This window comes from Aquila chrysaetos, chromosome Z, assembly GCF_900496995.4.
Source record: "Aquila chrysaetos chrysaetos chromosome Z, bAquChr1.4, whole genome shotgun sequence".
NCBI classification, from domain to species: Eukaryota; Metazoa; Chordata; class Aves; order Accipitriformes; family Accipitridae; genus Aquila; species Aquila chrysaetos.
The window spans coordinates 35,657,017-35,778,912 of NC_044030.1; the positions used below are offsets into that span (position 1 = coordinate 35,657,017).

Sequence of the window (121,896 nt, forward strand, 5' to 3'; positions counted from 1 at the left end):
GACTTTTGATTCTTATACAATCTATTGTTTAGTGGCACAGTATAAAACACACTAAAATATGAAATCATATTCATACTCTGCAATTTGTAAAGATAGTTTGTACCTTCACAGACAGCAATCCTTTTTCACAATAGTTTAAATGTAGTCTTTCTGCTATAAAGATTCCAGGTGATGTAGCCTCTCCTACAGAGACTCCAGACTCTCTCCTACAGTCTCTCCTAGAGACTGATGTACAGTCTCTCCTAACTGCCATTCATGATCATATTTAAGTCTTTTTTCCAGGTCTATATATTCTTTAAGAACTGTAACTAATTTCATTTAACGAACCATTTAATCACAGTATGATGAAGAATGTTTAGGTAGATTTTGTATCATTTTAGGGCATAGAAAGTGAGATACATGAAGAAGGACATTAAGAAATATCAAACCACTGAGCAGATCCCATTCATGTGACAGCTGAATTTTGTCACTTGCCATGAGATGACATATCCATAATGCCCACTGGCCCCTCTGGACTTTGAGGATGCTGACATTGTATAGAACCAAACTCAGGATTGGTAGAAAAAATATGTAATCAATTTTCCACTAGAGAAATCTGCTGTGACAGAAACTTCTTTGTTAAACAAATAGTAGCAGTTTTGATCTAAGATGTTTTGTAAAAATAAAAATAAAAATTGGAAATTGTTAAGAATATATCCAAAGTCCCATTTTCATATATTAAATGCAAGTTTTATTGATAATTTCAAAATAATTATTTGCTTTTGAAACTTCTTAGAGTGTTTCAAAGGGATTTGAAGTCCAAATGAAATATTTCACATTTGTTAAAGTAGAATACTTATGTTGATCCAGTTTGGTCTTTCCAGATATGTGAAATTATTCATGAGCTTGAAAACCAACTTTCTGACAAGCCATAATTAAGCTTGTGATAGAAAATATGAATGCATAAACTATAATAATTAGCAAGGTTTATAATCTTGCATAAAACAGTGAGTAACTTCAGTTAGTCACAGAACAAACACCCTGTAGTCATGTAAGAATTTAGTAAATTCACAGGAAAGTAAAAGCTATTACAGAGTCAGCAAGTCTCCTTCTGGAGTGATAAAGCGTTATTTTCAAAGCCACTGTCATCAAGTTACATGCACATACTCATACTAATGAAAAGCTATAACCTGCAAGTTCATTTGATGGATCTTGTATTGATTTCACTGGGAGTGTTGAATAACTATGACCCAAAGTAAGTGAAATGTACAGAGCAAACAGATCTTTACATTTCTGCATACTTGACAAAGACAAGCAAGCATTAAGATTCTTACTTGGCAGATATAAAAGATTATTATTTGAGTAAGGTTACATAGGCAGAGAGGCAGTTATGAAGCTGGGGAAAGAGCCCCGTTCTGAGATGCTCTGAAAGCCCTGTCTTCCATGTGTCCCATCAGAAATTACCCAACTGTAGGAGAATTGAGGAACTGTTCAGAACAGCCTCTGTCTGCTTTTTGTATAGCATACCTATAAAAATCCCAAAGCACAGTATTTTAGATTTTTAGAATGACTGGATTATTGCTAGTTATCGCCTAGGTCCTGATGAAGCAAAGAGCTTAAGCACCATTGTTAAATCCTTTGATTTCAATGAGCTTTGAGTCACTTGCTTTTTTGTATGCATACCCTTTATTGTAAGTGTTTTCTGATGCAAAACAGAGTCTAAGCTGGTTGCATTGCCTACTTGCATACAAATTCTGTAGTTGTTTTTTCTTTATGGTTAGTTACCAAATCCAGAAGTGTGGGACTTGTTCAAAGTATCCAAAACAGCACCATATCACACTGCTTATTAGCTAGCATCCCATGTACACAATATAATATATGTGACGATGTGATCCTGAGAGGAATTTGGTACCCTTAAACATCACTCCTTTGGAGCTAAATTGGAGCTAAAGACATTGAAATCTCTTTGGAGCAGTTATATGAAAGAAACATTCTACTTAAATGCAAAAATGTTCATTCTGTTACAGTTCTTCCTGTGATTTAGAAATAAAATGTATGAGTTTGTGACTGTAATTGCTTCTGCAATAGAGTCTAGTGTAACATTTGTTTTATTTAAGAAATTTCAGCAGGGTAAGCTAAACATTATTTAACATAAACAGTTTAAAAAACCCACAAAATAATCCCCTCTATTTGTACAATTCGTATAGAAAACACAAGAAGGATGTTTAGAAAATATGTTTTAAAAGTATTCACAAGGAACTCATCTTAAAAGTTAAGCTGAGCACTTCTGCAGGTCTACCACTATTTTATTTCACAGGCATAAATAGCTGAACACATGATACAAGCTTGTCTCCAGCATAAGCAATTGTTCTGATTGCACTCTACTCTTAATCATGTAGTTCTTTTTTTATATCTCTTTGACTCAGTAATGTTTAGCGTGAGATGAGATCACCCATACATACAGACATGCTAATGACTAGTTTCAACACTTGAAGAAAGAAAATCTCAAATTAAAACATTGCATGAAAAGAGGCGGCTTTGGCAGTAGGTCTTAAGTACAGCAATGTAGCTATGAATATGTTTTGGGGGAAAAAAACCCACTTTCCATCAATACTTGGCTTATGATTGGAATTTTTTTCACATTAATTTCATTCCAAGTTGTTTACAAATAAGTGAGAGCAAGAGCGAGAGTGAGAATGAGAGTGTTTTATCAGTGACCTGGGAAATAAATTAGACTACTCATGACAACTAGTTCTCTTGAATTAAACATAATAAAAAAGCACTATTTCCCAAAGATGTAACTACTGAAAAAATGGTATGTGGAGGGGATCTATGGGAAGGGGTTTGAGACACACAAGCAAGTAAAAGAAATAGGGATGGTCTATGACTCCCTGAAACTTAGAAGCTGTTGTCTGAGTTGAAAACTGAGCATTGTCATTAATATTACAGTCGTAAAAAGTTTTGTCAGATATGTGTGAGGACTATGCAGAAAGTAAATAATTAAGCTTTTCCTAAACCTTGAATAAAAAAAAATTGTCCATTTTTAAAGAATATATCACTGAAAGTATATGTTTGTACAAGGATGCAAATAACTTTGCACTTTACTATGTTTTGGTTCCTTCTAAAGTATAATGAGTGTATATCAGTTGTAAGAAAACAGAACAAATCAACATAGGAAGGAAGAAGAGACCTAATAATTGCTTTGACGTGTGTAAAATGAACTGTTTGTATACAAAACACCAAATTCATATTGGTGGATTTCTGCTCACCACTGATGGTATGGATTATTTACTATTTTATTATTAATATTTATGTATTTGTATTAAAGGAAATGGGGCCTATCCTAGGACTTTTGAAACTGATGCAAAGTTTTCCCTTTTTATTTTGCATTCACTGGATCCCTCTCACGGAGGACAGAAGAGCAAATACTTGTATACATGGGATATGGTAACAATTATTGAGAGGAAGGTTTATATGCCTCAGGGCGGAGGGGGTGGGGGGGATGTCAGTTTGCTGCACAGAGGACATGGGGCTTCAGAAGGAGTTCTCATAAACCTGTCTAGAACAGGGAAGGGCCTTGAAGCCTCAGTTGCCCTGACCAGCCTTACCAGGCATCCAGCCTCCAAAGTCTGCATCCATTGGCCCAGGAGCTCCATTTAAGCTCAGGCCCAGGTGCCCTGTTCCTTACCTGACCTGTGCTCAGGTCTTTCCTAGACTTCCAGGCTGGACTTGCCAGGTTGACATTGCCTTGCTGTTGTCTGATGATGCTAGATTCTTGGTGGTCCCTGTCATTGTCAATAGCTCGCCCTGCTCACCTTGCTCAGGTACAGACTGCAGCTGTTTTGCATGGGCACATGTGGCTTCCATCTCGCTGTCTATTGTGGAGCAGCCCCACTCTTGCTGTTCCCTGGCAGGAAAGTCAGTCTGTAAATCTAGGGTGCAGGACAGTTGACTATAAATCTTTACAGCATACCTTAGAGAGAAAAAGTAGTTATGAACAGTATCATCTATTCAGCAGTTGTTGTTAACATAACTTATAATGCTTTATGCATGTGCCTCTAGAAGGCTATGACAGTGAAAAGGAGACTGCAATCAGAAGTCGTCTCCACTGGAATAAGAGGGATGAAATGTCAGGAGTCAGTGTTTGTGTCCATGTATGTCCATTACACCAGGTGGCATACTAGTGCTCACTCAGAAGAAACAAGGCAGCAAAGTCTCAAAGGAGATGATGATCGAGCTTGGAAATGGCATAGAAAAAGGGACATGTTTTTAAGGTGCCTTAATCTTCTTTGGTTAAGGGGGGTGGATCTTAAATCTTTAGCCTTCCTTTGAAGTTATGGGTCGTGAGAGGACTACAGAAGGAGGTAGTAGCCATCCTATATAACAGAAACAAGACACACTTCATCTCAGAGGAGGGAAATTTCAGCTTAGTGTAAGAAAAAGACAGAGAAACTGAGGTGCTAAACAGAGAAGGAACTGCAAACCAGCATTTTTAAAGGAGCATATTGTTTTCTTCAAATCTTGCCTATCATTAAAGCTCACTGAGAAGTCTGACACAAAAGCTAGCATCTCATTTCTACAGGCATGCTGGAAATGAAAAACAGCACTACTGGGACCTCTAACACAAACTGCCTCAGTGTATCTCGAATATAGAAAAGCAGACCTTCATACAAATTGCAGGGGCTTGTTTGACAGCTGGAGAGAAAAAGGGCGTTGATACAGGCTCTCTCCCAGACCATTTCCAACTTGTTTTAGGGGCTTGCATGCTCTTCTGGATGCAAGTGTTTGCAATAATTTTCTGTAAGTGCAGTCTCCTCACTGTTGTATGTACAAAAGTAGGCATATTTTGCAGAACTGCCAATGTAATAGCCAATACAGTAGCTCAAACCACCTGCCAGCTTTATTGGTGTTTTTCCTTCAAGGCAGTTATCACCTAAGGACGTTACAGTGTTGTTTTTAAGTCACTGAAATAACTCAAGATGTGGATAGATGCCTCAGTGGGACTTTCAAAAGCTGACATTTATCTTTAAATGAATTAGATGTGCAGAGTTTTTTTGCAAGTTCTGCATAGGCATGTAATCTTTGGATACCGTAATACTTTTAAATACCAGCACCTTGATAAATACCAATATAGGCTTTCAGGGACATCCTTCCAGTAAGTAATATGCCCTCTTTGTAGAACAAAACTAATTTATTTCTGCTGTTTCTTATATTGCACATGTTTACTAATATAAACAATAAATGAATCATTTCAAGCTACAGAGTGGGGAAAACAAATACATTGGTATGAGAGCTACAAACTCTGGCAGATTTTGTAGAAAACAAAAAGTGTATGTTTCAGAGGTGGTTTAACATCTAAGCGCTGAAGGATTGCTACCAAATACAAATGATTGAACTGTGTACACTATCATTTCTTCAAATTAAAACAGTGTGGCAATATACGGAGAACATATAGAAAGATAGGTAAGTTTTGGGGTTTTTTTAACTCTCACAAGAAGAAAAGTTCAGACTGACATTTTTGCTCAATATTTTTTGTAACTGTAGGATGGAATGCTAACTAAATAACAGCTCCCATCAAGTAAGAACTTTATTCCTGCTTGTCGTCTTCGTGGATCTGCAATAACCTAGCAATTTGCAGGACATCTTGTCTCTTTGTAAACTTCTCCCCAGATGAAGTTCAAAAAGTTATGGCTTTTCTACGTTTTGTGTTTTAAACCTGAAAGTACTAATGGAATATTAACAGCACTTGGAATGAATGATCATTTCCCAGTTTACCCCTAATGCACTTGAAATTATTTTCACTTCAGTCACTAGTGTCATGCAGTTCAATTGCACACAGCAGTCAGTAAAGACACTCCCCTCTTGGCTACATGTCTTACAAGGCAATAGGTCCTTCTTCCTTCTTTTCCTTCTTTGCCTAAAACATGGGAATTTCCATGCAGCTTCCATTCTCAAGAGACCACCCACCCCCAAGTGCTGACAACAGTTACTACATACTCTCTGTGCATTTCCCAATAAGGAATTAAGCCAAATTCTTTGACATTTCATTTAGCTTTCTCAGTAGTTTTGTTCCACAATGCACAGTCCTGCCTAGCTAGGTTCTGCAAGACTGGCTGTAAAACCAGTTTTAAGGGCGAATGTTTACAAGTGGCATTGCTTACTCACTCATTAACCTCTCAAAGAGTCAGAATCCAGGAACTGAGTATCATAGCTATGAGTTTAAAAATAAACTATTAGGATTATTAGTCTGCTCCCCCCCACCCCCCTTCCCTCCGGCCCTTGCTTTCATGGAAAGCATTGTGGTGGCATGGTGTGAAGGCAGCAGCTGCCACACGTTGAATTCTGTATGTAGCTCTGAGTGCTCCGTATTGAGAAGCACTAGGAGCAGAAAAGGTTCACATAATCCAAGCAAGGCGGATGATCCACGAGCAGGAGTGGCATGGATGCAGGCACACGTACACTGGAGCTCCTCACTTTGGAAAAGGCTGAAAGGGACCCAGACAGCGGTCCATAAAAATCACTACGGACAGGGAAAAGGCAAGTAGGCAATGGCTGTTGATTGCCTCTTCAAACACAAGAATTAGGAAACATCTAACAAAACTACGGTCTGACAGGTTCAGCTAAAACAAAAGGGAGGGAGGTTAGGTAACTTCTTGCCACAGGAAGCAGAGAAAGATGAAAATTTTCATGTAATCAAAAAGTGACCATATGAACTTAATGGAAGAAAAATCTAGCAAGGTCTATTAAATAGACTACTGCGGGAGTCCTTGGAGTGGCAGTTACTGGAGACTGTGACTTTTCTGGGAAAGTATTATCACTAAGTGATGTTAGTGTCCTCTGTTCTTATTTTAGGCATCTGATGTTGGCGGCCATTTCCTGCACACTCTTCACTACTCCAGTTGGTTTTGTGCTTCTCTGCAGATTTTGAAATGACAACACTGATGCTGCTTGTTGCTGTCATTGTTTTTAATTTCCACAAGTATCACTGCATCTGTCAGGGTGATTGCAGCACTCTGTCACTGAAGGTATAGTAAATATAAAACTCTTTTCCAAACAGGAGGGATTCCCAACAGTGCAGGTTTGATTCACTCTAGCCTTTTGGCAATAGCTGTCCTCATCCCTCAGGATAATTGGGAAGTCCCCATTTCTCTCCTCATTTTGCTACATTTGATACACTAAATTTGACTGCTTTATGCTTATCTAGCAAAATCAGTGAGGCATGCCTTGCAGACAAGAACTGTCGGTTACGTAATAGCTTCCCTTCACAATAAATCAAGTTGAATTTCTTTAACATATTTATTCTTACACATTTTAGGGATTATGTACATATTACATGGTGGGTTTTCTCCTGTTTGCAGGTAGGACCAGGCAGAACTTGGCTCCTTGCTTCTTGCTGGCAGCTCCTTCTCCTCACAGGCTGGAGGACCACAGCTTGAGAGGCTACTGTAGAATTCAGTCCAATTAAACTCGGTATTTATTGTAACCCTAGTAATTTATTTAGCCAAGAAGGTTAATTGAGCTGCTTTACAGTGAGCTAAGAGGAGGACTGTGTGACAGAGCAACTGTAAGTAAGTAGAAAATTCTGCCTATTGCTGGTACTGACTTCAGTTGAGTGCTTACATGGAGTCCTGGATCCAATGGAAAGAGGAAGGACCCAAGAGTTGGATTAAATAGGGTGGCAGCTGCCAAAATAAGCAAGTCAGGTAGCTTACATGGTGGAGCCTTGAGCACTTCCCATACACACACATCAAAAAGTAGTGAGTATAAATCCACAGAGGAGACACACAGATTCCTTCTGAGCTTCCCTGCAAAAGGCTAGGGGGATGTTTCTGAAACCGTGTCCAAGGTGACTGGAGGGGGTCTAAGTATTTCAAGCACAACATATGCATGCCAGCATCTGTGCTAACCTGTAGTATATGCAGTATTGTAGCCCAACTATCTACTGAGGTGAAATTTTTCTTGCTTCAAGATCAGTGCTTTGATATTTTGGAACAGAAGTGAATCCTACATTTAATGTTATGTAACTTTTGTGCAACTCCCCAAATGCTGTTTTCTCATTTTTAAAATTTTCTTTGCCGTCTATGAACATGGTAATCAAGCTGATGACATTGTATTTGCGTTTTTTGCATATCCTGAGGATATGAGGAAAAAATGCACCAGCTAGCTCACTTAAAACAGTGAGCCATTCACTTTACCTGCTGGGGGAAAGTCAGAAAAGCCTCCTCAAACTTTTTTGGTTTTGAAAGGGATGAATTATTTTTTCCACATTCCTGTAAATAGAGAGTAGTAGCACTCCTCTTATACATTTAATGAAAGGGGCAGAAAGACATTTCCAAAAGTCAGACTGAAAAGAAGCTCCAGAGTTTTGACTTTGACTTGACAACCCTGCCCAAACTAAGAGGAAACACTGAAAAATGTTCTCACATACAGATTATTCTGTTCCTTTGATAAATAAACATAAAATTAAACATAAGCATAAACATAAATATAAATATATAACAGTAAAGCTTCACCACCATTTATAGGTGCAGTTTTATGATTCCAAAAGTAGCTACAAGCAGAGCCTCTAGAGCATGCATATTCCCTACAGGACTGAAGCAAAATTCCTATGGTGTGATCACAAATTATCTTGTGCCTCAGAATAACCTCCTTTACTGTGGAACTCTTCTTTTTCAGCCTTGTTCCGCTGTTGAGACACCCAGTCATGGGAAACAGCGATTAAGACCCTCCTCCTAACACAATGTGGGAAGAGTCCTTTCAATTGCTACCATGGCTACGAGATATAAGCCAAGGTCATTGTTTGTTATGATCATAGCTGTGCTGAGCCTGGTTTTTTTAAAAGCAACAGCTGTTGCATATCAGTGAAATTAAACCATGTTTGAGACAGATGTAAAGTGTAGGATTTTTCTAATTCAGGTGAATCATGCTGATATTTCTATCTTCTCTGTGGTCCAATCTCTGATCTTCATTATCAGCATACTTTAAATACAGAGTAACATCTCTAATTGTCCTGCACCATTAAAAAGGATATCAGAACGTGTAACTTCATGTGGATAATTTGAAATAAACTGGTAGTTACAAAAGTGAGTTAGGTCTGCATGCTTGCAAACTTTGCCATGTTTTAGAGATGCCTTTTCTAAAACTAATGACATTGCTGGCAATCTGTACTTGTGCTTTATTTAAGTCATATTATCCTCTGAATTAATCAGGTTTATCAGATTTATTCTGGGTGGATTTGGTATCAGTCATTCACAAGCGATTTCCAAAATAAGATCAACAAACAGACATGGTGTAAAAAATGAGGACACTTCCTTTTTTAACTGTAAGGTTGATTTTGCTATTTTTGTTGATATTCCTAATTTAAAGAAGTTGCTTTTAAGTATCTGGACTGCAAGAAAATTTGTCATATACTTTAAAGGAGACCTCTATACTAAGGACCGCTTCCACATATCCAGTTAAACCATGACATAGCATGCAAGGAGCTGGTCCAATGCTACCTTCTGGTTTTTCAGCCCAATTCGGGGAATAACAGAGGTAAACCCAATTCCTAGGGTAAATTAAAGCAGATCCAGCATTGCTTTACTGCACATGAACTGGGGTTATTTCATCAAGTAGCTCTCAAGTGACTTAATACTTACATTGGTTAATATTGCTGCAGCAGTCTAGCAAGGGTTTTGATGCAGAGCAGAAGCCAAGGCAGTAAATGTGATATGGTGTGATCCTGGGTAAGACATTAACTTCTTTGGGGTAGTTTTTCCTAAACATAACACAGAGAACTAAAATACAAAAAGTACAATCAGGTAATATTTTGTGTTTTATTTATTTTCTATTTCTAAAAGCTGCTTTTCATGAGTAACTTTCTGAAATACATAATGATAGTTCTGACAGGTATTTATCACAAAAGAGAAATATTGCAAACATATGTATTCCTCTGCAAGGAATTTTCCATACTTCTGCATTCTCCTTTAAAAATGGTGTAAAACAACATACTTGGCATCTCTAGATCAAATATGATTAGTCTCTAAACATCCACTTCCTTAAAAAAAAAAATTATATATATACACACATTTAATCCAAACAGAGCTTATCTTCCATTTCATGCAGACAGCCATGTAATACATGTTCTTTAATGCATCCATGACCTTAGTTAAACCTTACAGTGCAGGCTCTTATTTTCCATCGTTTCCTTTCTGACAGTGTTGACAGTAAGCCAAGTAAGCAGAGAGAACGCCTATCTTGATATATACTGAAAGGTTCATTAAGTACATTACTTTTCCAGGACTGAATTATTCAGTTTCAGAAAACCATATAAAATAGAATACTTCAGAAAGAATCTCTAAATATTCATTATCTCTTTAATCTCAAGCCTTAGCATATTGCAATATTTCTGAATGTAAACAGGCTGAAGGTTTGTTAGTAGGGAGAATACTGGATGAAAAATTCTTGGGTAAAATTATTTACAGGAAGATAGGAAATGAGTCAGAATCTCAGGAAAAAATAGCTATCTTACAGGCATCTGAAAAAATGTCCAAAATGTTTTTGGTTGGTTTTTTTGTTTGTTTTTTTTGTTTGTTTTTTTTTTTTTTTTTTTTTTCAGATGGAGAAAGGAAGGGGAAATGTATCAATAGGAGTTACAAATCACAAATTCCTAACTTCCTTCTTAGCTGCATACCAGCTTTGTCTTAAACTTTTAGTGCTAGGCACCAATGGGTAAAACAGGCAAAGGACATAAATTGTTTGGCTTTGTTCTGTATATTAAAGACTCCTTGATGCAGACACTGAATAGAACTTGAATAAGTAATTTGCTCTGCTTCTGAAATTCTTTGGAAATATCAATAGCACTGCACAGAAAAGGTTTCTGAAAGCTGCTTCAGGAGTTTTTCATATGCTATGCAGAATGCATTTTCCTATGCTAAGCAAAATAACAGAATAGTTGGTATGTAGTGACTATAGTTTTTCATGCTAGGAGGAATCCAGAAGGTTCATGAAAAGAATATTTACTTATTTCTAGGTTTTATCTTGGTAAATAAAATGCAGAAAATAAGGAGAGTTTAAAGTGTAGGAGCAAGTTTGAAGGCTGGAAAAAAAGCAACTTCATACTCTTCCATTTGCTCTAAAGAAGGTGTCAGGGCACACAATCACTAAGTAACACTGTTTAAACTTAGATATTTCAAAGAAATGTCTTTCTAGTTGAGGGAAGGAAGATTTCAATAACATCATCCAGTACATTCTTTTGGGATGACTTGCCATTCACATGTGGCAATACATAGGATGGATGTCTTCCTGCATTCTGAACTCTCCCTTTCCTTGGTATCAAAAAGATACTAAAGAGTCTGTGAGACTCTTCCTAAGACCAAGTTGGAAAAGTTGCTTTCTAGTCAGATATTTCAGGTGGATGAAGGACAGAGGAATACTAAGGATACCTTTGATGATGCATTTTTGTTTTGCTAAACAAGTGAGAGGAACTCTTACTTCTAAGACTTAAGTTTGCAGACAACACCAAGTTGGGCAGGAGTGTTGATCTGCTTGAAGGAAGGCTCCACAGAGGGATCTGGACAGGCTGGATCGATGGGCTGAGGCCAATCATATGAAGTTCAACAAGGCCAAGTGCCGGGTCCTGCACCTGGGTCACAACAACCCCATGCAGCGCTACAGGCTCGGGGAAGAGTGGCTGGAAGCTGCCCAGCAGAAAAAGACCTGGGGGTGCTGGTCAACAGCCGGCTGAGTATGAGCCAGCAGTGTGCCCAGGTGGCCAAGAAGGCCAATGGCATCCTGGCCTGCATCAGAAATAGTGTGGCCAGCAGGACTAGGGAAGATATTGTCCCTTTGTACTTGGGACTTGTGAGGCCACACCACAAATACAGTGTTCAGTTTAGGGCCCCTCACTACAAGAAAGATGCTGAGGTGCTGGAGTTTGTCCAAAGAAGGGCAACAAAGCCAGTGAAGGGTCTAGACAGCAAATCTTAGGAGGGGTGGCTGAGGGAACAGGGGTTGTTGAGTCTGGAGAAAAGGAGGCTGAGGGGAGACCTTGTCGCTCTCTACAACTACCTGAAAAGAGGTTGTAGCGAGGTGGGTGTTGGTCTCTTCTCCCAAGTAAGAAGCGACAGAACAAGAGGAAATGGCCTGAAGTTGCACTAGGGAAGGTTTAGATTGGGTATTAGGAAAAATTTCTTTACTGAAAGAGTTGTCAAGCATTGGAACAGGCTGCCCAGGGAAGTGGTTGAGTCACCATCCCTGGAGGTATTTAAAAGACATGTAGATGTGGCACTTGGGGACACGGTTTAGTGGTGGACTTGGCAGTGTTAGGTTTATGGTTGGGCTTGATGATCTTAAGGGTCTTTTGCAACCTAAATGATTCTACGATTCTATGAACATCCAACCCGGCCTTGAACACTTCCAGGCGTGGGGCATCCACAGCCTCTCTGGGCAACCTGTTCCCGTGCCTCACCACTGTCATAGTGAAGAACTTCTTCTTTACAACTAATCTAAATCTACCCTCCTCCAGTTTAATCTACCCTCCATTATCCTGTGTCCTATCACTACATGCCCTTGTAAAAAGTCCTTCTCCAGCTTTCTTGTAGGCCCTCTTTAGGCACTGGAAGGCTGCTATAAGGTGTCCCCAAAGACTTCTCCAGGCTGAACAACCCCAACTTCCTCAGCCTGTCTTCATAGGATAAGTGCTCCAGCCCTCTGATCACCTTCATGGCCCTCCTATGGACTCGCTCCAACAGGTCCATGTCCTTCTTGTGCTGGGGCCCCCAGAGCTGAACGCAGTACTCCAGGTGGGGTCTCATGAGAGCAGAGCAAAGGGGTAGAATCACCTCCCTCGACCTGCCGGTCACACTTCTTTTGATTCAGCCCAGGATATGGTTATCTTTCTGGGCTGCAAATGCATATTGCTGGGTCATGTTGAGCTTCTTGTCAACCAATACCCCCAAGTCCCTCTCCTCAGGGCTGCTCTCAATCCACTCATTGCCCAGACTGTATTTGTGCTTGGGATTGCCCTGACCCATGTGCAGGACCTTGCACTTGGCCTTGTTGCACTTCATGAGGTTCATACAGGCCCACCTCTCAAGGCTGTCAAGGTCCCTCTGGATGGCATCCCTTCCCTCCAGCGTGTTGACCACACTACACAGCTTGGTGTCATCAGCAAACTTGCTGAGGGTGCACTCAATCCCACTGTCCATGTCACCGAAAAAGATGTTAAACAGCACTGGTCCCAATACCGACCCCTGAGGAATGCCACTCGTCACTGCTCTCCACTTGGACATCCAGCCATTGACTGCAATGCTTTCAGTGCAACCACCCAGCCAATTCCTTATCTACCGAGTGGTCCATCCCTCAAATCCATGTCTTTCCAATCCATCCTTCCAATCCAAGGATGTCATGTGGGACAGTGCCAAATGCTTTGCACAAGTCCAGCTAGATACATCTGTTGCTCTTCCCTTATCCACCAATGCTATAACCACCATTGTAGAAGGCCACCACTTTTGTCATGTGTGGTTTGCCCCTAGTGAAGCCATGTCGGCTGTCACCAGTCACCTCCTTGTTTTCCATGTGCCCTAGCACAGTTTCCAGTAGGATCTGCTCCATGATCTTGCCTGGCACAGAGGTGAGACTGACTGGCCTGTAGTTCCCTGGGTCTTCCTTTTTTCCCTTTTTAAAAATGGGATTTATGTTTCTCCTTTTTCAGTCAGTGGCAACTTCCCTGGACTGCCACAACTTCTCAAATATGATGGATAGTGGCTTAGCCACTTCATCTGCCCATTCCCTCAGGACCCACAGATGCACCTCATCAGGTCCCATGGATTTGTGCACCTTGATGGTCCTTAGATGATCTTGAACCTGATCTTCTCCTACGGTGGGTGGTTCTTCATTCTCCCAGTTCCTGCCCTTGCCTTCTGCAACTTGGGTGGTGTGGCTGGAGCACTTGCAGGTGAAGACTGAGGCAAAAGAGTCATTGAGTACCTCAGCCTTCTCCATATCCCGTATAACCAGGTCTCTCATTTCCTTCTGGAGAGGGCCTACATTTTCCCTCATCTTCCTTTTATCACTGACGTACCTATAGAAGCTTTTCTTGTTGCCCTTGATGTCCCTGGTCAGATTTAATTCTATCAGGACTTGAGATTTCCTAACCTCATCCCTGGCTGCTCAGACAATTTCTCTGTTTATTCCTCCCAGGCTACCTATCCTTGCTTCCACTGTCCGTGGGCTTCCTTTTTATGTTTGAGTTTGTCCAGGAGCTCCTCGTTCATCCACGCAGGCCTCCTGGCATTTTTGCCTGACTTCCTCTTTGCTGGGGTGCATCACTCCGGAGCTTGGGGGAGGTGACCCTTGAATACTAACCAGCTTTCTTGGGCCCCTCTTCCCTCCAGGGCTTTATCCCATGGTACTCTACCAAGCAGATCCCTGAAGAGGCCAAAATCTGCTCTCCTGAAGTCCAGGGTAGCAAACGTGCTGTGTGCCCTCCTCGCTGCCCTAAGGATCTTGAGCTTCACCATTTTGTGGTCACTGCAGCCAAGCCTGCCCTTGAGCTTCACATTCCCCACCAGCCCCTCCTTGTTGGTGAGCACAAGGTCTGGCACAGCACCTCTCTGCATTGCCTCCTCCATCAGTTGGAGAAGGAAGTTGTCATCAATGCATTCCAGGAACCTCCTGGATTGCTTATGCCCTGCCATGTTGTCCCTCCAACAGATATCAGGGTTGTTGAAGTCCCCCATGAGGACCAGGGCTTGTGAACATGAGGCTGCTCCTGTCTGTCTATAGAGGGCCTCATCTGCTTGGTCTTCCTGGTTGGGTGGCCTGTAGTAGACCCCCACTATAAATAATGTCACCTGTCCCTGCCCTCCCTTTAATCCTGACCCATAAGTTCTCAGTCAGCTCCTCATCCATCCCCAGGTGGAGCTCCATGCACCCAATGCTCCCAGTGAAGTTTGGTGGTTTTTTTAACACAGGTTTGCTTAGGTCAAATTACTAAGTTTATATTTGCTGCTGCTCCCCAAAAGCAGCATCAATAATTGAGTTACATGCATGTTTAAATCCAGAGCTGCTCTTGCCTAAAAATATCTCCAACTTTGACTGTGACAGAATAACTATCTTCCATTGTGTGATGGTCCCATATTGTGATATGGCAAAACAAGCAGAAAAGTACCTAATTGATTCTCTGTACTCTTCTAAGTTTATTTCAGTCTTTCCAAAACTGCAGAAAAGTATTTTAGATATGTAACCTATACTTTAGATAGTCAGTGTTCCCTTAGAAATATTATTCATTGAAAATAAGTACTTAGAATATTTTCATATTAGAACAGTTCAATCCCTTCTTTTATTGTTCCCAGAATGGGTGATGATCACAAAATGAATAGCCAGCCAGTATTGTTATGCTATCATCTGGTGTAAGACCTTGTTCATTATTTACTGCCCATCATTGAAATGACATTGTACACAAAGATTAATTTCCTTCTAGATTTTCCTCTAGTAGTCTCACGATTTTAGGACTCCTTTTAACATGATTGAATGACCTTTCCAAGGTCCTGTGTCTATTTGCTCTTGCAAGTTTTTAATATGACTATTTCATCTTTGGGTACTTATTACCATTAATGACCTGCCTCTTTGTTGTTTATAAATGTTGCTTAATAACATCCTGTGAAGCTAGTTTGTAGTTTTCCTAACTGGGGAGGGGGAGGAGGGTAGGAAAACATTAAACTTAAAATTAATTCAGAATTGAAAGTTTTATAATACTTAACAGGTATTATTTTTCAGAATGTTTAGCATGATCGTTGAACAGTCAAACTCTTGACTTAACTGCAACAGTCATTGCTTGAGTCAACTGCAGATCAGACCCTATGTGTTTTAAGTTTAGCTCCCAGAATGCAAGAAATGCATAGCATCTGGGTAAACGTGACTTGGCCAGCACTGCATACCATCTTATTATTCAAGGTGATATTCAAGTACCATGAATTTGAAACTGGTTTTTTTTTTCCTGGATTTTTTTTGCTTGATTTGTTACCCACCTTCGATTACATGCAGTAAGTTATACAGCAAGACTGTAGATTTCTTATAGCTTGAAAGACTAACACAAGTATATGATACTAGCAATGTAATGTATGCATTATGTATTCTGGCACAGATTTACTATTTGTTGAATAATCATTTCACATGTTGGACTTTGGATAAAATTTAAAAATTTGTTCTGCTATTAGGCTAGTTATTCATTATTGGAACACATTTGAAAACTTTGACAATTCAATGACTGCCTATGGATGACTAGTAATGCATATTATTTTGATAATTGAGTTTGAATACACTTAAGCTTGCACCTCTAATTCTGTGATGTATGATTCTCAAATACTGAAAATGATTTAATGTATATTTCTATGCACATCTGGATGCAAATGAAATTGTATGGAGCCAAAGTCCTGGTCTCTGAAATACCTGTTTAAGCCAAGTATTTCACAAACTCCTCCTAAAATTAACAATGGATTATGCTGTTCTTTCAGCCATGTAGATGAAACAACAGTAGGTCTCATTAATTAATTAATAAGAATGAAAAGAAAGAAAAGAATCAGCTTATCAACAAATACATTCAAGAGTTTAGTCATAATAAGGTGCTCTTACCACCATGTGAACTTTCAGGATACAGGATTGAGCAAAATGGGTACAGTTTTCATTTTAAAGGTCATGTACTGGTGAAATTTCTCTTCCACAGAGAAAAGAATTTATTTTACCCTCTGAATTCCCACCAGCCTGAAACTTGTCAGTCAAATCCAGTTCAAATCTCTGATTTTCAAGTCCTGTTTGTCCAATATATATGCCTTTTTAGCTGTTGATTGGTGAAAACCTAGAGAGTTTTAGAATAATTTCTCTAAAGCTCCTTTGAAAATGGGTAATTTCCATGTATAATCACATTTCAGTCTTAATTGTTATAGGTGCCAGGCTTCTCCTTCCACCTTTGAATTGAGAATATTCTGTTTTACCAGTTTATTTTGAAAGCCAGAAAGCGGTTTAACACAGCTGATCACCCCAACAACTGTATGGCTTAAAGATGGTGCTGAGGAAGGAGGGGGGAAGAGAGCTATATTGTAGTTTTAATGATATAAATAAGCACTAGTACAGTTTCTTGATTCATCTTTGCTTATAGTGGTGTTTTTTTTAATATTATAGCAGTATTTGAGGACTGTAAGCAGGACCGAGTTCTTACTCTGTGCAAACATAGCAAGAAACAGTCTGTCCACTGAAAAACTTCTGGTCTAACCTGAGAAAATAGCAGTATCATGAAGAGAAGATAAAAAGTCACAGAAAAAATGTGGTTATCTAGTTGTTATATAGCCAGCTGTTGATTATCTTAATGTGTTTATATACTTCCGATTAGCTTAATTTTTATTTATTGCACCTCTCTGTTGATATATAATAACCATGCCTGGGCAGACTTTGCCAATATGGTAACACACACAGAAGACCAGACTGCATCATCTGTGTTACAGACCTTCTCATCACCAACGACTGTCAAAGAAACTAAGCAGTTTTACAGATAACTAATTAAAAGATGTTTATCCATGCTTGTTACAAAAAAGCCTGAAACCATTGAGGGCAGGTTTAAATGCTTACCTTAATAAAAGTAGTACTGTATGAGTTCTGCAACATGCATTAGCAGTTAACTCGCACGTTACTGCAGCAGGTTGACTAGAGCATGAGAGTTTCATTTCTCATACAAGGTAAACCAGACAAATTTGTGCAGCTGGTAAAAATTAGAAAAAATAGAAGAAGTGAAAATTCCTTAGGTTCTCTTTGGCCTTCTGTCCATTTAAGGAGAAAGTAAGCCTGGCAACATGAATTTTCCACAAAATTAGGACAGCAAAATAAAGAGAATCCATGATTCATGAAAGATGTAGCTTCACATTTTTTTATGCTTTTATTTTCTCTCAGGACTACAAGGCACTGTGCTTCTGGACTTAAGATACTCTTGGCTCAAAAAAGAAAATGTGATATTCTTCTTGACCCCCAGCACAGAAAGTTATTAGAATGGTATTTCTTTTCAGCGACTAAGCACTGGGTTAACCGTGCCCCAGATCAGCAGAGCAAATAATTTTTTCTGGTTGAAAGTGTTTGGCTTTAGCCTGTAAATAATCAAGCACATTTTCAACACACAAGAATCTTGAATTGCATTAATTCATGAGACATCACAGTTGAAGAAAATGTGTCCTGTTGATTAAGTTCTTGGATGGGAATGAATGGCTTCAGTGCTTGGACATATTAACTTTCTAAATATCATCACTGTGGGTTTCATTACAGAGAACACAATAGATTGCACATGGCTGAGTGAGATACACCCAGGAAGCCAGTTATTTAGAATTAATACACAGTCTTCCATGAATCAAGCTGTCCTGCTGGTGTTCTGCAGAAAGGGAGAGAAGAACATACCTGAAGGCCCTGATTCACAGCTGACATTAAATCTGACCTCTCTTTCATGTAGCATGAAATGAATATGACAGGCTGGGTGTTTGTTTGATTTTTAGAATATGTGCTACTGTGATAAATTGACAGGCAAGATGATCAAATCCAGGGGAGGAAATAAGGAGGTGTGGTTTTGGTAGTTTTAGGGAAATCAGATGGTTTGACAAAAACTTTTTCATTGATAAATGGGAGATTTTTTAAACTTAACTAGAAAAGAACTAGATATATTTTCCTTCAGATATATTTTCCTTCTCTCTTTTCTTCTTTCTGTCTTATCCCATTATTCTTCCCCCCCCCCACTGAAGACAATGCAATGTAGTATTAAGGGGAGGGGGGAGGGGCTGTGTTCCAGTTTCCATTTGAATCTTTTTCAAAGTGAGGAAAGTTTGGTGAAAGAAAAACAGATTACTTATATTTTTCCTCCAATTTTCTTATTTTTGTAGCTTGGGAGTTACCTATTCTGCCACACTCAGTTGCAAAAGAGAACAAAAAAAAGAGAAAATTTCATTTGCATTAAAATAATCATAGCGTTCTGGAATGAAAATCAGATTTTTTTTTTTACAAAAAACCCTTCTCTTTCTTTTTTTTTTTAACCACTACAGTTACAGGAGGTGTTGAGTTTCTAGAATATAACATAAGTATGAGCTGCGCAAAGTCTTGAGACACTCAACTTGAACTAAATGTTGCGTTCCTTTACAAAGAGGAGTGCTCTTTGGTGATGTCCCTAAACATGGTGATAACACTGATAGGGGCACCTGTCAAGTGGGCTGTTACTGTGGAATTCCAGTGTGTTTGGGATGCTCCAAAGCTACAGTGTGTTAGCATACCACACTATCCTGTTTTGTTTTAATGAGCTTCTTGATTTTGCTTTTCTTTTCCTACCTCTTCTGTATCAAAAACTTAATTGCCTCATGGTTTTTATTCCTGTTTTCAATGGTTTTCTTCTAAATTTTTGTCCTGTAAGGAGAAAAAAAAAATATTTCTGAAATAAAGATTAAATTGGTTGATAGTTACCATGCAGGAAATTTGCCTGACTCACTGTACAAATCACATGTGTAGCAGCTACTGCTGTCCTATTTGGTATAAACTTGGTGACAGAAATGCTATGTAGTTTATTCTGCCAATGGCTTCAAATGACTATGCAGGGGCCTGCAGGCTCCTGAACTGTTCTCCAGAATGCCGTCTTTTGGTGCATTGGTGTGTTAAAGTACAGGCTCCCTTGGAGTTGAGCAACAGCCTACTTCCATCAGATCTTCCTTCACCCTGTGGTGTATACACAACCCCAAGCATTAGCACTACCTTGACAATGTAAGCATTGCAGGCAGATTCTTTCCTCAGATAGTCTGCAAGTCTATGTGTGTACCTTTTTTACCATTTTTTGTGTCAAGACTAAAAATTAGAAGATTAAAGATAACATTATAAGTTTCCTAAAGTATTTCAAATCCCTCTCCAAAGACTGCCATTTCTATAGCATCCTAGACAGCTTTCCATTTCCAGTTAGAAACAGTTCTTTTACTTGACATTATTTGGTAGCTTGAATGCACACAAGGTTAAAAATGTTTTTTCTCTAATGGGGAGCTGGATTCCTGATGTTCAGAATATGCAGAGTGTTGAAAAGATAAATAGCACTGCTCTATTAACATCTTAATGAACTTACTGAAAAGCCCATCTCGTGTCTTAAATTCACATCTCACATGTGCTGAACAGTTTTGTGTTTCTTTTATGTTCCTTTGAAGTCCTTACATGCAAAAAATCATCACAGAATTTTTTTTTCTCTCAAATATTAAGAGCAGTTGCATGTCTGACTCAAGGCATGTTACTGACTGCTGATCTATGGCATACCAGAGAGAAAACAAAGTACCAGGCCTTTATCATAAACACCACCTGTTTCAGAAACTGTCAGTCACCAGCCTTTTGAACTTATTTCATTACAGATATGACATTGAGAAGAGGAAAGGGAGCTGGGGAAGGACAAAAGATTTCAAGGCAAAAGCTCCAAACACAAACTGCAGTTTCATTCCAGCCCAGGGAGTATACCAGAAACATCCCTGCCTGAAACAAAGCAGAGGGTGGAAGGGTGAGGTTGAATTTTGTGTTTTAAAGTCTATCTCAATTCCACATGAGTGTTTATGATAGAACAGGCCTGAAACATAGTTATTTCTGCATCAGCACAGATGAGACCAACTTGTTTCAACATTTGCTTCATAAACTAGTTTCGCAGTTTCATAGGTACACCCTTAAATGGACCATTTCCACAGTCCATTTAATCTGTGAGACTTATGACAATTATGAAGGAAGCCAATTTTCAGTCTAAGCCCCTTTGACAGGGATATTGGTAATACCTTAAAAGACTGAGTGGGAACTGAGTATTTAACTCAAATTTTTGAAAAGTCTGTCCTTACATTGTAATTTCAGGAACTGAATTCCAAACTCCGTAACTCAATCAGACTCACTGTTTAATAAAGTGAGATGAAGGCATTTAATTTTTCATGGTCATTATTCAGAAGGGGTAATTATCTGTAAGGTGATGTTAAAGAAATAGCTCCTCTGTGATGTCAGTGTTTGTATCATGGTGTAGAAGGCTAAGAACATTTTATGGAAATTTTATCTCATAACACCAAGCTATGGATCATGGAAATATTAATACTGGGGATTGACATTTTTGTTCCCAGAACCTCCCATGGGTCAAGCTTGAGAGTCATAAGCAATATAACTACTTACTCTTGATTTTTCCTGGAGCAACTTAAGTAGTGTATGTGGGTTGGAATACTTCTCAGATGTTTTTTTGCCCTCTCATTCTGGTTATATGTATGGAGAGGCATTTACTGAACAGTTTTTTAAAAAATAGTCCTTATAAACTGAGAGCAATCTATGCACCTTCAGAAAGCTCAATGAACTGGGGTGCGAGGATTCTGGGACAACAAATAGGATTGATTTAATTGCTTGCATTGCTGTTGTCAATGGGCAAACAAGCTTTCTGACTGAAGACTGTCATATCAGTAAGCTGTTTAATAAAATAAGAAATAGTATCTTAAGGACACTTGTGCTGCTTAAGGGAAAGTAAGTGTTGTAGGGCACACTGGAGACCTTAAAAAGCAGCATTGGCTTGTTATGATTGTAATTCATATTTACGTCACGTCGGTTGTCACAGACTCTGAAAAGCCAGACAAACTGAGTCATTCTGGATAATATCCAAAACCTCCCACATACAACCTGGAAAAAACTATCCTTTATAAATATATATCTATATCTTAAATATCCTACCCATTTTCTGGAGTTACTGTTTGATATCCTGTTGTCTTCATGTCACAAGAGCCTGATTATGCATGGCAAATAATATACCATTTTCTACTGTTTTTCTAGTAAGAACTTAAAATCCTTAGAACAGGTGGGAGGCACCATCCTAATACCATATACATTACTAAGAAAATTAAGAAATTCGTAGGAAATCAATGCTATTCTGGTACATGGTGCATTACTCACATGTTTCTGTAGACTGGAATTCAACTTCTGATATAAGCCCTAAGTGAATATGAATGAAATACTCTCAAAGCACTTAATACATCCCAGAACTGCCACTGAGCTACAACTGGACCTGCGTGGCAATTTCCCGTCACTAACACGCCATGAAAAGTGGGGACAGTTACACAGAATCAAGCCGAACTCTGAGAACCTTACAGACATTCAGGGTTAAACCACGACAGCTCTGCTACATCTTTACTGTGCTTGGGAAAGTTGCTTTAGTCGATTTTTGTAGAATCAGGAATAGATGCTTTATTTGTATGTTTCCCTGTGCATACCATGCACAATAAAACCTTCACTTGAAATCGTCTGATAGCTAGCTGATCTGTTGAGTACCTAAGAGGGCAAGCTTTATAACCATACCACTTATTGCTCCCTCATTGGGTACTACTGACTGCCAGTCTAGCTTGTCACTAAAGGAATTTGAGTTGTTTAAATGTCATGATGTTTGGATTTGTTTTGTTGATAATCAGAGGGTATCGTGTGTTTAAATGAAATATTGGGCCTTGGTAAAATTGTCACATCTAATCTTATCACCACTGTACCAATCTTCACATGTTGTTTCTGGTTCTGAAATCTGAATAAAATGTGCTTTTATGGCATCTAACAGACAATAGAGCCTCACAGCAGCCTATGAACTGCTGGATTCTTTTAAAAATTATGCTGGCAAATATTTAAGTGTGGAAAGTGCTCTTTTTAGAAACTTGTTTGCCCGCCTACTAGATTCTCATAAACTCTCTTTTAATTGCTGTATATTTATTGGATTCTGACAGAAAGTTGCAAAACATGCCTCTGATGATTGCATACATTCACACACATTTAGATAGCACTTGCCTTAAGCAATCAGTGCTGTGAAAGCAATCCTTATGTAAAAGAGGCAAAAACCTCCTGTAAATGAAGAAAGAGACAATGTTCTGTCATCTTCAGAAACACACAGTCAGTCAAACACTAATGCCAAGCATGCTAAAACAGTGGAAAAACCCCAAGCATTATACGTCAGCATTCCAGTGTCTTTCACAAATGGTTCTTGCAGCTCTGGACTCGTGCGACAAAGACACAAGACATCAATCTGCTCCATAACTAACAATAAAATCATATGCCACTTGCAACATGTAATTTATTTTCTCTGCTTTATATATAGGATAAATGTTTCCTTGTGCATTAAAATGCTCTGAAATATATGTGGAGCAGTGCTGTGTCAGTAAAAAACATTATTGGAATAGTATCATAATCATACTGGTCTAAAGATAAGTGAGAAGTAAGGTATGTAAGGGTAGGTTTCTCTCTTATATTTTATTTAGCCAGCTGGAAGAAAGATTTGCACAGAATGTTCTATGATCTAAACAGTTGACTTGATTGGCTTAACAGGTCATTATTTCCTTTTTTCTAGAAGACAATCATCAGCATTCACATATCACCTTGCCATAATTATTAACATTGGCACCTGGTTCCCTCTTACTCTAACAGTAGAAGGCATGAAAGAGGTGCCAGTTATGCCAAGAGGAAAAAAAAGAGAGGAAGGAGTGTAACACAAAGGACAACTTTAGGGAAAAAGGGGCAGAAGTCACTAATATGATTAAAAGGAGGAATTCCTTAACAAAAGAAAGTTCAGTGACCTATTTCTATCATAAGTATTAATTATGACACTGCTGTGTCTCAAATGGAGCACTTCCAGTGCACGGCAGGTTCTGCTTGCAAAATCCATTAAATAACAATAGGAGAAAGTGTGTGACTGGCTATCCAGTAATTCGAACATGTGTGCCTTCTCTCTACATGCTGGCACTGCCTCTTGGTAGAATTTAGTAATGCAGAACATTAAAGCTGTCAGTTACATATAAGGGTTAAGAACTCCAAAAGGATTTATGATCTCTGCGCAGTCTCCAGGGAGAATAAGCAGACTGTTCCCTGCCAAAACACTCCTAAGCTGCCCTGCAGTGAGGAGCATTATAGGAAAAGTACAAGAGTTAGACAGGGGGAGGGGGAATAGGGAAGGAATAGGGAAATGCGGCTGTCAGCATCTTACCTGCTATGTCTGTTCTCCATTCTTACTTCGGTGTACTTCCTCTTTTCTTTCAAGAAATGTATTGTAAAATTGACTTAAATTTAATGTAAAGTTGACTTAATTAAGTTAGAGAGTATCACTATATCTTCTGCTGCATATAGAAACTTCCTTAGAATAATGAACTTGAAGAGCTTAGAAATAATGAACTACTAAGAATAGTGAACTACTAATGAAGATTGCTCCTCTCTCAATTTGCACGTTCATTGCCAGGAATCTAGCCTGAGCTAATACTCACAGTTTACAAGACCACTGATGGCTGAGACAATTTTTTGTCACTCTAGTGCTCTCCTGAGAAATAGTGCTTTTCAGACTGTAATTAAAGATTACAGTCTTTCAGTGTCTAAAAATCTAGGAATACAATCTGGTTTCAACTCCTATCATTTGGGTACTAAGTAAAGGAAAATCTTCTGGAATTATCACAGTCCAGACTCTTGTCAAAATATAATCATACCATCTGCCTCCCCCCTCTACTCCAGTAACTTTTGCACAAGTTTACCAGTCAGCAAAAGGTCTTTCAGTCACTAATTTCTCAAAGGCTTTGCAAATGGGTTGTTGAGAGGACAGAAACCCCAGCTGAGGAAAAAAACCTGTGATTTGACTACAGATCTGCAGTTGAGACAAACTGCTTATGTGTCCCAGCCGTGTGAAGCCTCCAGCTGGAAGAATAAGTATCTTTTTAAACATCAAAATCAAGCATCCACTGTAGTTCATTCATCCTATTGCTTGCTGAGCAGTCTGCTTTTCTACAGCTGCATTTAGATTGTGGCAAAGGTGAGGGTGATGATAAAGATTTACAAGAGCTTAAGTTAACCCATATGCTTATTCATGTGATTCACATCATTTGGGTTATCTCTTTAAAAACTGTCCAGTCGGCATCGAATCTGCTGCATAAGAGTACGTTCAGTAGGGGTCAACCCAACCTTGAATGTGAAGGGGGCATTATTTTTCATTGCACAGCTCTTCCCCATTAGTGATGAAGAAGCAGTGTTTTGTCAGTCCCAGAAAGAGAGGAAAACAAGCTAAAGGGAGGGTTTCACTATCTGGCACAGGGAAGGGCCATGACGACTTCACCTGAATAGCCTTTTCAAGCATAACATTGCGTGTCCTCACTTGTGCAGCAATTTATATCTTGTTTGCATAAGGTGTGTGAATGAGATGCATCTTTCCTGTGAAATGGGAGCATTTCTGAACAGTTATGTAATAAAGGTATTAGTGCGCTTGTCTGCATGCATAATGCCAAAGGAAAAGGAGAATAGTGTCTGAAACTAAAAGAAACATGAGAAATCTTAAAACTCCTCTATAACTCCAAAGAAAATTTCTGTGCATCTTTGGTCAATGCCATTCCACACTATAAAGCACTGGCACCAGGAAACGCAGTCTGGTGCAACTTACACACAAACTGTGACTTTGAATATACTATGTAGACCTTAGTACTGCTAAAAGTGGGTAAGCAGAGAAAGAATTTGGTACCTCTGTATATCAGCTTGGCTCCAAAACACACCTTAGTACATCTGTGAAGTAATTTTCTTATAATTTAATTGGGTGTTTAAGCAAATGAACATCCATGTGTAACAATTCATAAACAGGGAAAAAAAAAAAACCCAACCACAGATTTCCTGGAGATTCAGTTCTACCTAAACTCTGTAATTTGGCACAGTTTGGGTTAAAGTAGCTGTCCAAATGACTCGTTGAACGTGGATCATTACATTGGAAAAGAACTGTTCTGGAAGGAAACTAATGAGTTGAAGGTACGATCTAGCAACACCCAGGATGCCGATACCAGTTCCAAGCAAATAGGCGGTTTCTTTATGGAACACATGTATTTTTGGATAGCACTAAGACAGTGCCATAAGGAACTGTAGGAGGACAGCAGATTACAAGCCAGGATCTCAGAGAAAGTCAGAAGCAGGAAACAAGGAGAAGAAGTCATGGGGAGTCTGTCTAGATCCAAAAGCCTCTTCAGAATGCCTCTGAAGTTAGATACAGAAGAAGAGAGACAAGCTAATATATTTTCAAATTATATGATGCTTTTATTGTTGTCTGCATCCCTTCCGTGCCAGAGGTAACAGCTTCATAATTTTACGACTGTTTTTGTCAGGAAATGAACTGAAGCAGTACTGCAGCATCCCCTTTTTCTTTTAGTTCTAGTGCTGAGCCTCGGTGTCAGTCCTGTTGCCCTTCGACACCTGACTTGGCTACTGTTCCAGCAATGCAGGATTTTTTAGCCTTGTCTGAATCCCTTTCCAGCATGACTCCTCCTCCATGTGGGCCAGAAGTCCAAGGCAGATGGCTGACAGCAGTTGACTGCATTGTGTCTCTAGCCACTGACTGTATATGCATAAAATTCAAACTAAGAATAAATATATGAAATACAGTAAAGCAATCACAAACTTATAATTAATTCAGTTCCTTCCAGCACTTCACTGTTAGACACTGAAACCAGGGTATTTATTAAAGAAAGCTGGAAAAGATTCTTAATATTTCTTCTTTCCTCAAGGATAGTCTCAGGATTTGTTTTTTAATTTATTGCTTTAGTTTTGTAGTCTCATAATCAGGTGACAGTAATTTCCCTGTCTTCCCTGCCAAATTCTTCTATGGTTTTCCTGTTCTGGAGTATGTTGTTCCTTGGGATGTCTTTCAACTAATTTTACCAGTTTGAAAGTTAGAAGTCTTGTATAAATTCGTTGTCTAGGTGACTTCTCTAATGGAAAGACAGGCACTTCCCATCTATCTTAGATTTCTATCTTAAAGTGGCATGAATCATCCACTGCAGGTGCTTATCTCTCTCCATTAGTGTAGTGTGAGAATAGACAAGTAATTTAAACTTGATGTTTAAATTTAGATGGCTAAAGTTAGGGGTGATAAGTCCCACCGTTAAAGACTTTAACAGCAACTTAAAGTCACACTTCTCTCTCTCTTATTTCCAAATGAGAACAGTTTAGGAGTGTTTCCAATTGCTGATGCCATACACTTCTTGCAGATGATCCCAAAGCAATCAGATGTGAAACTAGTTTATAAATACTCATTGAGAATAGAAAAAGCAAGCCAATTTTTTTTGTTCCCTGGAAGATTTTAATGGCATTCATGGACAGAAGGGAAATTTGTTACTGATGTGGGGCACTTTCTTGTAACAGAGGAAGATATTTAAACTTCATTAGCATTGTTCTGTAGATTGAATCTCTTAACAAAATTTAGCACACCTGATTGCTGTGTTACAGAAGAGGCCATGTTCTCAAGCTGCAGATACTAATTGAATAGTAGCTTAGTGTTGAAGAAATACGTGGTTAGAGCTTTGCTTAGAACTCAGTTTTGCTGAAGTTAATTATGGGAGAGTGAGCCTAATTTATAAACATATTATAATATTGTATTATCAGCAGTTCAAATAAATCAGTCTGTAAGTGAATAGCTTTTGTGACGTCTCAAAAAAACATTGTGGCCAAACACTGTTTCTTCAAGATATTTATCATTAATTACATTAATGTCCAGAAGATGTTCAGAACACACTGACTTGACAATTTTTTTTCTGGTCATTATTAGGACCATTCTGCCTATATCAGCAAGAGTTAGAAAGGGGAATACAACAATTTTTAATCAAAGCTCTGTTTAATGGTAGTGCTCAGTTTGAGATACATGCCATTTAATTTTCCTATGTTGAGTTCTGATACTCCTATTGAAGTGCACAGGAGCCTCGATTATCACAGGAAAATCAGTTCCTAGATATCTATAATTGACTTTGCAGGATCAGGAGATGCTTTTGAAAGTTCTGATATGAATGATTATTCGAGGTTACCCTCAAAGACAGCAGCAAATCTAGGAACAAAGCTTACTTATTCTCAATCTGCTGTTTCAATTTTTTTTTTTCTGGTTTCTAGGATTAGCTTTCTACCACAAAATTGGAGCGATTATAATTACAAAATACCAACATCTTGTCCCTTAAATGCAGTGTGTATTCAAGGGAGTCCTGGGTGCATAGATGAAATTCCCAGAGACATCCACAAATCAGTGTAATACTTGGTTTTGTTTACCTCCATAGTTCACACATTTTCTTTTTTTTGTAAATCATTAACTGAAAGAATTAATTTCTTACCAATAATGAAAAAAAGCAAACATTATTTGATCATGACTTTGACTCATGACCTTGCTCAGGCAACAAAGCAAAAGCTGACGGCTACATAACTAAAACATATACATAGACTGAAAGAAAAGAAAGCCTCACAGAGCTATCATGTCTCTTTAGAAAGTGGCTGGCAGATAAAATGAGTAAGGAAGAGCCTCAGCAGTGAGTTCTGCAGTATGGCCTTTCAGTCCATCAAAAAGCATGTGCTTTGACACAGGTTTCCCCACTTTCTATAAGGCAAGAGCAAGAGAAAGACTGATTCCTTGAGCTTAGATCCAGAGAGCACAGCAATGTTTTTCTTCTTGCAGTTGAGAGAATGCTACCATCAGTTGATCCCTAAAAGTGCACTAAGTGAGAAGCACTGTAACATTTAGGAAATGTCTTTTTTTACAAGTTTTGATTGTTTGTATTACTTTGGAGCTATGTGTCATCTTGCTAAAAAGTGACTTCATCTGAGAAATTTGCAACAAGTTACAGCCAACTGTCAAAGAATGCAAACAATAAGACAGAGAGTGTAGAAGTTTAATATTTACTTAGTGTTTTAAAATAGAACATCTATTCCAACATACATAGGGTTTAGATGCCATGGAAAAGGCAAAGCACTTGTCTGAGAATCAGCGCACTACACAGTTATTCTTACCCAGTAGCTCTCCCCCTTCTGCTTTCCAGCTTTCATGACATTTCACATGCAGTTGTGTTTCCAGTTAATTTACACATTGCCTTACACTTGTCAGAGTCATTTTTTGGTCTGGAATGTTATTGAGAGGAGAGATAACTGGAGGATGTGTGTAACATCAAACACTTGAAGATTTGTTTAAAGTTAAATAGTTTCTTGTTTATGTTTCCCATGACTTACTTACAGAAGTTGGAAACGGGACCAAATCAATACAGTTAAATATATGCATTGCGTAAATATGGCCACGACCCAAAGAGAAGCATTAAGTGGGAGGGCATTGGACACTAGACAGGTTTTTGCTGATGTTTTGTACATCAGTACCTCCTGTAAAAGGCAAAGATAATTATATATGTGGGCATTTTTATGGCCTGTTTTTCAGAAATTAGAACACGAACAGCTAGTAGGTTTCTAGTTAATCTACTTGAGTACAGGTTTAGACCTTTGCTTTAGCCTTTTATTATTCAAAATCTTGGCCACAGATATTCAGATGCTGTTTTCAAAATCCATGCCTTTATGTTCCAGGCTGCAGTTCAGAGTAAGGATAGCTGAAACCTGCACGACAAACTACAGGCGGTCCCACAGGCACAGGCGTTTCCATGTTCTGCTGAGGGCTGAGGTTCCTACATACTACTTGGGAGAGCTGGTTCTCAAAGGAATGGCCTTTCAGAAGATAAAGTGAGCACAGAGCTTGAAAGAAAAGCTTAGGAGGGAAGCTTATGACTATTCTGATTCAGCCAGCTGATAGGCATGTCTCTTTCCAAAGATAATCAGCCTTCAATCTTTTCCTGGTGGTAGTAATCATTCAAGAAGCTTAGTTTGGACCTGCTAAACCCCAGCACCTATCATTCACTGACGCTGGCTTCCTCCCATTTATTCCTTAAGTTCGAAGTGTTTTCAGCATGAATCCTCTACTGTCTCTCACCTACTAGGGACCTGTCTTCTCTCATGATGGTTAAGTAAAAGTTATCAGGCACTTGTAGGACAGTCCTTGTAGTACTGTCAATGATAAGAAAAGGCTGCCTGAGGCTCACGTTGTGAATAGTTCAACTGTGGCACCCATAACAATCTATCTCACATGGATGTATATGCTAGACTGAAAGCTCCTGGATAGTCTTAATCCTCAACTGTGCCAGGAACTAGGTTACCATGAGACCCAGCTGCACAGTCAGACATATCCAGTCCAGCCAACATCCAAACTAAATCCATTGGAAGTTCCTGTCATCTGCCTTTAAACTCCCAGAGCTCTTTCCTTTTGGCCCCTCCATGCGTTTTCTGAGGTCCAACTTTTGTGAACATTTTGATGGGTGGTTCATAACATCAGGAAGATTGGCTTAAGAAATTGTACATTTTCAGTCTAATGAAATAATCCACTTCAGGGGCCTTGGGACTTTCTGAGGTTGGGTTCCACATAATGTTTTAGCCCTTGGGAGGCACACAGTGGTTTCTAAATATGAAAAGGTAGAAAAACAAATGGTAGCAGACAGTCATCTGAGTAATTCTGAGGTTTTGTGCTGGATCAAGATGGGAACAAAACCTAAAATTGCTATCATAGCTTGCATGTCAGCCGCTCTTAACCTTTTTATTAATTGTGTTTGTTCCAGTAATGACTAAAGAGTAAACATGAACAAGGCCTCACTTATCATGGTACAAAGTTAAATACGCAGAAATGTATATTGTTGCTTTTTTAGTGCTTTATATCTAAAGTACATTTGGAGGCTCTCTGAGGTATATGTTGTCCTGCTTGCAGCCAGTCAGTAAGATGAACAAGCATTCTGTGCTATGCAAAACTGCTATTCTGGTAACATTGCACCTTCTAAACATTAGGCTGAAAGCAATTTACTAGTGCACAAACATGCATATCCTCAAATAAGAAAGATCTTGTTCATGTGGAAGCAAAATGGTATGAAGATTGGGACAAAATCTAAATGACTAGAATCATTCTATTCAACACAGGTCAGGGTAAATGAAGTTTAAAAATGCTCAGCAACACCTTGTGTGATGTGATTCTCCAGATCCACCTTGTTCATATGAACACTTAATTGATCCTCCTGGGAAGGGTCCCCGCAACAGGAAAAAAAAACAAAAACGCTTAGTTCTGCTCAGGCAAATTTTCAGAGTATTTGCTCCTACTGCTGCTTCACCTATTAGTTTGTCGAGTTGTGGTAAGCATTTGAATGGCCCTGTCTGTGCACACATGGTGGGAATGGACTCATGGTGCTTGACAAGCAAAGACAGTTGCACAGGTACTGAAATGTTGATACTGGCAACCGGCTGCAAGGGAACCATCTGTCCAGGGGTGCAAGGCTCTTAAGACCACTTTATTGTCAATATCACTATCAAAACATGAGTGTTGTTTCCAGCTACTCCACTATGGACATCTTCTGAATAGTTTAGTACTCTCGATATTACTACATATACAACTTCAAAAGATCTCAGCCTAAGGTACATTCTTTTGTCTCCCTCTGCAAATGTTTAATTACTGGTTCACAGCATAACATCCAGTTGACACAAGCATGCACACATCCTGGTGTCTACATTTCCATTACCTTATAGTCACACAATATTTCATGAATTCTGTTTTAGAAGACTTTTAAACATTTTGTATCACAGGAAAATCACTGTACAGCATATTGGGTATTTTCACAAAGATATGCAAAAATCCACACAATTATCACAATCTTTTACTGTCTGATAATTAAAATGCAATGTAATGATACTATAAATACATTGATATGCATAAGAAAAAAGATATTAAAAAAATTAAACTCTCAAAGTTCAGCGATCCACTTTACAGAAATTGGGCATACAGAAAAGAAATTCCTGCATCATAAAATATAACAATGCATGGAAATATTTATACTGCATTTACCTTAGACAATGTAACTTTAAGCTCTGCTGAAGTATATAAAATTCTATCAAGATATGTCAAGTAAATTGTTCATATTTGGATCACAGCAATGCAGCAAATCTAACACGATGTTCAGAACACAGCAGAATCCATATAAAATCTTAACAATTCTGCCTGACAGGTATTTGTAAGTGGTTTGTTTGGATGTGTGATAGCTTGTTCAATTTTTAACATTTTTAGTAGAAAACATGTAAACTCAGCACTCCAGAGGTGAAAAGAAATGTGAAAGTGCTTATCAGTTCATGAACGTGTGGAAAAGATGGCACTGTCTCTGGCTTTGTTATTATTAAAATCAGTGTTTCAGTACAGAGCCACTTAGCCTCCTGTGTAACAAAGTGCTTTAGCATATGCCAACATTTTAGCACCAACTTACTTATTCTATTCCTGCTCACCAAAGCATCTAGTCAGTTTTAACAGAAATTAAATATGTATGAAAATTATAAGTTTAAATGTTTTGCTCAAAGCAAACGTGGAATTTTACATCACCTGAACTGAAATGCCATAAATTAAACAGAAGCAGACTTCTTCTTTCATTCTGGGGATTTTTTTCATAGTACTTTTAAATTAACTTTACTCATACAGCACTTGGTTTGATGGTGCTCTACTGAAATTAATCAGTTTTGCTATCAATTACTCATGAGGGTTAGATTTATATTTTAAATTAAAAAAAGAATAAAAATCATATTTCAGTCCACAGTGAGGGCTACATTAAAAAAACCAGGTTTTGTCTGATGCAGATTTCTAACTTTTAACAATGTAGATGATAATGTTTTAATCTAATTTCCACCAAAACTTACTAAGCAGCACATTTCAAACTCCAAGGAAAATCTTGTATTCCCCAAAGTGCAAGTTGCCGAAGTATTTCATAGCCCTAACAATAGTCTTCTGGCATTAACAACCTAAAACACAAATGACATCCGCTGGCTATTTGTTAATTATGTTTTTGAATTGCTTATGGCTACACTAGAGGATATATTCCAGGCTCTGATTTCTATTGATAGATGCCTGCTTTGGAAAGCATAAAAACCCCTCTGTCCTATCCAGCCTCTTTATACCTAAGACAGCAAGTCCCCTTCTTTTAGATCATCTACTTTCAATAAAATACAACAAACTGCTGCTCTCCCATAATATATATGGAATATCCATGTGAATGCACAATGTGGAGTCCTCTAAGTTTTGTGAAACCATTTGTGAGTACTCAAGAAACCTGGAAAACTAATTAATTTGAGCAGCAGTTGTTTTTAATGCTTTTATAGACTTCAGTGTTCTGTAATCCTTCAGGAAGAGGTTAGGTTCAGTTCAAAGGGATGTTTATCGTAGCTATCTAAATGTCTTGAGATTAGACTAGACTGTAAATAACATAAAGTGAGCTTTCTTACTAGGCATCTATTAATTTCTCTTTTGATCACTCGGAAACAATTCAAGTGCAATCAGTGTCTGAGCCAAAACCTGGAACTGTGGAGCTATAACGTTTACACAATGTTTTGATAACGACTATTGAATTTCAGAAAGTTCTGACAAAAGCTCAGGTCTGTTTTTGTTTTATCTCTTCAGCTTTACTGAACTGGCTAAACCAAAAGGTATGCAAGTTTTCTCCTCAGTTTTAGGACCACTAAGAATGTAACAGCTAGTCCATATTACAGGAGCTCAAATACTCTGTCCCACCATCACTGTTAAGTCCCCATCTCCTTCTACACCCAGGAGGAGGAAAAGAGACGATGAAGTACCTACTTCCCCATGAGTGTTTCCAATAGAAAATGTAAGATATATTTTGAAAAGTAAGAAGATGTAAATGAGAGCAACAATGATTTAATCCTGAAAATGCTACGGAATGATCTCTTGAAGAGATGTAACATTGCTATGATAAAACCATATATTTTTAAAATTACAGTACTTATTCATAAACTATTACAATTATGGTGTAAGTAATACTATTAAATTAATTTCTCTTTCTGCATAACCAGGAGATAGCCTCTTAAGAAGTCTTACCCTGCTTTTCTGAAAATGTCCTTGAAAAGTATATACTCACTGCAGACACAAACATTTACATGTTGCAACTCGTGGTACAGATAAAAAAAATTCCATAAAAACATATTACGTACGTATTGACAAGTTGGATAAGAATGTAAAAACCGATCCAGGAACATGTATCTGCTACTTTTGGCACAGAATAAGCCTGACATTACACCTGCCCTGGCTAGGTGAAAGATTGTCTAGATATGAAAAGGCAGAACAAACAGTAACAAAGAAGCTTTCATGTGAGGAGCTGGAGAACTATGTGGTGTGAGGGTAGGGCAGATAGAAATGTCTGCTCAAATGAGGTCTCCAAGGGCACAGCATCAAAGCTAGTTAAACACCAGAAGAGAGAAAGCCAGTGGGAAGTCTACCATTGCAGGTTTTATTAGCAGGTTAGACAAATATGTATCATGAATGCAACTGATGCAGTTGATTTGTCTCACTCCAAAGCAACAGTTACACACCGTCTCAAAATGTATTTTCTTTCCTCCCCACCCAGTCCGTTATTGTTCTTATGATCTTAGCCCAATGCATTTTTTTCTTGGTCAAATTTGCCTCTCTAGGTCATCTTCAGCCACTGGAACTCAGGGCTGTAATAACTCTACTGCTTCCTTCCAAGAGAGAAAAGGAATCAAGAAGAAACTTGCACTGAATCCAGAGGCAAAGGTTTTATTTTCCAGTGGTAGCATCCTGTGTAAAACAGCTCTCTTCCCACAAACCGGGTGACAAAACTTGCCCTCTCCTATCCTTGCCTGACAGTCTGTGCAATCCCAGGTCCTGATGCAAGCACCGACACACCTCTTGAGTTTGTGTGCCAGCTACCTAATTTTACAAACTTTAAGAACTTAGCTGGCTTATCTGCTCTCCATAGCTAGTAGAAGGAGTTATGACCCTCCAGGGGGGTGATTAGACCTTGGCTAGGACAACTGGCTTACAGAAGTGCTCTCCCCACCAATTTCAGGCTGACTCTGGGAAGACAAGGTGCCCCAGCTGAATGGATTCATTCATTTCATGTGAATTGAGGCTTCTGTGCAGTAAAATAAACAAATTTCCTCAGAGAACGGGATTGCAAAACTAAAGGACTCTTGGAGTTAACCTTTAACTTGAATGGCTAAACCAGTGTGCTGTATACCAAGGATAGGCAAGTTCCCAGTGCTCCTGTAAGAAGTGGAGGAGAAGGTGCTTTGGCACAGTCAGGGTGTAGGATGTTGGCACTGGGAGGCAGTTCGGATGGAAGCTCTGGAAGAGGCTGTTCTGCTGCTGTCTTTGGGCAATTCCCACTTGGACTAGTCCTGCAATGCACATTACCCACAAGGAGAAATGAAGAATAAAAGCACTAAATTTATATACAGAGAATGGCTCTTTGCCTGCTAAAAGTTATGTTTATGCTGATATCTTTGTAAGTCCGGCAGTGGGGAGCAAAAGAAAGACCTGGCTCTGACTGTGGGGAGGGAGAGAGATGAAGCAATGGAAGAAAAGGAACAGCCTTATCCTAGCAAGAAAAGACTGGGGAGAGGAATGGGAAAGAGTTTTCCCTGCATGTTTTCCCAAGTCAGAATACCACTGAGGAAGTGTCTATTTGATTTAGTTCTCTGAAGGTCGCTTGCACCCTAGAATCTTTGGCAATAATTTGACATACAAGGTAGTAAGACCTCTATTTACCAGGCATGAAAAACCAAAGTACAGCATTTCTTCCATGAAATTAAGAAGATAACAAATGACTGAGACCCAGTTAATCACATGGCTTATAATGTTTTGGGCGAATATATATATGTACATATGTAATTTTCTAATACTGTACTGCCCAAACCAGAGTAACTGTCATAATTTATTCATATTTAACTGAAGAATCCCTACTTTCCTGCATAATAAATAAATAACAGGTTTTTTCAGTTTGCATTTCGAGCAAAGTTTTAATGCAGAAGTGCTGATATTTTATTTTCCTTACTTATCCATAGTGCCTATGAGTTACTGGCATATGTTTCAGTTAGTGTATTGTTATGATGAACCTCTACAGCTATTTCTGAAAAATCACTATTTTGAAGAAATGGCTGTTCATATTGAGAAAATAAATCTTAGGAAAATAAACCTGGCATAAAGGTATCAACTTACAGGCCCACTAACCAGATTCAGAACAAGGCAAAAGGGTATCTACTACCAAACCAGGCTCCAAACCTGATGAGAATTTGAAAAGAGGTGATAATATTTCACAGACAGGGCAGGACTGAAATAAACAGATGGATAATGAATTTTGACCTTGGGTTTTGTGGGGTTTTTTAAATAATAAATTAGCCAAGGATTTCAGCATTATTCAATTTTTATCAATTAGGTTAAAAAAAGCAGCACAACATAAATGTAAGTTAGAACTGAAACAATCTTACTACAGAATAATAGAAAAATCAGCCAGCAGAATCTATATTTTATCTCAGTACTGTGTTTTTCACAGTATCTACACAATGACTGCACTGGTAAAAAATAGTTCTGAAATTTGACCTACGTCCAAGTCAGAATACAGGTGAAGAAATCAAGAGTGCCTTCAGTTGTGTGTCTGAAATGTTTAATGTTCAATATGACATTAGCCTGATTAAAACCATGAATTTTGGTACATCTGGATAGTACAGAAAGAGGAATGGAAACAGCTGCAAAAATTTAAAACATATTATGTACTGTAACTTTTCGTCCTGGATTTCTAAACTCTCTGCCTTTGGCCCTGACCTTTCCTTCCTGTGGATATTGGATAAACAAAGAACAAAATTTGTACTGCAGAACTCCCAGCGAATCATATTTGTATTTATAAGTCAGTTATCTTAAAGGAATTTTCATTCATCCACCAAAAGAATATTATTTATCAAAAGAGTAATTTTTTTCCAGAAATGTAAGGACTTCATCATGCAAAGTATTCACAGCTAACAACAGTTTTAATGTAAAGTTGTTTTCTAATTTCATTGTCCTCAGTGGTAAAATCATTACAATATATGATGTTTTAAAGTCACCCTGGTTCCTTTGAGAAAAGTCATCCCTTTTCTTTGGCAATAAATTGATATATTGTGGTTTTTTTAATTGAAAAAGATTTAATGAAATAGCATAAGAAATCTGGTTGAAGAGAAGATGTGAATGCACGCAAGATGATTCGACTATGGAATCAAAGTTGCAGTTTTGACAGAGCACTGCTAAGTATAAGTTTTCAGATAATCTTATTTGGGAAGGCCTTTCTAGTGTCTTCTATACATTTAATAATGCCTACACTTTAGTACCAAAATACCATGGTAATCTTTCATAAATTGGCAAGGCCATTTATTTGTATATAGTTGCCAAATGCCTGAGATGTCTAGACTTCATCAACCTATTGACAAGGAATCAAGGAATGAGTGGAGTGACATGCACTGCCTTCCAAAATGCCATATTCAGCATCTACCTATTTGATTTGGTAAAACAAGAAAAAACCTGCTCTCCTGTTGGAACATGAAATTGGTACATTAATAGTCTAACTAAATAGATACAATTGTCAAATTAGCAAAGTAATTGTGGCATCCATGTTCTAACAGAAGTAGGAATTTTGAAAAAAAAATAAAAATTTTGCCTAGTATATTTCTGAAGCTTATATTCCCCTTCACACAAAATATGCTGTGTTATTTCCTTCAATATCTGTAAATAGAATTTAAAATTTACCAAGATTTTCCCCCAAATAATATGCAGAATATTTCCTTATATTTAATACAAGAACAAGCTACAATGCCTATGGATGGACAGTTCTGTTGCACATGACAGTGTATGTTCATCTGAGGAGGAGTTGTAGTGTCAAATAGAAAAACTTGTATGAATCTTAAAAGAATCTTTTATGGACTTCACTGTCTGTGGCTCACAACTAGGCTCAGTTGCTAGAAAAATAAATGCAGGGAAATTCAATGTAAGTGTCATTACTCAGTGCTATTTCCAGTTCCTATTAAATACACTTCCATACAAAAAAGAGCAACTAAATAAATAACCTTAGTGAAAATATTTAAACATGTCTGGTGAGAAGTAAAATATTTCAATCTGGAACTCTAAACCTCCTCGTTAGCTTCCTTTTTTTTTTTTTTACCTTTTTTTCTGTGTACCAAACTGCAAAATAATGTTTAATGAGGGATTTCTTTTAGCAATCTACCTCTGTTTGGCATGGCTTAAACAAACTGCTTGACCTTAGTGGACGTGGACAAGTTTAATGCTAAATACACTCTTCAGTGCCTTGTTGAATAGCAAAGGACATAAACACGTACTTACATAATTTGCTAAGTTGGGTGTTTAGCTATGTATAAAATATAGCTATTCAATTAAATAGCTATATTATACATCCATTTATTTCAATACCTTACAGGTCATTAAGCAGTTCTTAAAATTCAGTGGCCTAGAGGAATACTGACAACTATAATCTGGGATCTGCTACCTTTCAGCCTGCTAAGACCCAAGCTGTATTACTGGACAAAGACCAAGAAGAAAGACAGAAGCAAAACAAGGTAAGAAATATAAAACAGAATACTAGCAATAGCTTTAGGAGAAATAATCAGATAGGGATTCAAAATTTCACTTGTCAATGAGACAAGACAGCAACAGAATGGAGGCAAATTCTCCTCTAAGGTGTGTCTTTGCTATGGGAGGTAGCTGGTTACACAAAGAACAGCCTTGTGAGGTTTGTCATTACAGGGCCAACCAAGAGGACAAAAGTAATGAAGAATCAGTTTCATTTCCATTACAAAACAAAAATGGTCTTTTAAGAGATCAGACCATACAGGGATAGGAGGAAAAACTACTGCTTACTGCCAGACTAAAGAGATAACAAGAAATATTGAGCAATGAAAAGAGACAAATTTAGATATTTTTGCATTTTGATATTCTAGTTGAGAAGGATAACCAGATCTCACAATTAGAGCATGTGCAGAGACAGCTGCATGGAAGTATTTCTACTGCATTTCCTTCCAGCTCATTCTGAAAGATTAAGGAGTGCCTGTGATATTAATTCCCTTTGACATAAATGCGTGATGACAATAGACTGCAATGTGTAGGGGTGATGCTTGCCATATGTTTTCTGACAGGGTTGAAGTAGCTATTTTTGAAACTGGATAAAACAAATGTTACAATATGACATGTGGGATAGAAATGAGCTATAGTTACAGCAGAAGTTCTCCTTCTTGGTCTGAATGAACTGTTTACAGGATGTTTTGAAAATATGAACTGGTTAACCAATCAACGCAGGAGCAAGTTGGTATCTCTTTTGCCAGAGTTTTATCTACCTTTCATCAAGGGGGAAGAAAATCAAAAGAGTAGATTCTGTTTTGAACATTCCTACCAGAATTGCATCAGATTTTGCACCGCCAGTTTAGTTTTCCAGAATTTATAAAGGTACCTGATGACCACTTTTGCCACCAGCTGCCTTTGAATAGGGGTGTTTTCCCAGGAGCAAAAGCACTGTATAAATTGAGATAATGCAAACATCGTCTGGAAACCTAGTCCCTAACAGTGACCAGTGCCAGGAGTGACATGAGGAAATTCAGAGCAGAGTTCACTTATACTTTCACAGAAACAGATGAAGATCTTAAAAATTTTCTTCTACCTGAAAAGTGCTGATGGTTTTTATTGGTCATTTGAATTGGTAATCTTTTCTTCCCACCTACCTAAGTCTATGACATCAGCATCAAAGAGTTCATTATGCTGTGTGTCATTACTTTTTAACTTAACTGGTTGTCCCATTCTAGCAGAAAGGTAGGTTGTAGCTCCCTATTTTCTCTCTTCCATTGCCTCCCAGCATTTTGCACACACGTACTAAGACCCTTTCTATTTGACCTCTCTGAAGAACCACAGCCTTTTCAGTCTCCTATTTCCCCACTTCTAAGTACTTTTATTCCTCTAAAACTGGGAACCTTTGTCTATTGCTGTATTTTTTTATGCAGACTAGTCAATCAGAACTGTGTGATTGCAAATGGAGATGAGTGACCTATTGACTATTATTATAACAATTTACTGTGGTTTTATTCCTTTTTCAACTGCTGCTGCACCATTATAGGTGTTTTCATTAACATATTTCATATGTTAACATAATTTAGATTTTTTTTTTCTTTGATTTATTCATGTTTACTAAGTACCATGTAAATGCTATCTTTTCCAGTGAATTTTCATCAGCATTAAATTTCCTTAGCTTTCCCAGGGACCATTCATTCAGGTCACCCTGAACTTATCCCAGGAAAAAAGTTCAAAAATATTTTTAAGGATAAGAAGAAAAATGATTGGATTCTACCCAATATAAAGACATGGGGCTACATTTTTTTATAGAACTTTGGTGTAATGATTTTCAGAGCTTAGTGACAAACTCTTTGAAAGGATGCAGGTGAGTCACTATCTAAGCATTTAAAGACTTCAAAAGCACATACAAAAATACCCCAAGAAAAAAGAACACTTGACCACAATATTTAGCATTGTTCAGGAATACAACAAATTATACAGCAATTTATCCTGTCAACATATCTTAAAAAGCTACACAAAGGACCTACAACTAATATCTATAATGCACTCTGTAGTTCTAAGTTCTAAGACTGAAAGCAAGAGAAAAACAAGTGCATTACTACAAACCTACGTTTTCAGCTCCCACTACTTAGAAGATTATAATGGATTTGACTGCCTTTGGTATTAGTAATTTCCCCAATGAATCTGTGGGTGGAACAAAAATGTGGAAATGAAAACTGAGAGGGTATTGTATGTTCAAAATAACCACCTCCACTTCACAGAGTAGATTCGATTCAAACTGTCATCTTTCCATGCCTCAGTTTTCCCATTTATAAAATGGTTCAAGTCAGAATATGCTCTTTTACCACTATTAAACCACCTTAATCCCCTTGTGTTCCCACATTTATTTCCTCTTCTGAAGATGAAAGGAGAGAAATCATTATTAAAACTGCTTATGAGCAAGCTTACTTGATTCCCTCCCAGTGGCTGTGCTCCTAGGTTGCTATCACTCCAAAGGCTGTACACATGCTGGAACATGAGACCCCTATACAACCATCCTCAGAGATGCGGTATCATCCTTGAGCAGTCACCCAGCATCTTATCCTCTGATACCTACCAAAAATCATAAGCATCACAATTATATACCATACCTCTCCAAGTATTTGAATATGAGTTAATGTTAAATGAGTAAGAGAGGATATTGGTGACATACGATAGAAGTAGTGTAATCTTCCTTTCCCATAACCTTAACTTCCTGAACAGGTAAACTCTTTAAACTCATAAAACATGAAAAAATGTATAATGAGAAGGTAAATCATATTTTATGCTGCTGGCATATGGGAGATGTTTCGTATGTCATATCAGAGGAGGGTATGAAGATTTCCATTCAAACAATTAGACTTCTTCCTCCAGTCTGAACTACTCAGTTTTAAGCAGTTATTTTACTCTACTTTGTCAAATACCTTTATGGCACCTATCAGTGAGAGCCTGGAGCAAAATTCTGCTTAGATTTCTAACCATCTTGAATAGCATCCTAGAATTAATTAGTAACCATCTTCCTGGCATAAATTCGGTAGTAGAAAGGAATGAAATATTCTTGCATTGCAGGAACATGTAGCACACATGAATCTCTTTGGCAGTGCCTACTCAGGTTCTCACTCTTGTTAAAATGCATGTTAGAACTTCTGTTGATGAGTGGTAGATCTCAGATCTAACTCAATTTGACTTAACTTCTGTAAGGACAGCATACAGCATTTGGCAAGTTTAAGCTGCTGGGGTGCTACATAGAGTCTACTGATTGCACATGAATATAATGCAAAGCAAGTATTGAGATATGACTGGAATCAAGTAACAGCAAGCAGTAACAGTGAAAAACTCCTTAAGAAACACACAAGCTAGTAGTTACACTTTACAAGCAAATCATGACAGTTTGGAACATGAGAGGTAGTAAAATTGTTTGAACAGCCATGGTCAAAAACCAGTAAAGTAAGTCTACACAAACCTGTCAACATCACTCGGACTACAGAGGCTGTGAATGCAAAATGTCCTGTTGATTTCTGTACTTTCCATTAGTTCTGGATTATTGTTTACAAGTATAACCTTACTTTGGAATACTAGGATTTTCTTGTTTTCCTTTTTTTGGAGAAAACTGTGTTGTAATCATCCAGATGTACAACAGTTGATCTATGTTTAAATCATGTATTTCACTCATTTTTGATCTGACAAAATAAAAATCAAATCATTTTGGACTAAGGGGGGTTGCTGCCCAGAGCTGGAGGACATGTTGTGGGTACAGCGAAGAGCAGCTTGGGTTCCCACGGGATTTATTACGGGATGTTTGGGGAGGAACCAAAGGTGGGAAAAGGGTGTTGAGGTGATCTGGGGTGGAACAAGAGTGGCAAAATGAGGGGCAAGGGGGCAAAAAGGGCCGGTGGCAGGTAAGTAGTTGGCAGGTGGGTACGCTTGTCAGCCATGCCCTGCGCCCGGCCAGCTCGCCACAGTCCTTCCTCACTCTGTCCTGGGCGATGGCTCTGTGTGTGTGCGTGCGCGCGCGTAACGGTCTGTCCCAGCAGCTGGCGTGGGGTTGCAGCTTCAGGGGCTGTGTGTCCCAGTGCCAGCAACTGGGGAGACCGGGATTCAGGGACAGCTGCTGGTCAGGCTGAGGGTCTGAGCCAGCCGCCCACCTCGTCCTCTCACGGACTTCCATCCTACTGCGCTGGAGAGGGGAGCAGGATGAGGCCCTTGGTGCTGACTGTGTCCGTGCGAGTGCTCCGGGTGTCTGTCTGATCCGTGTGTCTGGACACGTGTATAGGTACCTATGTGGTATGTAACATGTGCTCTGCGTGCGTCTGCCTGCTGGGAACGCACCTCCATCCTTGCTGCTGGTTAGACCCCAGGACGAGGAGCTGAGCAGCCTTGCCTCTCCCAGGCTCTTGGATCCGGCAGGATATATTTGCTCACATACTTTGTTTCCTACACTCTTTTTTAACTTCTGTCACTTCACCAACCAGTTGCTAAACAGTAAGTACAAACATTGCTGGGATATTTCTTGGAAATGTTAGATGGTTTCCCATAAGAAATACTCAGGAAAAAAAATTCTAAAATAATATATTATAAAAAGGCACAACAAAAACTAAGCATTTTCCAAATGCTAAATGAAGTAGGCAAGGTGAAAAAAACCAAAAGGATGACTACAGCATAAATTATTGCTAACTTCCACTCAATTTTGATAATGAGGGTTTATAGAACATTAAAGAAAAAAAAACCCTAAAAATAATTTAATGGACTGACTGTTATAATACAAGGACAATTAAAAGAAAAGGACTGAAAATTAATTGTATGAGTAGAATGTGGTTAGCTGGCTTGAGCTTCTGGAAATATACACATCTTGTCTGTCAGCACTGGCGGGCTGCTGGCCAACCTACTTCATTAGGCTTCTTTCTATAGTGGATGTCTACTCCAAAGGACATCCACTTCAGAAGCCACTGAATGGGATACAAAGATGTGGAAGTTATTTCTTCTTCAAGAAACATGATTAAGTAACCAAACAAAAAACCAGCACTTTGAAAAGGAAAAAAAGAGAAACAGAAATCACTTAGATACACCCCTGAAGTGTAAAGCAGTTCCTCATCCTTGTATTCTGGCTATCTCATGTCTATGTATGGAGAATGATCTCCAGAAGTTTAATGTTTGAGATGACTTCTTGCATGTAGTTCTACAGAGCAAAGAGACGAACTTAAGAAGGAATTGAATCATGCAAAATGGACTCAGTTAATGCAGAGAAGTCAGGAAGGAAGTATCAGAACAGGTTCCTAGCTCACAGAGAAATTAGATAGGAGGATCTCAGGTGAGAGAGACAGTGTGAGCTCTGTCCCGAGCTACTTGGCTGCAATCTGCATGCAAGGTTTGGAATCAGAATTAGTAGTCTGTGGTCTGGACTGAACAGTTACTGAGCATTCAGGCTGTCCACTTTACATTTGAGCAGCAACTTCAGTGCTACCCTGCAGCTTTGTCTACTATAAAATTTCTTAGAGATTCAGACACATTTAGAAATGACTAAAATAGAAACATAACAAAATGAATTAATGAAGAGTATAATTTTCCTTTGAAGATACACTGGACTGCACAAAAAGCCCGTTTGTTTGTTTGTTTGCTTATTTACATTTCCAGAATTGTTGCAATATGTTCATCTATATTCTCAAGTTTTTCTTGATGTAACTGCCTATAACCACAGCAGTTTAAGATAACAAACTCCATCTCCCCTTTGAATGATTTCTTCTTCCTAATGCATGTATCTACACACTGCAATTTTCAAATGCTGGGCAAAAAAAGGGATGAGTCAGACATTAAGTGCTTTGGTGGTTGATATGTGATAATTAAAGTCCATAATTATAAGGTCTTCACATTTAATTTCACTTTGTCACATGTAGACCTTGGCAACAGTTTCTAGAGCCTGTGGGGCTTCGCTGGTCTCAACTGGACTGATACGGGCATAGGATGAAAGGCAGTCTCTTCGATGCTAAGACAACCAGAACTTTAAAGATAAACCAGCACCCTAAAACTAGACATGGAAACTCACAAACTCAGGGCAGGGAGCAGGTGCTGAATGTTCTTCCTTCATCTACCAAAAGAGCACAGCATCTTGTAAAAACTTCCATTTCTGGATGGACATGAGATATACTTCCACCTCACTCCTAAGTAAATACATTGCTAACAGAGTATCAAAAATTGAAGTCCTTTGAAGAAGCTATCAAAAACCTATCTTGCATGTCAGTCTTCAAACTGAGAATGTTAGAAATACTCAAATATTAGAAATAACTAGAGTCATTACGGAGGTACTCTCGTTACCACCGGGTCAGTAAAAACAAGGCAGTGTTGTGTTAGGGCAGAAGAATATTGAAGACACACACGGACACATTAAAAGCATGGCTGGAACAAGAAAGGCCCCTGAAACAGATTGTTCCACCACGACATCCAGCTGCCAGCAAATGGGTTTCATTTCTGGGTGTCTTAATCATAGGATTTATCTGGCAGCCTTTCAGAAGTGTTGCTGCAATTACCTTTTTTTCTTGTAAGCTAGGATTAGTATAATACAAATACAGGTAAGTTGCCACATGACAATACAGCATTTGTTAGGACTTTATCCAGATTTCTGGGAAAAGGACAGTATTACTTAAACACTGATTTGGATTAACACCTGTAATAATTATAAAGGACACAATAAACAGCACAGTAGTAGAACACCAATATTAACTATGCCTCTATTTGTTATGGAACAAGAAGGAAAAAAGAAGGAAGGAAAGAATGTAAAAGAAGAAACAAAGAAAGGAAAAGAAGGAAAGAAAAATCAGGCCGTGTGCTGACTGGGAAAATGTGACATGGGATAATGATGCAGAAACAACATTTTTAGATGCTAACAATGACTGTATCAAGGAGCAGCTAGGTAGGTGGTATACAACAGCGGAAATAACCCTCATGGTTCAAGCAGTGCACACACAGTACCTGTTCCAAAATTTTAGCGCCGAAGAACCGCATTGCAACAGTGACTATATGTTGCCTCGCAGAAGCTAAAAGTATGTAAAACCCCCAAATCCACCAGATGTATGATCAACAGAAAAAAAATACAAAATGAGGAAGTTGGTCAAAGACAAAGCTGGAGAGGAGACCAAGAAGAGTTAGGTTCTTACAGGTGCTGATTGCTGAAAAATATAATTTTGGAAAGACAGAGCAAATTTACACCACCAATCAAGAATGACTTCAGAAAGGTTGAGAGGAAGTAGGTACAAATAAACAGCAGCAATAAGCAAGTTACTAGAAGAAAGAAGTACTCCTTTGAAAAGCTGAAGTTGTGTCCAAATATATTAAACCCAAACCAAAACAGATCATAAGCATGAGATGACTTCCCGAATAGAATATGCAGAAAAATTTAAAAAATTATTAAGAAATCATCCTTTACAAGTATCTGGAATAGCAAATCCGTCAAGAGTCTAAGGCCAATGGATGCCGAAGATATAAAAAGAGCACTCAGAGAAGATAAGGCCCTATCAGGCAGGCAAAATGAGTTCTTGTCATCTGCCTGCACTGTGGAAGAGGCAGGAGATGTTCCTCCGCTGGAGCCCTTCTTTGCAAGGCATAAATAGGCGGGGTCTGCCCGAACAGTAACAAGGCAACAGGTCCAAATGGCACTCAGCCCTGAGCTGTAGAGGAACTCAAGGACGAAACTGCTGCATTATTAACTCTGATGCACAGCATCTTAAAGCCAGCTTTGTGCCTGAGGACATGAGCTTTGGAAATGAGATACCTATTTTTAATGATTTGAGAGGAGATCTGTCAATCTACAGGCTTGTAAATCTGGTGCCTGTCATCAGACAAATCATGAAGAACTATAACAAAGCATAGAATCAGTGGACACATGGGCAAATATGATTTTGGGAGTGTCAGCACAGCTCTTGTACACTGGGAGTACACCAGAGTTTTCTGAAGGCGTTCACAAGCAAGTAGGTAAGATTAAGTTGAAACTATTTACATGGTTTTCTGAAACACTTTTGACAAGATCTCTTGCCAAAGGCTTTTAAGGAAACTAAGGATCAATGAAATAAGAGGGAAGGTCCGTGTTTTCATAAATAGCTGATTTAAGCACATGAAAGAGAATAGGACTAAGGGGTCTGTTTACACACTGAAAGGAGATGCACAGAGCACTCAGAAGCTGAACACTGTGTGCGCATCTCATAAAGGATCTGGTAGAACCAGAGAGGAGCAAGGATGTGTGAAACGGTGTCCACAGGAGCAAGGACTTAACTAGAGTTCTTCTGCTTGGAAAAGAGGCAAATGGGGGAGAGACCTAGTCAAGGTCTAAATGGTCACGATAGTCACAATTTCTTAAAGTGGCTGCATTTTTCAATATTTCACTTTATGTATCAAATGAGCACTACAGAGTATCTGGTGAAGCTGGCGAATAGCAAGTTCACAACAGAAAAAGGAGGCAGCTCCTCACACCACATTTACCAGGAAGTTTTACCAGGAACCAGGAAGTCCCTGCCACAGGACATTAGGGAAGCTGCTTAATGTCAGGGGGAAAACAGACAAGTTCATGGAAGAGAAAGCCCCTCTGGCTTGCTTAGCCATGCCCTAGCTGCAAAATGTTGGAAGCTGGGAAAGTACCTGTAAGACCTGTACTTGCCCTGTTCTTAGCCAGTCTTTTGCTTGGTGGCCACTGCTGCAGGCTGGTTACTGGACTAAACAAACTCCTTGTCTGACCCCAAACAGCTGTTCTGTTCTAATCTTCTCATATGGAGGTTCGTACAGATGTTAAACTCCTCTTACCGACGCTGACATTCTCACAGACCCTTCTGATGCCCCCCAGTGCCAGGAGGGTACGTCTGGTGATGAAAGGTATCTCTGATAATGGTAAGTAAGCCATTGAGCCATCTGATATTTTCTCCAGTAAGTGTACATATTATACATGTATAAATAAATGCAGATCCAATGTTGCTAAGTTTTTAAACTACCAAAACCAAATTTGGGATTTTCAGTAGTGCTTTTGTGTCTTTGACAGGACGCCGAAACCCCCCACAGCTCCTCCTGCCACACTTTGTAATGAAAAAAAAAATTTTGTTAACATTCTGTGGTAAATAATCTTAGCTAGAATTGGAGTAATTTACTGCTTACTTTCATTTAATGTGTTACGTTTTTGTACACCCAGACTCCACTGTGTTAATATTTTAAGTAGTGGTATGTCAGAAACCCTTAAATTAACAGCTTAAAATGAATATTCTTCTTTTTTTTTTTTTCCCGTCTTCAAACTGTATTTTTTAGTATCAATGGCATTTTACTTGGCAGTTATTCTTATACTCTCCTTTACTGTTACAGATTCTCTCACCCTTCTCACAGGCCATGTGAAGTCCCAGGACCTTTATGAAGACTTGGTCCATTTTCCTCTTACTCTTGTCAGTTTCCCATACAGTGGTATTTCTTAACCTCCTTGAACCTTTTGGTTCTGAGGCCTGCATTTTCCTCATCCATCTTATTCTTGGGGCCCCTATTTCCTTGTCTTTCATGGGGACTGTGTTAGCATCCTCAATTCTTTGCTTTCTTCAAAGCCAGTATTTAGCATTATCTCACATTACATTGGATGGATGCACATCACAAAATTTATTTGCTACGAACACAACACCTTGTCTTTTTCTTTCATCTCTGTAAGGTTCTCCCTCGTGCAGAATCACCTGCCCCTGCTGTCTTTCCACTAGGATGATGTACTCTTCTTCCTTCGGGATTTTCTGTGCCCCATTTTCTTCCTATTAGTATACACTTCCCACCCAGTTCCCTCTTCCTTCTTCTAAGAAGGAACCTCTTCTTGAAGCCTGAAGTGCAAGGGCTCCATCTGCCACCTCTTTCGCTCAGAATGGTGCTTTGGCCTCCCTCAGTATGAGTGCGGCCAGGCTGATCACCGATTCTGGGGATGTAGAATTGCGGGACAGGTTGAATGTTTGAGCATTGCATTGCAATAATGCAAACAAAGATGAAAGAGGAACTGACATCAGGCAGGCTGTGGGCCTTGCAGATGTAGCCAATACATGTCTAGCCGTACATACAGAATGCTGTTTGATTTAAAATAGCTAGACATCATAACACAATCCCATCATCAACTGTATCATGAGTATGGGATTTCACAAACTGCCTCCCTCCTCTTTCCCATTATTACTTATTTATACAGGAAACTGACAGAAATAACCATTTCCAAATCTAAATTGCTTCCAAACACCTTACCATATGACATTCTCTGCAGGTGTTGATCATGCAGTGTCTCCTTATGCAAAACATACACTGGAGGATTTTCTTTGCACATCATCTGCTGTTCTAGTGCTGTTTGCTTTCAATTCTGAACCAAAATCCTTTATTCTGACTTGTTCTCTTTACCATCCACTCTTTTTCAAGTCCTTGCTCCCTGAAAAAAGTAAAAATTTCACCATGGTTTAATCTTTTATTTTCCAGTTCACTCACAGATTTTTGTTTATTCTTTACACTCTGAAAATTTGCTGAATCCTGTCTTTTTTAATCTGTTACTCTTGGCAGTTTTGGAGTCCATCAAGGAATTTCCCAAACAATTTTGAAGTATGTGACTTTTGTTCTTTTTCTAGAACAGTGTTTGAACAGGAAAGGATCAGCGTACCCATCTTTTCAATCTACTGAAATATCCTCAGCTCTTTTATGCATGTACACATCCCCAAAATTGAAATACTTCTTCCTCTAAGTAACTGTTAAGAAAAAGCAAGCTTTGTTTTGTAACTCCACTCCTTTTCTGTTGGATTAAGTCACCAAGTTTGCTGTTAATTTAAATAAAATAGTCAAGACGTGTTGAGGTAGAAACTGGATGTTTTGGCACTCAGACTTTGGTAGACAGAGGGGAAAAATACACAAAACTGCACATCATTAGGAAAAAAGATGTGGAACCCAGAAGTACCAACCAAAATGTTTTGAAATAAAGAAATGCCATTGCTTGAGAGGACTAACTTAAGTGAATGCTTGATGATTTTTAGCAACTAAGTAAGGTAAAATTGTTTTGGCAACTGTTGCCCATCTCTCCTCCTATTCTGGGAGCTACTACCTTCAAGTATAAAGACAATAAAAAAGCATGATGAAAAACTGTTGGTGGATCCCTTTCTAATTTCTTGCTATGGGAGCCGAAGGATTTTACCCGCATCTGAGGTTTCTTTTTCACAGCGTCAGGGCTAACGTCCCATGCTTTAATGGATTATCCAGACACTTAGGCTCCACTAAGAGAGGGGAGGCAGAACGACTGCCTTTTTAAAAGAACTAACCACGTATACTTTTGGAGAAAGAGTACAATTTAAGAGAACAGGGGCAAAGAGTTGCAACAGAGACACAGAAAAAGGCGCATGGCTGACATTAGATCTATTATGCGAGGAGACAATGATCTTTACAGCACACTCGGGAGAGATCTGGAGGCTGGAAGGTGAAACAGCGCTCAACCGACCACCCACTTCTGCTCTCCTCGTTTATTCCTCCTTCAAGGTATCGGTGGGCAAGCATTCCTGTGCATCCCCGGCATTTACTGGTCCACGCTTTCCCGCAGGCGGACATCTCATCTTTGCACTTGCTCATCCGAGCCGCGCATCCGGACCGTTTACACCCGGACAACGTCAAGGAGCAGCTAGGTGGCGTACGAGAAAGATCAAGATGAGGCAGCTCACAGCGGGACTGGGGGTTTTGCAGGGTTATGAGCAGGCGAGGGGCCGGCGGGCGGCACGGAACCAGCACCACCGGCCGTGGCCCCCGGCGGGCCCCAGAGCTACCCTGGCTCCGGAGCCCCGCGGCCGCCTACCCTCCATCCCGCGGACCGCCCCCCCCCGCCCACGAAGCGCTTCGGGCAGCGACCGAGGGCGAGGAGGAGAGCGGGCAGCCGCCTCGCCCGCCATGTGCGGCGGGACGCTCCTCCTGCCGCGACGCCCCGAGCGGCCGAGGGGGGCTGCCCGGCTGCCGCCGCGGCGGCGGCGCGGGCCGGGGGCGACCGGGAGCAGGGCGGGGGGCAGCGCAAGCGTACCCGCAGCCCGCGGAGCCGGCGCTCCTCTCGCGAGATGTGGTGGCGGCGGCGGGCGGCGGGCTAACAGGCTTTGACAGGCGGGCGAGCGCCGGAGCGCCGCGGCCCGCCGCCCCTCCCCGGGCCGCCGCGGGGCGGATGCGGCGGCGGCCATAATCTGGGCCGGGAGGAGCCGCCGCCGGCGGGCCGGGGAGCTGCTCCCGCCGCCGCCGCCGCCGGGAGCGGGCGGAGCTTGGGGAGCGGGCGGCGCCGACGGCCCCCCCCGCATCTCGCCTCTGCCCGAGCGGGGAAGCGAGCGGGCGCTGCGAGGCGACGCCGGCCGGTTCGCGTCCGAGTTCCTGCCTCCGCCGAGCGGGGATCAGGTGGAGCGGCCGGAGGGCGGGGGCGGGGGGCACCGGGGGCCGCTTCCTGCTCGGATCTGCCACCCCACGCCGGCCGCCGGCCCCGCGCCGCTCCCTCCTGCTGAAGCCGCGGTGGGCTCGCCCGGCGCGGCCGCTCCTCCTCGCGTGTCGCTGTCAGAGCGGCGGGCGGCGCCTTCGCGTAGCGGGCGCGCTCGGGGGAAGGCGAGCGGGGGCAGGAAGGCGGCGGGGGCGGCGGCAGCCAGCGGCCGGTGCGGGGCGAGCGGGCGGCGGCGGCGGCGGCGGCGGGGCCGGGTCCCCCCCCTGAGGGGGCGCGCGGCGGGGCGGGGGCCCGGGTCGGGGGGCGGCGGCCGCACCGGAGGCATCATCACCTGGCGCTGCGGCGGGGCGGGGGGCGGGGCGGGGCGCGCGCGGCGCCTGGCGTTGTCTGCGGCGCGCTGCAGCCCCGGGCGCTGGTTGGTGGTTTAAAGCAGCGGAGCCGCCGCCGCGAGGGGCGTTCAGAGTAGCGGGGGCCGCCGCCGCGCGCAGTGCTCGTCCGGCGGGGAGCAGGCATGGAGGGCAAGCAGCAGCTGCCGCCGCCCGGCTCCGGCGCGCCGGGAGCCGCTGGCGAGGAGCGGCGCCCGGAGGAGGGCAAGGATGCGGCGGGCGGCGGTGCGCTCGGCAGACCGCTGGGTCCCACGCCGAGCCAGAGCCGCTTCCAGGTGGACCTGGTGGCCGAGGGCGCCGGCCGCCCGGCCGAGGAGCCCCGCAAGGCGAGCGGGGAACGCGGTCCGGCGGGGAAGGGCAGCGAGGAAGCCAAGGGCAGGTTTCGGGTGAACTTCGTGGACCCGGCGGCCGGCGACGAGAGCCCCGGCGAGCCGGGGGGCGGCAGCTCGGAGGGCGGCAATGTCAGCTTCCAGAACGGCGGCGACACGGTGCTGAGCGAGGGCAGCCTCCACTCCGGCGGGCACCACCACTACTACTACGACACCCACACCAACACCTACTACCTGCGCACCTTCGGCCACAACACCATGGACGCCGTGCCCCGCATCGACCACTACCGCCACACGGCCGCCGACCTGGGCGAGAAGCTCCTCCGGCCCAGCCTGGCCGAGCTGCACGATGAACTGGACAAGGTGAGCGGCTGCCGCCTACCCCCCGTCCCCGTTCTCCCCCCACCCCGCCACCTCCCCGGCCGTCCCCGGGCCGGGCGGGGTCCGGCCCCGGCGCTGGCCTTGCGCCCCCCCCCCCCGCCGCGTCCCTGGGGCTGCGCTCGGCGCTTGTGCGCCCCGGGGCGTGCGGGTGCTCGGTGCAGGTCGGCAGCGGTGGGAGGAAAAAAACCTGAAAGCTCGCTGAGCCTCGAGGAAGCACAAACAGCGCGAATGCATTGGGTCGCTTGCGTCTTTTTTTTGTTTTGTTTTGTTTTCATGACGCAGTGAGGTGTCGTGTGTCGTGTCTATCCCCCCCCGCCCCCCGCATGTTTTTGGGAGATGGTCCCCATGGTGAGAGGCCGTTATAGCTGGAGGTCTGCGAGGCAAACGTTTTTGCTGTAACCGAGAGAAACAGACACAGTGGTTTTCCACTCCTGCTCCATATCGCCTTCAACAGATAGGGAATTCGGGGTCTGGAAGAAGTACTAGTTTGGGAAGGGGAATGAAAATGTTTGGAAGAGATGCTGGGGGAAAAAAAAAAAATAAAGAAGGATGCGCTCACTTTTGGTAGTGACAAGAGCTGAAAACGCATGCCTCTCCCTGCGCACGCAGCGTCGAACCAAACCGCCTTCTGGCGTGATGCAGAACACTGCACAGATACAGCCGAGGCTCCTTCTCCTTAAGGAATCTTTTCAGTCGTGCTGAGTAGCCCTGCGTGTGAGGGCGTCATGGTCAAGGCTTCAAAAATTCTGAAGCTGTGCATGTCAAGCTTTTTCTATTTTGGACTATTCAGTATGTCACTGGAGACAAGTTGCGGTGAAAGCTTATTTGCCTTGCAGGCAGTCTTTATTAAAGGCAAGCTTTAGGTGAACTTGGAATTAATTTGATGTATTTTTTAGATCATGATTAAGCTATTAAGTTATCATGACTAAACTAAAGCCAGATCAAACCGTTGCAATGCTGTTTTCTTGCAGTCTGAAAACTGTCTCTTGGTATTCAGCTGTGCTCTAAGAAGTCCGTGTTCTATATAGATTTTTCTGCTGGGTTTAGGGAAATAAAGGAACATGTGGGCCACATCCTAATGAAGCGAAGAATATTCTGTTTCCAGAACTTTTTCCATACCACCTTTTATTCCTTATAGGTGGAGTTCCATGAGAAAATATATGTTTTGAGACTGTCTTGTTTCACACCATCATTAGGCAGCTCAGTGCATCTGCACTGGTCTGTGGGGTTTTTTTGGGTGATTCTTGAAGTGTGTTTTTTGAAACAGATTTTTCATCTGTTCTGGTAGAAATAACTGTTTGGTGTGCTATAGAGATACTTCCTTGCAACATCTAAGATTAGATATCTAAACAATTACTAACCGTAACAGCAAATTACTTTTGCCTTTCAGGTCCGCTCCTGATGGAGTTAAATGATGTTCTATACTCTGATTCTAAGTTAGTATGGAATGGAAGTTGGCAATTACTGTCTTGTGCGTGGAGTTAGATATGCTATAAATAAGCCACATAACATAAGTGAAAACATACTTGGTTTTTTATTTTTTTTATTCCCCCCCCCTCCAATTTCTGAGTCCTGATCCATGATGGGATGACCAGGTCGTTAGATACTCTGTTCTGTAAGCAGAACATTACTTGAATTGCCAAGCTTAGCAGATAGGTTTTTGATGTGTTTATATTGCAGCAGTCAAGAAGGCTCTTTATGACACCATTAAGACATTGCAGTGCAGAATCTAACTTATTCTGGAACTATAGTTTCTGAAAGTGTTAATTTCTTCATAAAGGATAAATGCATGGTAAGCAATTTTCTTGGTAGGTTGTGGCGTAGAGGAGCTGTAGATGACCTAATTACAGGATCATTATCAGAACAGTTTCATTGTGAGCATTAATTTCTCAAATGTCATGAATTTGTTCTGCAGTGTAGATAGGTGTCTAAATGAAGATTTTTTTTTTTTTTAGTCATGTCCTGTCTGCTGTGCTTCTCCCCCCCAAAAAAACCGCCAACATTGGGGATGGAATATGCAATTTCAGTTACATTTGATATTATACTTAAGTATTAATTTTAAAAACCATCATAGTATAAACTTCAGAAGTTAAGTTGAAGTTCTGCATAGTAACTCAGCTGTTCTGTAGCAGGATGTTTCATTTCCAAAGCAACTAGCGTGTTAGCATTTAGGCTTACATGAAGAAGGGAAGCAATTGTTTTCACTTCAGACCTTAGCAAAACAGTTTGCAAGATAAAGTCGAGAACACAAAAGCTTTTAATAAGGGTGTGTCCTGCATTCTAATAGCATTGGATACTTACATTTTTCCCAGTTTCTGGAGTATAAAATACACCACATCTGTGATTATGTACTTGATTTCTGGCCACAGAGTGCTGATAACTTTTAAATCATGACGGTGCCATACTTTTATATGAAGGATGTTCACAAAGCCATTGTGCTTTTTCCATTGTGTTTCGGGGGGCTTACTGTCTCCGTTCCCAAAATGACTTCAGTTCCTGCTGACTAACAGTAATGGTCTCTAGTGTTGAATAATACTATGCATTAAGGAGGATATTTCACTGACTTCCAAGAACTTGAAAAATTCAGCTCGCTCTTTAGCTGTGGTTTATGTACTAAATTATCTTGTACAGCATGTATGTCAAAGACTTAGTAGGGCAGCTGGTAAAAACATCCTACCCAGTACCTTTACATAAAATTTGCACTCTATAAAGACCTCTTGTTACGCCCCTGCTTCTTGACCCAGTGCATCAAGGTTGGCAGTTATTTTGTGTTAAGACTGATCCAAAAATGTGTTCACGAGCCATGTGGTTCACTGCTTTGAATGTAGCGATTTCATCTTGCAGTTAGTTTGCGCTATTCTTTTTTCCTTTTAAAAGGTAAATAAATAGTGAGGCAGTGTTACAGTAATGTTGATGCTAGTGCCGATTACAGAACAGATTCTTTTTTTCCTTAGTTTTGTTTACAAGTTTCATCTGTCTTAACTCTTCTACGATTCTATTCACACAGAAAAGAAAACACTGTTGGAGGAAGATGCAGTGTTTGAGGAAGATGCAGATTCACGTATAGAGGGGGTGCCTTTTGATAAGGGTTTGTCTTGCTGTCCTGGTAGGATAGGTGTCTAACCACTTCAGGTTTCATGTGGTTGTTTCTAACAGTGGCTTTCCCAGTAGAAAAGAAAGGGATTGTTCTTGAAGCTGGTTGTGGAAACACAGCTGGGTAATGCTGCAGTACTCTGAAGTGGATGAATTGTGTACTACTGATCTTGGTCTATCATGGTAAATTTCAAGCGAGGGGTCTTGCCTTCATATATCTTTGTAGATAGCCAAGGTGATCAATCTGTTGCTTACCCAATGCTGTGCATTAATTTTACTCTTCTTTAGAGAGATGACAGAGGGAATTTGGTGATGCTGTTACAGTTGCTTATCTTGTAGATAAAAGTGATGCTTTGCAGGAACATTAGTCTCCAGAGATGCAGAGGTGAGAGGATGGTTAGTAACAAAGAAGTGGGAGGGAAACAGCATACCACCATTCAGTACTCTGAAGTGGATGAATTGTGTACTACTGATCTTGGTCTATCATGGTAAATTTCAAGCGAGGGGTCTTGCCTTCATATATCTTTGTAGATAGCCAAGGTGATCAATCTGTTGCTTACCCAATGCTGTGCATTAATTTTACTCTTCTTTAGAGAGATGACAGAGGGAATTTGGTGATGCTGTTACAGTTGCTTATCTTGTAGATAAAAGTGATGCTTTGCAGGAACATTAGTCTCCAGAGATGCAGAGGTGAGAGGATGGTTAGTAACAAAGAAGTGGGAGGGAAACAGCATACCACCATATGTAGGTTTTTGTTGCAGTTGCAGTGTTGTCCCCTGCCCTCTTGAGGGGATCTGCCTTCAGACAGTAGCAAGATCAAAAGTGTCCTAGCTTTTCTTATTTTTTTTTTTCTATCTCACAGTTTAGTAATATCTCTTTTGCCTAGGTCAGCTACCTCTAAGTAAAGCTATAGCCTGTAGAAGACATTCTGTCTGCCTTTGTCTTCTTCAGTGTAAAAATTAGCATGCTGTAATGTCATAGACCTTACGGTTCTGGAGGGCTAATACTTCTGAAGTATTCAGAATTGGACTGTGTTTTAGTAGTCCACTACTATGCATTAATTTATAATTTTTGTGTATAGCATTGCCTTAATTGGGAAGCTTATATCTTTTGAAGAATAAAATTCACAGTACGTGAGTGATCCTGATTTGGTATGTCTCTTGTGCAGTCACTTACAGCTGTGGTAAGCGGATATTATGTCAACCAAGCCCCCTGCTGGTAGCCTTGTTCTGTTGTTTGTTAAAACACTCACTGAAAGTACTAGTTCGTTCCCTTGACAGGCTAGACGGTAGTGATCTCGGAGGAAGATCTTTACACCACCCCTCACCCTGCCAGCCCAAATTAAAAAAAACAAACAAACAAAGCCCCAAAGGCATTTAAAAACACAAGTGTGCTTTGCTTCCTCCCACACAGAAATTCATGCACCTGTCTTCTGAATTTGGAGACAGAAATAAGAAAGAACACATTACTGATAGTCTTGATGCAGAATTGAGGTTTTTTGTTTGTTTTTACTCAAGTTGGATGGCTATAATTCTTTTAAACTATCTTTCTGGTTTTGATTTGTATTTTCGGGAACATTGCAGTTTTGTGATAACTTAAAATGTTTAACTTAATCACAGTGAAAAGGCTGCATATGGCACTCCTTTTTAACAAAGAATGTATTCTCTCTTGAAAATGTTGAATGACTACTGCACCTCTAACGTTTGTTTGGGGTTTTTTTTCCCAGTTCTTGGTTTGTATCCGCTTAGGCTGTAAAGAAAACAGAGCTCAGCTAAAGATGCATAAAAGGCTAAAAGATGATTCCAGATGATTCTGGGCTATCAAGTTAGCTGACCATGTTATGTAAGGTCTATCTTTTAAAAACTCCTTCCTCTCCTCTCCCTCTGCTGAAGACTGAGACCCTCTTGCAGATAGTTTTTATTGTACTACTTTGCTGAATCTTGCTTACAATCAGTAGGTCTCTTAGTTCTTGAGTCAGTGTGATTTAATTTGGATAGCTTCTTTTCCTTCTTGCTGTCCTTTATATTTGTAAGCAGAATTTAAAATTTTCTTTCTGAACTTCATTGTACTAAAATAAACCAAGAGAAACTCTTTTAGTCTCTGTGCTCTTGGATGTCACAGAAGCCTTTCATTTGTAACTGTTCTTGTTCATCACTTTTGAAAAACAGTGAGGTCAATGCACCTGTGCTCAGATGAGGCTTTACTAGCATCATGCAAAGTGGTGTTTTTATGCTTTTTCAATCTGTGTGGAGAATTCTCACTTTGTTTATCCTGATACCGTACCTAATTACCACCATCTTCATCAAGGGAAAAAAATTAATGTACTGCTCTGTTTGCAGCAGTAAATTGTTTATTAGTCCTTCAGGGTTTGTATTTTATAAGGACCATGTGTATTTTGTAATTTTACATCCTTTGATGCTTGAATCTCTTATCTGATCTTTGTGATAAGTCTTTAGTCCAAACCTATGGACTATCTATGGAATACTGAAACCCTTGAACTGTGTTCAGCAGACTGCTAATATTGCTCTTACTGCTTTGTTTTTATTTTGTTCCAGAGAAGCTGGAAATAACTGTTAATGGGTTATAGTTTGACAGCAAAAGTGTGGACTCCTGTTGAAAGGGGTGAACTCTTGTGCTCTCTCTTGTAGTGATGTTTGTATTTTTGAGTTGGATCTGGGAACTGATGTGGTTTACAGAAAGCAAACACCCCCCTCCAGCTACACAATCTTGCACTGGATGTGGTGATTCAGTTCACTGATCCAGTAGACCAGTGGCCTCCACAATCTTTTTGGGTGCACATTTGTATCTAAAAAAAATTTTCAGGATGCACACCTAATATACGTATATTTATTTACTTATCAATTATATATGTGTACTACTGTACTAATATTGTGTATGGTACAAAAAAATTAAAGGATGAGATAAAGATGAAATAAACATTTTCAGGAATCTTTTTGTACTTTATTAACATTACAAAAAATATTTTCTTCCCATGCTCCCAGTGGACTGTCCTGTGGACCCCTTGGAGAGCACTGCAGTGTACTATCAACCCCTTGAGTGCTCATGTCAGACGAAAAGGCTTTGTAATTTACCAGAAGAGTACAGCTAGGGAAGGAAGGAGTGAGTTTGGAGGGGTTTGTTTTTTTTAATAAACCATTCTTGGCTGACATGTTGTCAGTATCAATGACTAGTTCAAGACCAGAACCTGAAAGAATAGCAATAACTTCTCTCTAGCTGGGCAGCTTTTCTTTCAGCATAAGCTATTTCAGAACTGGTTAAAGAGGAAGGTGCTGCAGAATCAATCTTCATCTTAACTTTTTCCCTTTTGGTACTGCATTTGATTAGACCTTAGATGATTTTCATTCTTGAAGAACATTCTTGCAGAGGAGGAGGTTGGCAAGATCAGTATCTTGGAGTAATTCAAGCCAGTGTACTATATCTTCTGTTGCGTCCTTTAGATTTTTTCTTAAAGCCGCATATAATATTCATATATGAACAACCACAAACACATTTTCCTCCTCTTTGTGGTATAGGTGTTGTGGTTTAAGCCTGGCCGGTAACAAAGCACCACGAAGCCACTCACTCCGTCCTCTGTCCTTCCCCCCCTCTCCCCCCGGACCCAGTGGAATGAGGAGAAGAAAATATGAAGAAAAGCTCGTGGGTCAAGACAAAGACAGGGAGGGATTACTTGCCACTTATGGTCATGGGCAAGAGACAGGTTCAACTTGGGGAAGAAACAAAATCAGTTTAATTTACTACCCATGAAATAAAAACAAGGGTAATGGGAAGTAAAACCAAATCTTAAAACACCTTCCCCCCACCCCTCCCTCCTTCCTGGGCTCAACTCCACTCCCAGTTTTCTCTACCTCCTCCGCCTTAGCAGCGCAGGGGGAAGGGGAATGGGGGTTGAGGTCAGTTCGTCACATGTTATCTCTGCCGCTCCTTCCTCCTCAGGGGCAGGACTCCTCGCTCTTCCCCTGCTTCAGCGTGGGGTCCTTCCCACCGGAGACAGTCCTCCACGAACTGCTGCAGTGTGGGTCCTTCCCCCGGGCTGCAGTCCTTCAGGCACAGGCTGCTCCAGCACGGGCTTTCCCATGGAGTCACGGCCATCTTCGAGGGCCTCCCCCTGCTCCGGCCTGGGGTCCTCCCCGGGCTGCAGGTGGGCATCTGCTCCCCCGCTCCCCTCCATGGGCTGGGGGGGACAGCCTGCCGTCTCACCACAGGCTGCAGGGGCATCCCCTCCTCCAGACCACCTCCTCCCCCTCCTTCTTCACTGACCTTGCTGTCTGCAGAGGGGTTCCTCTCATATTCCAATCCCCCTACTCACTGCAGGTTCCCCTTCTTAAATCTGTTCTCCCAGAGGTGCTACCACCGTCGCTGATTGGGTCGGCCTGGGCCAGAGTTGGGTCTGACTTGAGCCAGGGAAACTTCCAGCAGCTTCTCACAGGAGCCACCCCTGCAGCCCCTCCCCCGCTACTAAAACCCCACCACACAAACCCAAAACAATGGGTGATAGCAATCACAATATGGTCATTTTGTTCACTTCTGAGAATTTTTTTTAAATAGTTGACTTAGAACTGTTTGCCTTTCAGTATTTTGGAAGCTACCCAGTTCTTGCAACTTGAGTGTATGGAACATCTCTGATTTATTTCTACACTTCACGCTGATTAGGCCTGATCAACTTAATAAAATTTCTTTTTATGCATTAAAAACTAAGATGCGTTATTTGTGCCTGATAAACTTAACTGACTTAAGGATGAGGTGTTTAAAAAAAAAAAAAAGTAAAAAATTGCTAACTTCCATTTTGACATGGAAGCTTATCTCTTGTGTCTTCATTTTGCTAGTTAACTTTCCTTCAAATGAATTGCTTCTATTTCAGATTATTCACTTTTTTTAAGTCAAAGAAAACAGCCAATGTCAGTTTCAGGTGTAAAGAAACTGTCATGCTAGGTTAGTGTTTCAACTTACCCTGAGGGTGTAGTGGTAGAGAGACTCTGAAGACTATTCCAAGTAACATTGCTCTTCAGCTGTAAGCAGTTTGGCAGCTTTGGCTTGAACGTAGTGCTGTGCCAGTACAAGTAAGTGCTGTGCTGCATGGATGTACCAGCCCTGCTCAGTGTTGGCTCACGGGCTGTGCCTGTAGCTATATCCATCACTTCATGCCATGACATTAAAAATTCAATCAGTACTTAATTGATATTTTAAAGATTATTTCAATGGGCTGTTTAGTATATTGTAAGAAAATAGGTTAAATGTAATTTTTCATGAACTTACTACACTTAGAACTAGACTTCTAATTAAAATGGAAAGTTTTATTAAGGTTACTGGTGCATACTGTGGTACACTTGCTCCCCATCCTCCACCTCTTGAATGGAAAGTGCATCATTCTGTTTTGCAGAAGTGGATGAAAACTGAAAGGTGTTACGAGCAAGAATGCTTCAAATTAACCTTTTTTGGGGGGTGGAGTATAGAAGACTTGAGAATTTGCTGTGCTGTAAACAAGTTCTTGAGAAAGACTGAAACGGATTCTCTTTTGTACTTATTTACAGAACATTGTATTTCTCGGACTATACTTGAATGTGTAAAACTGCTATGCAAGAGCCTTGCTAATAGGACTTAATTCAGCTCTTATGCAATCAAATGCTGCATCTGCTTCATTCTGGAGAACAAGAAAATTACATGAAACGCTTAAAAGGTCTCTAACTGTTAGAGGTGTATCAGAGTTATGTTTTTAAGATAATCAAGTGAAAACTACCTGTGTTCAGAGCCTTGGATCTGTTTTCCTGAGAAGTGTGATTCCTCTTTTCATGCTAATGGATCTCAAAAGGAATATGATGGTCATTGCACAGTAATAAATAATTACTTTGATAATAATTCATAGTACAGTGGTTCTTCTGGAAAGGACCAAATACATTGGTGCAGTAGGGAAACTAATATCTTCGTTCTGGAGAGGGCAAGAAAAGAGTGATCCATCAAAACCAGAACTGAGGTGTATTCTTGAGGTATGAAGTAGACTACATGTATTTCTTCCTCTTAAGCTGGCTGGATTGGTTGCCCCTACACTTTTGCAGGAAGTCATGCCTCCTTTTTTGTGACTAGATGTTAATGGTGCAATTTCCTGCTAACTAGAAGAAGTAGAGAGACTGGCAAAGGAGGTTTGTTCTTTTTTTCTTTATGGTGGCAGACCTTGTTGACTATTCCTTGACAGGAAGGCCTCACTTTGCCTACAGCATTTCTGGGGGTGCAGAACATAAGCATTGTGGGCCTACCATGGGGTAGCTACACTGCATAGCTGCTGAAAAGAGCTCTTTTCTCATTGGTCTCTAATTCTCATGATCAACTTGCTGAGAGTATTCATATCATCCTGTACTTGTGGAGGGATGTATAATTCAAGTTGTGAAGATGTAGAGAGTTTTCTTTATCTTGATGCTTTTGCAAAATGCTCTTGAAGTCCTGTTTTTGGTATGGAGGAAGAAAAATACTATTTCTATTTCAGATAGGATACCGCTCTTGCAGACCTGCATATATCAACAAAACTTTGCTGCCATGTCATGTGTAAAAGCCACTTGAAAGGATTCCATCTGGTCACACCATACTGGCTGCTGGCTTTCAAATCTCAGCCTTTGCATGGCTATCTAGACTTCAGTACTTTCCTCTGGAACTTTTCTTCCGTAAATACAGCTAGTCCTTCTCTGTTAGGAATGCAAAGATTTGAATCTGAACTTCCTATGCTAATGTTGTGACAACTAGATCAAATGGTGTTGACACTGTCTCTGTTTCCAGAGGCATTACTGCCAGTAATCCAGAGGATTACTGATTAGTAATCTACGTTGAGAGAGGCTTTATTTTGATGTGATGCTTAGGAAAGCATTACAACTTTTTTTTGCTTATAAAGGGCTGATAACTCAAAATTCCTGGTGATGCATTAGAGAAAGCAGGTAGAGGAGGGGGAGATCACCGTTAGAATATTACACGATGTTCTAATGCCTGGATTACTTAAGTGACATGATGAGTTAGTGGCTGTGGGATACTGCTGTGGCAATCAAGTTCTTCAAGATCAGTCAAGGACCAGATTCTGTCTATTTTCACCAAAGTACTCCTGAGTGTGGGCAGATTAGCCGTTGCTTCATTTCTGAATTCGTTCCAGGCCTTTCCCTTCAAGCAAAAGTCTACCAGGTTGCAATTTGTACCCATCCTGTATTAGGAGGGGAGGTTCATAATCACCTCCTTAAAGAGAAAAATCCATAGCCTTTGTGTGGTTAGTAAGCTGAGACATCAGTCAAAAAAAATTGTGCGCATGTAAGATGTTAAGTGGTGGTGAGCTTTATAAACAAGGCTCCTCTATCTGTCCTTTGTAAGTATACCACCTTGAAAAAATGATGATTTGCTCCAAAGCTGAAATCAAATACCTGAGTAAGTCTCTTGATTAACAGTCTTGCTAGCCTGGTTAGTACATCATACTACTTGTAAGATTTGAGAGGAAGTATGGATGATTCTCTATCCCTTTAAAAGAAGTAAAGTAAAAATAGCTTTTAAAATCAGAAAATACACACGCACACACAAATTGCTTAATGTTTCTCTGTTAAAAGCAGTATTGAGTTGCAAGACACTGAAATACAAGCTGATGGCAGAGACATGTACCTGGCTAATTCTTCAGTTGACATGTTAATTGTAACTATAAATTTCTTCTGTTTAAAATGGTTCTGCTGTAATCAAAGTACAACAGACTTTAATTTCAGCTTAAGATAACATTAAAGTTTTGTGTTTGATGCAGTCTCTTTTAAAATCTCTGCAAGTGGATGCCAAAAGCATTTGCTGCTATATTTTAAATTTGTAATTGTAGAGAAGGTAATATAGCCAAAGCACTTAAGTTTTGGTCTCTTGATTGCAAACCTGAAAAGGATTTCCTTTGAGGTGAGTAAATGGTTGAAGCTGTTCATGTTTGATTCCAAGGTATCCTGAGTTTTAAGAACAGATCATGTATTATCTGGGTAATTTATCTCCTGTTGCTGTAGGTAACTGCTGGGTGACATTTAATGGGTTGGTAGGCTTTTTTTAGGTTATGACTGTAAAGATACTGGAGCCACAGTACAGTAGCAGCATTTTACATGTGTTTCAAACAAGGAGTGCGAATTATGAATTCTATTAGCAAATCTGCTATAATTCATTCCTGATTTAAAACCAAGCAGTGAAGTACCTAATATAACTGCTGACTTCTCTGAACTGCCATCAACATCTAGTCATTGTGCAATGACTAGTAATGTTCCCTGAAAGTGTGTGGGTTTTGAGTTTGTTTTTTAAAGAAAATGCTAAGAAGGTGTTTAGGCAGACTGAGATGTCTTGAACATGTCCTCTGCCATGTTTTCTTTTGCATGTGCTACCTGACTGGGTTTTTCCCACTGGTAGCAATACTAATCACTCAGGCTTCCCATCTAACTCCTGAAAAACCTGAACACCTGAATCTGTTTTGCTAACTTGGCAAGTTTATTTTTAACTAACGAATTACTAGCGAATTGTAAACTGTTCTAGGTGTCCATGGAAGCTACTCTCTTAATGAGTAGCAATCTTTAAGTGAAAGGTAAATGTGTTCACTTGGATTATCACCCTGTTTGAAGAACCAGAGATTCAGACTATTACATCTGTTGGTAAGATGAATGTTAGTGATGTAATTAAGATGTAGAAAGTGAAAATCTACTTTCAGTTTTAGAATTTGCACTTCCACTGCTCTTTCATCAGAATGAGGGCTATTATGAAGAATTAATTGAGAGTTGGGCACAACTAGTTCTTAGTTTCCATACTAACTCATGATAACCCTATCGCCATCCTTATCCCAGCAGAGGACTGGTGATGAAGAACTAGAACTGCATGCAATATTTAAAATTACAGAATTGTTTTTCTGGTTTTATGATCATTTCTCTTAAATTGTTACTGTGTAACAAGGTGATAGTTTTCTGAAAATATGTAGGGTAGGCCAGAAAAAGAGTTCTTTCAAGGGTAGTGAGAGATGTAGACAGCATTTGGGTTTTTTCCTTATTTTGCTTTCATAGGAATTGAGTTTCCAGTTCCTAGGTCTAACAAGATTCTTCTGCATTGTTTGATAGGTCTAAGTAGCCAATTGCCTTTTTTAAGAAATAGCTGTTTCAGTCAGGTTTGGCTATGATACTTGCTGTCTACTTCTGGGATTTTAATGGAAGGGAGGCTTAGGTATATTCATTGTGGCATAAATGAAAGCAATGAGGCTATCTAACACAGTTTTAAAGCTAGCACTTCTGAAACAGATCAGTATAGAGATGAAAATAGCTGTTTGTCAACAACAGTATTACTAGTGTTACTAGTTTACAAAATAGACTGTCCATGCCAATACTCACTGTCTTTAAGAGTATTTTGTAGAGTAAGATGTTTTGGAAGTAATTACCTACAGTACTTACTCCCTCTTAGAGATGTTTATTTCCCTTACAAAAAACACTTGAAAACTGTCAGATCTGGCACAGATGTTTTTCAAACTTAGTTTTAAAAACTTGCTGTGATTTGTTGTTAGTCTACAGAGCAAAGTTAAGAAGAGTATCTCAGCCATTTTGAACAGTGGTTCATTGAAAAAAATGGTTACAAACAATAGTCAGTGTCACCAGATCAAGTCAAAGACTGGTGAGAACTTTTCCTCTCACATAGTTAAGTACTGAAATACTTGGTATTCTCAGACAATCAAATTTGAGACTTTTCTTGATAAAGTATTAATCACAGGACTCAATCTTGTGTCCCTGGACAACAATATGCTTAAAACCATTCCATAGAGATTTAGACATTTTGGAAAGGAAACTCAGCGCTCTTGGTTTCTTTCACCACTGGTTAGATAAAAGCATGAAAACATAAAAACAGCTTATCAAAGACTCTTAGGCACAAACTGGGAATGTTATGACTGCAAACATTAGCATGCTGCAAAAGCGGTGTTTAAAGAACAGATGTGTTTGATACAGTTTAGTGTTCTACAGTCAACATTTAATAGCTCGCTTATTCTTTGGTAGTACAGTATCACACTTAAATATATTTGTACCAATACAAACTGTTTGCAGAAGTTGTCACTGTTGCATCAGAGGTAAACACCTATGTCAGCAGGATTATTCTATGCAGCTATTCTATGCATACAGTACATCTAGCACTTTCTAAACCTTTTATTCAGACCATTAGAAGTCTCATAGGTGAGGTGGGAGGAAGAATCCAAAAGTTCATTCCAGGAGGCAAAGTGGAAGGCTTGCTTATCCAAGAAAAGATTTGTAGTCTTTAAAAATCGTGGGAAGTGTTAGCATCTTCTGGGCAGAATGTTTAGTAATTCTGCTGCTGTTCATAACTTCCTTCAACCTGTCATTTTTATTTTATCTACACTCTGGGTAAAGTATGTTTGAATTAGAAAAGCAAAAACAAATGTTAATAAGCTTTTATTCCATGTATGTTTTGAGCTGTGTTAACTCGGAAAATCTTCTGTACTGTCAAGTTTTGTACTTGAGTAGCCACAGTCTTAACTGTGTGCAGCTATAGAGTTGGGCTATTTAGGAGTATCATCTCTACAAGTAATGATTTTTCCACTGTTGAAACAGCTGGCATGCTACGTCTGGATCAATACATTTTACTGGTTGCTTCCTTCCACAAAAAGAAATTCTTAAAAATGGTGATGCCTATGAAGATAACCTTTGGGAGAAACAAGAAATTGTTATGGTAAGGTGTAGTGAACAGCTTGGCAGTAATGCTGGAAGCTGCAGTGAAGGAGTGCTGAAGATGTGTGCAAGTCTCTCGCTCTTGTGAAGAACGGTTCCACTGTCCGTGATGATTGCTGCAAATATCTCTAACCACAAAGCTCCTAGCAGGTAAAAGCATGATCCTGTTGTTGAGGCTTCGACTGTAGCTGGTGAGGACATAGACCCATTGCTGAACAGAATTGTTCTGTTGGTACCTCTGTTGGTAAAATACAGTTCTCAGGCAGCTTCCCTTATTTCCTGTCCTCCGTAAGCGTGTTAAATGATGAGAGCACCATGCTCAGAGTCAGAATATGTAAGTACAAAGCAGTTTTAAATATAAGCAGCTGTTCTGTTGATTAAATATAGTGGAATGCCATTTTTATATTTTCTTGCAGCAACTGGAGCCTGAAGAGACTAGGTTCTTGATTTTCTTTAAGATTTTGATAGTATTAGCTATTTAAATCAGCTTCAGTACTATATCTTACTAAGATAAGAAAAAGCTACTGTTTTGAAGCCTTTCTAAGGAATTTGTATGAGGAGAAGCCCATACTATATGCCATGTGCTAAACCTGTAACTGATCACATTTGAGAGATGGAAAAAGAGCAGTTAAATAAATGCTCTACTCCTAGGTGCTTCTTTGGCCTCCTCCCTTTGCACAAGAGTAATGGCAATTGGAAGGATTAGTTAAAGAAGTTACTACTTGGGACATGCCAAATCAGGCAAGACTGCAAAGTAAGTGGTCTGTCTGAAGAACCACATAGTCTTACATACAAACTTGCTGATTGTCCTGTCTTTTACTTGGGGCTTCCATGTTGTGATACTTGAGAAGAAGCAAGAGCAGAAGAGTTCATGTGCATCTATCTATTCTGGTGTCAGCTCATAGGATTCAACATAGCCTAAGTATGTTGCCTTTAAGATGGGATCTAGATAAGTTCACCACAGATAAACGTTCTGCATGACACAGACCACTGTCAAGAACTCTCAGTAAAACTAAATAGCAGTTTTTACTGATGAGAAACTTTTCCATGCACCACTGTATTTTAAGCTGTGTGTGAAAAATCTTAGATGTCTTCTGGCTAACAAGTCTTTTCTCATTACTAATCCACTTCTAATAAATGTGCAGGCTATTCACAACTGGCACAAATAACTTATTGTTACGATCCAGTACTGGAGATGAAATAGTAGATTATCTGTACTTTTCAGTGCATTGTGATACAGCAATGGAAATTTCTGTGTAGGAACAGAATTTAACTGTTTCTTGGCTGAATTCCTATCAGTGTATGATAGAATTGTCAACATGTACATGTATCTTATTTTTCCTTTAACAGTGCAATTGAACACCATAACTCAGTGTTCTTTGGGCTGATTAGATAAAATACACTATTTTGATTAAAAAGTTGTGTTAGTAACAGCATTTTTGATCTGAAATGCTAAAACCTTCTCTTTTCTTTCCCCTTTTGTTACACCCCCTCCAAATCCACAGTGTGTTAGTGTTTTTTACTGTTGATGAAGATCTTATCGTACATGTATTGCTGTTCTAAAATAGTGCTAGTGCATTTTTTTCCATTCAGTATGTGACTTGAGAAGAAGCATTGTTTCCTCATGAGCACAAGCATGAAAAATACTATGCCTGCTTTATTTACAGCTGAGACCACAGTGGTGCTCTCTTAATCTCACATTAAAGCGCTGAACTTGGAGCCTTGTGTAGTGGAATTCTTTTGTGCCCACACTCTAATATCTGTTCTGACTGGTGCTTTATTGGGCACCCACTAGCACTAATAACCAGCACTAACCTTTCAGTTATTACATTTTGCGTGTGCTTCAAAATACTTTCCTAAGAAATATTGCATAGTGTGGAGAGACAAGACACACAGAACAAAACTTTCTTGTTTTCATAGTGTGCGTATCTTGGAGCTGATCTGGTAACTGATAACTCAAAATATCAGTTGCGAGCCATTATCTCCTTCCCAGAATACAACAGGCTGAGCTATGGGCTTGTTTGAGCACTATAGAAAATGTGTAGCTATCACATGATGGTTGAGGTTGGAAGTGACCTCTGGAGGTCATCTTGTTGATGCATGCAGGTTTTACCAATACCTGGCCAGCCATGGTCATATGCTGAAGTATATAATTGTCTCTTAAACTAGATATTAGGATATTCACCACCTTCTCTTAAAACCTAAACGTGCAGTAAATGAAAACTTCCAGCTTGTTTAAAAAAAAAAAGTGTCATGACTCAGTATTACAGCACTAACTACTTTAGTAGCATATAATGTTGCAGTATTTTAGGACATGAAGATACAGATTTCTACCAGCCCTTCCTTGATCCTCCCTGACCAGTCTTTTCAAAGAACAATTTTATTGTTTCTTAATAGAGACATGACATGCCTTTTTATAATACGAGAAGATGTTATCAAATGTTGGCCGTTTTGTTGGCCAGAGCATAAAATCTGCTTGGATAATATAAATGTGACTTCCTTTATGCAACGCTTTAAAATTGTTGCAAGTACAATGTGATGCTTTTCTATGAGAAATAAGAATGGATTTTGTATGAAGGAATAATAATATACAGTTACACTGTTGCATGCTTGATTGGAGGTTTTGTTGCCATGGTTGTGAACATGTGTATTAATCTGTTCTTTGTTTTAATGGTTTTTTTTTTGTGGTTTTTTTTTTTTTTTTTCCTCCCCACTTCTGAAGGTGGGTGGGGGAGAAGCAGGGAGAAACTTCTAGTAAGTGCTGCTGGAAACAGCAGAATCTGATGAGGGAGACATTAATACCTAGAAAGAGTTTTGAGATTTATTCCTGCTTTTCTAGAAAAGTCATCTGAAGGATGGATACTCAAGGGTATCGGAGCAGGGCAGTATGTAGGGCTCATTCTTTTATGTCATGAGCTTCAGGTGTGTCTGAGTTGGGTGAGGAGCCTTGTTAGAGGGCTCTCTGTTTCCTCAGTTCTGGCTTACGCAGGTCAGCATAGGCTCAGCAAATGAGTGGTAGCTGTATGTATTAAATTAAAACTAGTTAGTTACTATTCTACTTCTTGACATAGAGATGCTAGAGTTAATTCTGTGTAAAATCTTAAATGTAGCAGCATGGTAATTCTCTTTTTTGGTCCTCACTGTTCTTCTTACCACTCTAAATGGATCACATACCACTTCTTGCTTGATTTGGTTTGAGTGCCTGAATACAAATAATCAGCAAATCAATAGATTCTTATATATGTATATAACACATAGATATCTACCTTCTTTTTTTTAATCCCTTCTGGAGACAAGAAAACCTACTATTTAAGAAAGCTATCTGTTAAAGTTAATGATCTGCAAACTGATCATGATTCTGCTTACTGGTTGAAAGCTTATGCCATACAGGTTGTGTATGTGTTACAACACCTCCAGATGTGTTGCAGGTACAGCTGTTTTTATGGGAATTTCATAATGCAGAGTCAGTGAGAGAAGCACTGACATGAATCAGTGCTAATGACCTTCAGATAAGGCTGACATAATCTGTTTGGGTTTTTTTATTTGTTTGTATGTGTACTGCAATTGTAAGGGGATATGGATGACACCCTTCATAAGTGATAGTTCTATAAATATTTCCTCTGGACTCTGTGCTGATGGTGTATTTGGTATTAATGTATCAGGAGGAAGAATTTAATACAGTATCTCACAATAAACTTTTTTACTGTGTATCTTCACCATGGAACATACTTCTTGAAAGCATAATGTGGGTCCAGTCTATTTTGTGTCTCATTTAGCAAATGACAGTTTTGCCCTTTACCTCATTGGGATTGAACCTCTAATTGCTTAAATGTTTTCTAAGCCCTCTGGGATGCAGGCTGCTTCACAAATACTGCTTGAGCTGTTTTGCTGAATAGTATTCTCTGAATGGTATTCAGGGTCTTTCTAGTATATTCATTCTTTATGCTTGTTGCCTTGGATAACTAACATACTTTGCTTAGAGTGCTTCCTGCAGATTTCTTGCAGCAAGTGTAGGAAATATTTGAGTTTAAATGTTTAGGTGTTTTCCTGGCTTGGCAAAACAAAACTGCCTTTTGAAAAGCAAGCATGCAACAAGTATGTGTATATACACATATATTTTTAATATATAGCGAACAATTAAGATTTCTGCATTGTAAGGCTTAGAGTTGTAAAGAAAAGCCACAAGCTGGTCTTTGTTCATGGGACTGATGTTTTTTGCATCTGTCATCCTTCCCTTCTTTTAAACAGGGAAGAGTGTTTGGGAAGAGACTTCTCTCCTTCTCTCTGAAATGCCACTCTCCCACCCTCCTTTCTAGCAGCATCGCCTTACAATGAATAGTAGAATAGTTTGCAGGGAAGTGAATAATTTATTTCCTGAAAAATTGATCAAATGACAGCTAAGCCTGAACTACAGGAAATGCTATAGCTGAGACCAGTAACTTGTGGTAGAACTATATACACTTTCAGATTAAGAAGTAAAACTTGCTGTGCTGTAGAAGTAGCTGAATTTGAAATCTTGTAGCTCTTTTTCTAAAAGACCAGATGTTTATTTCTTAGGGATGTAGAAGTGATTCTTAAAAATATTTATTACTCTGACTGCTAACAGTTTGCTCTAACTGAAGCAGAATACCCAAGTCATCTGTGTAAGTTTGTTTTATATTCCTTGAAATCTGAGATGTGCCTCATGCAAGGAACGTAAAGGAAAAGCTTAAACCTGGTGCCGTGTCATTCTTTAATTTTTCTGTTTGCACGAGCAGATGGATTTTTTAACAACGTGAGTATGAAATGCCCTCTCTACTCTGTTAATCACATAAAACATAAACTTTTTCCCCCCCCACAAGGAGCCCTTTGAAGATGGCTATGCAAATGGTGAGGAAGGCACACCAGCTGGGGAAGCAGCTGCCACTTACACACCTGATAGCAAAGGGGTGGTCAAGTTTGGCTGGATAAAAGGTGTATTGGTAAGTTTGATGTATTGTACCTCAGTTTCTTACTGATATGATCTTTCTAATAACCTTTTTTGAGAGGGATTGTGATAGCGCTGTATAAAGAAAATATGTATGAGAGATGTGAAAAATGCCATTATTTTAGGAAGACTTGCTCTTACTTGTACTGAATTTTAAAGAAGTAGATACTTCAGGACTTCAGGTTTTGAAGGGATCATGGTTTCTTAGCACAGATTTTACAGTTTTGAAGTTGCATGATTTCCAAGAAGGAAAAAGGTTATGTAAGCATTCATATGTAGTAGAAAAACTACATATTAATCTTAAGTGACAAAGACAAATGCAAATGGAGAGAATACACTTAATGTGTGCTCACTTTGGATCTGTAAGGTTTTGGGCTGAAGTATTAGAAAAACATATATTTATTTATTTATAGAGAAGCAAAAAAAAAAAAAGTGTCAAGGAGAGTACCTACCTGTATATGGCAAAACTTGACCAGGGTTAAGTATTTAAATTTGGTTGAAACTGTTACAAAAAGTCATCTTCTCCTAAGTTGTGGAAGTCTTAACACTAAATACAATATAGTGGAAAAAACTGAGTCTGTCCCTATTTGGAGTAGTGAAAAATTAAAGGTGACATGGGGGATTTTATTACAAGTACATTCTAATTTAATATTTTGGCAAAGAGGTACCATGATTAATACATACTCTCCAAAGCTATAAGAATTTATAGTGGTAGCTGGAAATGCAACAATTGGTTAAAACATGCTGAACTTGAGCATTCAGAATACCTAACTTTAGTTCAGCAAGCTTCCACTGTGTATTAGCAACTTCCTTACAAGTCTTGAAGTAGCCATATTCTCTACCTTGGGAGAAGGAGAGTGCCTGTGGTAGCTGTGAAGCAGGTGTTACAGACTTCTATTGATGTACCCCAACCAAGGACAGAGTTGTTAATTTTAAAGCAGGTATGAAGCTGACTTTGAATTTCTCCAAACTCAAATGCTGTATTGGACTATTTTTGTAAGCAACAATTCTAAGTATTAAAGAGTTACGGTGTAAATGTTGCTGACCATTTTCTTCCAAAGTCAATTTAAAAGTTTCAAGGAGGATGATCTCCTTTTCAGTGGTTTGAAAGTTGCAGTTAGTAGTTCCTAGTAGGCTGTCGTGGTTTAACCCCAGCCAGCAATTAAGCCCCACACAGCCACTCACTCAACCCCCCGTGGTGGGATGTGGGAGAATTGGAAGAGTAAAAGTGGGAAAACTCCTGGGTTGTGAGATGGTGACAGTTTAATAGGCAAAGTAAAAGCTGCGCGCGCAAGCAAAGCAAAACAAAGAATTCATTTGCCACTTCCCATCGGCAGGCAGGTGTTCAGCCATCTCCAGGAAAGCAGGGCTCCATCACGCATAACAGTTACTTGGGAAGACAAATGCCATCACTCCGAATGTCTTCCCCTTGCCTTCCCTTCTTCTTCCCCCAGCTTTGTACGCTGAGCAATGGTGTCATATGGTCTGGAATATCCCTGTGGTCAGTTGGGGTCAGCTGTCTGCGCTGTGTTCTCTACCAACTTCTTGTGCACCCCCAGCCCACTTGCTGGTGGGGTGGTGTGAGAGGCAGAAAAGGCCCTGACTGTGTGTAAGCACTGCTCAGCAATAACTGAAACATCCCCAAATTATCAACACTGTTTCAGCACAAATCCAAACCATAGCCCCATACTAGCTACTATGAAGAAAATTAACTCTACCGCAGCCAACACCAGCACATAGGCATAAGCTCCCTGGGTGAGTATTTCCAGCTCAGGTAATTTACATTTTTCAAAAGACTTTTTGAATCTCTGCAAGCTTCTTACTTTTGTGGTTTGGAGAAGGCCTTGTCTCCCTTCTAGTCCTAATGGCCAGCTGAACTTTTTGTAGGATTGATACCGTACTCTTTAGGTAAGAGAGAAACCTAAGACCTACTGTTAGTCTTCTGTCTAAATTCTGTACAGTGCAAACTCTATGTTATTGAGGACTAAGAGTTTAAAATAGAAGGATAAAAAAACCAACCCAACCACCCCCCGTCCTGTTAGTGCGTAGCTGTGTTGTAAGATGGAAAAGTTCTAGGACTGGGAAGTTGTGGAGGTTGTTTTTTTTTTTGAAAAAGCATAAATTATTTAGTAGGGTATTGCTTTAATGCATTTTTTGGGAGAAGATTTTTGGGAGATCTGAACTGGGCTTGTAGACCTCACAATCTTATTTTTAGTCATGTATTCTTTAGTATGAATTTTGGATCCTAAATGTTGGGGTCTAAATTATTTTTATTGTTTGGTCAAGACATACTACAAGTGTCAGATACTGAAGTACTGTAATGTTATCTGTGTTCAAGGTAGTAACTTTTTAATCATATTTAGGTTCCCTTGATTATTTTTTTAATCAAACCTAAACTTGTCTAATTAAAAAAACTATTCTTGTGAAATAATTTGAGAAGTGGTGAAGAAAGATGGCAAGATAATTTTGCCAACATTGAAAACTGAAATGAAGAATTAGTGGAAATGACTGCACATGTAAGACCTAACCTGTGTAAAATTTCTGTTTTATCTTAGGTACGATGTATGTTAAATATTTGGGGTGTGATGCTCTTCATCAGACTCTCATGGATTGTAGGACAAGCTGGGATAGGTATGTGTACTAATGCTATAATTATGTTTCAGTGACTTTTAAATGTGATCCAAAACCGTTGTGGTGATCCTGAGCTTACAGTTTAAACAGGGGTTTAAAATGACCGTAGTATTGCCAGTTTGATAAGGGTAAATTACCTTAAAAAACTTTAAGCCCTATGAAGTTACTTAGACCTTTTTCATTTAGCTATAAGGTATGTAATTTAAAATTGACATTTTTAAGTCTTCAGTGAACTGTAGAGATAAACTTTTGATCTCTGTTTATTAAAATCTGCATAAAGAATCTGTAGTATATAAAAAATTTCCTTCAAAGGCTTAACTAACTATTGGACTGCAGAAGATCTCTCATCTACAAAAGGCATGTGTTTCCTTGAAGCTCTAGGATACAGCTTTTACCCTGCTGATTAAAGAGAACATTTATCCAGTTTTGTTTGTATCCTGGAAACTACTCTGTACAAAAGGGGAGTGAAGAAGCCTTTTGCTTGAATGTGCGGGACCACACACAGTAAATTTGTGTTTATTTGCAAGACTAACTCTTTAAACCAAGTTAAGTTGAAGATTTGTACATTTTAATACTGCTGGACCTTACACCTTTTTTCCCCCCTCATTTTCCAAAAGGTCTGTCTGTCTTGGTTATTGGAATGGCCACTGTTGTGACAACTATTACAGGACTGTCTACTTCAGCAATAGCCACAAATGGGTTTGTAAGAGGAGGTAAACATACTTCCATAAAACTTTTAAAGCTTTCATCACTCTGAAGTGTACACCTTAAGGATAGAACCTCTAATTTATTTTACATTTTCTTAGCATCAGGGAAAAAACAGACTGGATAAAATGTAGAGAAGAGTTAGTTTTCTGAGGAGCAGAGCCTACCCTATGATCTCTATTTGACTAAGTGGTCATGTAATTAATGAAAAGTCAATAATTAGCCTGCTAATTTGATTTGACTAGTGGCTTGTTTTTCCACTGTGGATGAAACATCTATTCTTAATTTTTGAAATACAAACATTTTTAGAGACGCTTATCCAGGAATGAATAGGGTCTTAATATTCTCTGGCATCTGGTTGGTTAAGGGTGTGCATGTGTGCTTGTATATTTTCATGTCCTGAAATAAAACTTAGTAATGAAAAAATACATCCTATAAAAGGATAAGCTTTATGTATATGAGAGCATACAAAAGGACATGTTCTTGTTCTATCACAATTTTTTTTTGAACACAAAAGAAATTCTCCAAACTCTTGATTATCTCCAGCTTCCTTGAGGGTGATGGTTTTCATTCTCTTTCATGGTTTATGTGCTGTTGTCAGCAATTCCTATAAAATAGTTTTGTAAGTGGCTGGTGCCTTTGACATGCTCAAACTGCTTCGTGACGTTACAAGACTGCTACTAGCAGAAAATGTGGTGGAATTAAAATAGAAGCTTATAAAATTCTCTTGGTTAAGAATGAAGAGAAAAACCTCACTATCACAAAGTAAACAGACCCAACGGGTAGGATCAGCTATGAATCCTAGCATTATGTCGAGCTTAGTTGCTAAATGCCCTTTCTTTTTTTGAATTGCATTATACATATCGGATTTTCCTGTTCGTATAAGAGCCTTTTTTTTTTTTTTTTTTTTTATTTTACAGCCACTCTTGCAAAATAAGACTTCATTAAAAAATTTGATGTGCGGAATGGGAAGAACTGTAGCATAAAATCACAGTTGTTCCTATGAAAATCTTATATTACAGTAATATTTTTTGTATGTTAACATTTTTATTTACAAATTATGTCAAAGCTGGGTACCTACATATATTTTGCACAAGAACTGTAAAGCAGTGAAATTAAGGATTTCCTGTTACAACTTTTTATTATGCACTCCATTACTTCAGTCTGGAACTGGAGGATTTTGTTGCTTCTAGAAAGCTTAGCCTTAAATTGGAGGAATGTGCCTTTGCTACATTTTAAAAATTTTACTCTTCTCTAATGCTGTAGGTACTCAGTTTTCTATTTGTCACATGTGGGGTTTGAGATGTTGTATTTGTCAAGCTCAAAAATACAAATAATAGGTTCTGAAAAATAGAGTGGCCCCGTGATTGTTTTGAGTCCTATTGGAGGGCAGAAAATTCCCTTAACAGAGCTTTAAGAAACAGGTCATGGAGGTTTGGAACTTGAGTGGGTTTATTAGTCTACTTTGCCAGTTTCTTGAGCTATAGCTAATGAAAATGTGTAATAGTAGAACTATGCACAAATACTTTAAGTAGTTTGAAATAAAAAGCCCAGGAATACTGCTGCTTGTGTTTCACAATTTGTTTTTTAACCATAGAACTGGTTGCGTAGCTGAATAATATGGTGTGGTGCATGAGTCGGGTGATTATTTCCAACTGGTGTTTTTTAAAAACTTGAAATATATTCCTGAAAATTCATCATGCCTGTTCCTAAAATACTGAGTTTTGGGTTATTTTCTAATACATCAGGGAAGATACAAGAATAAATAGCATCTTGTTCGTGTAAACTTTAAATTGCTGGTGACTGTCTATTCTTAGGCTCTTTCACATAGTGTTTTTCTTGTCTTTTCTTTTTTTCTTTCAGGAGGAGCATATTACTTAATTTCCAGAAGTCTGGGACCAGAGTTTGGTGGTGCCATAGGTCTGATTTTTGCATTTGCCAATGCTGTTGCAGTAGCAATGTATGTTGTTGGCTTTGCAGAGACAGTTGTGGAGCTGCTCAAGGTATATGGATGATAGTAGTTCTATTGATAAGACTGTCCTTTATGCAAGTTTGAGCTGTCATCTAATCATAGAATCATAGAATGGTTTGGGTTGGAAGGGACTTTAAAGGTCATCTAGTCCAACCCCCCTGCAATACCCCTGCAAAATCCCCTCTGGGACATCTTCAACTAGATGAGGTTGCTCAAAGCCCTGTCCAACCCGACCTTGAATGTTTCCAGGGATGGGGCATCTACAACCTTCCTGGCCAACCTGTTCCAGTGTTTCACCACCCTTGTTGTAAAAAAATTTCTTATATCTAGTCTGAATCTAGCCTCTTTTAGTTTAAAACCATTGCCTGTTGTCCTGTTGCTACAAGCCCTATTAAAAAGTCTGTCCCCATCTTTCTTGTAAGTCCCCTTAAGTATTGAAAGGCCGCAACAAGATCTCCCTGGAGCCTTCTCTTCTCCAGGCTAAACAATCCCAACTCTCTCAGCCTTTCCTCATAGGAGAGGTATTCCATCCCTGTGATCATTTTTGTGACCCTCCTCTGGACCCACTCGAACAGGTCCATGTCTTTCTTGTACTGAGGAATCCAGAGCTGAACGCAGACTCCAGGTGGGGTCTCACGGGAGCAGAGTAGAGGGACAAATCACCTCCGTTGACCTGCTGGTCACGCTTCTTTTCATGCAGCCCAGGATACGGTTGGCTTTGTGGGCTGTGAGTGCACATTGCCAGCTCATGTGCAGCTTTTCATCCACCAGTACCCCCAAGTCCTTCTCGGCAGGGCTGCTCTCAATCCCTTCATCCCCCAGCCTGTATTGATACCAGGGCTTGCCCTGACCAGTTCAAAGACATGGAATGAGGTACAAGGTTACTACTGATCTATCAGTAAAATACTACTGTAATTCAGTAGCTTTTTGGTAAAAATCAAATTATCGTTGGTGTCAAATGGAAACTTCTCATACTGTTTACCTCCCTGAAAAAATAAAATGTATAATTTGTGTTAAAGTCCAAGGTGGCTGTTGAGAAGAAGAGTGGCAGTACAGGTACATGACGCAGAATCATAAGTTTTTAGTGCTGACTTTCTTACTAGTGAACTGTTCCTTGTAAATGATAGTTATTTATATTAAGCTCATTTTCAAAGGAGTTCTGCTTATTAAAAACAATTCCTTAAGTTAAACACAACCAAGTATTATTTGTCTGTTGGATTTTTTGATTAAATGTAATATTTTGATTAAATGTAATACTGAGAAGAACTCAACCATACTTTTTGTAGATGGGAAGAAGTTTGGAATACCTTAAAAGAATTAATAGTGAGCAACAAGTAAAATACATGTATTTTGGTGCAAGATGGTAGCACTTGCCTTGCTGATTAATCTGATTCCCTGGCAGTTGAAGACAAGCTGTTCTCTCTGGGTGTAGGCTATGCATAGGAACGATCATTTCCATTTGGAAGATTCAGTAATTTAAATCAAGGCAAAAACCAAATTACTTGTGTCCATACAGGGAATTTAAAATGGGTAAATTTGTGGTATGGAGGTTAACTCTATTAATAAATTACAGTCAATAAAATGCTATTCTGTAGTGGGGAAGATAAGTACTTGATAAAGTATATGACTGTGTATTGTTTTGTTTGTTTTGTTAGGAAAATGGAACGTTGATGATTGATGAAATGAATGATATCAGAATCATAGGGGCTATCACAGTGGTTATATTGCTGGGTATTTCTGTTGCTGGAATGGAATGGGAAGCAAAAGTAAGGAACTGTCACCTTTCCTTTTATTCTCTGCTTCATAATTTTGATTCTGTTTTCCACCTCAGCTGTTTGATTTATTTTTAATGTTTTTAGTGCACTCAGTATTGCATGCATGGTGTGTTAGAAATCAGTCAGTGGGCAGTTTTTATGTAATAGCTCTGTCTAGCTGCATTTCAGACGTTAGACCACTTTGCTCTACTGGATGCTTAAGCATCTGTGAGAAACTAAAAACCAGCATAATCTACTCTTAATGACACTGTCAAGTAGGTTAGCAGTATTACCCTCTTCTGGGCAACTACAGCACAACAGGAGAACGTAAGAGCATTAGCATAGGAATTTTCCCTCACTGGGAACTTCACATGAGCTCTGTGGATGGAAAATACAGGGCTGGACCTGAAGCCAATCTAAAGTTATGTAGTTTCTGCTAACTCAAAACCAGTATTCTTCCCTTCCCTTCCACTCTTTCCTGGTTTTGCTTTCACTTGGAAACAGCCAGACAGTGTGCTGCAGTCACTAGGCCCAGCATTGAGGAGGGTTGTGAACATTGGTGGTAATGAACGTGTAGGAGGGGGAACCTACTTTCCTCATCTTGCTGTGGCTGCACGGTCTTAGGTCAACTGTGATTGTGGAAACAAACATGTACAGATCATAGGATACCTTAATACAGAGGTTGCAGTATTAGTTTTCTGCTCTGCATTACTAGCAGTGTAGCTTGCTCACTGTTTCCTGCACCTGGTAGGGTTTTTCTGAATATCTGTCCATAGTATGCTCAAAAATAATTGAGAAGAGCCTCACTTGGTCTCCCTTCCCATTTGATATTTGGTTCACAATAGCTCCTATTTTCTGCAGTGAGAGGCAGCTGAAGGAGCTTCTTCATGTAAGTGTTATAACAGTTTCTTAAGCTCCTGCATCAAGATGATGATGATATTCATAATCAAAACGAGAGAGGGTGTTTTCTCATTGTTGCTTCCAGCCCTAGAAATAGAGTTTGTAGAAGAAGGAAGTGAAGATCAATTGCATTACTTGGATCTACCACAGGGAGAAAAGAATCTACAGAAACTGACTTAGGCATGTACTTTTAAATCAAACAGCACACTTCTGTAAAAATTGTTTACTTTTCTCAGGTAGACCTTCACTGTCTGTAACTTCAATTTGTAGTGGTATCTTTATGCATCTGACTTCGAACAATACTGTCCTCCTTAATCTCAACTGTTTAGTTTTTCCTTTGAATAAATTGTTATTAACCCTCTGGCCACTGTCACTTAAAGTCATAAGACATACCTTGGGTTTGCTCTGTAGCATGAGCAATTCTGTAACAATAGCTTGCATAGAAATATCCCTGTTGTTTAAAGTTTCTATATCAAACCTGAACTGTGGTATCACTGCAGCATTGTCCTTACTAGGAAATAGGTAGCTTTCAAAAATCCTGTGCTCAGTGCAAAAATCAAGGCTTGTTGACTGCTTTTTGCATCATGGAAGAAGGCAGGTAGGAGTGATAGTAAGCAACTGAACCTGTCAGACAAGCACTTCATGTGGGTTAACAGCTTAGCACAGCAAAACACTAATACTTCCCTCCTGATTAAAGTATCTACAATGTTCTCCTATGCCTTCCCCATGACTTAGAGAATGCCTTGGAAAATGGGACAAGGGGAATCTGTAATAATGCCTCTGAAGTAGATCTAAAAGCTAAGAGAGACTGGGATACCTGGGAAGCCTGCTTAAAAAATGGGTTTTCAGAGTGTGTGATCTCTTACGACTCAGCTCTTTGTGTTGAAGTCTTAGAAGCCCTTTCTTTGAGACTTTTGAATGTAAGGAAGATAGTAAAGAAAATGCTCTTAGCTTCAGGGAGAAGCCTAGGTTTGTTACTGGATAAATCTACTTGTGGCAATTTCTCTGTGGTAACTTCATGTTGAATTCTCTGGGCTTATTGAAGAATTTGTAAGCACCCAGCTGCATCCTTACACCTCTTACCTATTCTCTAGGCTTGGCAAAGGAGAGATCTAAATATGATGCACAAACTGGTTTCTTCAGGTAGTCTTCTAACTCTGCTCTTGGCTGTCATGCTCTGTTTATCACTGTACTACCCTGTTTTCTTGCGAGGCTGTGTGAGCTGAAAACTGTTCTGTAACAATCAGCAATGCCACAGGGCTATTGCATATTAAGTTCTGATCCTAGGTCTGAAAAAACGTCAAACTACTAACAGCTTTCCTTGAGCCACTGGCATATGCCTTTATAAGGAATCAAATAACACAAAAGATAACAGGGCAGTGTCGTTGCTTATTTAAATGTGAAACCTGAACCATCTCTTCAATGCTTAGATTTATCTTTGCTCACACTTTTGAGGCATTGGATGGTTTAAAGTACTTGTTCCAAGTGTAGGGCTTATAATGGTTTTATTGAACAGTGGCTAAAAATCTAGGTTGTAATGAAAGAAGTCTCCAGAAAACTGGAAATTAACAAGTAATTGTGGTAGTCTGCAATTTAATTTCATAAATAAGGGTTGAGAATCTAGTCTGTTGCATAAAATAGCAAACAAAAGCTCTTTGATTCCTGGTGTAAACAAATTCTTAGTGAAGTAAATACCACATACTAAAGTATAAGGCAAAGTATTATGATCATGGTTAATAAGGCAATACTCCTAGCATTTGTGTGCATTTAGCTCTTTTCTTGTGAATTTCTTCAATGTACTCAAATCCATTCCTCCTGGAAGGTTTATAGAGAAAATAGTTCTTTTAAGTATTTTGTCTTTAGAAGTATAATTTTGAGAGTTACAGTAATAAATTCTCTTTTGAATGGAGGTTAAACTTACAAATTATTCTTATTTCTTTGTAAAATCCTGGTACATGTTCTCTCCAGCTTGCCTTATTTATTTGTGGAAAACAGAGAAGGCTAAACTGAATTTGGAATCAAGTAAATACTGACTTTTTAAACACAACTTTGAAGCTTGAAACTGTGAAAAAGAGCAAGTTCTTCTGTCTGACTGGAATCATTATGTTTCAGGCACAGATAGTCTTACTGGTGATCCTTATACTTGCTATTGGAGACTTTGTCATAGGAACATTTATTCCTTTGGACAGCAAGAAGCCTAAAGGTTTCTTTGGTTATAAAGGTATGTTGGAACAGTTAGAATTGTAAATAATATCTTTACAAAGAGGAGACATGCTGTCATAATTAAGTTAAACATCTAAAATAGCTCATAGTCCTGTTTAACTATAGAGATTTTTTTCCTGATTCTTTCAAACTTCTGCAGTACTGTTTCTTAAAGCTATTGGGCCAAAACTTGGTCCTGCCTGCTTAGTATCGATTATATTAAATTTTAAGAAAGCTGGATGATACTCTTAAGTACTTTTTCAGGTTTTAAAGGCTATTTATGTTTACTGTGTTGACTTTTATTTTGAGTCGAAGCGATGAATTAGGACTTACATGTTGTACGCTTAATTTTTAGAAGGTCATACAGCTGTGACTTTCAGCTTTTTCATGGAGCTAATAATGGCTGGAATGGGCTAATACTGTAGCTTCTATATGAATATTGATAGACTTAAACCTTCTTCTACAGCTGAAATATTTATGGAGAATTTTGGACCGGATTTCCGACATGAGGAAACTTTCTTTTCTGTATTTGCTATTTTCTTCCCTGCTGCAACTGGCATACTTGCTGGTGCAAATATCTCAGGTGATCTTGCGGTGAGTAGTGAATTAGCAAATACTGTTCACAAACACTTGAGTGTACATTTATCACTGTCATCAATGTCTACTGACATTTTTCTTTCAGGATCCTCAGTCAGCCATACCTAAAGGAACGCTGTTGGCCATCTTAATTACTACACTGGTTTACATAGGAATTGCAGTATCTGTAGGTAAATAGAGCATGTTTTTAACTTTATCCTTTCACATTAATTCTGAGGGTGTATTTTGATACAGTTTATGTAATTCATTATGTAAAGTCATTATGTAATTGACTTTCACGCATGGGAAAGTAATAGCCAGAGATTTCTAATTTTTATTGCTGGAGGTTCAATTTTCAGCTCATTTTATAATTTCCTAAAATGAGTGATATTTTTCCGAAGACTAGTGGCTGCTTCAGACTAAAGATAACAAAAGACTTCACATGGATGTTTCCTTGTTTGTTGCAGTTATTTATACTGAAAGATTTACAATTTAGCAGTGGGATAATCCATGGATTAGAAAAGTGTGTTTTCAGAAAATACTCACTGAACAAACACCTGATGGTAGTCAGCTACTTATCTGAAGTGAACTGTGGGATGATCAAACAGCTCTTTGGTGAGGGTGCATGAGCAGTAATTCCCCAGTAGAGGGAGGAGAGTGAGTGGTACCGTCATCTGGCCAGCCCACTTTCAGAAGTGTTACTGTGTTCAGAAACATTGTCTGTAGTTTTATTTTCACGTGAAAAGAGGAAAAACAATCATAGACTGATCTGAGTCTTGTATAACCTCTCTTTCTGGTCTTCCTCACTGCACAGTGGTTTGAAATTCTCTAGAAGTTGCCTTGAGGTTTGTCACTCTATCAATTTTGCTCTAGAGCACCAATGATCAACCAGATTTTTCCCTCCCATAACATAATTCTATTCCAGTAACCTTAAGAACATAAGATGTAATCATATCTTGCATATTTCTTGCCTATGATTGGAAATGTTTTTATTCGTGTCACATAAATTAGTTTCTCGCAGCAGTAATAAGTTTTCTTGTTGGAAAAACCTTGCCTTGTCTTAGCTGTGCTGCATTTTGAATGAAATTCTCATTTATAGGAGTACCAATGATCTTGCCACTAATGATACTTCCTTTCCAAAGATACCAGTCTTGCTAGTCTGCCTCTGTTGGCTTACATTGTACTGTAGCTCTGCCAAATAGTTGCTCTGTAGTGATTGTGCTTTATGCAGCGTAATGACCTACACTTATTTCCTAATTAGATTGACCGCATAGACCTCTGCTACCAAATTTGAATACTTTAGAACTTGAACCCACATGAGAGCAAAATGCTCATTAATATTAATTTGTTACTGGAATACTTTGATCATCTTTCAAACATGAAAAACCTCATTTTTCATATTGCGAAAGGAACAGTTTGCAAAACCAACTGAACATGAAATTGTTTGATGCATCAGAAATGTCCTGCCTTAGTTGCCTCCTATAACTTACACTTAGAATTCTGCTAGTTACAAAAGGCCAGTGCTATTGCAGAAGTCAGAAATTATGGCATGAGTGAAATTCAGCTTTTTTTGAGGCATTGGGTCAGGAATCAGACAAATACAAATACTTTTATTCTTTTCCCCACACACTATTCCCCACTGTAAGTTTCCAGAGTAGTGATAAGGAAGTCATTAAAACTTTGAAGGGGCTGGTAAATGTCACTGAGTAATCATGTCTCAAGGGGGAGATGACATTCTGAATTTAGCTCAGTATTTGCATGCTCTGCAGTAAGTAAGAGGGTTAAGAAACTGAGTAGAGAAGGCTTAGAAGAGGAGAATAACTAGTCCTACTGCTAGAGCTAGGCAGCCTATTTCAAAAAGAAACAGCTGTGAGGAGAAAGTGTGCAGTTTCATATTTTAGCAAGGGACTAATGCAGACGTGCAGGTGGCAGGATGATGATTGCATAAGCAACTTTTATATCAAAATTCTTGAAAGATATTTCAAAGAATAACATTTATTGCTTTAAAACCAAGGGAAGCTCTAATAAAAAACCCAAACTTCTGAGTAGGGTTCAGATGTGCTTTCTGTACACCGGGAAGTAAAACAATTAATGAGAACCTAACTGTAGCTGCTTGTAGCACTGGAGAAGTTAAGCACTCTCAGGTGCAGTCTGAAGGACTCAGGGTAGTATCTCTAGAATTCTTGCTGGTTGCATGTAGCTAGGAGATAACTTGGTATAGATGGTCCGTTAACCTTCTCAGGCTTATAGCATGGCAAAACCTTATTTTACTTTGGCAGGAACATGCTTATAAGTGCCTATGAAAAGGTGAAATCCTGTTTTTACAGGAAAGAAGACCTAAAGGTTCTTAGGGAAAATATTGCCAGAATCTTACAAATAAATAAAACTTTTCTGAATGAGGGTTAAATAAAATGTCTGGACTTTTTCTTATATCTAAGTATCTTCTGCTGAGAATGGAGCTTGCCCAGCTCACTTCTGTTCTGCATTCTGTCATAGTAAGGCTCACATTAAGTTTGTTCATGGTGCCATTGTCCCTTTCTGTCATACTTTGATTCCATGTGTGAAAGACCTGCCAGCCAGCTGGATCTAAACTGTGAAAAAGGGAATGAGGAAGAGGAGGGATGTGATAGTGAACTGTAGCTATTTAATGGGTTGCTCAGCTTAATGGGTGTGCCACTGCAATCTATTACCAACAAAATGTTATCTACAAATAGTTCAACAGTAAGTATATTGTCACATCCATTATATACTGCTTGAATGGCTGGGGTGAATACTTGTGTAGTAGAAGAGAAGAAACTTTTCCCCATACAGAACTTTTAATCCCATTTAAAACAAAACAACAGCAACAAAAAAACCCAGCCCCTCCATGTACCCGCAAGAAAAGCATAAGACAGGTGATCAATATAGGAAGCTTTTACTGAAATTTAACCAACTGGGCCTAATAAGTAACTGAAAAATAAATCTGAAAAATGGAAGGATTAAATAATGTCTACCTACCAGGACCAGGTGTTATTGTGGACTGTTAATCAAGTTCTAATGGCTTGGAAGCAATCTAAGTATCGTATAGGTATTTAGGAATTCATTTTCCCAATGAGAGACAAATTACATAGGTAACAGGGACTGTTATTGGAGAAACTTAAACTTAAGCTTGCAGCATATCTGTGCCCTCCTCCTTAGTTTGCAAGTAAGTTATTTAGGTCCTCGGTAGTTACATGGTTCTGTTCCCAGGACCTCCTTGTCATTCAAGTTCCTAAAAGACCAAATTAAGGGAATTCTATTGGCTACCACTCTGTAGACTTCCCTTTCCTCTTCTCCACTCATTATTTAATTCCTGTTCCTGGAAGTATTTGCTGGTGTCCAAACAATTTGACTACCTCAACTATTGAACCATAGAATGTTAAATAATACTCAGTGTGCTCTGGTTTGTTTTGTCCTTTTTGAGACAAAAACCCTTGAAGTAGAAGATTTGCAGGCTTTTTAGTACTTTTCAGTTTTTCTTAGTACTTAAGGGCTGAAATGCTGTGTCTTCAGCATTTTCTTGACCAGTGAAATTACAAATAATCATAGATGAATTGAAGACAGCAGTTTAAGTGATAAACCTAATTATAAAAAAATGTGGTAGGAATGGGACTGTGTGGCTTTGTTTTTCACCAAGAAACCAACTTGAAATACCACAGTAACATAGGAGGTGGCTTGTTTAAGCATTGGAAAATGGCTTGCAGCAGGCTTTCATGACAAACTACTTAATTTTTTCGAATGCCTGGGTCATATTGACTGGAAAACAAATAACTGCAATACTGTACACATCTGTCCACATACATCTGTACATACACTACAAAAATACACTCCTCTAAGAAAGCTGACAAAAAGAGAAACTATAAAGTCAAGTGATGGTGCATAATATTAACTTCAATTAAAGAGCTATACGGAAACTCATGATTCAGAAAAATGATATGTTGAGCTAAAACTGTGCTGTTAAACTTCTGCAAGTCTGTTGACATTGTTTTCCTCTGTGCTAAAACTTTCCTTTTATTATTAGACTCTGATTTATTCAAAAACTGAAGATCATCTCGGGCAAGAGAACAATTAGTTTGCTTGTTTGTATTTGTTCTTCACAGTGAAGATGTGGTTAATACTGAAATGTGTTAAAAATGTAAATGCCATATTTTAATGTTGCTCTGTGAGAATATGCTTACATAAAAAGGGAATTGAGCTTGACACGTGTCCTTAAGTTCAGGTTCAATGTGTTAATGCCTTTTTTTTGTGACTATGTCCATTCTAGGTTCCTGTGTTGTTCGAGATGCCACAGGGAACCTTAATAACACCATTGTTACTGAGCTGACAAATTGCACTACTGCAGCTTGCAAATTAAACTATGATTTCTCATCCTGTCAGACAGGGTGTCAGTATGGGCTGATGAACAATTTCCAGGTATAAAACTTTCTCCTAAACCTGTTTATTGTCTTTTGTGTTTGTTCTTTTTTTGAATTGTGTATTAAGAAAAATTATAGGCTAAAAATGCCCATCTCCATAAATACAAGGTTTATCTGGAATAGTGAAGTGGTACACTCTAGCTGGTATGTAGAAGAATAAGGTAACTATGTTAAAAACTTTTGGGTGTTTATATACAGGTGGTATAAATATTTACTCTTCTTCTGAGTAAACTGCTTAGATTTAGTGGTAGAACCGCAACTTTCTTTAGATGTCTGAATGTCATCATTCAGTGATGTGGATAGAAGTAGTCATTGTTCAATAGTGATGCATAGTAATCATGGGTAGCCTCTGTCAATAACTTGTTCCTTAATTTCTTAAGTTGCTTAAAAAATATGCTGACTTTTAAAAAAATGTTTTACCTATTTGTCACAGTATCCTCTTTAATGTTAAGAATGTTGTGAATTTTCATAAAACCTGATGTTACTGTATTTAAAAATTCTCTAGAAGTCATGGGGTAATTCATAGTCTTCAACTTACACTTCACAGGTAATTGAGATATCCATGAACTATTGCTAAGGGTTTGAAAGAAGTCAAGGAAAATATACTTATTGCCGATTGAATTTTTCTAATAGGCATACAGAAAGTTGGCTAGAGATTAAGCTGAAATCCACTAATGAAAAAGGTGTCTGGTTTGTGGGTTTTGATCAGAAGTACATGTAGTATGTGTACTCCTTATATGTACTACTTACATGTTAGGCTGACAGCCTTACCTGCAAAGCTGGGTGGAAAACCAATTTTGTACATGCTGAAATAATGTTGCAGTGCAGACCATTCTATGAGAGTAAAATAGATTTCCATAGTGGAATAATTTGAGTATCTATGTGGTGTTACTTTGTTCTGGTTTAGAAAAAGTCTGTATTTAGAAACATCAGAGTTGCTTTTGTGCAAATAATTATTCTGCAAAATTTGATGACTTTCCTTATTTGTTCAAGCTCGAAAGAGCCCAGTGTATCATCAAATGTACAGCCGAGAATGGTGTAGTACTGGTTTCCTCTGATTGTATGTTTTTCTTTAAGTCATAACTTCAGTAAGGTTGCTTACCATAGATGTTGCTTGTACTTCTAGTAAGTTAGTCATTAATGTTCTAGTTTCTTAGCATTTGGTTGAAAGAGTGCTTCACTCTCCCAAATTATTCTTGCTTCTCTCAGTAGAAAAACCCGTGGGTTCTGAATAGGAAAAGTCACTTTCAAGGCCAGGGCCTGCACAGAGAAAGCAGTGTCCCTTACGCCCCGCTTTTTGTTGGGGTTTTGAAACTTCGTCATGGAGACTGCACAGCATCTCTGGGCAACCTGCTGCAGTGCTTAGCCACCTTCTCTGTGGAATTTTGTTCTTGTAATACCCAGTTGGACTTCCCCTTGCTGTTTGTTTTTTTCTCTCATCCTCGCAGCTTTTGCTGTGCATCTCTGAGAAGAGTCTGATTCTCAGAAGATGTCAGTAGGAAATCGTTTGCATGAGAGGCTGTCTGCCTGTAGATAAACTGTTGTCCATTTTCTCACTGAACTGCCCTCAACTTAGTAGCTCTGAATAGTAGCTGTAAGGAGGTTTTTTTTTTTTTTATATATATGCAAGTCACAGTGTGTTGGGGGGACTGGGGGCGGCTCCAAGCTTGTGTACCTCAAGCTCTTCATACAAACATAACTTCTTTCTGCAGGTTGAATAACTGAGAACAAATACTTCACAAACATAAATTAATCCCTAAAGTGAGCAAAGATTGTTGTATTTGTCTTACAGCTTGTTAGCATGCGGGTTCTGAGGTTGAAAGTGCCAGCTTACTCGTGTGCACAGCCTTGATGACTTCACCACTTTGGTACACTTCGTGCTGCATTCAGTTCTTACAGCAAAGAATTGATTTGAAGTTAGTGCTTAGGCAGCTCAGGTTTTGAATGTGTTTGGGCAGCAAATGAATGACTTGTAGTATGATTTACCTATGGAAAGCTTAGATGATGCTAAGAAACTTAAAATGAGAACAGTTAGTGAGACAGGCTTAGTCAGACTTGCATGGAAAGACCATCTTTAGTTTCTGTTGTAGTCAATGCAAATGAATTACAGGTCCTCACACACTTCAGGCATTTCTCTGCTTGGTGTCAGTGACATTTCTGTGCCCAGGCTGTCACCTGGTCGAAGAGTAACTTCAGAAGCTTGTTTTGGGCTCTGTAGCCTCAGCCTGGAACTTCCCTAGAATAAGTTACAGCTTTGGGTAGTTTAAATGCAGTATTTGGTCAACTTTGGATGAAAGTTGAAAGTAGCATGAAACTCCATTCCAGAAACAGTGTAAAAGTTCTGCTAAAACATTCCTCTTACAAAGGAAGGCAGCTATAAAACATTTGAAAAAAGTTAGGAGAAGGAGGAGTTGAACAATGCTTTGTCTGTACAATGACAATGCTTTAAAGTCTAACTTTAAAGAAGCTGTTGCTTGGTTTCATGTGGCATTTTTTTCTGTTCCACAATGTCTGGACCAAAGAGCTGAGACTGTAGTCAAAATTTGATGTTTCATTATCCCAGGTGTTTGAAATTTAAGAAACTGTCTAAACCGTAAATGCCAGGCAAACATAATGAGTCCCTTAGCAGCAGTAAATATTTATCTATCTCACCACACCAGTGGTAACAGGGCAATTCTTACTAGATATCTGTCCTTCCAATTCTGTGTGTTCTTTCAGGGATGAAAATTTCAGTGCTATAGCTAACTGCGTCTGTGGGCTCCTTGGTTTTGTGGTCAAGAGGTTTGGATTATGGTGTGTATGTTGAGCGGGGGCGGCAGAGGGGTGTTTAACACCATGGCATACTGGTTCTGCTGGAACTGGTTCTCCTTTTGTTCCTCTAGCTTAGAAGAAGCTTCCTGATGTATCTTACATTAGTAACCTAACTTACTAGCTTTTAAAATGGACAAACATTATCTGCATGCATCTTACTCATATTTCTCTCAAATTTATAAAACAGATGTAATATTCAAAAATAGTGTAAATAAATGGAGGCAATGAACAGAACCTAGAAAGAGAATGGAAAATCTGAGTAGATTGTAAGAACTAAATTGCAAGAAGTTGATGTGAGTGTAGTAAAGTGAAGGCCTTGAAGTAACAACGTTTTAAATTGTATGGGAAGAAAAGTGATGGAGGCTTGTACATAGATTTTGTCCATAAGAAGTCCTTCCAGGGAAGATTGATCAAGCCGTCCTTGCAGGGAGGAAAATTTTCATACTGCTTCTACAAAGATTATTCTATGCTTGTTTATTACCTTTCTATAGCAAAGGTTTCTTTCAAAAATATTTGTCAGTAAAGCATTTACACCCTTAACTTCTTTTCTAGAAATACAGTGTAGGGTTATTGCAAACTGGCATTTACAACTGTAACTTTTTCTGTTGATTATAAAACTGACTCAAACCTGGGCATAGGAGGGATAGCCTGATGTATGTGTCATTAGTTTTACTCATCTATGAATAAAGAAAGGCCTGTCCTGCCTTTTTTTCTTGTCAACAACAAATATGCTTCAGGAGATTCTCTCCTTCATTCGTTACACTACTATGACAGAACTACAAATATGCTTCAGAAGATTCTCTCCTTCATTCGTTACACCACTATGACAGCTACTTCACTCTCATCTTACGCACCTGCAATTATTTAATTTCTCTCTTTAGGCAAGGCATGCCTTGAACTGACAAATGAAACATGATGTAGCATAGAGATTCAGTTGGCTGAGAGACCCAGCAGTCTTTGTCAGTCTGATCTGGAGAAAAACACTAAATTTTATCATTCGTTTAGCCCTAGGAATGAATAAAACTTCATCAGTCACCTGTATATTGTTTCTGAGAGCATGTACTACCTAGTAGGATTGCTTTAGACATCTAGATTTTACAACTTCACGTGACAGTAACTTAAAAACTGGACACTTCTGCATGATCTTTCTTGCCTTTCTTCAGTCCCTTTCCTGATACTCTCAGTGAGGTTGCCAGGATGAAAGAGGCAAGTAGTAATCAGTGCAAATGATGGAGAATGTCATTCTGACACATGGTGCTTGAAAGACACTGTGCTAGGTTTGGTCCATTGACTAAAAACATCAGCTTTTTCAAGACTGTATCAAATTCTTAAACACTGGCTGTCTTCAAGCAGCTAGGCTTTTGTTTCTTAAAGAAAATTACTCTATTAAACCATGATTGTTTTTAAAATACACAGTTCTGTATCTTAATTCACTTGACATGTGAAAAGCTGGATCCAGCTATGGGTGGAAATAATCGGTAGAATGGTAGAATAGGGTCTTTAGGCTGTATGGCAATTAGACAGAAACTGCTTTCGTTCTAATTTGGGATTTTTTTTCTTTAAATGTCTGTCAACATTGTGCTTTTACGCTTAGCTTACTGAGCATTTATCGTTTTGTTAGTCATCCAGTCTACCAGGAATTGCATATTGTATTTCACTCACTGGGGTTACAAAGATGTCCTAGGATGTGATCTTGGGGAGACAGGAAGCAAGTTTGTCCTATCGTGGTTTTGAATGGGAAACAAACCTAACTTAAAGTGATGGAGAAGTTGAGAAAGACAATCAGCTTTCCTAAGATGTTCCCCAATTTCAGTTGTTTTGTCACTTGGGCTTTGTGAGACCATATTACTTGGTGGTAGACTCGTCAAAAGATGTAACAAATTCCAATGTATTTTTCTTCCATTGACATATTTCTAATCCTTTTATGAGCCCGTGGAGACTTTTGCCGTTGATTGTTTTGACCTGAGAATGACATGGTTGGACTATATGTTGTGTGAAAAGCCGCTTTCTGTTGTTCTGAAATTAGGATCCATTTATATCCCCTGAGTTGTCCCTAGTTCATTCATTAATATGAATGCATGATATTCAAACAGCTCTTAAGTGGAGGGTACATAGTATTTTATTTTTCTGTTTGTATAGTTAATGTTGCCATCCATTTGTATAGTATACTTTTTCATATTCTTTTAAAAAAATAACTATTTTGTTTTCAGGTAATGAGCATGGTATCGGGATTTGCACCACTGATTTCTGCAGGTATTTTTTCAGCCACTCTGTCTTCTGCATTAGCATCTCTTGTGAGTGCCCCTAAGATCTTCCAGGTAAGTATGGAAGGAAACCCATAATCTTTTAAAGAATAATTTCAATGAATTTTTGAATCAGAATTTTTGGAAGGGTACTCTTGACTTACTGCCATCATGATTCATACCAGCTGACAAGATCTAATGTTTACCTGTTGCTTAGAATGAGAAAACAGTGTGTTACTGTTACTAAACGTAGCTAGACTATAACTTGTTCCCAATCTCTTGTGTTTCTGGTTAGTTTAGAAACTAGTTGTGGTGTAACTAACATTATAGGAATCTACAAACTCCTCCTAGATATTTTTTGTTGTAAGTAACCGTGGAGCATGTACAAACAGAACAGATCAGTTCATTTCTCAAAGTAATCACAGAAGGAGACAGCATGAAGTAGAACCTGTAGCTGTGGAATCTTAATCCTCAGGGAATATATTACCAAAATTACCAAATCTTGCATAAATTATTTATATTGATTTTGTTGGTGTTCCTGAATGTGTATCGCTTTACCTTCTTTTGAACCATTTAATCTTATTCTTTGTCTTACAAGTTCTCTTTAATTGGGTAAAACTTTAGTGTCCTCTAATGACCTTCGTTCCCAAAAGTTCAGTAGGGAGTCAAATGTAGAAGGGATTTTATTGCAGAATGCAAGCTCAAGTATTGATTCAGAGAACTAGTGCATACATTGGGCAAACTTTCCACTTTCTGAGAAAACATCGTCTCTAAAGAAAGACTCTTTGTGATTCTAAGACGCCAGTTAAGTAAAATAGTCAATTACTTACAGAATAGCAAAGCTTGCTCTTACAGATGGAAATTACTGAAGGATATAATATTGGAAAAGCAAAATGTCAAGATGCAAAGACAATTGAAAATAGAATTAGTACATGGTGGCTATAAACCTTCTTTCAGGAAGATAATATGCAGTGGAAGACAGTATTGGTAAGCATTAGTAATGATACATTTTGAACAAAATGCATGCTGACTCTTGAATTTTATTTTTTCTTAGGCTTTGTGCAAGGACAACATTTATCCAGGATTTCAGATATTTGCTAAAGGCTATGGGAAGAACAATGAACCACTGAGAGGATATCTTCTAACATTTTTAATTGCTCTTGGGTTCATACTAATTGGTTAGTTTAAAATTACAATAACTCTCAATATCCTTTTGTCATTTACAAAGCATTCTATCCTATATCATGACTCGATGACAGTGTCCTAGAGGTCTAATGTGCAGCTTAGTTCTAAGCCAGCATTCTAAATCTGTTTATTTTGAGGGTTACTTTCTCCTATCTTCTAGATAAAACTCTGTCTAGAACTGCAATAAATTTGCATTGAACTGTAGCAATACTGCACTTTTCTTAATAACCGCAAGTATCTGCCTTTAGGTAGATACTGTCAATCAATAAAAATACATCTTTTGCTTGAGGTAGAGGTATGTTATATGTTGTAAATATGAAAGTTTATTTCAGGTTTTTAATAATTACACAGCTTCAGTAAATGGCAAACTTGCATGAACAATACTTTTTAAAATATGTTTTTTTGTTAAGTTACAAACAGTAGAGATGAATGCTGTAGAGATGAGTGCTGATGCTGTTGCTAAAGATAGCGTAGGTAGAATTGCATGTGTTCTGTGTATATGGCAAACGAATTGTGCTGTGTCCATCCATGAGTCTTGTACCAGTGCTTTTAAACTTCTTTTCCCAGTTTGCTCTTTCATCCATCCCCCAAGAGTGCTTAAGGCACAAGTGTACCCATGATGTCCCTACCGCAGCATGCTGATTGGAAGCTTGAATACAAGTAGAAACTTGCAGGCTAACATGGCACATTCTGCATTTTCATCACTTTTTTTGGCAGTGAGAGTACACATATAAATGTTTTGTACCATGCTGCTGCAAGGAAAGCAGAGCATCAGGTTGTTCCATCTTTCACTAAAAGAGGGTGTACTCATCACTGTTGTGATGGTATTGGTCTGTAATAATGCACTATACTAGTACCATTGATGCAACTTTTCATTTAAAATGCAGGCAGATGAACATGTTTGTCACATTGCTCACACTAACTTTGTCTGCTATTGCCATTCACCATAGTTGCTTGTGTATTAAACTTATTAGTATCTTGTTCTTTGCTGTTTGAGAATTGAGCTAGAGTCGTACTGCAGATTAATTAATGTTCTGTCTACTGTATCTGACATTCTTCAGAACCCAGTGTATTGGTGCCCTGTTTTATCATGTCATGGTGGGAAAGAAATTTTCTTAATGAATTATTCTGAGAAAGTATGTAGTGCTTCAGAAGTGGCAGTCCTGGAACACTTGGTAGTATGGAAAAATGTTTATATTTTTAAAACTGAAAGTTACACTTCCTGACTATTAGGAGATAACTTAGTAAATAAGACACCATTAAGATAATAGCTCTGTCTGTTGAACAGAAAGGACAAACTGCTTCTCCCTAGAGTACATGAGAAAATAAGGTTGTCTGTAGCAGATTTTTTTACTCTGGAATCTACAAAGCCATTGGATGGTATCTTTCATAACAGCATCCTTTGTTTTTCGTTTTACAGCTGAACTGAACGTCATTGCTCCAATTATTTCTAACTTCTTCTTGGCCTCATATGCCTTGATTAACTTCTCTGTATTCCATGCTTCTCTTGCAAAATCTCCAGGTAGGAACTACATTTTGGGGGTGAGAGTTCAGCCTGCAATTTCTTTATGCATAAATACAATTTAAAAGGTATTAATATAATGAATGTTTAGTTTATTTTAGTTCATAAGTATCTATTTGGCTCTCTTGGTGCATCTGAATTACAAGCATAATATGGTGTGTACTTGGGTCTTTCAAAATTTTGAGGACTGAGTGATCCAGTAGAGCTTGGGAGCTACTAATTTTGTCATCTTTGCTGAGGCAACACAAGATAATTCAGTGTTTATTCAGAAACTCTTGAAGAAAGCTTTCCTGCTAATTCAGTATCTGGCATTCAAGAACCACCCTTTTGTCTTCTTTGGATTTCTCTGTTGATGTGTTTCATCTTCCAGTCCAGAGAGAACTGGAATTGCAGGTGGTATTGCCACATTTTTATAGCCTTTGGTGTGGGAGGCTAGTTAGATTATAGGAATAAGCCAAAATCCAATACTTGCAGAACAGATGTATATCATAGCCAGTCCACTATGCATTTGTACTGAAATAATGCCCTTAAAAGCTTCTTAAGTTGCTGAACAGGTAGCTACCATTATTTTGCCAGAGCATGTGCATAACTCTGTTTACGCAACAGTGCTATGTCTCATACACTTGTTAATCTTGGGTGTGTTAGTGGGGGGTGTGCATGTGTATTTACCTGATTCTGGATAAACTTGTGACAAATAAGGATGTAAAACAGTGACAGTCCAGTATTTTGACATATTCAAGTTCTACTTGGGTATATCTGCTGTTTTCATGTGGTGGAAATTTCTGGCCATGTGAAAATAGTAAAAATACACAACTAGAAACAGTTAGTAGTATGTGAGATAGCAAGTCACGAGCTGATGATTCATGTTGTACTACCTTTAAAAGCAAAAGCCAATTTTCAGGCAAGCTATTGCCAAAGGCTCCTGTAGCCTGATTCAATAGACATACTGGCACAAGCATCTTCAAACTTTACTTTTGAGATAATGCTTTTAGAGGGCAAAATTAGGAACGTTTATATATCTATGTAAGAAAGATGCAAATTAATTTGAAAGGTGTTAGAAAATTGAAATCATAAATGTGCCAAAGTCTTTATTTTGTACATTACTGAAACCGTCACATGTTCACATGAAATGTAATGCAGAATACTAGGGAAGGAAAAGAGGAATAGCACCTTCCTTCTCTTGGAGTAGTGATTAAATTAATTCCCTCCTCTTTTCTATCCTCCAAATTATATTTTGACTAGGTTGGCGCCCTGCTTTCAAATACTACAATATGTGGATTTCTCTTGTTGGAGCTATTCTGTGCTGCATTGTGATGTTTGTCATTAATTGGTGGGCAGCACTTCTAACATATGTCATAGTCCTTGGACTCTACATTTATGTCACTTACAAGAAACCAGGTATGTATAGTGGCTTCTTTTGGTTGCGGTTCGGGGAAGAGGGATGTAGAAGAAGGGAAAAAGTGATGGCCTTTGGGGAAAAAAAAGAGAACTTACTACTGTTTGGCCAACTAGTTCAAACTTCTGTTTCAGGCTTTTTAGTTGTATTGAAATGTAATTATGCCTGTATAGTCACTACTGTTGTTCCTTCTCCTCCCAAATTATCAAGGTGCGTGCCTTGCCCTTAGACATGAAAATTTGAATGAAAATTGGAGGAAAAGGTGCATATGGAAGGAGCTTGGGTTGCAGCAACAAAGGCACTAGGAAAGCATGTTATGTCTTGATAGGAAGTGAAAGAGGATGCTCCCTTACCTTTCCAAATTGAAAAGGGATTTGAGTGGTGGGGGTTTTTTTCAGTAAACCATTCCGATAGCTATAAACAACAATTTATACACATTCTTTCTTCTTCTAAGAGCACTGTATGATCATGTATGCAAGATTGAGCAGAACTGAACCAAAAAGTGTTCCTGAAGTTGAAAATAAGGAAAGCCCTACATCCTGGGCTATGAAGATTATGAAGTACTTGGATGATAAATTCATTGTAGCTATCAAAAGGTGTATATGGGAACAAATAGAGAGGATACTGGGATCTTTCCTTTCACTTCCTTATAAAAATAATAATCTAAAAGGAACTGCTTAATCTAGCAGTTTTTCACTGAAAGTATTTGACTTTGTTTAGCCAATGTTTTGAGATTACTTTTTACTTTGTTGTGATATTAAAATAACTAAGCATGACAATTTTTTCTGAAGTGTTATTTTTTTGACTCTGAAGTTGTCACAATCTCTGAAATGTTGGGAAAAAAACCCTCAATTCTTTCTTCCTATAATTGTAAAATATTGAATTCTAACTTGTTTGCTAAAACTTACACAGAAATGTTATCTTTAAATAGAATTGCCTGTTTAGCTCTAGGGCATGTTGACTAGCATTGTGTAGAATGTAGCTTAAATATTCTGTGTTTTCAGTTGGTATTCAACATAGATTTTGTGATCACGTAGTTTTACAATGAACAGCTTTAAATAAAATACTGGAACTCCAAATCTTCCAACAGATGTGAACTGGGGATCCTCAACGCAAGCTTTGACTTACTTGAATGCACTGCAGCATTCTATTCGGCTCTCAGGAGTGGAAGATCATGTGAAAAACTTCAGGTAACAGTTAATATTAAAGACATAGGAAATTACTTCTATGTATTCAGTAGGGTACTGTCACGATGTTTGCTATCATGGTTTCCATAAATGCCTCTTCATCTCCTGTGGGTTATAACAGCTTTGAATTGCACCACCATGGACATCCTCTGGACATTACTTATATTAGCATTTTATTTCTGATTGGGTGCACTTTAGAAGCAAGTCTATCGATGATGCCTCCTTATTGTTATATGCCTCATGGTTTGCATCATGAGCTGTGAATTGCATTCCTCTGATGAAACTGAATTGGAAGGTATGCCTCAAACTGCTAATGAGCATTCAGTCCACATGCTTGGGATAAAACTGATCTAACCTAAAATTGCCACAATGTGTATACTGTGGATGTTATCCTCCACACCAGCTATTTCACATTAGACATATTCTTTTGTTGCACTTCAGTAATTGCAAACAGGCTACATGAGTGTTTTTCACAGAACTGAAGAAAACAACTGATTTGTTGTCTGCCATCATGGCTACCCAGGAAGGTCCTACTCAAGGAGGCAGTTATCTATCCTATAGTATTTATGCCACTTTTCTGGAACAAGCTATTGTAGAAGAAAGATGCTTCAAAAAATTTTACCAAAAAGTAATGACTTAAACTAATTCCTCCAAATAAACAGAATCATAGATTGAACATGACTTTACTATGTGGTCTTGACCAATCCCTGACTCAACTGACTCACCACAAATCTGGCTGCAAAGTTAGATCCGAATTTGACGTTACATCAGATTGCTCAGGGCCATATCCAGTCAAGTTTTGAGTATTTCCAAGGATGGAGGTTCTGTTGACCTGTCTCTTTTCAGATAGAGCAGTTACCTCCTACATGCTGCCTATGCCCCGCACAGCATTTATAGTGTTGACACTTAGTCTAGCAAATCTCTATCATCCCTTGCAGCTGTAAGAAGAGTATTATTCTGTTGTGCTCGGTGTATTAGCAAGAAAATCTAGGTACTAGAATCTTCTGTTGTGTACGAAGGGAGACTTTGAGTGCTTAGCGCAGATGTTAATATGGAGTGAGTTCAGGGAGAGATTCTTGATACGGATGCCATTCTCTGAGGTTAAGTCCAGAATGTAGAACCTGGCAGCAACACAATTTTTCAAAGAAAAGATCTATGGTATTTCCTGTCAGTTGGGAAAATACTCCAATTCTGACCCCTAGCCTCTCTTGGAAGTGACTAAGTTTTCTTGAATAAGTACAGGATAGGTACTTAAAATGTCTGTGTTGCATACATACAGACAGTTGAAATTATGTGTGTCAACCAGTCATTATAGGTACCAGCACAACCTCAAAAAATGTGACAGTAAAACTAAATCACAAATGTATTAATGTGAGTATCAATGGGCTTTCGACTTTGAAACTGAAAAGAGTTGGCTGTTGTAGGTATAAACCACAAAACTTGAAGTTTAGTTATGAAACAGCTCTTCTTTCTGAAGTTGTAAGTCCTAATGTGACATTAAAAATCCCTGATTTATTTACAAACATTGTATTACCTATTACATCAAGCTGTGTTGTAAACAGCAAAACCCAGCCTACATTCAGAAACTTGCTTGTTGCTTAGGTATCAAGAGCAGCAATTTTCAAACTTTCCCTAATGCAAATCTAAAGGCTGGCATTAAATAATTTGCAATACCTAACTGATTAGTGTTGCAACCTCCCTTGTGTCTGCGGTGAGTCTATTTTGGGTTGCAAACTCCAATGTAGAAACAAGCTTTATAGGAAAATTCTTATCAAGTGTATGTAACTTTCTGCTTGTGCTGATACGGTAAATAAATGCTCTGCTGATTAGTATGTATGTATATAGCTTTCTGAGTTTTAAACTTTAATTGTTATTCTAAGGAGATACAGATCTTAATGTAAGCCAGTTTTAAGCACAGTGGCTTTAGGAGAACTATTTTTGGCCTGATACTGGTTTCTAACCTATGGCAAAAAATGTTTTGATTTCTAGAGATACACTCTAAACCACAGCAATTTATTACTTATTTATTTATAATATAAGTTTGCAGATGACACCAAGTTGGGTGGGAGTGTTGATCTGCATGAGGGTAGGAAGGCTCCACAGAGGGATCTGGACAGGCTGGATCGATGGGCCGAGGCCAATTGTATGAGGTTCAACAAGGCCAAGTGCTGGGTCCTGCACTTGGGTCACAGCAACCCCATGCAGCGCTGCAGGCTTGGGGAAGAGTGGCTGGAAAGCTGCCCGGCAGAAAAAAGACCTGGGGATGCTGGTCAACAGCCGGCTGAATATGAGCCAGCAGTGTGCCCAGGTGGCCAAGAAGGCCAACGGCATCCTGGCCTGCATCAGAAATAGTGTGGCCAGCGGGACTAGGGAATTGGCCCTTTGTACTCAGCATTGGTGACGCTGCACCTCGAGTGCTGTGTTCAGTTTTGGGCCCCTCACTGCAGGAAAGACACTGAGGTGCTGAAGTGCGTCCAAAGAAGAGCAACGAAGCTGGTGAGGGGCCTGGAGCACAAGTCTTACGAGGAGCGGCTGAGGGAGCTGGGGTTGCTTAGTCTGGAGAAAAGGAGGCTGAGGGGAGACCTTACCGCTCTCTACAACTACCTGAAGGGGGGGGTTCTAGCGAGGTGGGCGTCAGTCTATTTTACCTGGTAACAAGTGATAGGACAAGAGGAAATGGCCTCAAGTTGTGCCAGGGGAGGTTTAGATTGGATATTAGGAAAAACTTCTTTACTGAAAGGGTTGTCAGGCATCTTAACAGGCTGCCCAGGGAAGTGGTTGAGTCACAATCCCTGGAGGTATTTAAAAGACATGTAGATGTGGCACCTGGGAACATCGTTTAGTGGTGGACTTGGCAGTGATAGGTTTACAGTTGGGCTTGATGATCTTAAGGGTCTTTTCCGACCTAAATGATTCTATGATTTTATTATATGATTCTAATATGGCAAATGAACTGGAGCTGCAATAAAGACAGATGACTTCAGGTGACCCTTATGATATGAAAAATTACCTCCTGAAATGAATTCTGAAGGCTGGATGCTTCATCTTTTAAAATTGCATAGAAAGTTGTCTGGAGTAAGTTATTTGCAGTTGTTTGGCTCTGCCTTCTGAATGATAGTAATTTTTAAAAAAGTGTATGATTCCAGTTTTTCTGTTGGGCACAGAAGAATCTAAGGTACAAAATGCAAAGGGATGTGTCTTACAAATGGGTGAAGAAATTCATCCCTCTGACCTAGTCATGTCTAAAATCTGTTTCTAGTCTTTTTAAATGTGTAAATTTTCAGGACAAGTGGGATTACTAAATTTGGAACCAATTAATCCTTGGTCTGCTGACAGTTGTGGAAAAATTGATCTTTACTTAATTTAACATAGTCTTGTAAAAGTAAATGGGGTTACTACCTCTCCAGTGAGGATTATGTTCTTATGGCCAATATTTGGAAGAAACTTCTCTCTGTTAATAAAAAAAATCCTCAACTCCAGATGAAATGAATTCCAACCTTCTCTTTCTCCTCATCTATTCACTATTCTAGACCTCAGTGCTTAATTATGACAGGTGCTCCAAATGCACGTCCAGCTTTGCTTCACCTTGTCCATGCTTTCACCAAGAACGTGGGCTTGATGATCTGTGGCCACGTACATATGGTAAGTGTGCTTTACTTTAAAGTTGCCTTGTTTGGTTTTTTTTTTAACCTGTTCTTGTTTGTGTGTGTGTGGGGGTGGTGGTGGTGGTGTTTGTTTGGTTTTATTTTTTTAAATGAAAGCATCATTAGACATTGAGAAGTGCAAAAAGACATTTACTGGTAGGATCCATGCCTGTATGGGTCATCAGTATTCCAGCTTGGTATGCTACAGGGGAAACTTTGAAAAATTAGTACCTTTGATCATTTGATGCTTAAATGCTGAGGAATCTTTGTAGGAGTAAAGTGAACTTTGGATTACAGCCTGAGTCTCTTTCTGTCCTTGTGTCATGCAGTTTTGTGTACTCTCTCATTCTTTGGACAGAGCAGTTGATCAAAATGAGGCACAGTACACAGCTAGATTTCCTCTCAATGTTACTGTTTCAGGGAGATGTATTCCTGTGTGTATTTCTTACAAAGCCTGGTCTAAAATAAGCCTTCTTGAGCAGTAAATTCAGTATCAATTTAGCCAAAAGTTAAAAATTGCTCTTAGACCTTTCAGGCAGTTTTTTATTCCTTCAGTTATCAGATTCTTTTCAGTGGTAGGTGAAACAGTAATGTAAGCAGGTATTTCCTTTCCTGTTCCCCTTCTGCCCAGCCCCTAGTATTTCACTAACTTTCCCAGTTTTTTGTCAGGGTATGAGGTGTTGGGGGTGTATGAGGGTTGTTCTGCAAGGACATAGTTTCAGCAGTTCTTACTACTTTAAAAAAAAAAAAAAATACTGTCCTCTGTGGCAGATGTGTAGAGGTTTTGGGGTGGGCAGAAGGAGGCAAGCTTGAAGCAACTGTTCTTCAAAATCACGCTTTTCAACTGTGATACAAAGTGGCTGTCATACTATGATGTTTACCAGAACTTGTGCATCTCTCATAAACTTTGGTAAATATGTTTTAGCATATTGGGATTGTGTACTTTAGCTTCATATCCTAAGGCCAACCTTTTTCTGTCACGTCACTAAGAACATTTAAGCAAGTGTAACTTTAAATACAAAGATGGATTACTCTTAAATATGTTTCAATTTACCACACTTATTAAATAAGACTTGCTTCTGATCTAATGAACAGATAAGAGCAAATCAAGTTAACGCAATCCACAGAACATACGTTCTGCTAAGGAAATAGTAGCCAGTTTTGTCTTCAGAAACTTTAATTCTTTTAATTCCTGTCTATGCAAACTTAAAATTGCAGTGAGTGTGAAGGACAGAAACTGAGTAATACTAGAGGTAAGATATCACAAATGGAATTACTGTCTTTCAGAAGTAGGGCTGTACTGAAAAGAATAATGTAGTGTCATCCTTCTTGTAGAAAAAGCAATTCTGAAGAGAGATTTTCTGGGAGCCTGTCCTATCTATTTAAAATTGCTTTCCTGCAAGATGGATGACACTACTTTATTCTTCACTAACTCTGACCATTTGGTCAGGTCTGTATCCTTTTGCAAACTGTATCCTTTTGCGAAAACTGGGCTACTGTGTTTTTGATTATACCTCGTCCTGTATTCTGCATTTTGATGTCTAGGAGGAACACAATGATTCGTCCTGGTGGAAGTAATAAAAAAGAAAGTGTTTAAAGAGGAGATGACTTTGACTGCAACATAAAACTGCAGAAGTGATGCTACTGTGACAAAGGCTTTCTGATTAGGATTATGTACACAGAGAGACACACTTGTACAGCTTGAAACAAATATTTCCATAAAGCCTAATATTAAGTTATCCTATATCTGTGTATGTTTCTTTACAAAGCTGTTTCAAAACTACTTTATGATTTGGAGGACAAGCTTGTGCCACCTGCTGGGGAAGTGGGTTGTGCTCTGCAGGAACAAGATTGCTAAAGCTTGAGCAACCCTCTTCCTAAAAATGAGAATCTGGTCCACTCTTTGCTTCTGATAATGCCTGGTATTTTGGTGTTTGGTTTTTTTTTTACAGTGTGGAAGCATGTTTTGAGGTTTTTCCAGTATGAATTGGATTCTAGCAGTGAAATAAAATAAAGAGGGGGGGTATTGTATTGCTACTCCTAATTCTTGTTCCCTCTCTTTTTGTTTTCTTATTTTGAAAGGGTCCTCGGAGGCAAGCCATGAAGGAACTGTCAACTGATTTGGCTAAATATCAGCGATGGCTAATTAAAAACAAGATGAAGGCTTTCTATGCACCAGTGCATGCAGAGGACTTGAGGGATGGAGGACAATATTTAATGCAGGTACACTTCTCTCAGGCTTTTTTTTTTAATGGAATTGGTGAAGGTGAACATCAAAATTGGAAGTGTTTTTATACTTTGAAGTTTCATTTTGCAAAGTTATCTTAAAACTTTGATTAAAAATACTTTTTTTTTCTGCTTAAGAAAATAATAGAACCCTTAGTTGTTTCAATAACATGGTTTTTAAAAAATACTTTTTGTTCTTAGGCTGCTGGTCTGGGTAGAATGAGACCTAACACTCTTGTTGTTGGATTTAAGAAAAACTGGAGACAAGGTGACATGAGAGATGTTGAAACCTATATCAATTTATTCCAGTAAGTAGAAAATGTGGAGGTGTAGCTCTTACGTTCCATTTCAGTATGTCTGGTAATAAGTCAAGAAGATATTAGCTGCATGAAGTCTCTTTCAGGTAGACTCAGATTTACCTTATTACTGATCCAGCTGTCTTCAATACCTTGTTTTTTTCTGATACGGAAATTAATAAGCAAATCTTTATAGTTTAAGCAGATTAGATTTCAACATAATAACTCTTTCTGCATCTAGAAGGGGGTTTGGCAGTGGTCTGAGGTTTAAGTTAACCTCTTTAGAGATGGAACTAGGGTCTTACGTGCCACTCTGCTTAATTCTTTAAAGCATAGTTTCTGTTGAAGGCAGGGTTTTTCCTACACTACTTCTGTACAGATAAGAGTGTAATAGAGAATGAATCAGATATAATGCTGAAGTTCTATCTTCATTAAACCTTGCTATCATATACAAGAAATATTTTACTTACAAGATACACAGCACTGACACACGAAGTAATAAAGTAGCCAAAAAGGAGATGGGAAAGGAAATCCCAGTGTAATTTGACAGTACTGAAAGGCAGACTAGTTCTGGCTGAAAAATTTTATAGTAACTTGTGCTACAAACACTTAAGAAAACCAAAACTTGGTTCTTGCACTTATATAGAGGGTTTTTTGTTTCCTTATGTGCTGCTTAACCTGCTTCGTTTGTGCTTTACACTTCTCATTTACTGTGCAATTAAAAGAAAGAGAGGATGGGGGATTACAGGCAGAAATTAGAAATGAAAAAATTCATACCCCCTCACTCTGCAAGTACCTTAAGAAAAAAGCAGGAGCACCAAATGCAGTGAAAAATAAGGAAACCTGTTGATTAGTTCTTGGTTTTTCTTTTTGTCCTATTTTATTTTGGAATGGCTTGTGCTGGAAGATCTGTCAAGGCCAACAAGTCATGTGGTTCTCCACATCCCAAAAGAGAAACCTCAGGAGGTAATAACTCTAGGGCAAGTGTATCTCTGGAAAATCTCTGGAAAATGCAAAGTTTCTGAAGCACGCAATAGAAACATATCTAACCTGTACAGATTTAACAAATTAAATAATGGATTAAAAATGTTCAGGAATGGACAAACCATTTTCTTCTTAAATTGACCTCAATTTTTCTTGCATTTATTATAGAATATGTTGATACTTTGAACATTTCTAATCAAGTCTTACTACTTCTAAAGAGAAGTGTTTAACAGAGTGAAATCATGAGAAATTTCTGTCTGTGGAAATGACATGGGAGGGAGTTCTCTGATATATGGTTGTTTGTAATGAGGTATTTATATTTAAAGGACTGATGATTAATGGCTAATGCAAACAGTATGATATGGTTAAGTTCATATTTTTCTGTCTTCTATCTTGGGGGTTTTTTTGTCCTTCATTTTATTCCACTTCTACTCAGCCATTTATTCAGGCTTTTTGCTTGTTTCTACAATAATGAAGTTTTCCCTCTTTATTTTTTAAAGGAGTGAGTTCCTTCCCCACCAGATATAATGGGAATAGGCACATTATAGCTAACGTACAGCTAATTTGATTATAAATTACAACTTCATAGGTATTTTTAATACTCAAATGTTTGGGAAAGACATCAGGATTTTTTAGTTCTCAGATTAAGGAGATTACTCAAAATAAATCCCCTCATTGATGAGGGGAGATAAAAATTTAGATTTCTCAGTGTATCTTATCTGCGCAGAACTTGACTGACCTGTTCATGTTGTTTTTATTTAATTGCTGTTTACATAGAGGAGAGAGGGAGGAGAGGGAATAGATCTCCTTTGTATGTGTTGCTTTTCAGGATACGGTGTTCAGTTCACTGATGCCATTGATCATTCGGATTTGAAACTGAAATTGTAACAAATTTATGATTTGGGAGTTTCAATGGCAGTGTTTAATCACTGGAATTTGTTCAAAAACAGTGCGTAAAGTAGGTCCTTTGGGAAAGAAGAAGTTGTAGAATATTTTTGTTCCTTTTGTTTAGTGATGCCTTTGATATTCAGTATGGTGTAGTTGTCATCCGCCTGAAGGAGGGCCTGGACATTTCTCACCTTCAGGGCCAAGGTAAGATCTATTTTGTTTCATCTGGTGAATAGCTGTTCTAATTCCCTTTCCATACTGTTTTCTGAAAATAATAAATGAAGTTATTAAAAAAACCAACAAACCAAAACACCACTCTTCTTATAGAATAAAAATAACTGAAATTAGCAAGTCTGAAATGTAAAATAAGAATAACTCATGTTCAGCAACAGAACTTGGCTTTCTGTGTGTTTCAACTTTCTGTATTTGTAAGTTGTATACAGTTGGTTCCCAAGGATTTATTATTTTACTGAAACAAATGAAAAAGGCTGCCAAATTGGTATCAAGTAATTGGGACCCGAGTCTAGAAATCATGAAAATCACAACAAATATTGCATGATGCAAGAATGCTGTGGGTCTGGTGTGGGTTGCCAACCCCTACACACACTAGTTTAGAGACCTCAGCAGTAGTCTGTCTCAAGTTTGAAAAGGTTTTCTATTTTCCATGTAGAAGACTTGGTTATGCATTTTAGGTAGTAGTCTTAAGCCCAGTGGTATAATTTTAGTTAAATTTCAAGAAGAACATTGAGGGAAGCCTCTGAGCTTTGGCAGCAACTGTCTACTGAATTGAAAATGTCAAATAATTTGTTTGTAGCCTGCTCCATACAATGTTGCTACAATGAAGAAGAATGCTTGTGACACAAAGCTCTCTACGGGGGCATCCTCCTGCAAGAGGGGAGGGTTGTTCCTTCACTGGAAACATACGACTGTCTTAGGATTTGGAGAGAGGCAGAGAGCCTGTAACTGTGTGCAGGAGGGCAGAGGAGTATGAGAAATGGCAAGGAGTGAACCTGCAGCGTGAAAACAAACATGGGTGAGAAGACTGGGAAATATAACACCAAGGTGTCAGAAGAGTCTTAGTATCCACAGGGGACTGTGAGTTTCTTTAACTCTGACAGCTACCAAGTAGCTCCACTGAAGCCAAACCTGAAAAAACACTTGCCTGTGAGACATACTTGGTCTGGGCCTTGTCTAAGGCTCATCTTCTTCTTGGAGTTAGAGTGGTAATGGAAAATATTTCACCAAGTAACTTTTTTTCCTCCTGGTTATACTTCCTCAGTATGAACGAGCTCTGTTTTATGTGTAGCCTGTGGTAATGCAATCAACACCCAAATCTGGGAAGGAAGTAGCAGGAAATTACAGCTCTGCTCAGAGGAGGAGCCTCTTTGTACTCTGAAGCAGTTCATATAAGATTTTGTTGTTGTTGTTTTCTGCTTTTTTTCCCCCTCTCTTTGCCATAGCGTAACAGTTGCAGTAGAGTTTAACCAATTGTGAACCATCTCTGTATAGTCACATACCTTTACTGGTACCATTTGGAACATTTAAGTGATTTATAATGTGTTTCTTTGCTTTCTCAAAGAAGAGTTACTGTCATCCCAAGAAAAATCTCCATGTACCAAGGATGTCATAGTAAAAGTGGATTATAGCAAGAAGGCCGAGACAGACACTTCCATAGCTTTTGCTCCATCATCTAGTGAAAGAACTCACACTCTCCATAAAGGTAACTTGCTAGTTAGCAATGAAATTTGGGTTCTCACTCTTTGTCTCTCTCATTCCCTCTTCAGTTCCTCTCTCCCCTCATCAAGTAATTATTTAAGGGATATTTGTGTCTGTGGAACAGAAGTGTGTCATGCTTTTCTAGCCATTGATGTCTAATCATTTAATACTTGGGTTTAGAGCTTACCAGTATGTAAAATAAATCTTTCGTATGTAGTTCCGTAAATAAAACAGGTGGTAGACAATGACCTACAATGGATTTTCTTTGTTAATGAGTTTGACAGGCATTAAAAATTGCTTGAGAATCCTGCCACACATCTATATATTAAGTGTGATTTGAAGGCTCCTAAATTTATGAATTTTTTTTCACCCCAGACTAGAATATTATATGCATGTTAACAGACACAAATCATTCAGGATACTTTGACATGACAATAACCAAATTTCCTCTTTTTAAAGTAAAAGCTTGGAGTGACTTAATAGTTGAGTAAGCAATGTGATTCCTTTTTTATTATTATTTTTTTAAAGTACAAATAAATCTCAGGATCTGGTAGGCTGCATCTGTATGCTTTTCTTTCTATGAAAATCCATTTCATTCTACATCTTTATTTTCTAATTTGTTTTATATACACTAGTAGTGTTTTCATTAACATCACAAAGGAAATTAATCTTTTTATTTTGTATCTTTAAAAATCTTCCAGAGGAGGACGAGGATGGAAAGACTCCAACACAACCACTGTTGAAAAAAGGCAGGCATTTTCCACCTTTTTGTGTTAAATCATTCTTTTGCATTATTAATTTCAGTTTTCCTTTTGTACTTCTTTCTACACATATATATGAGAGAGAGGGAAATATCAACCATGCAATGTTAATTTGTTTCTTCATATCTGCTTTGGAATGTGCTTCACGTTTAGGGATTAGGCTATGGAAAAATGCAACTTTGTGGAAATTCTCAGAACAAGTTGCTACTGAGAAAGGATTGTGTATGTGTCTAAGATATGAATGTTGGATATATTTTTGTTGTTGTTTTTTAAACTTTTGTTCTTCACTAACATTTGAGATGTGTTCAGGAGCTTGCTTAGTTCTCTGTGTCTCCAGTATCTGTCTGGTTCTTACTTGATTTGGGAGTGAGGGGAAATATTATCTAATGGTATAGTGGAAGTGCTCCATCAGTCTATTCGGTAGATCTTTGAAAGCCATAGTTGTTGCTCTGTTATTTGGAGTTGTTGAATAGCTTGCAAATTAAGGTATAATATAGCCACTCCATGAGATTAATACTGAAATAATGTGTACTAGTCATTCAAATAAACAACATTTTGAGAGATTAAGCAGTTTTCACTTCCTTGTTTGTTTCAGACTTTGAGTTAAGCACGTATTTTTTCCTTAACTAAGATTCATCTAACTTTTTTGACATTTTCTTCATAATTTCAACAGCTTGAAGCTGTTGTGTTTTAATAATGGAATGTGAGATTACATCTTGAAGCACAAGATGGCAGTTTGGAAGAAGTCCCAGTATGGAGTAAAGTAGTATATTAATGTAAATCAGTCACAGATGTACTCTAAATTTAAAAATTCTTAATAAAATAAGGGCTGAGATGAGTATCAAACTCCTGGTTCTTGTTCAAACTGAGGTTTTAATTAAGGGAAAGGGGTTAGTTTTTGCTGTAGCTTTAAAAAAATACCTATTTCCCTATATTGATTTCATTGAAAGTGCCATTGTTGTCTTGTTCTCAGCAAATCCAGTAACTTTGTTACACAAAATAGTCTATATTGTGCTTCAGAGCCTTGCACGTGCAAAACAGTACTTGTTGCAAAAGAAAGAATTCCAATACGCAGAACTAGCTTTTATTTTCACCACATGCTTAAAGAAAAATGGATTTAAGGAAAGAAGAAAAGTGCTTAGGACGTGGTATTTACTTGTAAATTACTACCTACGTGTTTTTAGGGAAGTTTTGTCACTTGCAGGAGGTAGCAACAGTGCATGACCTAATGCTCTGAAGTATGTATGCATGGTTAGTTAAATTGTCCAGGCAAATGACTGTATAAAGATCTTACAGATCCTTTATTTGTCAAATGTCTGCTAAATGACTTTTGAGATTTAAATCTTTAACCGCTGAAGTTAGGAGTTTGCAGACTCCCTAAATATAGCTCAGTTTATATCCATTCAATCAAAATTTGGAGTTGGGTTGGGGGGGTAAAAACAATTTTTATTTAAACCTAGGGATATCAGAAAATACTAAGAAGTTGCATTTGATGAATTTCAGGCTGATTAAGCAAAACACTTCAAAAGTGAAATTTCACCATACTTTTTTCCAGATTCAAAGAGCCCATCTTCTCCTTTAAACTTGGCAGACCAAAGGCTTCTTGATGCTAGTACTCAGTTTCAGAAGAAACAAGGCAAAAGCAATATTGATGTCTGGTGGCTCTTTGATGATGGAGGTAATGTGCTTTATACTTTAAAAACAAATGTTGAAAAAAACATTATTGAAGTGATTTTGACTTAATAGATATCTTTCAGTCAGTTCATATATAGATTATAAATTTATACTATTAAACTTTAACATGATGCTGTGTTTTCTGAATCATTCCCAAATTCTGGTCAAAATGCAGGTTTGACACTGTTGATTCCATATCTTCTTACAACCAAGAAGAAGTGGAAAGACTGTAAGATCAGAGTATTCATTGGTGGAAAAATAAACAGGATTGATCATGATAGAAGAGCGTAAGTTGAACTTTAAAAATTTCATTTCAAATGCTAATAGAGCATGTTACACAGTAGATTACTTTCTCTTCCTGGTAGCCTTCTTTCATTTGTTCTTTGATTGAGGTGTATTCATATTCTATTCCTTTTCTCCCCAAAAAGTTCCATTTCCCCCAGATTGTTTTGGATGAGATACCTCAGGTTTAACTTTTCTGCAGCATTGTCTAACACTAACATTTTCTTTTTCAAATATTTTCTGAGGTTTTCTTTAAGGGATAGCTCTTCTCTTAGTTTTATGGTTTTAAATTTATTTTTTTTTTCCAAAGCACGTTGTTGACTTATAGTCGTATGCCAGGTCAATTTGATTTTTTTTTTTCCCTATCACATTAAGTTTCTTTTTTTTTTCCTTAAACTAGTGTTTTTATTACCCAACACCTATCTGTTTACCCTGTTTATCTGTTTATCTGTGAAATAATTAAAAATCTGATCATGCATAAAGGCTTGTTTTTCTGACACAGGATGGCTACTTTGCTCAGCAAATTTCGGATAGACTTCTCGGACATTATGGTTCTTGGGGATATTAATACTAAGCCAAAGAAAGAAAAGTAAGTCTCAGAAAACCCCAACTTGTTTGTTAGTTGAATTCTTGATGTCTTTCATGAATGTAGAATACTTCATTCTTTCCTACATAACAGTTTTGATAGAGTAGTTCCTATGACATCCAGTGTTTCATGAAAATGCAGGAAATAAATTAAGCAATAACTCCCACATCCAAGAACATAGAATTTTGTATTTTTTAAATCTCTGGCCCTTAGACTGTAATATTAAATTTAGAAAAATACAGTTTTAAAAAATCCATTTGTCTGGATCAATCTTCTTTAAAAAGAGAAATGCTCAGAAAAACTTAAATGGTCTTTATCTTACTTGGAGTCTTAGTTCAGTGTAACAAAGCCTGGTCTTCAAACAGCCCAATCTAGTTTTTCTTTTTTTAAATTGCTTGGACTTTTAATTTAAACAGGAATGAACATGCATCTGATATTTCTGATTTTCAAGTTTAAAAAAATATTAATTGTAGATGGCTTTCAGTACAAATTTATAACAGAATGTGCAAGATCTAAAAAAACTATCGTCCTTTCCCTTCAAGTCTTCTTTAATATGTTAAGGTTGTAAAAATATCTTTTACATGGATATCCGTGTATCTGAATAAATTGACGTGTCATGCAAATTAGAAAATACTGTTGTACAACTTATGTAAATGGTAAATGCTAATATGCATTCTTTTATGCCCTGCTTTTTAATCACCTTTTCTTAAATGTATAAACTATATCGAGCAACTAAAACAGTAGAGTACTTGCACTGTGATGCTTTTGGACGTCTTTGCTCCTAGGAGCCTGCTACTGTAAATGTATAAACTTAGGGGTAGCATGCATTTATGCATAAAAAGTTGAGATTGTAGAACTACATGGAATTATTTTTATTTCATAGACATGATCCATGAGTTATATCTTCTTAGAGCACTTTTTCTGTCTCTGTGGATACATTCCCCACAATATATCCAAAACCTTTGTAAGATACCAGTTGGCACTAAAAATAGCTGTAAACTAAGTGGAGGCAGATGATTTATTTTTAACAGTTCGTGCTGTATAACAGAATATTGTTAATACTTCTCCTTTTTGTTCAGCAAAAAAAAATAGCAGATCACATTTGGGTTTTCCCTTTTGTAAGGGAAAGGTGTTCCCAAGTAACACCTCATATTGGAACAAGTGCAACAGGAAGACTAAACAAGATGGCTGTGGTTATTTGCACTTGAATGTGACTCTTGGTCTGTATCAGAAAGATTAAAAAGAAGCAAAATAAAAATACCAAAGCCAAAATCCTAAGGGCACTAGCGTGAGACTTGATAGGTATTTTTTTTTTAGTATGACATATTAACTCATTCTCTTTCAAATTTAATTCTCAAGGAAGCTACTGTTAGTTACTGTACATTTTCTAAGGTAGTACTCTTCAACTTGCAAACTACTATAGTAAAACTCTAGCAAAAGTTGTTTGTTTGTTTGTTTGTTTTAAACTGGCTGAAACTTTATTTAGGTGTATGATGAGCAGTGAAAGCTCCTACAGATGTCCCTAATTGTTTGTTGAATTATAATATCTCCATATACAAATAGTTGATTTGATGTTCTAACCGCAATTGGCAGTGAAAAAATTTCAGTTCACTGTATTTTTACATGGTAATCAAACTTACTTTCTGATACTGTGAAAGTCATTGCTGACATATAGACTCATATCTGTTTTAATATGGCTGTTCACTTAATCATTGCAGTATTGCAGCTTTTGAAGAAATGATAGAGCCCTTCCGACTTCATGAAGATGATAAAGAACAAGAAGTTGCAGATAAAATGAAGGAGGATGAACCATGGAGGATAACAGATAATGAACTTGAGCTTTACAAAACAAAGGTTCTGTATTCCTTATAGTGTTATGTTAAAAGTTGTTTAAACTTTTTTCTTCTACTGCATTTGTGGATGTGTAATCAATGAGCTCATTCTTGTTATTCTGTCTCTTCCATAGCTGTTTTTATGAATAGCTGATGGAAAGCAGCATCTAAAACAATTTAGATGGTTCACCAAAAAAAAAAAAAAAAAAGTTTCTGCATTCTTTGGCGGGGGGGGACGACACACGACCTAAACTGCTTTCCTACAGTATTTCAGAAGTTAATTTAGAATAATATAGTCTATATTCAGCTGTTTGACTACTTTTTTGAACAAACTAACATTTTTTGCTTCGTTATTAAAAAAACCCACACCTCATCTAATTGTGGTGTTAAGGAGCAATTAAAGGTTTCAGACATCAGAGGTATTCCTTCTCAAGTGCTTGTATGGAAAAGACTCAGGTAGCATCCTATTAACAGGATGCAGATACAGACAAGTATCTAAAGAAAGACTGGTTAAAGTTTCCATGATCTGAAGTTCTTCAGGATGGTCCTGAGTATATTCCACCCTTATCTTCTTTTTCCTGTCTGGGTTTTTACAACTTCTGTGAGGATTTGCAGTAGAGAAGAAATGGGAATGGTAGGTCACTCTGCATTGTAAGTGTAAAAAAAAAAAAAAAACAAAAACAAAAAACAAAAAACAAAAAACAACAAAAAACCAACAAAAAAAACCAAAGCAGGAATCTCTTTAACGGGTAGGTGCAGATTGACTGGCAGCTGCTGCTGAGATCTCTTAACTGCATATGACCAAGGGGCCAGAGGGGAAGTTTTTGTAAAGTACAGTTACTTTATAGTTAGTGAACTGCTTCATGCCTTGCTGTTCCTCATGCCTACAAACACTGCCAAAACTCATTTCAGTGAGATAATGGAAGTGATTTATTCTTTTGTCTGCTGATAGCCTGATTGTTTCTGCAGACACGAGCCCGGAGGCTAACTAGACTTCAACTCATCTGAGAACAACAGAACTGTAAGAAATGGTTAACTTAGAATGTTTACTGGAAAGTTAGTTGACATAAAAGAGAACTGAAAATTACTGAGGAAGCTACCTCAGACGTTAAGACAGGTTAGGGTAATAAAAAAAGGGAGGGCCATTATGGAGATACGCTTACCAAATGAAGATGAGGCTTCACTTCTGGAAGACCTGCTCACTGTGAGTTTATATAAGTTAAAAGAACCTTGAAGAGAGCATAAGGGGCTCTTGCTTCCAGGAGCTATGGAGGATGGTATCATTATTCGAGGAACTATCTTAAATTTAGTTTTCATAGTACTTCGCTTATTTGCACACTTTAAGCTTACTGCTTTCTTCTTTCCCAGCCTTGCACCCATAGGTATTTCAGAAAAAGTGAACAAGTTGCCAAACTGAGGTGGCATGCTTTCTGTAGATGACTCATACCAATTGATCATAACTGTTTTTAATTTTTCTTGAATAATTGAACTTTTTGTAGTTTTATATAGAAGATCTTCCTAACAAGTTTCATTTTAATTGCAGACTTATCGCCAGATTAGGCTAAATGAGTTGCTGAAAGAACATTCAAGTACAGCTAACATAATTGTCATGTAAGTAAATTATTTGTACTGTTATCCTAATTGATACAGAACTGTAATTTGAAATATAAATATATGTAAATACAGGTTAGGAAAAAGCCTGTGCCTTGGCATTAGAGGGTAGAAATTATCAAGGAGGTTTGAGTGCTGAAAGTATTTCTGAGAAGTATGGAGCTACTATCCTGGTGATGAAAAATGGCCTGTGTAGTTTTGTGCTTCTGATACGCTGCTTTAGGTGATTACCTCTATATTTGTAGTGCAGCTCAGGATTCTCGCATTCCTTCCACTCCCGCATGCCAACTATTCCCCTCTCTTTCAGATCCTTCCTTTCAGTTCTTTTTCTAGGAAATCTCTCTAGATAAAGTTAGATCATCATCCTTTTGATGGATTTCCATGGAATTACATTTGGTGTCAACAAGCAGAATGTAGGTTTCTTCGCTGTGTTTTTCTTTAGGAGCCTGCTTCAGAGCTCCATGAAGTAGTACTACAAGTGAAGTTTGAGTAGAACAAATAGACTTACAGTAGTTTTTTCAAAAGAAGAGTATGGCATGTTTTGGAAGGATTGTGAGAAGGAATATTAGGCTGCACCAACCTGGCATCATAAGAAAAAGCTGTATTATAAAATCTTGAAGAGTCTTTCAAGAAACTCTCTTCAACTGAGAGCTCTCCATGAAACTACCTGAATACAAAATGGTGGTAAGAGGCCAAAAGTGCAGGGTAAATAGATGTAAAGTCCTGTGGTGCTCAAGATATGAACTCTCAACTCATTAACTGAATTCTGAGGAAAAAAGCCCAAAACTAAAAAGGTTAGGAAATTTGACTTAATTTCTACCTCTTTGCAGAATCGTACTTTTATATTTATATAATATGACTTGTACCCCACTGGGTTATTCTAATTGTTGAATGCTTTTTTTCCCTTGTGAATTGTAGGAGTTTGCCAGTTGCACGAAAAGGTGCGGTTTCTAGTGCACTATACATGGCCTGGTTAGAAGCTCTTTCTAAAGATCTGCCACCAATTCTCCTTGTTCGTGGGAATCATCAGAGTGTTCTTACCTTCTATTCCTAAGAGTACTGCACATGGGACAGCTATGATGAAATGGTACTTCAGTCCCCAGGGGAGAGTGGCTGACATGGTCTATAGTTTATTAACATCACAAAGGCAAAAAGTGACTCTTTCACTATTTCACTGACTTGAAAGCACACAAGGAAAGTCACTGTATTTCTAAAGTTGTGACATCTTCAGTTTTATTCTATATTTTCTGTAATTTAATCTTGCTTAATGGGGGAGGATTCCTTGTTAGACTGAAGAACAAGACAAGCTTTTTGTTTGCTATTTGAATAGCAGCAATAAAATTTTTATTTTTGATCAATGAAAGGATTATAGATTTATAAAAGCCTTTTAGCCTTGAGGTGCCTTCTGAAATTAACCAAATCTCATCCGTACATCCTATTTTGTAAATTTATATAGAATGTCAAAATCTGCCTTCAACTAAGAGTTTAGATTAGACTTCCTTTAGTTTCTAGTCTCTTCCATATTACAATAAAAATGAATGCTGCTTTTCAGTCTTCCATTGAGCTATTAGTTCTTAGTACTGTATGTTTTCTATTGTCAGAAACTTTTTGGTTTTTTATTATTATATCTGTTAGATTTAAAGGTGAGAATTGGGGCAGGTCAGTTGAACTAAAACAAATTCCTGATGTTATTGTCAAGACTTCATGCTACTAAATTTTGTAACAGTTAAAATAAAAACTAATTCTACTAGCAGAGAGGATGGTTTTCTCAAATTTGACAATGTGTACTAGTTTGGCACTAGTCTGAGATACACAGCTTACATTAGCTACCTTGGTGAAGGATACTGGTCAATCTTTGCTCTGTAGCTCTGATATGAAACCAAATTCATCTTACTGGCTAAGGCTTTCTATCTTACTAAAAATTAGAAGAAGAGAAAAAGACCTGTCCTAGTTCTTGACCTATTGTGTTTTGGTGTCACTTTCAAATTATTTTTAGACAAAACTCAACTTAAGGCTTGAATGGGGATAATATAAGCAATGTGATGCTATCTAACAGAAAACAGTAAACACTATGTGGAATCTTGCTATCCAATATGAAATGTAAAAGCTACAGTTCTCTCGCATTTTTCAACAAATGGTTAAAAGGACCACTAGTTACTAGGGGAGATGTTTTTAGGTCAATTCATTGAGTTGTCAGAAAATACGTTTAGTCTTATTAAATAATACTCAGGTTTGATCGTCTAGCAATTTAGATCTATTCCATACATCCTACTTTATACATTTTCTATGTTCAATAAAGAAACTGCCAATCTTGTGTGCCCTTTCATTGTATATTTTGAAAACTTCATAATTTAGTCTACTATGAACACCTACACAAGCAATTTCACTTGAGCCTTTGTATAAAGGTTAGTAATGTGAACTGTTTTTTAAATTCCTAATATATTTTGGATAGGAAGGATTGCCTAAAAACATTTCACAAGCTTTTGATATTAGCATTGGACATGCTACTGGATTGGTTTACCAGTGGTTGAGTGACTTTCATTTAAGGATGCACAGAAAAGGTGTATTTTTATGCTAAATACAAGATCAAATTGAAATGTAACTGTTCCTTTTGAAGGACAAAGCATAATCATTGTGTGGCAAGGTAGAGCTTCAAGTTGTTGTGATTAAAGATAAAAATATTCTACACGGTGCAGTATACACTGTTGTCTAGTTCTTGATACACTGCAAAAAGTCTTTTTTTGCTGTTTCTGTCAATTGGATTTGAGACTATTGAATCATTTAACTTTAAAAAAAAATAAAACAAACATGCATGTTTTGCTGCTAAGTGTGAGATAACTGATGCCAGCATGAACCCAGCTTGTTATGATAAACATTATAAGACAAGACAGTTTGCAGTAAAAGTGCTGTTTCCTTCCAGGTAGAGGGGGTGGGGATCAAACTTACCAACGTATCTATAACAGATTTTACAGTGTTTTTTAGGGTTAAGAATGTCACATTGTGAATATGGAATCATTGCCATGTTTCTTCTTGTTTTGTGGGTTACATTCTTTTGAACAGATGAACAGTAAGGCATGGACTTAGTGCTGCTATCTTAAAAAAAAATAAAAAAATGTGCACAGGTACACTTATTTAAAAGGTTTTTTGCCCATTCAGGAAACCATTGCTTGTGATCTGTAACACAGAAACCAAATGAAGTGTGTGTATACATGCATATATGTGTATAAAATTATATAAAATATATCTAAATATGCATATGGGGATAGTTAAGATAATGTCTGTGAAATAATGTAGGATGCTTTTCACATGCACTCTCAGAAGTCCACTAATGCTAGGCACGAGGTCAAGTTTCAAGATTATTTGCTACACTAATATTTCAACAGTTAATGGTAACTGTTTGCAACAGATGCCAGTTAGTGGCAGTCACTCCAACTTCTGCTTTGATTTTGACGCCAAATTTAGTTATGTTCCAATCATTATTAATTACTTGAAAAATGAAATTACTTACACATGGCAATTCATACCTTCTGTAGATTAGGTTTCTTTGTATGGGTTTAGAAAGACAGTAATAGCTGGAGAAAATCAATTATTTATTTGTTCACTTATATTTGTATTAGGTTTCCTTTTACATACATTCTTTTTATATGCTTTTTCTGACATGACATATTTTAAAATAACTGAAGATAATTTAAAGATTTGAGCGTTAGTGGGTAATGGCCCACTTGGTTTGAAGATGTAAGATTTGATACTGTACTGTAACTGTCACACACAAATGCTTTTCTAATGTTTCAACGTAATTATTGCAGTTAATACTTTGTACGAGGGGGATGTCACTGCAATAAAAGGAAGTGAATTCAATACAACTGTCCTGCCTAGCAAAGCCTTTTTTTATTGGGGGGGGGGGGATAGGGAATAATGTTCATAGTTTAACAGATTAATGCTGAAAATAGTTCCTGATATGCAAACATGCTTATTGCACGCATCTGATACTTACCTTTGTTGTGAACTTTGCACAGGACCATGAGTAGAACTTAAAGCCATTCAGGTGTCTGATACAAGGAGACAAGTGTTTCATTCTTCGGGGGAATGTTTGCCGCTACTGAGTTAGAAACAGCAGTGGTTGCCTAAGAGAAATAAAACTTGTTTCACTCTGTAAAATTCGTCATGACTTGCCAGACAATGCAGACCAGTCTGCAATATGTGGTATGTTTTAAGCTGAAACATTAGGATCTGAAAATTTGTTCCTATTACAAATGCAATTTGGTTTGCTTCTGAATACAGTGAAAGACTGTTCAACTCCTCTTTCTTCCTCAGAATAGTAGTCCATTGGGATATGAAGAAGTATGTTGGGAAAATAACTTGCAAGACTCAGTTGCAAAGCTGCTTGTAAGCAAGACACGTTTGGCCTTAACTCCAGTAATGTACATTCAACTAGAAACTAGTTGAAAAATCTTAAGTTTAAAAGCATAAGGAGAAATAGCAACTTCTTTTCTTGTATCAAGTGATGCTTAGAACCACTGAAGAACTTTTTAACCTCATCAATTTTGGTGTTTCCCAGTGTAGCTGGATGACTGAGAATTTTTATTTGAAAATTAATGTCTAATAAATTCAGACCTCTACTGTATATATCCTTAATTTACTGAGTACTTGTTGATTAATTTTTCCATGCATTTAAATCTAGGTCTTGTGAGTGAGGTTTGGAGGCCAGTGGAAAGGGAATGCTTGTTAAAAGTACGCTGCCAATTTCTACAGTATTGGCTCTAACCTGTTTCAGTATGTAACGAGGTAGAGGGGAAGGTATGTAGCAGTTTTTCTAGATCCTCCTATGTGCTGCAGAAGTGGTTGATCTAAATAATGACACAGTACCATTAGCTGAATTCACAGATAAGTGACTTCACATATGCTTTTGAAGCTAAAACATGAAAATTGGATCAAGGTTGATTGCATCACTTGGCTACGCAATCAAACAGTGAAGGTTCACGCTGCGTAGTAACCTGTTACGGTTTTGTTTTGAAACAGGAAAGCAGGACTCCATTCACCTTGGTGAATGTTCATTAGTCTAGTTACACTTCCTGTACAGCCTCTGTGGAATCCTGTAAATCTTGCCTCTACACCTAAAACCTGGTTTATGTTCAGCTGGAGTGGGAGCTAGGATTCTGGTCTGTGAGACTACAGAGGCACTGAGTGGCATTCTGCTTCAGTACCACTGCCTTGCTTCCCTTTGGTGCAGGCTGGAAACTTCTGGGCCCTTTACCAGTGCATCATCAATCTTGCTACTCTGCCTCTCAACAACATGGTGTTGAACAGGTGTTAAGAGTCCGGATTAGGTTGATGGAGGCTGATGCCTGCATTTAGGAGAGCAGGGAAACAAGCTGGTGGAAATCATCATTTTGTTAATTTTTGAACTGGAAGAGTGAAAGTTGAAGCAGTGGCATGCAGCTTCTCCAAACAGAAGCAGGGAAGTCCTTTCTCTTGAAACGCCTCATGTGCCCAGAGGTCCATCTCACAATGACAAACTGTACTCTGTCCTTTGGGCTGTATACATCAAACTTGATGACAAGGTGCACAACCAGGAAGTTATCTGTGACCAGGCGTAAGCCCAGCCCGTGCTGACTGCTTACATTCCTGTTCTTACTGGTGTCTGTAGGCGCAGAACTGCGAGCGGAAGAAGGAACCCGAGAACAGTTTCTTTGCTGGTCTCGCCCTTGGATCTGCTTGCTCTCCCCTCCAGAACAGGTTGGCTTTGTAGCTCCAGGAATCTGCTTGCCACCCCGCCCCTGCCAGCCTGCCTCCCTTCCCTGCCTGCAGTGCTTGCGCAGGCCCGGGTGTGCTAAGCTGCCACTGCGCAGCCACGTTCACCTGCATGTCAGAGTGTAACAGGGAGAGGGAAAATGGGATCGTTCGGGATTTAAAACACCAGGCAATGCCAAATTTAACGTTTTAACCGCCCTCTCTCCGAAGGGCCCCCTTTCGCGCCCCTGGCTGTGCGGGGCACCGTGCATCCTCCGCGAGCGGCTGCCCTCGCTGGCTTGCCGTAAGCCTGCCCTTCTGTGAAGCGGTCTGATGTTTGCTGACACATGGCGGTGCGTGCTGGAGATGTGTTTTTATTATGCTTCAGTGAAATCTTGCAAAACCCGCTGTTAGCAGGAATCTCACGGCAGTAGCACCTGGACGTGAGAGAAGAAGGGCCTCACAGCCCTGCTGCCGCCCTGGGGGGGATCTGGGGAAAACTGACCCTGACGAGCAGTGGCCGAAACGACGTCTAGTGCGAGGCTCCCGGTCTGGGTGCCTCGTCTTCGTAGTCCCTCAGTTCCCACCCACAGCAATAATTACAAAATCCTGCTAATAGAACACGATTTTCAGCGAAGGAGCGAGGAAGCGCTGTTGTCTAGGAATTCGAACCGGAACAGTGACGCCAGGTGGCACTGCCGCCTTTCAACAGCTCGGGTAGCGCCCGAAACGGCGCGGCCGGGGACGCTCCTCTTGCACCGCGCCCTCCGTTTCGTGGGCTAAACGGCTTCGCGCTTCGGCTAAACTTAACGCGAATCAGCACAACAGTATTCTTTTGCATTGAATTTTTCATAATTCTGACTGTGGATTGAAGAAAAGTTTAATGTTACACCCCCCGCCGCAGGAAAAATACTCCGGTTTTGTTCTAAGGGATGCAGGAATCTCTTCTGTAGGTGTTGCCTGTTGAGTTCGAACAGCCTTTTTACCACCAAGTAACCACCATTTCATACAGCACTGGGTGCTGCTCGCTTTTCTCAGCGGCTATTTCGGGCTGTGTTAACCTTAGAGAGCTGACAGATAAATGCTGCAGGCAGAGAGAGAAGAGACGTTAGAAAACAAAACAGACCAACATGTCCCATCAGTTTCAGAGAGATCCATAACATTTCAACAAGGTATTTTTGCTTCATAAGTAACAAACAAGACAAGGTCCACCACCTTCTACAAGTACAGAGGTATGAGCAAGATGATAAAAGCTTTATGTCATCCCAAAATATTCAGGTACTGGCTATTTAAAGTATTGCAGGACACTGAATAGTGTAGCACTAGGCACTTCCAAGCTTATTAAGCTTGAGAATAACTTTATCACTCTGTTGAAGTGTTTTACAACTAATAACTAAATCTTGGAACATCCCTGCAATTAAATTTATCTCTGCAGAACAGATGGTAAAATAGAGTCATAAGCAAAGGATTTCCCAAGGCTCCGGCTGAAAATTAGAGAGCTGGGATTAGCCTTGAAACATCCTCACTCCCAGCCCTGTACGGTCCTTCATTCTTTCAGACCAAGCTGCCTGGCTGGATGGTTTAACCACAGTGTTGCAAATTATAGGGACTCTTGAACAATTCTGTTGTACTACTGTTACCAATTACACAGATTAACATTTAGAACAGTATTAAAAAAAATTATACATGAAGCAGGGGATGGAATACATGTACAAAAGGATATGCCAGATAATCCAATGTTAGCCTGTGTTTTATAAATATTTTCGTCAATTTAGTGCAGTTCATCTCTGATGAGCAGTGGGGGTAAAGAAAAAAAAAGCAAAACAGATGTAAAGCGCAAAAATGTAAGCACAAAAGATAAGCATTGTTGCTTGTGGTAAAACATAGTAGTTTAAGCACTGGTAACCTAGAAATCATAGCAGGTCAAAGCACAGTGCCTGCCAAGAGGAGCTTGCACCTCAAAGGAAATGACATTTTATGGAGTCAACCAACAACAGCCATTCACAGTATTAACATATGAAATCAAGGCTAACCACAGAATAGTGTGGGCTTTCACATGGGATTTTGGCTAACTTCTTATGGAATTTCATTTTACTTTTGATTGCACAGTTGAGTGTTGTTAATTTTAAGAGTCTTTATTCTCATTAAAATCTTTCTGTATCCTTCAACTAGCCATAGTAGTATTTCAGACATGGTAGGATTTATTGGGAAAACTCAAGCTTTGGCAAATACATGCCAAACCTTACTAAGCACTCTTTATCCATGATATTTTTATTTTAGTTGCAGGGTTTGGGGGTGCTTTCTTGTTCTTGCCATGTTTGTAAGCTCCTAGAAGAATGAGGCTTAATTCTCAGCTAGGACCTGGGATTCACCATGATGCAAATAATTCCAACAGGTAAACAAAACAAAAAAAAGGTTATGATTATTTGTTAACTCTAGGAAGTCATCATCCTCTCTAGCCAGAAAACAGATCTGACTTTTTCCATCCTGTGCTATGGGCCAACCCTGAAACTCTTAGGTCATTCTAGAAAACTTGTTCTGTCCCAGACACAAAACATTCCAGTATCAATTTATGATTTGGAGTCTGTCTTTGCAAATGTGTCTGTGCACCATCACTCCCAATGCATCATAATCTAGAAATTTTCACTTTCCCACGATTAGGCAAGGTTAGTAATAAAAAGCACCTTCTCTGACGGTAGCTTTGACTATAGGCAGTCAGCCTCTAAATATAAAGGGCAATAGGTTCTGAGTTTGTAGAAGTGTCCTTGTTCTGGCAGTAATTAACCATATTCTGTGGCAGCTTTTACACCAGGAAGTGACTTAGTGACAGATTTGGAATTCAGATCACATCCTGATTTCTAGCTTTTGCTGTGAATACTAGGAATATTCTCTCTTCCCTTAAATGGGAAACACCTTTAAGTTAATTCTTTGTAATTACTTCCAACTTTAAAACATTCCTATGGGAATGTGGGATAATTAATTGTTAGTGATAAAGAAAAATCAAATACATAACAGAGCTTGTTCCTTCAGTCCATAAACATAAGGTAAGATCCAAGCTATCTACTTCCCAAATCTAACCAAAAGCAGGAAAAGATGTCATGTAGTTTCACTGGCTTCACTACAGTATGTGGATGGCTCTTTCAAATTAGTCTGTGGTATATGGAACTTGAAGGAATTGCAAGGTTCTTCCTGAGACTTAAGATTTTCATGATGGCAGAAGTAATGGTAGGGCTGGTCAGGTTATGTTGTCTAACAGATTTTTGAAGTTTGTATCGTTTGTCTCCCAGGTGAGCCATTAGTGAGCAGTTATTTATGGACAGGGTACAATTTCTTTTTCTTAACTTTAAAAAGCATTAGAGAAATTATTTTACTCTTCCACCCACCCTCCTTGCCCTGCTTTAGTAAGAAAGCTGTCATTTTAAGAAATGGTATGTGCATTGTTTGTTCTTGCTGTTTTCTTAAGAACAGTTTATAAAACAAAGCTCCAAGTCCTTTTCCATGAGCAAGAAACACACAGAAGGTTTTAAGATATTGGGCTCTATTTTGGGGGAGTTTTCATACTTGTAAAATAAATCATTTTGGGAGAGATCTGTGGACGTTGTCTAGCCCAACCCCCTTCTCAAAG

The 121,896-nt window shown here is 38.8% G+C and overlaps 2 protein-coding genes across 4 annotated transcripts; one reads left to right on the forward strand and one right to left on the reverse strand.

Moving 5' to 3' along the window:
* Positions 1-47,360: 47,360 nt before the first annotated feature.
* LOC115337199 (serine/arginine repetitive matrix protein 3-like) lies at positions 47,361-51,173 on the reverse strand. Its single transcript, XM_030005308.1, has 3 exons — positions 50,992-51,173; positions 50,265-50,762; positions 47,361-48,155 (listed from the first exon to the last, which is right to left on the reverse strand). Exons 1-3 carry the CDS (start codon positions 51,171-51,173, stop codon positions 47,891-47,893), a joined length of 945 nt encoding a protein of 314 aa, XP_029861168.1. The 3' UTR covers positions 47,361-47,890.
* Positions 50,951-116,404, forward strand: SLC12A2 (solute carrier family 12 member 2). Of its 3 annotated transcripts, none has more exons than XM_030003858.2 (27): positions 50,951-51,738; positions 70,400-70,519; positions 73,080-73,155; positions 73,773-73,868; positions 75,724-75,863; positions 77,488-77,598; positions 80,599-80,707; positions 81,155-81,282; positions 81,371-81,455; positions 85,547-85,695; positions 90,719-90,826; positions 91,806-91,929; positions 93,357-93,458; positions 94,701-94,856; positions 95,945-96,044; positions 99,572-99,683; positions 101,768-101,908; positions 102,113-102,219; positions 104,204-104,283; positions 105,662-105,799; positions 106,497-106,544; positions 108,112-108,234; positions 108,406-108,517; positions 109,015-109,101; positions 110,817-110,952; positions 112,474-112,541; positions 113,460-116,404. In XM_030003858.2, the coding sequence occupies exons 1-27, from the start codon at positions 51,172-51,174 to the stop codon at positions 113,593-113,595; spliced, it is 3,459 nt and encodes a 1,152-aa protein (XP_029859718.1). In that variant the 5' UTR covers positions 50,951-51,171; the 3' UTR covers positions 113,596-116,404. The 3 variants fall into 3 exon arrangements, with proteins under 3 accessions (XP_029859718.1, XP_029859719.1, XP_029859717.1); XM_030003857.1 differs by having other exon boundaries at positions 50,953-51,738; positions 105,659-105,799; XM_030003859.2 differs by lacking the exon at positions 106,497-106,544 and having other exon boundaries at positions 105,659-105,799.
* The last annotated feature ends 5,492 nt before the right edge of the window (positions 116,405-121,896 follow it).

Excerpts from the sequence above, each read along its gene's own strand:
- LOC115337199 (XM_030005308.1), bottom strand. The coding sequence starts at position 51,173 with ATGCCTGCTCCCCGCCGGACGAGCACTGCGCGCGGCGGCGGCCCCCGC. Across the intron at positions 50,763-50,991 it reads CCGCCCCGCCGCAGCGCCAG|GAGGAGCGGCCGCGCCGGGC; the intron begins GTGATGATGCCT and ends GCGACACGCGAG. Across the intron at positions 48,156-50,264 it reads GCCGGCTCCGCGGGCTGCGG|AATCGGTGATCAGCCTGGCC; the intron begins GTACGCTTGCGC and ends CTACATCCCCAG.
- SLC12A2 (XM_030003857.1), top strand. The coding sequence starts at position 51,172 with ATGGAGGGCAAGCAGCAGCTGCCGCCGCCCGGCTCCGGCGCGCCGGGA. Across the intron at positions 102,220-104,203 it reads ACCTATATCAATTTATTCCA|TGATGCCTTTGATATTCAGT; the intron begins GTAAGTAGAAAA and ends CCTTTTGTTTAG. Across the intron at positions 104,284-105,658 it reads TTCTCACCTTCAGGGCCAAG|AAGAGTTACTGTCATCCCAA; the intron begins GTAAGATCTATT and ends GCTTTCTCAAAG.